Genomic DNA, 144,179 nt, shown 5'->3' with positions numbered 1-144,179 from the left:
GTCATGTACCATATGTTTTGCCCACTGAGAGATGGGCCATGGATTCATTCTCATGTGCTTCTTACTATTCCATACTTGGAAAGAAATTGATGTGACACAGGCCTGAAGATTTCAGGTAGGTTTTCTAAATTATCTGCAGGAAAGTTCTATTTATAGATGTTCAAACAGAGAGACAACATAATGCATTACTAAGAAGGGAGAAAAAGTGAGATGGGCAAACAATATCTTCCTAGAACTCTCTCTGCCTCTGGGTACTTGGTCCACTAGCAAAATTGTTTACAAGACATTTTCTAAGTCCCTGGAGATGGTTTTGGTTCAATTAAAACCTGATTATTTTGTCCCCAGGATCTGAAGTAAGCTATGAAATTAAGAGAATTGACTTTGTCAGGTTTCAAGTTTCCTCCTTTCTCAGACCCAAGAAATTAACTCCTCATCATGCTGACAAATAACTGTGGCACCTGGCATCATTATTATAAATTTGTGCACCTCCATAACTTCCCTTTTTAAGGAACCTGAGTTGTTCAACCTCATGGTCAGTAATATTTACAATCTTTACCTAAGACAATAACTATTACATAGTAGATACTCATTTGTTGAAGGAAGAACTATGAATGGACAGATGATCATAATTATAATCATAATTATGTTAATATAAGTTACCAATATTCTTAGGATCCAGATGTGCAATGTGTCAGCCACAGCAGCAGCCACTGTTTACATGTAACTAGCATTATGAAATTAACATACATTTATATGCCAAAAAAAACCCTCAACCCCATGTTTACTCAACATGGATTATAGACCTAAATGTTAAACTTAACACTATAAAACTTCTAAAAGAACACATATGAGAAAATCTCTGTGATATTAGATAAAGCAAAGATTTCTTAAACACAACACCTAAAGCATGATCTATAAAAGAAAAATCAATGAGTTGGACATGATCAAACTAAAAACTTCTACCTTACAAAAGACACAGTTCAAAGAATGAAAAACCACAGCTGGGAGAAAATACTGGCAAAACACATATCTGACAAAAGAGTTGTCTCCAAGATAGGTCAAGAATTCTCAAACCTTTATGCTAAGTAAACAAATTACCCAGTTTAAAAAAAATGAGCAAAACATTTGAAAAAATACTCTACCAAAGATATGCTGATGGCAGATAAACACATGAAAAGATGATCAACAACATCTGTCATGAGGGAAATTCAAATTCAAACTACAATGAAATAACATGACACACCTATATAAATGCCTAAAAGTTAAAAGATTGGTCATACCAAGTCCTGGGAGGAAGTGGAGAAATTGCAATCCTCATATTTTACAGACAGGAATGTAAAATGTTAGCTACTTCGGAAAACAGTTTGAGTCTCCCATAAACACACATTTATCATAGGACCCAGCAATCACACTCCTAGTTATTTACCCAAAAGAAATGACAACTTATATTTACCTAAAACCCTGTACACAAATGTTTATAGCAACTTTATTCATACTTGCTCCATACACACTACAAGCACACAAATGTCTTTCAGCTAGTGAACAGAATCGAAAAACAAACTGTGGTATATCTGCACAATGGAATATTATGCAGCAATAAACAGAAAAGAAATGATATAGAGATAGAGACAGAGATAGAGATATAACACAACATGGATGAATCTCATGAATTATGCTAAGAGAAAGAAGGCAAAGACTACATAATATATGGTTCCAGTTGAATGACATTCTGAAAAAGACACAATTATAGGAACAGAAAACAGATTCATTTCTGCCAGGTCTCGGAGTGGGTGCAGGGGTTGACTAGAGAGGGAGAAACTGGCAATTTCTTGGAGCGATGGAACTGTTTTGTGTCTTGATTACAGTGGTGGTTACGAGACTGTATGACTTTGCCAAAACTCCAAGAACTATAAGCAAAAAGAGAAAAATTGTATTATATGTAGATTTCAAAAGTGAATATATATTGCATTCTAAGAAAAATCATAAAAACATGGGGCTAGAAATCTAAAAATCTTCAAAATGATAATAATTGGTAACATTTGTTGAGTCTTTACCATGTGACAGGCACTGTGCTAAGGGTTTTTTGAACTTTATCTCATTTAATCCTCACCACAACCTTTTGAGGTAGGAACTATTGTGATTCCCACATGCAGATAAAGAAAAGGCTAAGTATCTTTGCTCTGATCTCAGTTCTCAGCCCAAGTAACATGTTTCCCAGAGGCTGCATTCTGTTCCATCATCCTACACAGCATTCCACTGATAATGGCAGGAAACAGGACAGGGACCCAGAGCCCAGTCTCAATCCTGTTTTGCTACCAACACACTGTGTGAGCACAAACAAGTACTTAACTTTCCTGTGCTTTTTTATTTCAAAATCCAAGGCACTGGAAAAATGATTTCTCAGTTTCTACTTAATCCTAGTTTATAGATCTATGAATAGCTTTTGGTCACTTGCTGCCTGAAGAGACTGACATTTCTGATTTATTTGGGCTCTTTACATGCCCTCTTGCTGCCCAGTTGGGTCCTGGTATTTGAAATTCAACCATTAGCTCTTTATCCCTTAAGATTAAGGCATAGTGGCTGCAGAATAGTACAGTGCACATGTTGGAGCCCTTGGAGTCTGGGAGCAGGTGTAGGGATCGTTCAAGTTCCTCACAGTCTAGCAGATGACAGAGAGAGATGAACAACCAAGAGTGAACTAGGGTTTTGTGTTGTATGTTAAGTCCTTTGCTGTGAAGCAGTGATACTTGTAGTGGTAGGCAAGAGAGTGAGCTCTGGAGACAGGGAGAGCTGGGTTTAAAGCCTCTCTTCATCCTCAATATCCTCAACTACAAAATGTGACAATAACAAGATATATTGCTATGTAGGTCGCTATATGCCTAATGCGCATATAAAGTGCAGTAGAACCCTGTGTAATACAATGATTAATCTTGCTCGCAACTGTTATTATGTTATTAAGGAACTGAACAAATTGGACATTCTTCTGGAATCAAAAAGGAAAGGAGGAAACAAATGTTCAGAGAAGGTAAATAAGTTGCTCAAGGTCAAATAGCTAGTAGGATTAAGAATACTCCACAGAGCAGTGTAGCACTTGAATGGGAGATCTGACTAATTGCTTTCTAATATCCATGAAATCCTGTATGTCTCTGACCTTGTAGAATGAGCTGTGCCCTTCATGTTTCTTTGAGACCCCCTTGCATCACCATCTATAACCAGAAGTTGGCAAGAACTATAAACCCGTACCCTCCTGTGCAATTGTGGGAGGGTTTCTCAACAAGATTAATCTCTCCATCTTTCCTTAGGGTACAGATTGTTCCCACAGGAAATATGACTGTGCAGAAATGATGCTGTATTTGGCACTATCTTCATTCGTGCATTATCTTCTGTTCCTCACTGGAGTCATCTCTGGCACTCTCTGGAATTCCACTTACGTGACTTTTTTCTTTTCATTTGCTTCCTCTCAAAGTAGTTATATAATCAACAATGCTTGAAGTCAATATATGACATACACCAGTGGTTCTCAAATCAGGGTTGATTTGTCCCCCGGGGGACATCTGGCAACATTTGGAAACATTTTTAGCTGTCTCAGTTGGGGAGAAGGGACTGCTAGCATCTAGTAAGTAGAGGCTAAGGATGCTGCTGAATATCCTACAATACACAAGACAGCCTCCAAGAAAGAACCATCTGGCCCCAAATGACAAAAGTACCAAGGTTGAGAAACCACTCTACAGTGATAAAAGCACTTACACATCCATCTGCCCATTTGATTCTTATCACACCCTGGAGATGAAAGCCAGGTCAATATCCACATTCATCGCAAAATATCTCCTTAATAATGAGGAAGATATAGACAGACAAGTACTCCCACTGTTGGGCTGAGAAAACTGAGACCCAGGGAAGTAAAGTGAATGGAGCAAGGCCACAAAATAAGGCAGGGGCAAAGTCAAAGCTTGGAATTTCCAGTGCTGTCTGTCAGCATGTTTTTAAGGAATGTGCCCAAAAAAATAAACTTTCCCTCCTCTAGCAGATAAGAGTAGCACAAAGCCAAACAACCTTAAAGTAGTAAATATATTTTCTTAAGTAATGATAGAATATTAGCTTGGGAAAGATCCTTAGAGATGATTTAATGTAATTCTATCATTTTACAGATAGGAAAAAAAAATAGAGGCCCATGGCACAAAGTAGATGTATTTGTAGAGCAGATTATGCCAGACATTATTTCCTTTCTGTTCACCCATAAGGGCCTATTCTTTTTTTTAATTTTTATTTTATATTGGAGTGTAGTTGATTAACAATGTTGTATTAGTTTCAAGTGTACAGCAAAGTGATTCAGTTATACATATATGTGTATCTATTATTTTTCAAATTCTTTTCCCATTAGGTTATTACAGAATATTGAGCAGAGTTCCCTGTGCTACACAGTAGGTCCTTTTTTGTTTTCTATTTTAAATACAGCAGTGTGTTAACCACTGTGCTGGAGAAAATATTGGAAACCTCAGTGGTCAGCATGGGCACATTTATATGGGAAAGATACAGAGAAACAAACTCAGCATCACATGAGAACAGATGGGTTCTATACTGGGAGCTTGAGACGGTTGGAAGGGACAAAGAAGGTCCATGAGAGAAAGTTGGTGAGGCAGAAATGATGGCTCTAGAAGGTGAGGTGAGGACTAGAAGAAGTAGGCAAAGAGAAAGAGAAAAAAGAAAGGGAAATTATACATTTCCTATGTGTTTTGGAACTTCCATGTTTACTAAGTCTCTTGAGTAATGAGAAAAGAGAAACTGCCACACAAACCAAACTTGAAATGTATTTTAAAAAATCTTTATCAGGGCTTCCCTTGTGGTACAGTGGTTAAGAATCTACCTGCCAATGCAGGGGACATGGGTTCGAGCCCTGGTCCAGGAAGATCCCACATGCCACAGAGCAACTAAGCCCATGTGCCACAACTACTGAGCCTGCGCTCTACAGCCTGCAAGCCACAACTACCGAGCCCACCCACCACAACTACTGAAGTCTGCACACCTAGAGCCTGTGCTCCACAGCAAGAGAAGCCACCACAATGAGAAGCCCATGCACCACAATGAAGAGTAGCCCCCACTCACTGCAACTAGAGAAAGCCCGCACACAGCAACAAAGACCCAAAGCAGTCAAAAATAAATAAATTTATTTTTTTAAAAACTTCTATCATTATTTTCTATCTTTATAGTTAACAAATATAATTTAAATTTTAAAATTATTTTAGAACAGTATGGTATTGGCAAAAAAACAGAAATATAGATCAATGGAACAGGATAGAAAGTCCAGAGATAAACCCACATACCGATGGTCACCTAATCTATGACAAAGGAGGCAAGAATATACAATGGAGAAAGGACAGTCTCGTCAATAAATGGTGCTGGAAAAACTGGACAGCTGCATGTAAAAGAATGAAATTAGAACACTCCCTAACACCATACACAAAAATAAACTAAAAATGGATTAAAGACCTACATGTAAGGCCAGACACTATAAAACTCTTAGAGGAAAACAGGGAGAACACTCTTTGACATAAATCTCAGCAAGATCTTTTTCAATCCACCTCCTAGAGTAATGGAAATAAAAACAAAAATAAACAAATGGGATCTAATTAAACTTAAAAGCTTTTGCACAACAAAGGAAACCATAAACAAAACAAAAAGACAAACCTCAGAATGGGAGAAAATATTTGTAAACAAAGCAACTGACAAGGGATTAATCTCCAAAATATACTAACAGCTCATGCAGCACAATATCAAAAAAAAAAAAAATCAAAAAATCGGCAGAAGATCTAAATAGACATTTCTCCAAAGAAGACATACAGATTGCCAAAAAGCACACGAGAAGATGTTCAACATCACTAATTATGAGATAAATGCAAATCAAAACTACAATGAGGTATCATCTCACACCAGTCAGAATGGCCATCATCAAAAAATCTACAAACAATAAACACTGGAGAGGGTGTGGAGAAAAGGGAACACTCCTACACTGTTGATGGGAACATAAATTGGTTCAGCCACTATGGAGAATAGTATGGAGGTTCCTTAAAAAACTAAAAATAGAACTACCATATGACCCAGCAATCCCATTCCTGGGCATATACCCAGAGAAAACCATAATTTGAAAAGATACATGAACCCCAATGTTCACTGCAGCACTATTTACAATAGCTAAGACATGGAAGCAACCTAAATGTCCATCAACAGAGGAATGGATAAAGAAGATGTGATAGATATATACAACAGAGTATTACCCAGCCAAATAAAAGAACAAAATAATGCCATTTGCAGCAACATGGATGGACCTACAGATTGTCATACTGAGTGAAGTAAGTCAGACAAAGACAAATATCATATGATATCACTTATATGTGGAATCTAAAAAAAGGATACAAATGAACTTATCTACAAAACAGAAGTAGAGTCACAGATGTAGAAAACAAACTTACGGTTACCAAGGGATGGGGGGGAGGGATAAATTGGGATTGACATATACACACTACTATATATATAATAGATAACTAATAAGAACCTGCTGTATAGCACAGGGAACTCTACTTAATACTCTGTAATGGCCTATATGGGAAAACAATCTAAAAAAAAGAGTGGATATATGTATATGTATTGGGTGGGCCAAAATGTTCATTTGTTTTTTCCCATAAGATGACTTTACTAGCACTTAGTTGTCTTTAACTTCATTCGAAACAATTTTGTTAGACTGTATGTGACAGCTGTCATATCAGCGTGCATTTAAAAAAATACTTATCAAAATTGGTGAATTTTTGTGTAGCCATTTTAATATTGAAGATGGAAGGAAAAAAGGAACATTTTCAGCATATTATGCTTTATTATTTCAAGAAAGGTAAAAATGCAACTGAAACGCACAAAAAGATGTGTGCAGTGTATGGAGAAGGTGCTGTGACTGACTGAACATGTCAAAAGTGGTTTGCAAAGTTTCATGCTGGAGATTTCTCGCTGGATGATGCTCCACAGTCGGGTAGAGCAGTTGAAGTTGATAGCGATCGAATCGAAACAATAATTGAGAACAATCAACATTATACTACATGGGAGATAGGCAACATACTCAAAATATCCAAATCAAACGTTGAAAATCATTTGCACCAGCTTGGTTGTGTGAATTGCTTTGATGTTTGGGTTCCACATAAGTTAAGCAAAAAGAACCTTCTTGACCATACTTCCACATGCGATTTTCTACTGAAACATAATGAGAATGTTCCGTTTTTAAAACAAATTGCAAAGGGCGATGAAAAGTAGATACTGTACAATAATGTGGAATGGAAGAGGTCATGGGGCAAGCAAAATGAACCACTATCAACCACACCAGAGGCCAGTCTTCATCCAAAGAAGGTGATGCTGTGTATATGGTAGGATTGGATGGGAGTCCTCTATTATGAGCTTCTTCTGGAAAACCAAATGATTAATTCCAACAAGTACTGCTCCCAATTACACCAACTGAAGGCAGCACTCGATGAAAAGTGTCCAGAATTAGTCAACAGAAAACGCATAATCTTCCATCAGGATAACACAAGACTGCTTGTTTCTTTGATGGCCAGGCAAAAACTGTTACAGCTTGGCTGGGAAGTTCTGATTCATCCCCCATATTCACCAGACATTGCGCCTTCAGATTTCCATTTATTTCAGTCTTTACAAAATTCTCTAATGGACATAAGTTCAATTCCCTGGAAGACTGTCATATGCACCTGGAAGAGTTCTTTGCTCAAAAAGATAAAAAGTTTTGGGAAGATGGAATTATGAAGTTGCCTGGAAAATGGTAGAAGATAGTGGAACAAAAGAGTGAATACACTGTCCAATAAAGATCTTGATGAAAGTGAAAAGTGTGTCTTTTATTTTTACTTTAAAAACCGAACACACTTTTTGGCCCACCCAGTATAACTGATTCACTTTGCTGTACACCTGAACCTAACACAACACTGTAAATCAACTATACTCCAATAACCTATGCAAGCCACTGGAACAACCTCACCACCGGGGCAGAGAAGAGAAGAGGAACTACAACACAGCAGCCTAGGGAAAGGAGACCTCAAATACTGTAAATTAGACAAAATGGGAAGACAGAGAAATATCTTACAGGCAAAGGAGCAAGATAAAAACCCACAGGACCAAATAAATGAACAGGAAGTAGGCACACTACCTGAAAAAGAACTCAGAGTAATGATAATAAAGACGATCAAAAATCTTGGAAACAAAATAGAGAAAATAAAAGAAACATTTAACAAGGACCTACAAGAACTAAAGAAAAAACAGTAATGAATGACACAATAACTGAAGTTAAAAATATTCTAGAAGGAATTAATTGCAGAATAACTGAGGCAGAAGAACGGATAAATGAGCTACAAGAGAGAATGGTAGAAATAACTGCCACAGAGCAGAATAAAGAAAAAAGAATGGAGGACAGTCTCAGAGACCTCTGAGACAACATTAAGCACAACAGGCTTCCCAGAAGAAGAAGAAAAAAAGAAAGTGTCTGAGAAAATATTTGAAGAGATTATAATCGAAAACTTCCCCAAAATGGGAAAGGAAATAGTAAATCAAGTCCAGGAAGCGCAGAGGGTCCCATACAGGATAAACCCAAGGAGAAACACGCCGAGACACATATTAATCAAACTAACAAATATTAAACACACAAAAAAAATATTAAAAGCAGCAAGGGAAAAGTAACAAATAACCCACAAGGGAATCCCCATAAGTTAACAGCTGAGCTTTCAGCAGAAACTCTACCGGCCAAAAGGGTGAGGCAAGGTATACTTAAAGAGATGAAGGGGAAAAACCTACAATGAAGATTACTCTACCCAGCAAGAATCTCATTCAGATTCTACGGAGAAACTAAAACTTTCACAGACAAGCAAAAGCTAAGAGAATTCATCACTATCAAACCAGCTTACAACAAATGTTAAAACAAATTCTCTAGGCAGGAAACACAAGAGAAGGAAAAGACTTACAAAAAAAACCCCAAAACAATTAAGAAAATGGGAACAGGAACATACATATCGATAATTACCTTAAATGTAAATGAATTAAATGCTCCAACGAAAAGACATAGACTGGCTGATGGATACAAAAACAAGACCCATATATATGCTGTCTACAAGAGACCCACTTCAGATCTAGGGACACATACAAACTGAAAGTGAGGGGATGGAAAAAGATAATCTATACCAATGGAAATGAAAAGAAAACTGGGGTAGCAATACTCATGTCAGAAAAAATAGACTTTAAAATAAAGACTATTACAAGATACAAAGAAGGGCACTATATAATGATCAAGGGATCAATCCAAGAAGAAGATACAACAACTGTAAATATCTATGCATCCAACATAGGAACACCTCAATACATAAGACAAATGTTAACAGCCATAACAGGGGAAATCGACAGTAACACAATCATAGTAGGTGACTTTAACACCACACTTACACCAATTGATAGATCATCCAAAATGAAAATAAATAAGAAAACACAAGCTTTAAATGACACATTAGACAAGATGGACTTAACTGATATTTATAGGACATTCCATCCAAAAACATCAGAATACACATTCAGGTACTCATGGAACATTCTCCAGGATACATCACATCTTGGATCACAAATCAAGCCTTAGTAAATTTAAGAAAATTGAAATCATATCAAGCATCTTTTCCAACCACAACGATATGAGACTAGATTATCAATTACAGGAAAAAACTGCAAAAAAATAAAAACACAAGGAGGTTAAACAATACTCTATTAAATAACCAAGAGATCACTGAAGAAATCAAAGAGGAAATCAAAATATAGCTAGAAACAAATGACAATGAAAACAGGACAACCCAAAACCTATGGGGTGGAGCAAAAACAGTTCTAATATGGAATTTTATAGCAATACAATCTTACCTCAAGAAACAAGAAAAATCTCAAATAAACAACCTAACCTTACACCTAAAGCAATTAGAGAAAAAAGAACAACAACAACAACAAAAAAAACCCAAAGTCAGCAGAAAGAAAGAAATCATAAAGATCAGATCAGAAATAAATGAAAGAGAAATGAAGGAAACAATAGCAAAGATTTAAAAAAACTAAAAGCTGGTTCCTTGAGAAGATAAAAAAAATGATAAAGCATTAGCCAGACTCATCAGGAAAAAAAAGGGAGAAGACTCAAATCAATAGAATTAGAAATGAAAAAGGAGAAGTAACAACTGACACCACAGAAATACAAAGGATCATGAGAGACTACTATGCCAATAAAATGGACAACCTGGACGAAATGGACAGATTCTTAGAAAAATACAACCTTCCAAGACTAAACCAGGAAGAAGTAGAAAACATGAACAGACAAATCACAAGCACTGAAACTGAAACTGTGATTAGATATCTTCCAACAAACAAAAGCCCAGGGCCAAAAGCTTCACAGGCAAATTCTATCAAACATTTAGAGAAGAGCTAACACCTGTCCTTCTCAAACTCTTCCAAAATATAGCAGAGGGAGGAACACTCCCAAACTCATTCTATGAGGCCAACATCACCCTGATACCAAAACCAGACAAGGATGTCACACACACAAAAAAAATTACAGGCCAATAACACTGATGAACATAGATGCAAAAATCCTCAACAAAATACTAGCAAACAGAATCCAACAGCACATTAAAAGGATCATACACCACGACCAAGTGGGGTTTATCCCAGAAATGCAAGGATTCTTCAATATATGCAAATCAATCAATGTGATACACCATATTAATAAATTGAAGGAAAAAAACCATATGATCATCTCAATAGATGCAAAAAAGTTTTTGACAAAATTCAACACCCACTTATGATAAAAACTCTCCAGAAAGTGAGCATAGAGGGAACCTACCTCAACATAATAAAAGCCATGTATGACAAACCCACAGCCAACCCCATTCTCAATGGGAAAAACTGAAACCATTTCCTCTAAGATCAGGAAAAAGACAAGGGTGCCCACTCTCACCACTATTGTTCAACATAGCTTTGGAAGTTTTAGCCACAGCAATCAGAGAAGAAAAAGAAATAAAAGGAATCCAAATCAGAAAAGAAGACAAACTGTCACTGTTTGCAGATGACATGATATTATACATGGAAAATCCTAAAGATGCCACCAGAAACTACTAGAGCTAATCAATGAATTTGGTAAAGTAAAAGGATACAAAATTAATGCACAGAAATCCCTTGTATTCCTATACACTAACAATGATAAATCAGAAAGAGAAATTAAGGAAACACTCCCATTTACCATTGCAACAAAAAGAATAAAATACCTAGGAATAAACCTACCTAGGAGACAAAAGACCTGTATGCAGAAAATTATAAGACACTGATGAAAGAAATTAAAGATGATACAAATAGATGGAGAGATATACCTTTTTCTTGGATTGGAAGAATCAATATTGTGAAAATGACTATACTACCCTAAGCAATCTACAGATTCAATGCAATCCCTATCAAACTACCAATGCCATTTTTCACAGAACTAGAACAAAAAATTTCACAATTTGTATGGAAACACAAAAGACCCCAAATAGCCAAAGAAATCTTGAGAAAGAAAAATGGAGCTGGAGGAATCAGGCTCCCTGACTTCAGACTATACTACAAAGCTACAGTAATCAAGACAGTATGGTAATGGCACAAAAACATAAATATAGATCAATGGAACAGGATAGAAAGCCCAGAGATAAATCCATGCACATATGGTCATCTTATCTTTGACAAAGGAGGCAAGAATATACAATGGAGAAAAGACAGCCTCTTCAATAAGTGGAGGTGGGAAAACTGGACAGCTACATGTAAAAGAATGAAATTAGAACACTTCCTAACACCATACACAAAAATAAACTCAAAATGGATTAAACACCTAAATATAAGGCCAGACACTATAAAACTCTTAGAGGAAAACATAGGCAGAACACTCTAAGATATAAATCACAGCAAGATCTTTTTTGACCCACCTCCTAGAGTAAGGGATATTAAAAATAAATAAATAAATGGGACCTAATGAAACTTAAAAGCTTTTGCACAGCAAAGGAAACCATAAACAAAAAGAAAAGACAACCCTCAGAATGGTTGAAAATATTTGCAAATGAAGCAACTGACAAAGTATTAATGTCCAAAATATACAAGCAGTGCATGCAGCTCAATATCAAAAAAACAAAGAGCCCAATCCAAAAATGGGCAGAAGACCTAAATAGACATTTCTCCAAAGTAGACATACAGATTGAGAAAAAGCACATGAAAGGATGCTCAACATCACTAATCATTAGAGAAATGCAAATCAAAACTACAATGAGGTATCACCTCACACCGGTCAGAGTGGCCATCATCAAAAAGTCTACAAACAATAAATGCTAGAGAGGGTGTGGAGAAAAGGGAACCCTCCTGCACTATTGGTGGGAATGTAAATTGATACAGCCACTATGGAGAAGAGTATAGGGAGGTTCCTTACAAAACTAAAAACAGAACTACCATATGACCCAATAATCCCACTACTGGGCGTATACCCTGAGAAAACCATAATCCAAAAAGATACATGTACCACAATGTTCATTGCAGCACTATTTAAAATAGCCAGGACATGGAAGCAACCTAAATGTCCACTGACAAATGAATGGATAAAGGAGATGTGGCTCATATACCCAATGGAATGCTACTAAGCCATTAGAAAGAACAAAATTGAGTTATTTGTAATGAGGTGGGTGGACCTATAGTCTGTCATACAGAGTGAAGTAAGTCAGAAAGAGAAAAACAAATACCACATGTTAATGCACATATATGGAATCTAAAAAAAATGGTACTGATGAATCTAGTGGCAGGACAGGAATAAAGATGCAGATGTAGAGAATGGACTTGAGGACACAGAGAGGGGAAGGGGAAGCTGGGACAAAGTGAGAGAGTAACACTGACATATATACACTACCAAATGTAAAATGGATAGTTAGTGGGAAGCTGCTGCATAGCACAGGGAGATCAGCTCAATGCTTTGTGATGACCTAGAGGGTTGGGATAGGGAGGTTGGGAGTGAAGCTCAAGAGGGAGGGGATATGGGGATATATGTATACATACAGCTAACTCACTTTGTTGTACAGCAGAAACTGGCACAACATTGTAAAGCAGTTATGCTCCAATAAAGATATTTAAAATTTTTTTTAAAATAAAATATACTTCAATAAGAATTAAATAAAGAAAAAGACCAGTGGTTGCCAGGGGTTAGAGAAGAAAAACGGATGAATAAGCAGAGTATGGAGGATTTTTAGGGCAGTGAAACTCTTTCATATGATACTGTAATGGTGGATACATGCTGTGAAACATTTGTCCAGATCCATAGAATGTACAACACCAAGAATGAACCCTAGTATATATACCATGGGCTTTGAGTGATGATATGCCAATGAAGGGTCATCAATTGTAACAAATGTATATACTACTCTAGTGGGGGATATTGACAGTGCAGGGGCTGTGCTTGTATGGTCAGAGAGTATATGGGAATTTGTTCTACTTTCTCCTCAGTTTTGCTGTGAACCTAAAACAGTTCTAAAATATAAAGCGTATTCAAAAACAATAAATAAAAATAAAAAAAGTATTATAGAAATATAATAATATAGAGCATGAGATTTTTTCCCTAGTTTCCCACTCGCCTGAAATAAATACTATTATCCGCTTAAGCTATATTCTAAGTCTCTATTCTTGTCTATATTCTATACAACAAGCTATTAACTTTTACTTTATTTTAATAAAAATGGTATTGACACAAAACGTCCAATGTCTTCATTTGGAAAGTATAATGGATATATTTTCACATTAGTACACATAGAGGTAGTACATTCTTCTTCCTAACTACACAGTAATCTACTGTTTGGATAGATCATAATTCATCATTGGTAAATATACATTTCACTTCTGGTGTGAGGGCTTCTTTATGGTAATTCCTACAAGGGGAGCTGCTATAGGACTCGATGGAATCATTCAGTAGGATATTTACATGTAAAATGTGATTGTCAAGGATAAAAAACAAGGTCATACTAAATAGCAAAGGGAACTAAATTCAATATTCTGTGATAAACCATAATAGAAAAGAATATGAAAAAGAATGTGTATGTGTATGCATATATATATATATATACATACACAGTTTTATATATATATAAAACTGAGTGTTTTATATATATATATATATAACTGAGTCACTTTGCTGTACAAAAGAAATTAACAAAACATTTTCGGCTTCCCTGGTGGCGCAGTGGTTGAGAATCTGCCTGCCAATGCAGGGGACATGGGTTCGAGCCCTGGTCTGGGAAGATCCCACATGCCGCGGAGCAACTGGGCCCGTGAGCCACAATTACTGAGCCTGTGCGTCTGGAGCCTGTGCTCCGCAACAAGAGAGGCCATGATAGTGAGAGGCCCGCGCACTGCAATGAAGAGTGGCCCCCGCTTGCCACAACTAGAGAAAGCCCTCGCACAGAAACGAAGACCCAACACAGCCATAAATAAATAAATAAATAAATAAATAAATAAATAAATAAATAAATAAATAAAAATTAAAAAAAAAAAACATTGTAAATCAACTATACTTCGATAAAATTAAAAAATAAAATGTGACAGTCAAGGTGCCCCCAATAACTTCAATCAATGTTCACTCTTCCCAAATGGGCATTTTTTAAAAAATAAATTTGTTTATTTATTTATTTTTGGCTGCATTGGGTCTTCGTTGCTGTGTGCGGGCTTTCTCTAGTTGCAGCGAGTGGGGGCTAGGCTTCATTGCGGTGCACGGGCTTCTCATTGTGGTGGCTTCTCTTGTTGCAGAGCATAGGCTCTAGGCACGTGGGCTTCAGTAGTTGTGGCATGTGGGCTCAGTAGTTGCGGCACATGGACTTAGTTGCTCTGCAGCATGTGGTATCTTCCAGGACCAAGGATCGAACCCGTGTCCCCTGCACTGGGAGGCGGATTCTTAACCATTGTGCCACCAGGGAAGTTCCCCAGATGGGCATTTTAAATTAGTGGCCACCTTCTCCTTTAAGCAGACCCTGATTCCGCTGGATGGGAATCAGCCCTTGCCCTCAGAACATTTCTACCTTTTGTCGGCACAGTTCTCCGAGTCTTTTTTCTCCTCAGTGGCAGCTCCACATTTGAGTTAACTTACATTATTCTTCTGGTGTCAGTACCTGGGACAGGAAGGTTGGGTGAGAGGAAAATAAATGTCAAGTGAAGATCCCAGGGTTTCATGAGCTGCTTCCAGCTCCTTCTTTCTTTCTGCTGATCTCATCTGAACAGGTTCTGCCAAACATGTATCTTGGCCAGCTGTGCCAACCAGTGAAAAATGAATTAAGGACAGATAATGAAACGATCAAACAACCCACAGAACTGAGTAACTCAGATCTTCTGGAGAAGTTTCACGGCTACAGATATTCTAAATAAATCACGGGCCTTCTAGGGATGGTCCTTTGCACTCTGTCCTGAAAATTAAAGCAAAATGTCAGTATTCTCTCTTTAGATGAAATCTCCGAACTGAAACTCCAGTAAAGAATCAGGCCTGGAATAAGAGATTATCTGTCTCCAAGTGCTTACCCTGAGCAAAGGGCCCTAGGCCGGTCTTCCTGAAAACCTGTTCTCTGGAATACCAAACCCATAATATACTTTAGGGAATAAAAGATGGGTTCAAATAAGTCGGCAAACACCACACACTGTATTCCCCTCTTAGGTATTCACAACCAAGAGTCTCTGAAGAGGCTTTCAAAACTCCCTGCTGCTAAGAAACCTGTATAACATATTAACACTGAAGTTACACACTTTGGGAGATATGTCCACGGCCAAGTTTTGCCTCCATCCTTTCTGACTCACCCTCTCGAGACTCTTTTCAAAAAGGCGGCGCTGTTTTGGAATCATATAAAGCCATTCTGTGGGTTGTAAAGCATAATACTGATATTAAGGACTGTTATTATAGCAGTCATGTCAATAACACAGATGTTAAATCAATACTCCAGAACTATTTATTTAGCAACTACTAAGGGTCCAGCAGTAGGAATATAACAGCAGGCAATGAGGTCCCTGTTCTCTGGTCTAATTCTTGGAATGGTATAATCTTCACACCTGCCATCTCCACTCCCACCCCCACCAAAACATCCTCCGTGGTACAGAGAACCTAGAAGATGCTGTTTGCTGAGGAGAGAACAGAACTACTATTCTCCCTAACGAACAAAAATGTCACCAGGAAGGGGCTTCCCTGGTGGCGCAGTGGTTCAGAGTCTGCCTGCCAATGCAGGGGGCACGCGTTCGAGCCCTGGTCTGGGAGGATCCCACGTGCCGCGGAGCGGCTGGGCCCGTGAGCCACAGTTGCTGAGCCTGCGCGTCTGGAGCCTGTGCTCCGCAACAAGAGAGGCCACGATAGTGAGAGGCCCGCGCACTGCGATGAGGAGTGGACCCCGCTTGCCACAACTAGAGAAAGCCCTCGCACAGAAACGAAGACCCAGCACAGCCAAAAATAAATAAATAAATAAATTTATTAAAAAAAAAAAAAAAAAGTCACCAGGAAGAGGGTTCTCCTGTGCTCTTTGAATTGCGATTCGAGAGGAAGTCTAATGGAAAGATAAGATTAGTTCTACTGATATTTCAATGTCAACAAGACAGAAGCTATGATCATTTTGCCAGAGTCTTCTAATCTGTGAAATGTTATGAACACACAAACCTTGGGAGCCAAGTTATTTAAGTTGTTCTACTGTTAAAACAACCAGAAGTAAATGGAATGTTTCTGAAATTTGTCCTAGAGTCCTGATAAATATGAGGAGGTTGAATCCATCATGTCTGCCTCTGCTGGAGTACAAAACTAAGAGTTGAGACAAACTCTTAATGGCTTGTATACAAAAAGGAACAGGCTCAAATATTATCAGTGGGAGTGCAACATTCATATATTAGTAGTACAAGCTCTTTATAGAGCAACTTGAAAATACTTATCAAATTTTAAATGTATATGCCATTTGACCCAGCAGTTAATTCATTAACTCATTCAACAAATATTTATTGTGTATTGTTGGAGGTGCTAGAGATACATTCTACAAACAAGTGAACATTCCATATTTTAGGTGATGATAAAGGGCAAGCAGGCAAATAAGTCAGGTTAAAGGGAATGGAGAGTGCCAAGGTGGGACAAAGGTATTCAGGGAATGTCTCTCTGATCAAGTGAAAACTGAGGGGAATGAGAGGTAAGCTATGTGGGTACCTTGGGAAAGAGTGTTCCAGGCATAGTGACACTATATGCTCTGAGGTCAGAGTGCACTTGACATTTTAAGGCACAGAAATGAGGCCAGTGTGGCCAGAGCAAAGTGAGATAACTCAGAGGCAGCAGGACCCAAAGCATGAAAAAGTCACAAATCAGATTATACGAGGCCTCCAGGCCAGAGTAAGGACCTTGATTTTTCTCTAAGAGAGATGGGAAGCCACTGGGACATTCCTGGCAGAGGCATGCATAATGTAATGCTTTTAGACAATGACTGTGACCTCTTGTATGGAGAAGAGATTGTTGAGGAGCAATGCAGAAGGAGAGAGACAAGACAGGAGGCCACTGCAATAATACAGGGAGGATAGGATGGTAGTCTGGACCAGGGTGGTAGCCATAGAGTGGGAAGAATTGATCATAGCTGGGACAGGATTGGCTGCTAGTTTGTATGTGAGTGAGAGAAAGGCAACAAGGATGAATACAAGGTTTTTGGCCTGAGACACTGGAAGGCTGGAATGCCATTTACTAAAATGGAGAAAGCTTCAAAACAAAAAAAAGAAACAGGTTTTGAGGGATGGATTCAGCATATTATGAGTTCAGTTTTAGACTTGTTGACTTGGAGAAGCAATTTAGGCATCCACATAGAGATAGTCAGTGGGCAAATGAATATACAGATCTGGATTCAGGGCAGGGGTCAATCTGTTAATATATATTTGGGAGTTCTCACTATATGGTATTTAAGGCCACAAAATTGCTCAAGATCTTCTAGAGAGTAGGTCTAGAGAGGACAGAAAAGAGGGCCACATTCTAAGAATTTATTCTACCCATACATTCATGAGTATGTGAAAAGTGACATATGTGTAAGAACATTCATAGGAGCATTATTATGCAAAAGATTGAAAGCAATAAAAATCCACTGATAAAGAACTGGGGAAATAATTATAGTACAGCCTTACATTGGACTATTCTTCAGTAGTCTTTTTAAAAATGAAGTCACCTTCTGCTAACATCATACTTAAACCTGAAAAACTGAATACTTTCCGCCTAAGATCAGGTACAAGGCATGGAGGTCTACTCTTACCACTCTTATTCAATATAGTACTGGAGGTTCTAGATACTGAAATAAGTCAAGAAAAAGAAATAAAAGCCATACAGAATAAAAAAAAAAAAGAAAAAGAAAAGAAATAAAATGATCCTATGTGCAGGTGACCTGCTTATCTAATGTAGAAAATACCAGGAAATCTATTAAAAATAAGTTCTGGTGACTTCCCTGGTGATCCAGTGGTTAAGACTCTATGCTCCCAATGTAGGGGGCCCAGGTTCAATCCCTGGTCAGGGAACTAGATTCCGCATGCCACAACTAAAAGCCTGCATGTTGCAACTAAAAGATCCTACATGCCACAACTAAAGATCCCACATGCCACAACTAAAGATCCCACACGGGGCAATGAAGATCCCGCATGTGGCAACTAAGACCTGGCACAGCTAAATAAATATTTAAAAAAATAAGTTCTGGAATTTTTCAGCAATGAGTGAGCTGATCAAGTTTGCAGGATGCAAAATCAAAGCACAAAAAATAAATGCATTTCCATATACTAACAATGAACCTAGAGAAATTGAAATTATAACATAGTACCACTGTGTTAATATCACAATGTATACGTATATTAAATCATCACCTTTTACATCTTTTAAAAAATCATGTTGTACAACCTAAATACATACAACGTTGATTTGTCAATCATATCTCAAAAAAGCTAGAAAAAACACAGTACAATTTACGACCACTCCAAAAAAAATGAAAGGTTTAGATAACAACATGTACAGATTGTCTGCTGAAAATTACACAATGCTGATGAAATAAACCAAATAAGACCTAAGTGAATGGAGAGCATAGTAAATACTCAATGTAGTAAAGATGTCACTTCTTCCTAAATTGACCTACAGGTATAATGCAATTACTAACAAAAGTCCAGCAAGTATTTTATATGCATAGCCAAGCTTACTCTGAAATTCATGTGGACAGCCACAGTCCACAGGAGAGATAAAACAATCTTACATAGAAGAGTAAAGTAGAAGAAATCAGTCTATTTGATTTCATGACTTATTATATGTTACAATAATCAAGACAGTGAGGTACTGGTGGAAGGATAGACACAGATCCATGGAACAGAATAGAAAACACACAAATAGACTCATGCAAACATGTGCTATTGATTTTTGATAAAGATGCAAAAGCAATTCACTAGAAGAAGGATAACCTCTTCAACAAGTGGTGCTAGAGTAATTGAACACCAATAGGCAAAAAAAATAAATAAACCTCAACCTCACATCTTATACAAAAATTAACTTAAAATGGGTTTTGGACTTCAATGTAAAACTATAAAACTTTAAAAGAAAACATAGCAGAAAATCTTCAGGATCTAGGGCTAGACAGAGTTCTCAGACTTGACTCCAAATCACAATCTATAAAGGAAAATACTAATAAATTAGATCTCATCAAAATTAAAAACGCTTGCTTTGTAAAACTCCATGGAAAGAGAATCAAAAGACAAGCTACAAAAAGAAGAAAATATTTGCAAGCCCCATATCCAACAAAGAACTGGTAAATAAAATATATTTTTTAACTCTCCAACCTCAACATTAAAAAAATAAAACAACCCAATTAGAAAATTGACAAAAGACATAAACAGACATTTCAACAAAGAGGACATACAGATGATAAAGGCACAAGAAAAGATGTCCAATGCATTAACCATCAGGAGAAAGCAAATTAAAATCATAATGAGCTATCATTACACACCAAACAGAATTGCTAAAATAAAAATTGTGACATCACCACACACTGGTATGGATGCAGAAAAACTGGAAAACTCACACATTGCTGGTAGGAATGTAAAGCGGTATAGCCACTCTGGAAAAATTTGGCAGTTTCTTTTAAAACTAAACATGCAATTACCATACAAACCAGCAATCACACACTTGGGCATTTATCAAGAAAATTGAAAATTTACTGTTTACACAAAAACTTACATAAATACTCACAGCAGCTTTATTCATGATAATAAAAATCTGAAAACAGCGTGGCTGTCCTTGAGCAGATGAATGATGAAACGAACTGTGATACATAAATTTATACTCAATAACAAAAAGGAACAAACTGTGGATACTCAGAACTTGGACGAATCTCCAGGGAATTATGTTCAGTAAGAAAAAGCCAGTCTGAAAGGTAACACATTGCATGATTCATATAACATTCATATAACATTTTTTGAATGACAAAAATTTATTCACAGCTTAGTGAATGACAGGAGTTAGGGACCAGGAAGAGGTGGGAGGAAGGTGGGTGTGACTATAAGGGTGATGGAAATGTTCAGTGTCTTGACCAGCAGTGGATACACCAAACTACACATGTGATGAAATTGTATAGAACTAAATACTCCAACATTCTCTCTTATACATAAATATAAGTAAAACTGGAGAAATCTAAATAAGATCAGTAGATTGTATCAACACCAACATTTTAGCTGCGATACTGTACTAACAGTTTTGCAAAATGCTGACGTTAAGAGAAATTGTATAAATAGTATACAAGATCTATGTCATTTCTTACAACTGCATGAGAATCTACAATTCTCTCAACATTTTCAATAAAAAAGTAATTGTTTAAACAAACTACAAAATACAAAAAAGAGAGAGAGACTGCTCTATTTATACTGATAAGGAAGATATTAGATATTTATCTGGTTTAATTTATCCATGATAGAGTAGCTAAAAACACAAGGTACATAAGAGAAACCTGCCATTGTAGGGGAAAGGAGCAGACCAGCTTTGGGTAGGACAGTGGAGGGACTGGTAACAGCGATTGCCTCTGGGGAGGGAAACGGGGGGGGGGGAGGAAAACCAGGGAGCCGGAATGGGAGGGGAGACCCATTTTTGCATTTTACCTTTTCAATTTTGATCCATGGGTATATAATATCCATACCCCTCAAAAAATAATTAATTAATTTTAAATAAAAATAAGTTGTTCCTGAATGAAAATTGGTAAGCCTGAACAATGGAATAATAACATAGAGAACCAATCAAACAACACACATTTTTTTAACTGTCCCCTAAGATAGATGCACAGATAGAGGCTATGAAAGATTTGGAATAGTGTGTAGAAAGCATTACCAATATCAAGTCAGAGAGAAATGTTTATCAAACAGGGAGAAATAATTAACATTATATGGCAGCTATGCTAAATTCCAACTGAGTATTCTAACCAGTGAAGGCTTAGGAGAAATTATGATGGGGGAGATTATGCAGAGTTGGGGTAGAAGAAACATTCCCTACAATAGGTGAGATGACTTTGACCTTGAAGTTCAGAAAGATTTTGAACAGGTAAAGAGGGGACCAGTTTAAAGATATTTAGGTGAACTAATAACAGAAGTGATATCTTATATTTTCATAATGTTCTGGAGATTACCAAGTCTGTTGAAATTATTAGAGGGCTCTGAAATAGTTGTTAACATTTTGCACATGTGCTAACTGAAGACTCGAAAAATTAAATGAAGTTCCCCATGTCCCAGATCTCATAAGCTAAAGAGAATAGAATAGAACGAGGAGTCCTGACTGCTAAAACTTCACTCATTCCACTCGATATGAAACAACAAAGCTTCAGATGGACAGTATAGTAAGGATACATGGGGCTTCATGCCCAGTCCAGTTAAATGTGGCTCTACCACCAGAGTTGAAAATTTATGCTCAGAAAATTGACAAATATTTTGTTTGGTTCTAGATGCACCAGATGAGTATTTTCCATACATTTGCTTATTTTATCCTCACCAGCATCTTGTGATTTAAATACCCTTAATCCTAATTTTGTGGAAAAGGAACTCTGGGAACATGCATATAAATAACATGATTCAGATCACAAAGCTATCACATGACAGAGTTACAGTGGAAACCCAGACTGGTCTGCTTCTACATCCAATGCTCTTTCCACATCACAGAGTGTCATATTTTGCTAAGGTTACCAATACATCGCCTTGCATTTCCTAAATCCACCCTAATACACAATTTTCAAAAAAATAATAGTAAGTCTGACCTGGCATTTTAACAATGATTATACAACTAGTAATTATTAATATTTCACATATCTATTTAACATTTTCTATTTCTTCTTTTGATCTTTATAGCCACTGTACAGATGAAAGAAATAATGCTAATATGTTCTTCTGCTTATTAATCAGAACCTGCTTTGTCCTTGCAGATATGTAAATAGGAGAGCTGGGAGTATCCTAAGATATAAATGATCAGGTCCTTTATAAATGAGGAAACAGAGACACAGAGAAGTAGAGGGGCTTCCTCAGGGTCCCACAGCTGATTAAAGATTTGGGACTGGTACTCATGTCCCCTGGTTCTCAATGTTAGGAGAGGAATTATTGATAGCAAGATGCAATAGTAAATGAAAGCAAACCCTGAAATATAGACTCCATAGACTAGGCTGGTCAGGATACCAAAAAAGGAAAGGATGGAGGAAGACGTGTTTAAACAGTAACCTCAATAACAATTGGGCTTTACAGATTGCAAAAGACAAAAGAAATCTTCATTCACCATCTAAAACTGAATCAGATATCTCAAAGGGACACGTATAAACACCATCTATGAAAACAAACTCCAAAAAATCAATTCCACTTTATGCATTTGGATCCTGGGAAACATATTACTCCACCGAGATGGTGACTTTGATTTTGACTTGGCTTTGAATAAGACTTTTAAAAGTGGCCATCAGCAAGACTGAGACATAAAATCATACGATCCTATAGCCAGCAGAAAATGCAAACTGCTCTTAACCTATTCTTTCATTTTGAAGAAAAAACCGTGACACAGAACAGAACATGGACTCAGAACAGAACAAGACATTCCCAAGTTGGTCATTTCTTATGGAGATCAGGAGTAAAAGTCAGATTAGCTAATGCTTGGTCAATAAGAGCACAGACGTTGGAGGCAAACAAACCTATGTTCCAATCGTGGCTCCACCACTACTATTTGCCTGACTGCAGCAGACACATTTGTTGGCTAGCATATATCTATTGCTAATCCCCATCTCTTTGCCCTGCCTCCTCTATAAATCCAGAGAGGGGGACCTTCAAGATGGTAGAGGAGTAAGACGTGGAGATCACCTTCCTCCCCACAAATACATCAAAACTACATCGACATGTGGAAAAACCCCTACAGAACACCTACTGAATGCTGGCAGAAGACCTCAGACTTCCCAAAAGGCAAGAAAATACCGACGTACCTGCGTAGGGCAAAAGATAAAAGGAAAAACAGAGACAAAAGAATAGGACAGCACCTGCACCTCTGGGAGGGAGCTGTGAAGGAGGAAAAGTTTCCACACGCTAGGAAGCCCCTTCACTGGTGGAGACAGGGGGTGGGCTGAGGGGAAGTTTCGGAGCGATGAAGGAGAGCGCAGCAACAGGGCTGCAGAGGGAAAAATGGAGAGATTCCTGCACAGAGGATCAATGCCGACCAGCACTCACCAGCCCAAGAGGCTTGTCTGCTCAGAGGTCAGATCCCAGGGAGAGGACTGGGGTTGGCTGCGTGAAGACAGCCTGAAGGGAGCTAGTGCACCACAGCTAGCTGGCAGGGAGTCCGGGAAAAGCTCTGGAACTGCCTAAGAGGCAAGAGATCATTGTTTCAGGGTGCGCGAGGAGAGGGGATTCAGAGCACTGCCTAAATGAGCTCCAGAGACAGGCGCGAGCCACGGCTATCAGCGCAGACAACAGAGACAGGCATGAAATGCTAACACTGTTGCTGCAGCCACCAAGAATCCTGTGTGCGAGCACAGGTCACTATCCACACCTCCCCTCCCGGGAGCCTGTGCAGCCCGCCACTGCCAGGGTCTCGTGATCCAGGGACAACTTCCCCAGGAGAACACATGGCACGCCTCAGGCTGTTGCAATGTCACTCCGGCCTCTGCCACCGCAGTCTCGCCCCGCATTCCATAGCTTTCACTCTCCCTGGCCTGAGGGAGCCAGAGCCCCCAAATCAGCTGCTACTTTGACCCCGTCCTGTCTGGAAAGGGAACAGACACCCTCAGGTGACCTACATGCAGAGGCAGGCCAAATCCAAAGCTGAACCCCAGGAGCTGTGTGAACAAAGAAGAGAAAGGGAAATCTCTCCCAGCAGCCTCAGGAGCAGGGGATTAAATCTCCACAATCAACTTAATGTACCCTGCATCTGTGGAATACCTGAATAGACAACGAATCATCCCAAAATTGAGGTGGTGGACTTTGGGAGAAACTGTAGACTTGGGGTTTGCTTTCTGCATCTAATTTGTTTCTGTTTTATGTTTATCTTAGTTTAGTATCAAGGACTTATTATCATTGGTAGATTTGTTTATTGAGTTGGTTGCTCTCGTCCTTTTATATATATATATATTTTTTTCCTTTCTCTCTTTTTGTGAGTGTGCATATGTATTCTTCTTTGTGTGAGTTTGTCTGTATAGCTTTGCCTTTGCCATTTGTCCTAGGGTTCTGTCTGTCTGGTCTTTTGTTTTTTGGGGGGTTTTTTAGTATAGTTTTTAGCACTTGTTATCATTGGCAGATTTGTTTTTCTGTTTGGTTGCTCTCTTCTTTCTTTTTTTTATTCCTTTTTTTTCCTTTTATTTTTAATAATTTTTTTTATTTTAATAACTTTATTTTATTTTATTTTTACTTTCTTTCTTTTTCTTCTCCCTTTGCTTCTGAGCTGTGTGGCTGAGAGGGTCTTGGTGTTCCAGCCGGGTATCAACCATGAGACTCTGGGGTGGGACAGCCGAGTTCAGGACATTGGTCCACCAGAGATCTCCTGGCCCCACGTAATATCAAACGATGAAAGCTCTCCCAGAGGTCTCCATCTAAACGCGAAGACCCAGCTCCACTCAACGACCAGCAAGCTACAGAGCTGGACACCCTATGGCAAACAACTAGCAAGACAGGAACACAAACCCCCCCATTAGCAGAGAGGTTGCCTAAAATCATAATAAGGTCACAGACACTCCAAAACACACCACCGGATGCAGTCCTGCCCTCCAGAAAGACAAGATCCAGCCTCATCCACCAGAACACAGGCACCAGTCCCCTCCACCAGGAAGCCTAAACAAGCCAATGAACCAACCTCACCACTGGGGGCAGACACACACACACAAAAAGAACTACGAACCTGCAGGCTGCTAAAAGGAGACCCCAAGCACAGTAAGTTAAACAACATGAGAAGACAGAGAAATATGCAGCAGTTGAAGGAGCAAGGTAAAAACACACCAGACCAAACAAATGAAGAGGAAATAGGCAGTCTATCTGAAAAATAATTCAGAGTAATGATAGTAAACATGATCACTGAAGAAATCAAAGAGGAACTCAAAAAATACCCAGAAACAAATGACAATGAAAACATGACGACCCAAAACCTATTGGATGCAGCAAAAGCAGTTCTAAGAGGGAAGTTTACAGCAATACAATCCTACCTCAAGAAACAACAATCATCTCAAATAAACAACCTAAACTTACACCTAAAGCAATTAGAGAAAGAAGAACAAAAAAAAACCCCCTCAAATTTAGCAGAAGGAAAGAAATAATAAAGATCAGATCAGAAATAAATGAAAGAGAAATGAAGGAAACAAGAGCAAAGATCAATAAAACTAAAAGCTGCTTCTTTGAGAAGATAAACAAAATTGATAAACCATTAGCCAGACTCATCAAGAAAAAAAGAGAGAAGACTCAAAAGGAACAGAATTAGAAATGAAAAAGGAGAAGTAACAACTGACACTGCAGAAATACAAAGGTTCATGAGAGATTACTACAAGAAACTATATGCCAATAAATTGGAGAACCTGGAAGAAATGGATGAATTACTAGAAAAGCACAACCTTCCGTGACTGAACCAGGAAGAAATAGAATATATAAGCAGAACTTACACAAGCACTGAAATTGACACTGTGATTTATATTCTTCCAAAAAACAAAAGCCCAGGACCAGATGGTTTCACAGGCGAATTCTATCAAATATTTAGAGAAGAGCTAACACCTATCCTTCTCAAACTCTTCCAAAATATATCAGAGGGAGCAACACTCCCAAACTCATTCTACGAGGCCACCATCACCCTGATACCAAAATCAGACAAAGATGTCACAAAAAAAGAAAACTACAGGCCAATATCACTGATGAACATAGATCCAAAAGTCCTAAACAAAATATTAGCAAACAGAATCCAACAGCACATTAAAAGGATCATACACCATGATCAGATGGGGTTTATCCCAGGAATGCAAGGATTCTTCTATAAATGCAAACCAATCAATGTGATAAGCCATATTAAAAAACTGAAAGATAAAAACCATATAATAATCTCAATAGATGCAGAAAAATCTTTTGACAAAATTCAACACTGATTTATGATAAAAACCCTCCAGAAAGTAGTCACAGGGGGAACTTATCTCCACATAATAAAGGGCACATATGACAAACTCACAGCCAACAACGTTCTCAATGGTGAAAAACTGAAACCATTTCCGCTAAGATCAGTAACAAGATAAGGTTGCCCACTCTCACCACTGTTATTCAACAAAGTTTTGGAAGTTTTAGTCACAATAATTAGAGAAGAAAAAGAAATAAAAGGAATCCAAATCGGAAAACAAGAAGTAAAACTGTCACTGTGGGCAGATGACATGATACTATACATAGAGAATTCTAAAGATGCTACTAGAAACCTACTACAGCTAATCAATGAATTTGGTAAAGTAGCAGGATACAAAATTAATGCACAGAAGTCTCTTGCATTCCTATACACTAATGATGATAAATCTGAAAGAGAAATTAAGGAAACATTCCCATTTACCATTGCAACAAAAAGAATAAAATACCTAGGAATAAACCTACCTAAGGAGACAAAAGACCTGTATGCAGAAAACTATAAAACACTGATAAAAGAAATCAAAGAGGATACAAACAGATGGAGAGGTATACTATGTTCTTGGATTGGAAAGATCAACATTTTGAAAATGACTATACTACCCAAAGCCATCTACAGATTCAGTGCAATCTCTACCAACTACCAATGGCATTTTTCACAAAACTAGAACAAAAAATTTCACAATTTGTATGGAAACACAAAAGACCCTGAAGAGCCAAAGCAATCTTGAGAAAGAAAAACAGAGCTGGGGGAATCAGGCTCCCTGTCTTCAGACTATACTACATACCTACACTAATCAAGACAGTATGGTCCTGGCACAAAAACAGAAATATAGATCAATGGAATAGGATAGAAAGCCCAGAGATAAATCCACCCACATATGGCCACCATAAATTTGGCAAAGGAGGCAAGAATATACAATGGAGGAAAGACGGCCTGTTCAATAAGTGGTGCTGGGAAAACTGGACAGCTACATGTAAAAGAATGAAATTAGTACACTCCCTAACACCATACACAAAAATAAACTCCAAATGGATTAAAGACCTAAATGTAAGGCCAGACACTATAAAACTCTTAGAGGAAAACATAGGCAGAACAGTCTATGACATAAATCACAGCAAAATCCTTTTTGACCCACCTCCTAGAGAAATGGAAATAAAAGTAAAAATAAACAAATGGGACCTAATGAAACTTAAAAGCTTTTGCACAACAAAGGAAACCTTAAACAGATGAAAAGACAACCCTCAGAATGGGAGAAAATACTTGCAAATGAAGCAACTGACCAAGGATTTATCTCCAAAATATACAAGCAGACCATGCAGCTCAATATCAAAAGCAAACAACCCAACCCAGAAATAGGTAGAATACTTAAACAGACATTTCTCTAAAGAAGATATACAGATTTCCAACAAGTACTTGAAAGGATGCTCAACATCACTAATCATTAGAGAATGCAAATCAAAACTACAATGAGGTATCCCCTCACACCTGTCAGAATGGCCATCATCAAAATATCTACAAACAATAAACGCTGGAGAGAGTGTGGAGAAAAGGGAACCCTCTTGCACTGTTGGTGGGAGTGTAAATTAATACAGCCACTATGGAGAGCAGTATGGAAGTTCTTCAAAAAAACTAAAAATAGAACTACCATATGACCCAGCAATCCCACTACTGGGCATATACCCTGAGAAAACCACAATTCAACAAGAGTCATGTACCACAATGTTCACTGCAGCTTTATTTACAATAGCCAAGATATGGAAGCAACCTAAGTGTCCATCAACAGATGAATGGATAAAGAAGATGTGGCACATATATACAATGGAATATTACTCAGCCATAAAATGAAACAAAATTGAATTATATGTAGTGAGGTGAATGGACCTAGAGACTGTCATACAGAGTGAAGTAAGTCAGAAAGAGAAAAACAAATACCGTATGCTAATATATATATGAAGAACCTAGAAGCAGGACAGGAATAAAAACGCAGACATAGAGAATGGGCTTGAGGACACGGGGAGGGGGAAGGGTAAGCTGGGACGAAGTGAGACAGCAGCATTGATATCTATACACTACCCAATGTAAAATAGAAAGCTAGTGGGAAGAAGCCGCATACCACAGGGAGATCAGCTCGGTGCTTTGTGACCATCTAGAGGGGTGGGATAGGGAGGGTGGGAGGGAGAAGCAAGATAGAGGAGATATGGGGATATATGTATATGTATAGCTGATTCACTTTGTTATAAAGCAGAAACTAACACACCATTGTAAAGCAATTATACTTCAATAAAGATGTGAAAAAAAAAGCCAGAGAAAGGCAAATACTCATTTTCCCAGCATCATTTACATATAGGGGTAGTCATGTGGCATAACTCTGGCCAACGAGACATAAGTAGAAATCAGTCAGGGGCTTCTGGGAAGACTTTTATTTTTCATATAAAGAAATACACATGGCTAATTCTACCCACATCTTCTTGCTTCCTTGAACACAGATTTCCTGCCTGAAGCAAGCACTTTAGGTTATAACCATCTTGTGGCCAGGAATATTTAAGCATAAAGAAAAGCCAACACACTGAAGACAGCGGAGGCAGAGCAGAATGTTAGAAAGAACTTGAGTCCTTAATGGCATCACTGAGGTGGAATCAGTATTAACAGTACCACCAGAATTCTCATCTGAGGACAAAAAAAAATACCCCCATTTGTTTAAAGCAACATTAGTTGCAGCCAAAAGATAACTGATATAGTTACCTTGGACAAGTTAATCTCTCTAAGCCTCAGTTGTCATATCTGTATAAGGAAGAACAAGCTTACCTATCTCATCAGTTTACTGTCACATCATTAATTCACTGTATATTAACTGAGCACCTATTATGTAATAGAAACTGTTCTAGGAGTTGGGGATATAGCAGTAATTAAAAGTTCCTTCGACTATAAAACAGACTTTCTAATCTTGAGAGGCAGGCAATAAACAAAGAAGTATCATGAATTTTGAAGACTCAAGTTAAAAACACATGTGAAGGACCTGGCAGTTCTTGGCACAGAGTAGTGCTCAATAAATAGCAGCTGCTACTACTATCATTCTTACTGACATTCAATAAATACTGCTTAAATTCTTAGGACTTCCCCAAACCCACATATATATATGAGTTATTAGAAATATGGGGATCTCAAGCCATCCCATAATGTCACAAGGAATCCTTGCACTCTGACCTGCCGATTAACTTTTTCTTCTCAAGCTGGGAACATTCTCTTTTAGACCTGAGACTCCAAGGTTCACATGCCTTTAGAACTTTCCAGTGCTAGAACTTGTCCTTCATGATCAAACCAGAAAGGCTAACATCCCAGGAAAGGAAGAAGGAAGTTGGAAAGGAGCGGGGATTTGCTACAGGTGGCTGCCCTGTCTGTAACTAGAAACCTGACAGGCTTTGCTTGGAGCAATTAACCCATGTGAAAGTACGTTAATGACTATTTCTCTCAGGAGATGGCCAGGAGACACCTGACTGGGACTGGACAATATAATCCAAAATGCCTTTTTTTTTTTTTTAACATCTTTATTGGAGTATAATTGCTTTACAATGGTGTGTTAGTTTCTGCTTTATAACAAAGTGAATCAGTTATACATATACATAGGTTCCCATATCTCTTCCCTCTTGCATCTCCATCTCTCCCACCCTCCCTATCCCACCCCTCTAGGTGGTCACAAAGCACCGAGCTGATCTCCCTGTGCTATGCGGTTGCTTCCCACTAGCTATCTATCTTACGTTTGGTAGTGTATATATGTCCATGCCACTCTCTCACTTTGTCCTAGCTTACCCTTCCCCCTCCCCATATCCTCAAGTCCATTCTCTAGTAGGTCTGCACCTTTATTCCCATCTTGCCCCTAGGTTCTTCTGACCATTCTTTTTCTTTTGTTTTTTTTTTAGATTCCATATATATGTGTTAGCATACTGTATTTGTTTTTCTCTTTCTGACTTTCTTCACTCTGTATGACAGACTCTAGGTCCATCCACCTCACTACAAATAACTCAGTTTCATTCCTTTTTATGGCTGAGTAATATTCCATTGTATATATGTGCCACATCTTCTTTATCCATTCATCTGTTGATGGACACTTAGGTTGCTTCCATGTCCTGGCTATTGTAAATAATGCTGCAGTGAACACTGTGGTACATGACTCCTTTTGAATTGCGGTTTTCTCAGGGTATATGCCCAGTAGTGGGATTGCTGGGTCTTATGGTAGTTCTCTATTTTTAGTTTTTTAAGAAACCTCCATACTGTTCTCCATAGTGGCTGTATCAATTTACATTCCCACCAACAGTTTTCACATATCATTTCAATTAAAAACTGATTTCTTGAGTGGGAATTGCAAGCCAATGTGTAAGTTAGGCTTTGAAATACCTTGGAAATACCATTGGGTAAATACAGGTTCTAGTGCTGGATCCAACCATGATTTTCTGTGGGATCCTGAGCAATCCTTCCCAGTTTTCCCATCAGTGCAGTGATGGGACTGGACTAGATCATGTCTAAGGGACCTTTCAGCTGACATCCTGTCATTCTACTTTTCTCAAATCATCTACTCTGGTGAGACTCCCTCCTCCCAGCAGCAGTGGAACAGGGGTGCCTCTCTCAGCAGATTTGCTAATGCCCAGCCACCAGGGGAAAAAAACTGCTGACGGATGCTCTAGCTGCCTCCGTGTTGTTAAACACCTACTTACAGCTCTAATCACCTGGTTTGCACGCCCAGGCTATGGGGATTGATTGCTGACATTGACCTGGCAAGGAGACGATCTTGCAATCACCAGCCAAAGTGACTTATGCGTGCAGGCTGGGAATTTGGCAAGTGGTACTGTGAAGGGTAGAGACAGCAGGGAACATAAGAATGGGAGGTGGTTTTGCATAGTGGTTAAGAACATTAGTTGCAGAGTCAGGTAGATCCAGATTTCATTCCTTTCTCTACCCTTTTCTACCTGTGTAAACGTGGACATGTTATTTCACATGTTTCTCAATAGCAGCTGACCCTGCCCCACTATCCCAGGGAGTGAACCTGGATGGGTCGATATAGCACTGTATTCTTTTCTGCTTGCCAGTGATTGTGTAAATGGGTATGGGACCCAATCCTGACCATTGAGACCTGAGAAGATTTTTTTCTGGGTAATTTCTTGGAAGTTTTCCTTGCTAAAAAATAAATAAATAAATAAGTAAACAAAAGAGACATCTGCAAGCCTCTTGGTCATTAAGGTTATAATGCTAATTTAGACCACTCTGTGACCGTGAAGAAAGACCCTGCTGATAGAATGAGTATGGCACAGCAAAAAATGGAAGGAACCCGGGTCTGTGATGATGTCACTGAGCCACCAAATTCTTCACAACCCTAGAGCTGCCCTTTTCCCAGCCTGCTTGCTCTTGCTAGATGAGAAAATAAATCTCTATTACTTACACTACTTTTAGTAGATTTTCTGTTCATTGTATCCAAGAGCCTTCTGTGAGGAGCAGTCATAATAATTGCTGTTATCATTGCTAAAATTCTACTGTCCAGAGTAGTATACAAAGCAAAAATTCAGAGTTAGAAGAACTAGGCTCAAATCTGAGTAACTCCATTTAACATGCTGTATCTCCATTTCCTAATTTACAGGTATACCTCTGAAAATCATAAGGATTTGAAAATTCATAAGGATCTATACAAACTTAGAGGAATAATATTAACACCCACTCTGCCACTGGTAGTCTCTAACGTATAAAGAAAAGCACAGTAGCTGAGAGTCAGCAGAACCAGTTCCTAATTGCACCTTGACACTAATTTCCTTGGTGACATTGGACAAGTCCCTTCCCTTCCCTGAACCTTAGTTTTTCTGCAGAATTAGAGTCTTGGGATGGTTTAAATCTAAGGTCATTCTTGGAATTGGTATTCTATAGATAAAAGTGATATAACCTTTTTTTTCATGTATAGCAGGAAAAAAATAATGTTGACAGAGGTGACAACAAATTTAGTGGAAGAGCCATGCGAACCTCCTATGAGCACTGTGTGCTGTGCTTGGTGCTGCTGCATTGCAGTTATATACCACATAAGGACAGTACCTACTTGTGCAAGATCCCACTCCACTCTCAAAATTAAGCTGCTCACTGCACCCTACCTTCACCTCTAGCTAACCTGTTGGACAGTTCCTCTGGCATCTCAACCCACAACCCCCAAAGAAAACACTGCCTGAAAGTTTTAGTTTTTCCTCATGAAGTACAATCTACTTAAAAAACAAGGCCGCTAAAAGCAAGGATTCTCAAATGAAATTATTTTGGCTTACTGCAGGAATCATTTAAGAAAACAGACTAAAACTCCTATCCAAATCAACCCAACAGCACTTCCAAAATACCCAGTCTAGATACAACACCAGACAGAACAGAAGTAGATTCTGTTTTACCCATTTTCCAAATGGATAAAGCAATTTTGCCTTCTGCCACTGCATGTAGACTGACAGAGAAACCTCCCATCTGTAATGGTATGTGGTCCTGTTTAAAAGTCCTTTTATGTGACGCTCCCAACAGTACATAAGGAAAGAAGGCAAAGGAGGTGGCAATATGGCATCATAGTTAAGATCTATGCTTTTGAATAAATGATATCTGAAGCCAAAATCTAGCTCTGCTCGGTTCATTCTTCTTCTCGCTCTCTCAAGATGTGTGTACTATACACTTCCTATGTGCCAGGAACTGTTCTACACTTCAATATCACTCTCCAATATACACACATATCCTCCTCTCCCAATCACTCCCAGAACCTCAGATGTGTTCATGTGGTGGTACAGGTCCCTCCCCAAGCCAAAAGAATGAAGTGTATTCATCAACATTAGTAATTGTACTTCCTCCAATTCCTCTTTGATTGTTATAAGTCTCACAGTGAGCATGTGTGCCAGGGGGTCTCAAAGACCATGCAGACATTTGATGTTCTGCTAAAAGCACTAATGTCTAAAGCTTATTATAGCAAAAGGACACACAATAGGATCAGCAAGGGGAAATAACACAAGACAGAATCTGGAGAAATTCATACCCAGGCTTTGTGAGGCCATCTCCATCTGGTGAGGGGACACATGAGTGTGCTTGCTTTGCCAGCAATAAAAAAATGCAGTGACAAAGATGCCCATTCTCACCCCTTTTATTCAACAGACTACTGGAAGTCCTAGGTAGAGCAATTAGGCAAGAAAAAGAAATAAAAGCCATCCGAATTGAAAAGGAAAAAGTAAAACTGTCACTATTTGCAGACATGATATTATATACAGAAAGCCCTAAACTCTACCAAAAAAAATGTTGCACCTAATAAATAAATTCAGTACAGTTGCAGAATACAAAACCAATATACAGAAATCTGTTGATTTCTATATACTACTAACAAACTATCAAAAAGTGAAATTAAGAAAACAATTCCATTTATAATTGCATCAAAAAGAATAAAATAACTAGGAATAATCTTACCAAGGAGGTGAAAGAATTGTACACTGAAAACTATAAGACACTGGTGAAAGAGGTGGGGACCTTCCAGATGGAGGAGGAGTAAGAGGTGGAGATCACCTTCCTCCCCACAAATACATCTACACGTGGAACAACTTCTACAGAACACCTACTGAACGCTGGCAGAAGACCTCAGACTTCCCAAAAGGCAAGAAAATACCAACGTACCTGGGTAGGGAAAAAGAAAAAAAAAAAAAGAGACAAACTAATAGGGATGGGACCTGCACCTCTGGGAGGGAGCTGTGAAGGAGGAAAAGTTTCCACGCACTAGGAAGCCCTTTCACTGGTGGACACCAGGGGTGGAGGGGGTGGATGCTTCAGAGCCACAGAGGAGAGCACAGCAACAGAGGTGCAGAGGGCAAATAAGAGAGATTCCCACACAGAGGATTGGTGCCGACCAGCACTCACCAGACTGAGAGGCTTGCCTGCTCACCTGCCAGGGCGGGTGGAGGCTAGGAGCTGAGGCTCGGGCTTCGGACATCAGATCCCAGGGAGAGGACTGGGGTTGGCTGCGTGAACACAGCCTGAAGGGGGATAATGAACCATAGATAGCCAGGAGGGAGTCCAGGAAAAAGTCTGGACCTGCCTAAGAGTCAAGAGACCATTGTTTCAGGGTGCGTGAGGAGAGGGGATTCAGAGCACCACCTAAACGAGCTTCAGAGATGTGCGTGAGCCATGGCTATCAGCTCGGACCACAGAGATGGGCAAGAAATGCTAACACTGCTGCTGCAGCCACCGAGAATCCTCTGTGCAAGCACAGGTCACTATCCAAACCCCCCCTCCCAGGACCCAGTGCAGCACAACACAGCCAGGGTCCCGTGATCCAGGGACAACTTCCCCGGGAGAACACACGGCACGTCCCAGGCTATTGCAAAGTAACGCTGGCTTCTGCCACCACAGGCTCACCCTGCACTCCATTATACCTACCAGACCCCTCCATCTCCCTGGCCTGAATGAGCGAGAGCTCCCTAATCAGCTGCTGCTTTAATCCCCTCCTGTCTAGGTGGGGAACAGATGCCTGAAGGTGACCTACATGCAGAGGTGAGGCCAAATCCAAAGCTAAACCCCAGGAGCTGTGTGAACAAAGAAGAGAAAGGGAAATCTCTCCCAGCAGCCTCAGGAGCAGCAGATTAAATCCTCACAATCAACTTGAAGTACCGTGCAATTGTGGAATATCTGAACAGACAACAAATCATCCCAAAATTGGGGCGGTGGACTTTAGGAGCAACTGTAGACTTGGGGTTTGCTGGCTGCGGCTGATTTGTTTCTGATTTTTTTTTTAAGTTTAATTTTTATTTATTTATTTATTTATTTATGGCTGTCTTGGGTCTTCGTTTCTGTGCGAGGGCTTTCTCTAGTTATGGCAAGTGGGGGCCACTCTTCATCACGGTGTGTGGGCCTCTCATTACTGCAGCCTCTCTTGTTGCGGAGCACAGGCTCCAGACGCGCAGGTTCAGTAATTGTGGCTCACGGGCCTAGGTGCTCCGCGGCATGTGGGATCTTCCCAGACCAGGGCTCGAACCCCTGTCCCCTGCATTGGCAGGCAGATTCTCAACCACTGCACCACCAAGGAAGCCCCTGTTTCTGATTTTTATGTTTATCTTAGTTTAGTGTTTAGCACTTGTTATCACTGATGGATTTGTTTATTGGGTTGGTTACTCTCCTTCTTTTTCAGTATCTTATTATTTTATTTTTTTATTTTAATAATTTTTTAATCTTTATTTTTTTTAAATTTTATTTTCTTTCTCTTTTTCTCCCTTTTCTTCTGAGCCATGTGGCTGACAGCGTCTGGTGCTCTGGCCTGGTGTCAGGCCTGAGCCTCTGAGGTGGGAGAGCTGAGTTCAGGACACTGGACCACCGGAGACCTCCTGGTCCAATGTAATATCAATCAGCTAGAGCTCTCCCAGAGATCTCCATCTCAACGATAACACCCAACTCTATCCAACGGCCAGCAAGCTCCAGTGCTGGATGCCTTATGCCAAACAATTAGCAAAACAGGAACACAACCCCACCCATTACCAGAGAGGCAGCCTAAAATCATAGTGACTTCACAGACACCCCCAAACACACCGCTGGATGCGTCCCTCCCCACAAGAAAGACAAGATCCAGCCAAACCTATGAGAACACAGGTACCAGCCCCCTCCACCAGGAAGCCTACACCAAAGAACCAACATCACCCACTGGGGGAAGACACAAAAAACAATGGGAACTATGAACCTGCAGCCTGCGAAAAGGAGACCCCAAACACAGTAAGTTAAACAACATGAGAAGACAGAGAAATATGCAGCAGATGAAGGAGCAAGGTAAAAACTCAGAAGACCAAACAAATGAAGAGGTAATAGGCAGCTTACCTGAAAAAGAATTCAGAGTAATGATAGTAAAGATGATTCAAAATCTTGGAAATAGAATGGAGTAAATAAAAGAAATATTTAAACAGGACCTAGCAGAACTAAAGGGCAAACAAACAATGATGAACAACACAATGAATGAAATTAAAACTTCTCTAGAAGGAATCAAAAGCAGAATAACTCAAGTAGAAGCACAGACAAGTAACATGGAAGATAAAATAGTTGGAAATAACTACCACAGAGCAGAATAAAGAAAAAAGAATGAAAAGAATTGAGGACAGTCTCAGAGACTTCTGGGACAACATTAACTGAACCAACATTCGAACCACAGGGGTCCCAGAGGAAAAAGAGAAAAACAAAGGTCTGAGAAAATATTTGAGGAGATTATAGATGAAAACTTCCTTAACATGGGAAAGGAAATAGCCACCCAAGTCCAGGAAGCACAGAGAGTCCCATATAGGATAAATCCAAGGAGAAACACACTAAGACACATATTAATCAAATTATCAAAAATTAAATACAAAGAAAAAACATTAAAAGCAGCAAGGGAAAAGCAACAAATAACATACAACAGAATCCCCATATGGTTAAACAGCTGATTTTTCAGCAGAAACTCTGAAGGCCAGAAGGGAATGGCAGTACATATTTGAAGTGATAAAAGGGAAAAACCTACAAGCAAGATAACTCTACCCAGCAAGGATCTCATTCAGAATCGATGAAGAAATTAAAACCTTTACAGACAAAAAAAGTTAAGAGACTTCAGCACCACCAAACCAGCTTTACAACAAATGAAAAAGAAACTTCTCTAGGCAGGAAACACAAGAGAAGGAAAAGACTTAAAATAACAAACCCCAAACAATTAAGAAAATGCTAATAGGAATATACATATGGATAATTACCTTAAATGTAAATGGATTAAATGCTCCAACCAAAAGACACAGACTGGTTGAATGTATAAAAAAACAAGAACCATATATATGCTGTCTACAAGAGACCCACTTCAGACTGAGGGACACAGACAGACTGAAAGTGAGAGGATGGAAAAAGATATTCCACGCATATGGAAGTCAAAATAAAGCTGAAGTAGCAATTCTAATATCAGAAAAAATAGACTTTAAAAAAAGACTATTAAAAGAGACAAAGAAGGACACTACATAATGATCAAGGGATCAATCCAAGAAGAAGATATAAAAATTGTAAATATTTATGCACCCAACATAGGAGCACCTCAATACATAAGGCAAATGCTAACAGCCATAGAAGGGGAAATCAACAGTAACACAATAATAGTAGGCAACTTAACACCTCACTTACACCAATGGATAGATCATCAAAGATAAAAATAAATAAGGAAACACAAGTTTTAAATGACACATTAAACAAGATGGACTTGATATTTATAGGACATTCCATCCAAACACAATAGAATACACTTTCATCTCAAGTGCTCATGGAACATTCTCCAGGATAGACCATATCTTGAGTCACAAATCAAGCTTTGGTAAATTTAAGAAAATTGTAATTGTATCAAGTATCTTTTCCAACCAAAACGTTATGAGAGTAGGTATCAATTACAGGAAAGAAAAAAAAATTACAGGAAAGAAAACTAAAAAATACAAACACAGGGAGGCTAAACACTATGCTACTAAATAACCAAGAGATACTGAAGAAATCAAAGAGGAAATCAAATATACCTAGAAACAAATGACAATGAAAACATGACGACCCAAAACCTATTGGATGTAGCAAAAGCAGTTCTAGGAGGGAAGTTTATAGCAATACAATCCTACTTTAAGAAACAAGAAACATCTCAAACAAACAACCTAACCTTACACCTAAAGCAATTAGAGAAAGGAAAACGAGAAAAAAACAAAGGGAGCAGAAGGAAAGATATCATAAAGATCAGATCAGAAATAAATGAAAAAGAAATGAAGGAAACAATAGCACAGATCAATAAAATTAAAAGCTGGTTCTTTGAGAAGATAAACAAAACAGATAAACCATTAGCCACACTCATCAAGAAACAAAGGGCGAAGACTCAAATCAACAGAATTATAAATGAAAAAGGAGAAGTAACAACTGACAATGCAGAAATACAAAGGATCATGAGAGATTACTACAAGCAACTCTATGCCAATAAAATGGACAACCTGGAAGAAATGGACACATACTTAGAAAAGCACAACCTTCTGAGACTAAACCAGGAAGAAATAGAAAATAAAAACAGACCAATCACAAGCAATGGAATTGAAACTGTGATTAAAATTCTTCCAACAAATAAAAGCCCAGCACCAGATGGCTTCACAGGCGAATTCTATCAAACACTGAAAGAAGAGTTACACCTGTCCTTCTCAAACACTTCCAAAACACAGTAGAGGGAGGAACACTCCCAAACTCATCCTATGAGGCCACCATCACCCTGATACCAAAACCAGACAAAGATGTCAAAAAAAAAAGAAAACTAGAGGCCAATATCACTGATGAACATAGATGCAAAAATCCTCAACAAAACACTAGCAAAGAGAACCCAACAGGACATTAAGAGGATCATACACCATGATCAAGGGAGTTCTATCCAAGGAATGCAAGGATTCTTCAATATTTGCAAATCAATCAATGTGATACACCATCTTAACAAACTGAAGAGGAAAAACCATATGATCATCTCAATAGATGCAGAAAAAGCTTTCGACAAAATTCAACACCCATTTATGATAAAAACCCTCCAGAAAGTGGGCATAGAGGGAACCTGCCTCAACATTATAAAGGCCATATATGACAAACCCACAGCCAACATCATTCTCAATGATGAAAAACTGAAAGCATTTCCTCTAAGATCAGGAACAAGACAAGGTTACCAACTCTCACCACTATTATTCAACATAGTTTTGGAAGTTTTAGGCACAGCAATCAGAGACGAAAAAGAAATAAAAGGAATACAAATCAGAAAACAAGAAATAAAACTGTTACTACTTGCAGATGACATGATACTATACATAGAGAATCCAAAGGATACTACCAGAAAACTACTAGAGCTAATCAATGAATTTGGTAAAGTAGCAGATACAAAATTAATGCACAGAAATCTCTTGCATTCCTATACACTAATGATGAAAAATCTGAAAGAGAAATTAAGGAAACACTCCCATTTACCATTGCAACAAAAAGTATAAAATATCTAGGAATAAACTTACCTAAGGAGACAAAAGACCTGTATGCAGAAAACTATAAGACACTGATGAAAGAAATTAAAGATGATACAAACAGGTGGAGAGATATACCTTTTTCTTGGATTGGAAGAATCAATATTGTGAAAATGACTATACTACCCTAAGCAATCTACAGATTCAATGCAATCCCTATCAAACTACCAATGGCATTTTTCACAGAACTAGAACAAAAAATTTCACAATTTGTATAGAAACACAAAAGACCCCGAATAGCCAAAGCAATCCTGAGAAAGAAAAACGGACCTGGAGGAATCAGGCTCCCTGTCTTCAGACTATACTACAAAGCTACAGTATGGTAATGGCACAAAAACAGAAATATAGATCAGTGGAACAGGACAGAAAGCCCAGAGATAAACCCACACACATATGGTCATCTTGTCTTTGATAAAAGAGGCAAGAATATACAATGGAGAAAAGACAGCCTCTTCAAAAAGTGGTGCTGGGAAAACTGGACAGCTACGTGTAAAAGAATGAAATTAGAACACTACCTAACACAATACCCAAGAAAAAACTCAAAAAGGATTAAAGACCTAAATGTAAGGCCAGACACTATAAAACTCTTAGAGGAAAACATAGGCAGAACCCTCTATGACATAAATCACAGCAAGATCCTTTTTGACCCACCTTCTAGAGAAATGGAAATAAAAACAAAAATAAACAAAATGAGACCTAATGAAATTTAAAACCTTTTGCACAGCAAAGGAAACCATAAACAAGATGAAAAGACAGCCCTCAGAATGGGAGAAAATATTTGCAAATGAAGCAACTGACAAAGGATTAATCTCCAAAATATACAAGCACCTCATGCAGCTCAATATAAAAAAACCAAACAACCCAATCCAAAAATGGGCAGAAGACCTAAATAGACATTTCTCCAAAGAAGATATACAGATTGACAACAAAGACATGAAAGGATGCTCAACATCACTGATCATTAAAGAAATGCAAATCAAACTACAATGAGGTATCACCTCACACCAGTCAGAATGGCCATCATCAAAATACCTACAAACAATAAATGCTGGAGAGGGTGTGGAGAAAAGGGAACCCTCTTGCACTGTTGGTGGGAATGTAAATTGATACAGCCTCTATGGAGAACAGTATGGAGGTTCCTTAAACACCTAAAAATAGAACTACCATATGACCCAGCAATCCCACTACTGGGCATATACCCTGAGAAAACCATAATTCAAAGTGTCATGTACCACAATATTCATTGCAGCCCTATTTACAATAGCAGGACATGGAAGCAACCTAAGTATTCATCGATAGAAGAATGGATAAAGAAGATGTGGCACATATATACAATTGAATATTACTCAGCTATAAAAAGAAATGAAACTGAGTTATTTGTAGTGAGGTGGATGGACCTAGAGACTGCCATACAGAGTAAAGTAAGTCAGAAAGAGAAAAACAAATACCGTATGCTAACACATATATATCGAATCTAATCTAAAAAAAAAAAAATTGTTCTGATGAACCTAGGTGCAGGACAGGAATAAAGACGCAGACCTAGAGAATGGACTTGAGGACACAAGGAGGGGGAAGTGTAAGCTGGGACGAAGTGAGAGAGTAGCACTGACATATATATACTACCAACTGTAAAGTAGATAGTGGGAAGCATCTGCATAGCACAAGGAGATTAGTTCAGTGCTTTGTGACCACCTAGAAGGGTGGCATAGGGAGCGTGGGAGGGAGACACAAGAGGGAGGGTATATGGAGTCATAGGTATACATATAGCTGATTCACTTTGTTATACAGCAGAAACTAACAGAACATTGTAAAGCAATTATACTCCAATAAAGGTGTTAAAAGAAAAAAAAGTCAAAGAATGGAAGTAGTGTAAAATTTTGAATAAGCATATATTGAACACAATGTGGGTGAGTATAAACATCTATTGTATTTGAAACTTTAAAAACAAAAGAAATTGAATAAGACACACACACACACACACAAAGGAAAGATATTCCATATTCATGGATTGGAAGTATCATTAAAATATTAAAAATTGTTAAAATATTCATACTACCTAAAGCAATCTACAAATTCAATGCAATTCCTATCAAAATTCCAGTGGCATATTCTACAGAAAGAGAACAAAACAACCCTAAAATTTATGTGGAACCACAAAACATTCCAAATAGCCAAAGCAATCTTGAGAAAAAAGAACAAAGCTGGAGGCCTCATGCTCCCTGATTTCAAACTATATTACAAGGCTATAGTAATAAAAACAAAAGTATGACATTGGCACAAAAACAGACACATAGATAAATGGAATAGAATAGAGAACCTAGAAATCAACATTTATATCATATATCTATATATATAATTTATATATTACATATAAATACTTATATATTATATAATATATAAAGTCTATATTATATAATAAAACAATATATTATGTATAAATTTATATGTATATATAAATTTATGACAAGGAGCCAAGAATGTACAATGAGTAAAGAAAAGTCTCTTCAATAAATGCTGTTGGCAAAACCGGGGAGCCACATGCAAAGAAAGAAACTGGACTACACTCTTACACTATACCAAAAAATTAACTGAAATTGGATTAAACACTTGAATGTAAAACCTGAAACCTAAAACTCCTAGAAGAGAACATAGGTTGTAAGATCCTTAAAATAAGTCTTGGTGATGATATTTTTGGATTTGACACAAAAGCAAAGGCAACAAAACCAAAAATAAATCAGTGAGACTATATCAAACTCTAAAGCTTCTGCACAGCAAAGGAAACCATCAACAAAATGAAAAGGTAACTCACTGAATGGGTGAAAATATTTGCAAATCATATACAGGCATACCTCAGTGATATTGTATGTTCAGTTCCAGACTAGCACAATAAAGCAAATATTGCAATAAAGCAAGTCACATGAATTTTTTGGTTTTCTAGTGCATATAAAAGTTATGTTTACACTATACTCTAGTCCATTAAGTGTACAGAAGTATTATGCTTTAAAAAAATAACATACGTACCTTATTTTAAAAATACTTTATTGCTAAGAAATGCTGACCATCCTCTGAGCCTTCGGCAAGTCAAAATAGAAACATCAGAGATCATTAATCAGAGAGCACCATGACAAAATAATAATAATAATGGAAAAGTTTAAAATACTGCAAGAATTACCAAAATATGATACAGACACACAAAGTGAGAAAAATTGCACTCAGAGACCTGCTGGACACAGGGTTGCCACAAACCTTCACTTTGTGTAAAAAAAAAAAAACCAAAACCAATATCTGTGAGTGTGATACAGCAAAGCACAATAAAACAAGGTATGCCTATATCCAATAACAGGTTAATGACCAAAATATGTAAAGAACTCATACAAGTCAATAGCAAAAAACAAATAAAACATCCAACTTAAAAATGGTAAGAGGATCTAGACATTTTTCCAGAGAAGACATACAGATGGCAAATACGTACTGAAAAGATGTTCTATGTCACTAAACATGAGGGAAATGCAAATCAAAACCACAATGAGATATCATCTCACACCTGTTAGAATGGCTATTTTCAAAAAGTCAAGAAATAACAACCATTGGCAAGGATGTGGAGAAAAGGGAACACCTGTACACTGTTGGTGGGAATGTAAATTGGTGCAGCCTCTATGGAAGACATTATGGAGGTTCCTCAAAAAATTAAAAATAGAACTACCATATGATACAGCAATTCTACTCCTGGGTATTTATTCAAAGGAAATGAAAGCACTAACTCAAAAAGATATCTGCATCCCTATGTTCATTGCAGCGTGATTTAAAATGGCCAAGATGTGAAAACAACACAAATATCTACCAATGGATGAATGGCTAAAGAAAATGTGGCATATACATACAACAGAATGCTATTCAGTCATTAAAAAAGAAAATATCTTGCCATTTGTGACAACATGGATGGACCTGGAGGGCATTATGCTAAGTGAAATTAAGTCAAACAGAGGAAGACAAATACTGTAGGATCTCACTTACACGTGGAATTATTTAAAAAACCAGTCTCATAGATACAGAGAATAGATTGGTGGTTGCCAGAGGTGGGGGGTAGGAGGTGGACAAAATGGGTGAAGGGGATCAAAAAGTAGAAACTTCCAGTTATAGAATAGATAAGTCATGGGGATGTAATGTATGGCATGATAACTATACTTAATAATACTGTATTGCATATTTGAAAGTTACTAAGAGAGTACATCTCACTAGACCAGGCTTATTGTATTGATCATTTTGCAATATATACAAATATTGAATTATTTTGTTGTATACCTGAAATTAATATAATATTGTATGTCCATTATACCTTAGTTAAAAAAAACAAAAATACTGCAGTAACACATGCAATGTTTTTGCCTAGGGAAGCCCATTTAAACTCGGCATTGAAGGTTTTTACTGGGGCTTGGTCATATCAACACACTCTGCTCAGCATATACCAAAATTCCAGACCCTCAAAAGAAAAGCAGGTGTTCAGCATAAATTACATTGTTTGTACAAACAGTTGAAGAGCCGTAAACCACTCTTATCTGTTAGGGAATTTTTCAAATACCAAGTCCTCAGATGCCAGCCAAAGGCCAACCTTGCAAGCAGGCTCTTGTTTTTTTTTTTTTTTTTTGACTGTACTTTTATTTTTTTTAATTTATTTTATTTATTTAGTTTTGGCTGTGTTGGGTCTTCATTGCTGCACACGGGCTTTCTCTAGTTGTGGAGAGAGGGGGCTACCCTTTGTTGCGGTGTGCGGGCTTCTCATTGTGGTGGCTTCTCTTGTTGTGGAGCATGGGCTCTAGGCACGCAGGTTTCAGTAGCTGTGGCTCGTGGGCTCTAGAGCACAGGGTCCTGTAGTTGTGGCACATAGGCTTAGCTGCTCTGCGGCATGTGGGATCTTCCCGGACCAGGGCTCGAACCCGTGTCCCTTGCATTGGCAGGTGGATTCTTAACCACTGAACCACCAGGGAAGCCAAGCAGGCTCTTCTAAAACAGGGGTCCCCAACCCTGGGGCCACAGACTGGTACCAGCCACACAGCAGGAGGTGAGTGGCAGGTGAGCAAGTGAAGCTTCATCTCCCACTCCCCATTGCTCCCCATTGCTCACGCTCACATTACTGCCTGAACCATCCTGCCCACTGCCCCATCCATGGAAAAATTGTCTTCCAGGAAAGCGGTCCCTCATACCAAAAAGGTTGGGGACCACTGTTCTAAAAGTAGCAGCCTCTGTCCTGCTATGTTAACTCTTTTCTGCATAACACGTGACTCAATTCTGATCAATGAGACATAAAAAGAAGTCTGCTGGAGACTTTCTGGGAAAATAAGAAATCTGCATGAGAAAAAAAGCCCTTTTTTTCCCCTATCATTTTACTTCCTGCTTATTGGGATGCTGAATAAAGATAAAGTACCCAGAGCTGAGGCATCAATCTTGTAACAGCAAGGGGACAAACTTGAGGATGAAAATACAACATGCTGAGTATGGTCACAAAGAGGGAGGGAAAGTGCCTGGATCCTTGAAAGTACCACTGAGCAATTGAACTAATACCAATAGCCACCTACCTCCACATTTTGTTTTGTGAGGAAAACAAGCCCCCGCAGGCTTAAGCCACAGCTATTAAAATCCTGTTACTTGCAGCCAAATTCACTTCTAAATGATACAACAATCAAGCAAGAACAGCCACGGATTTTTTTTTTTAATGAAGCTTCCAGTCTGGTGCGGGAGACAGATAACAAAATAATTACACTAATAGATGTATAATTGTAAACTGAGACAAGTACTCTGAAGGAAAGGAATTTATTTACATTAGAATATATAAAAAGGAAACTGACCTAGGCTGGTTACAAAGTGAGAAGGAAGTACCTGTGGAAAATTTTGTTAAAGTTACTTATTTCCATATAATAAATTGCCCCCAAATTTAACAGCTTAAAACAATCACTGTATTTTGGTCATTATTTTGTGAGTTAGATATTCTGGAAAGGCTTAGCTAGGAATTCTCTCCTGGATCTCTAATGAGGTTTCAGTCAGATATCAACTGGGGCTGCAGTTATCTGAATGCTTGGCTAAGTTGGGTGTTTAAGACGGGTTACTCACAAGGCTAGCAGGTGATGCTGGCTGTCAGTTGGGAGGTCAGTTGGCTGTCAACTAGAGCACCTATACGTGGCCTCTCCAGCACAGAGTCTAAGGGAAGTTGGAGTTCTTGTGAGATGACTCAGGGCTTCAAGCACAACTATTCCAGACAAAGTGGAAACTGCCTGGTATATTATGACGTAGCCTCAGAAGGTACGCAGCATCACTTTCACCATACTCTTGGTCAAAGCAAAACTGCCCAGATCCAAGAGCAATGATACAGACCCCTCCTCTCAATTGGACAGGATGTCAAGCAAAGTAATGGGCTATTTTTAAACCTCCATAGACCTTCTTAGAAGATGAGAGTTGAACTAATATCCGGAGAATGAATAGGTAGTATTAAGCAAACAAAAGGGGAAAGCAGACATGACATCTACAGCGAATAGCCTGTGGCAAAAAAGGCCCAGTGGTAGAAGGAAGTACAGCATATTGGAGAATAAAGAGACTGGAGCACAGATAGTGAGGTGTGGGGGATGGGATGGGGAGAGCAGTGTTTTGAAGGGAATTCATGCAGGACTTTGTAGGCTGTGGTAAGGATCTCAATCTTTATCCTAAAAGTCACCACCTGTGTGACCTTGAATAAGTCACTAAAAACGAGTGTCGGGCTTCCCCGGTGGCGCAGTGGTTGAGAATCTGCCTGCTAATGCAGGGGACATGGGTTCGGGCCCTGGTCTGGGAAGATCCCACATGCCGCAGAGCAGCTGGGCCCGTGAGCCACAATTACTGAGCCTGCGCGTCTGGAGCCTGTGCTCCGCAACAAGAGAGGCCACGATAGTGAGAGGCCCGCGCACCGCGATGAGGAGTGGCCCCCACTTGCCACAACTGGAGAAAGCCCTCGCACAGAAACGAAGACCCAACACAGCCATAAATAAATAAATTAATTAATTAATTAAAAAAAAAAAAAAAAAAAACGAGTGTCACTCTATCTGTTAAATGGGGGTAGACGTTGGTCATACCTACCTTATAAAACTGTCAAAAGGTTTAGTGAGATAATACCTTCACAGTAAGTGAAGTGTTCAATAAATAGCAGTTGTGGCTATTATTATGGTTATTTTTATCATATTTTTATTATATTACTAAATAGGGCATTCACTTTGCAGATAGGAAACTAAGACCCAGAGAGTTTATGTGGCTCAGAACAGTCAAAAAAGAAGTCTTTGAGCAGGGGTTGAAACCCAAGTCTCTCGGCCCCATGTTAAGTGTTCTTCCTTCCTCCTCACCCTTGGCCAGGGCAGCATAGAGGCAGAGGTGCACCCACACCTTGACACCTTCTGTATATCTAGATGACATCTGCTTGAAGTGTTACCGAAATGCAAGTGTGTGTGTCCGACACACAGTGAAGCCAAACAATGCCGAAAAGTCAGAGTTTAAGGGTCCTCCTCCTCTTAGCCAGGACCTGGACCTCAGAAGTTGAAAACTGTGCCTTGGGAACTTACTTTTTCTTGTCAAACAGAGAATAACATTTGTTTGGTGGAGATTTATAGGAACATCATTACCTAACCATGACCTGACCTCAAGAACAAAGGATCTGACACCAAGAAGTTTGCAACAACTAATCACGCCCCTCCCTCACCTTTCCCATAAAAGGGCTTTGCTGAAAGCTTTCGGAGAATTTGGGGGTTTTAAGACATGAGCCACCCATCTCCTTGCATGGCCCTGCAAGAAGCCTTTCTCCGTTCCAAACTCCAACGTTTTGGTATTGTTAGCCCTCACTGTGCGTCAGACACACGGACTTGCATTTCAGTAACAGAAGCAGGCATGGATTTTAGGAATTCCATTAATAAACTGAGACCCATCTCTGCTGCTGAGGAACCAGGAAGCCTCGTCTACATGTAATTGATGCAGGAAGTAATGTAACAGAGGACAGGTGCATTGACTGCCACCAGAGAGAATCCCAGCTCAACATCTTCTGGCTCTGTAACCTCAAGCAAGTCACTAAAGCCCACTGAGCTTCAGCTATCTCATCACTAGAGGAGGAATAATACCCACCTCACTGGGTTATTTTGAGAATAAAAGAGAAAATGAATGTGAAACATATGAAGCCTCAATAGTATCTGACAAATGTCTCTTCCCACTCAGAAGTCTAACCCTCAAAACATTGAAATAACACTGATTCTTCCCACGAGATCTTATCATCATTGACAATAATACAAAGGTGGATCAGACATTGACTGATCTCTGTGTGGGTCTATAAATCTACTGAGTAGGTTCCAGACTCTGAATCTTTCCTCTGACCAGAACCTCTCCCCTCAGATTCTTGCACAGATTGTTCTTCAGTTCATTCAGGTTTCTACTCAAATAAGGAAGGGCTGAGGAAAGGCTTCATGAGCTAGGATCTCATAGTAGAGGGGATCTGGTAACATAGAGATCAGGGCAGAGGGCATATCACATCAGAAGAACAGCATGAATTAAAGCATAAATGCAGGAAAAGTGGGAGTCCTATTCAGGACCATGGTAGACAGTTCAGAGACTATGGTAAGAGGAAATATGGGAAGGTACAATGGGTATGGACACTAACACTGGTGAGCCCTGCAATGTCATTTTAAACATTAAGAAGTATTAATACAGTAGGACCCAAGACCCTGACCCATTAATCCAACAATCCATCAATTGTGTGTACTTGTGCTCTCTCTTTCAGACACACACACACACACTCACAAAGGACCACCTGCCCAATTGTTCTCTTATAAGCCTGGGGGACCACTTGCCAGCCAGGAGTTAAGGTTTATAAGCCCATCACTGATGGAAATTAGAGCTGGCAGACAAGTTATGAGGACATAATTTAGGGGACCATGGGGTGAGATGCCCATTGGTTGACTCAGAGAAAAGGAGTAAGAGGAGAAGAAAGGGAGGGAGGGGGAAGGAGAGGAGGGAGGAAGGGAGAGAGGGAAGATGGGGGAAAGGGGGAAGGGGAGAGGAGGAGAGAGGAGGAAGAAACTGGAAGAAACTCTAAAACTCCCACTTTCCCTGCAGTTAGAAGAATGGCTGCCAAAATCATTCTTCCTGCGTCACCCTTGTGGGTAGATAGAGTAGAGAAAGGCTTGTGAGCTAATACTCAGGGACTCATCCCTTGAAGCCTACAAATATCTCCCTATCTGTTTCTGTCTCAGCACCTAAAACTCCTCCAGTTAGGGATGAAGGCATCTTCAGGAGTCCAGTGTTAAAATGCAGATAGCTCTAGGAGGAATCCAGCATTAAGCTATTACCAACTATTAGCATTTCTATAGGGATTAGACTCAACAGAACCAGAGGTTTTCAGGGCAGGAAGGGATTTTTAGAGGTTAGTTTATGAGATAACTTACTAACACCTGGACCATCAGAACCATATCCTCAGGGGAGAAAAGTACAGTCCATGCTCTGGCTCTGTCTCATCTGCCTCCTTCATCTCCTCTTCCTCCCTAAGGCAAACTCATTCATTCATTCATTCATTCATTCATTCAACAGCCATTTATTAAGTACTGTTTTAGACATTGGTGATACAAGGTAACCAAAGTAGACAAGGTCTTGACATTCTAGCGGAAAAGTTAGACAGTTATAAAGAAACTCTCTAATCTTTGATTCCTCACCCTTAGTCTTTGTGTTCACATTCCTGTGGTACGTGCTAAACCCTAACCCACACTGCTATGTCCCTTTTTGGAGAGCGTACTGCATTATGCAAAGTGTCCAACAGTTTAGTTTTTAATGATGCTCTAATTTTCTGTTCTGCTTTCTCACCCAGACTGTAAGCTCCTGGAGGGCAGAGATATCATCATGTCTAATTGTATCCCTTACTAAGCCAAGCCTATGACAAAGCACACAATAGGAATTCAAAGACTTGACAATCCCTACAGATCACACGTATTTTTTCTCACCACTAAACTCCTGGCATTTAGTAGGTACTCTAAAGACACTTTTTCAATAAATAAATACTAGCTGATTGATATGCAGAGAAGACATTCCAGGTCAGGTATCTTGGGGAAATGTGCAGGGCACACAGATGAACAGCATTTGTACACTAAATATTTTAGGCTGGTACCAGGACAAGGAAGAGTAGATACTAAAAGGGAACAGGAGGGTGGAAACAAACCCTGACCTTATAATTTTTTAATGCTTATTTCCCAGGTATGAGGTGGGCTAAAAATGTCTTCTAACTTGGCACTCAGTGATTGAGGGTTGATTTTTCAATTGATCTGACTTATTGCAATTGATCTGACTGATTTATTGCAACTTTTAACATATACTGCAAATCTACTGAATGCTGGGCACTCCACTAGACTCTTGAGAGGATAGAATCCTGATAAGAATTAAATTCAGATTCTACATTTGAGCAGATTCTGTAAGACCACTGATTCAGAATTGATTCTGAATTTCAGATTCTGAAAGTCTCTTCCCTGGGTGTCCAGAGAGCAGGCAGCAGATGAATATCTATCATTATGAATAGCAGTGACCTTCAATCTTTTTGTCACAGACTGGAAATATCCGGTGTCATGGGGTAAGACAGAAGTGCTCTTAGTGAAGTGGTCAGATGGGGCTTCCTAACCTTATTAGTGCTCTGGACCTGCCTGGTCAGTTCAATCACACCTTCATGAGCTCATTTATTCTACAAATAGATCTGAAATACACTTTACCTGACAGGTTCTGGAAGTAGAGAGCATGAATTCCATTCCTGGCTCCTCTTCTACTTACTGGTGATGTGAAGTTGGGCAACTTACTGAATAAAAGTGCCTCAGTTTTCTCATATACAAGTTGGGGATAATAATAGTGCCAGCATTTCTCCTAGAGTAATGGAAACAAAAGCAAACATAAACAAATGGGACCTAATTAAACTTAAAAACTTTTGCACAGCAAAGGAAACCATAAACAAAATGAAAAGACAACCTGCAGAATGGGAGAAAATATTTGCAAATGATGTGACCAACAATGGCTAATTTCCAATATATACAGACAGCATGTACAATTCAACAACAACAACAACAAAACAACCCAATTGAAAAATGGCCAGAAGACTTAAATAGATACTTCTCCGAAGAAGACATACAGATGGCCAACAGGCACATGAAAAGATGCTCAACATTACCAATTATTTGAGAAATGCAAATCAAAACTACAATGAGGCATCACCTCACACCAGTCAGAAGGGCCATCATCAAAAAGTCTACAAATAATAAATGCTGGAGAGGGTGCTGGAGAAAAGGGAACCCTCCTACACTGTTGGTGGGAATGTAAATTGGTACAGCCACTGTGGAGAAAAGTATGGAGGTTCCTTAAAAAAACATAAAACAGAGTTACCCTGTGATCCAGCAATCCTACTCCTGGACATATATCCAGAGAAAACTCTAATTCAAAAAGATACATGCAATCCAATATTCATAGTGGCACTATTTACAATAGCTAAGACATGGGAACAACCTAAGCGTCCATCAACAGATGAATGGATAAAGAAGATACGGTACATATATACGATGGAATATTACTCAGGCATAAAAAAGAATGAAATAATGCCATTTACAGCAACATGGATGGACCTAGAGATTATGATACTAAGTCAAGTAAGTCAAATAGAGAAAGACAAATACCATATGATATCACTTATATGTGGAATCTAAAAAAAATGATACAAATGAACTTACTTACAAAACAGAAATAGACTCACAGACTTTGAAAACAAACTTATGGTTACCAAAGGGGAAAGGAGGGGAGAGATAAACTAGGAATTTTGCATTAACAGATACACACTACTACAGATAAAACAGGTAAACAACAAGAACCTACTGTATAGCACAGGGAACTATATTCGGTATCTTGTAATAACCTATAATGGAAAAGAATCTGAAAAAGAATATATATTTATATATGCATGCATAACTGAATCACTTTGCTGTAACCTGAAACATTGTAAATCAACTATACTTCAATAAAAAAATAACAGTGCCAACATCTGAGGATTATTCTGAAAGATAAATAAGTTGGTATATGAAAAACGCTTAATTTCTGGCACATAGTACATATCTAACAACTCTTTGCTCTATGTATAATATGTGCTGGAATAGATATCTACCTTACCAGAATTCACTGTCTAATGAAGGAGAAAAGCAATTACAATGCAGTGAGAGAAGTGCTGGGTCAGGTAAAGTAGAGGGTGAAATGAGAAGGCAGAGGAGGGGCCCTGAACCAGGAGGTCAGGGAGAATTTCTAGAAGAATGTGAAGACTGAAATGAGACATAAAGGAGCAACCCATCAAAGAGCTGGGGAAATAAAGTTCTAGGTGGAGTTTATTTAAAATCTCAGACATCAGAGAGTGTGACCTATGTGGGGAAACTGAAATTTCAGTGCAGCAAAGACACTGAAAGAAGAGACAATAACAATAAAAACCTAGTAAAGCAGAAAGAAAAGTGGTAATTGCTTTAGTAAAACCAAGAAAGCAGAAGTCTAATGTGGTTGTGCAGGGGAAAAAATAAAAGCAACACAGTTTACACTGAAGAAATTCCAAAAAACTCCAGGATTGGTGGTACCAGCACCACTGGAAGGGAGGCAAAGGCAGGTCTGAATAGAGGAGGATGGGTTATAAGTACATTTAAAGTAGTTGAAATTGAAACAATATTTGTAAGTACTGAATCTGGGTGTTAGGAAGATGGGAGTTGATTACACTCCTCACTTTGGTTTATGTTTGAAATTTTCCATTATAAAAGGTTAAAAAAAACATTAGCTCCCAGATGTCCTCCTCCAATCTGCATAGCTGGGAAAGTACCTCTAACTGACCCTGACAGAAAATTGGAAGTTTACTCTGAAGAATGAATAAAACCAAGATCTCTGAATATGCAAGCATCAGGAAGAATTGAGAAAGAGGGTATTACACTCAAAGCAAGGGTACTAAGTGAGTAGTTAAACCTGAATTCTGAGACTTCTAGTTTTTTCTCCAATTGGACTACCAAAACCATGGCAGCCATATTCTCCAGGCAAGACACTGGAAGGAGCTTATGTGAGGAATCTAACCAGCTCAAGAATAAAAAACTCGAAGACGTCAACACCAGAACTTCTCCTATGAAGTAGCCCAAACTGATACCCTAAAAATGCAAGAGTACACACATACACAAAGATTGCAAATAGTTTTTTGGTTCCCATTCCTAAATATGAACAGATAGCCAAAGATGACAAGGTATCTGAAGAAAGCCTTTAAAATGAATGACAGACAACGAGACAGCAAACACATACGGGAAAAAGCAACTCAGTGAAACAGAGACTATTCAGGAAGATGAAAACCTTAAAAAACAACAACAACAACAAAAAGCTGCAATTAATAGTCTCAGAGACAGAAGGAGGGAGACTGCATTCGTAAAAATGCAATGCTGTTAAAGGAGTAATTAGAAAACATGAAAGAACTCTTAGAAATTAAAAATATGATAGAAGAAATGAAAAGCTAAAAAAAGTATAGAAAGATAAAGCTGAAGACATCTCCCAAATGGAAGAGCAAAAAAAAAGGAAATAGAAAATGCAATAAAAATAGAGAATCCCTTTACAAGATGCAACATCTATATGAGATGAGTTCCGAGAAAAGAGGAAATAGTGGAGAGAAAATAATCAAAGAAATAAATTCAAATGAATTTCCCATAACCAAAATAACCTGAGTTTCTAGACTGAAAAACTCACTAAAGACCCTCAGGGATAAAAATACAGCTAAGCAAAAGCACAATAATGAAAATTTCAGAATGCTGGGTATAAAGAAAAGATCTAAAAGATTTCAGAGAGTAAAAGAAAAAACAGGTTACGTATTAAGAATCAATAAGCAGATAGGCTTCAGGTTTATCAACAGCACCCTAGAAGCTAGAAGAAAATGGAATAAATGCCTTCAAATCATAAGGGAAAATAATTTCCAATCCAAAATTCTATACCTAACTGAAACGTCAATTAAATATAGAGAGACAAATGAGAGATATTTTCAGACATGCAAATTACTTTAATTTTTATCCTGCACACGTTTTAGAAGAAAACTACTGAATGAAGTGCTTCATCAAGATGAGGAAGTAAAGTGAGAAAGAGGCAGACCCAGGATTCAAGATGAGAAAGAGGAGAAGGAATAACTCAGGATGAAAAGAGAGACCCCAGAATGAGAGCAGACTCAGAGACCATTATGTCCAGATTAAAGCAAGTCAGAAGTTTCTAAGAGTGATGTCTCCAAAAATACTGAATTGAGAAGAATTGAGAAGAATAAATAATATGTATAATCAGTGTAATGAGAGGAGACTGTGATAAGTATGGGGGGAGGGGTATGCCACTTGGGGATACATTTTGGAAAATTACATTTTAAAAAACTAAACAGACATGTGGAACAACTCCTACAGAACACCTACTGAACTCTGGCAGAAGACCTCAGACTTCCCAAAAGGCAAGGAAATCCCCACATACCTGAGTAGGGCAAAAGAAAAACGAAAAAACAGACAAAAGACTAGGAAGGGACTTGCACGTCTGGGAGGGAGCTGTGAAGGAGGAAAAGTTTCCACACACTAGGAAGTCCCTTCACTGGTGGAGACAACAGGGTGGCCGGGTGGGGGAGGGGTTGGTGGGGGAAGAATCTTCAGAGGCACAGAGGAGAGCACAGCAAAGGGGTGCAGAGGGCAAAGCGCAGACACTCTCGCACAGAGGACTGGTGCTGACCAGCACTCACAAGCCTAAGAGGCTTCTCTGCTCATCCACCAGGGCAGGTGGGGACTGGGAACTGAGACTTGGGCATAGGAGGTCATATGCCAGGGAGACGACTGGGGTTGGCTGTGTGAACACAGCCTGAAGGGGGATAATGCACTACAGCTAGCCAGAAGGGAGCGAGGGACAAAGTCTAGACCTGCCTAAGAGTCAAGAGACCATTGTTTTGGAATGTGCGAGGAGAGGGGATTCAGAGCACCATGTAGACGAGCTTCAGAGATGGGCGTGAGCCACGGCTATCAGCTCTGACGGGCATGAAATGCTAATGCTGCTACTGCAGCCACAAATAATCCTCTGTGCAAGCACAGGTCACTGTCCACACCCCCACAAGGAACCAGTGCAGCACAACACTGCCAGGGTCCCGAGATCCAGGAACAACTTCCCCTGGAGAACACGTGGCACATCCCAGGATGTTCCAACGTCACTCCGGCCTCTCCTGCCACAGGCTCACACCTCATTCCAATTATACCTACTGTACACCTCCTTCCACCCGGCATCAATGAGCAAGAGCCCCCTAATAAGCCGCTGCTTTAACCCCCTCCTGTCTGAGTGGGGAAAAGTTGTCTGAGGGTGACCTACACACAGAGGTGCGGCCAAAACCAAAGCTGAACCCCAGGAGCCATGTGAACAAAGAAGAGAAAGGGAAATTTCTCCATGCAGCCTCAAGAGCAGTGGATTAAATCCCCACAATCAACATGATATACCCTGCATCTGTGAAATACCTGAATAACCAAAAAATCAATCTAAAACTGAGGCGGTGGACTTTGGTAGCAACTGTAGACTTCGGATTTGCTCTCTGTGACTGATTGGTTTCTGATTCTTATGTTTATCTTAGTATAGTTTTTAGAGCTTGTTATCATTGGTGGATTTGTTTATTGGTTTGGTTGCTCTTTTTTTATTTTTATTATTACTTTTTTATTTTAATAATTTCTTTTATTATTATTTATTTATTTATTTTTATTTCTTTTTTTCTCCCTTTTCTTCTGAGCCATGTGGCTGACAGGGCCTTGGTGCTCTGGCCTGGTGTCAGGCCTGAGCTTCTGAGGTGGGAAAGCCAAGTTCAGAACACTGGAACACCAGACACCTTCCAGCCACACGTAATATCAATTGGCAAGAGCTCTACCAAAGATCTCCATCTCAATGCTAAGACCCAGATCCACCCAACAGCCAGCAAGCTCTAGGGCTGGACGCCCTATGCCAAACAACTAGCAAGACAGGAACACAACCCCACCCATTAGCAGACAGGCTGCCTAAAATCACACTAACTTCACAGAAACCCCAAATCAAACCATCGGACGTGGCCCTACCCACGAGAAACACAAGATCCAGCCCCACCCACCAGAACACAGGCACCAGTACCTTCCACCAGGAAGCCTACACAACCTCAGCCACTGGGGGAAGTTACCAAAAACAATGGGAACTATGAACCTACCGACTATGAAAAGGAGACCTAAACACAGTAAGTAAAACAAAATGAGAAGACAGAGAAATAGGCAGCAGATGAAGGAGTAAAGTAAAAACCCAAAAGACCAAACAAATTAAGAGGAAATAGGCAATCTACCAGAAAAAGAATTCAAAGTAATGATAGTAAAGATGATCCAAAATCTTGGAAATAGAATGGAGAAAATAAAAGAAACCGTTTAACAAGGATATAGAAGAACGAAAGAGCAAACAAACAATGATGAACAACACAATAAATGAAATTAAAAATGCTCTAAAAGGAATCAATAGCAAAATCACTGAGGTAGAAGAACAGATAAGTGACCTGGAAGATAAAATAGTGGAAATAACTATGACAGAGCAGAATAAATAAAAAAGAATGAAAATAATTCAGGCAGTATCAGAAACCTCTGGGAAAACATTAAATGCACCAACATTCGAATTACAGGGTTCCCAGAAGAAGAAGAGAAAAAGAAAGGGTCTGAGAAAATATTTGAAGAGATTATAGTTGAAAACTTCCCTAACATGGAAAAGGAAACATTCAATCAATTCCAGGAAGTGCAGAGTGTCCATACAGGATAAATCCAAGGAGAAACATGCTAAGACACATATTAATCAAACTATCAAAAATTAATTACAAAGAAAAAATATTAAAAGCAGCAAGGGAAAAGCAACAAATATCATACAAGGGAAACCCCATAAGGTTAACAGCTGATCTTTCAGCAGAAACTCTGCAAGACAGAAAGGAGTGGCAGGACATATTTAAAGTGATGAAAGGGAAAAACCTACAACAAGATTACTCTACCCAGCAAGGATCTCGTTCAGATTCAATGGAGAAATTAAAATCTTTACAGACAAGCAAAAGTTAAGAGAATTCAGCACCACCAAACCAGCTTTACAACAAATGCTAAGGAAACTTCTCTTGCCAGGAAACACAGGAGAATGAAAAGACCTCCAAAAACAAACCCAAAACAATTAAGAAAATGGTAATAGGAACATACATACTGATAATTACCTTAAATGAGTATGGATTAAATGTTCCAACCAAAAGACAGAGACTGGCTGAATGGATACAAAAACAAGACCCATGTATATGCTGTCTACAAGAGACCCACTTCAGACCTAAGGACTCACACAGACTGAAAGTGAGGGGATAGAAAAAGATATTCCACGCAAATGGAAATCAAAAGAAAGCTGGAGTAGCAATTCTCATATCACACAAAATTGACTTTAAAATAAAGACTATTACAAGAGACAAAGAAGGACACTACATAATGATCAAGGAATCAATCCAACAAGAAGACATAACAATTGTAAATATTTATGCACCCAACATAGGAGCACCTTAATACAGAAGGCAAAAGCTAACAGCCATAAAAGGGGAAACTGACAGTAACACAATCATAGTAGGGGACTTTAACACCCCACTTTCACCAAAGGACAAATAATCCAAACAGAAAATAAATAAGGAAACACAAACTTTAAATGACACATTAAAAAAGATGGACTTAATTGATATTTATAGGACATTCCATCCAAAAACAACAGAATACACTTTCTTCTCAAGTGCCCATGGAACATTCTCCAGGATAGATCACATCTTGGGTGACAAATCAAACCTCAGTAAATTTAAGAAAATTGAAATCATATCAAGCATCTTTTCCAACCACAACACTGTAAGACTAGATATCAATTACAGGAAAAAACTGTAAAATATACAAACACATGGAGGCTAAACAATATGCTACTAAATGACCAAGAGATCACTGAAGAAATTAAAGAGAAAATCAAAAAATACCTAGAAACAAATGACAATGAAAATATGATGACCCAAAAGCTATGGGATGCAGCAAAAGCAGTTCTAAGAGGGAAGTTTATAGCAATACAATTCTACCTCAAGAAACAAGAAAAATCTCAAATAAACAACCTGACCTTACACATAAAGCAATTAGAGAAAGAAGAACAAAAAACACCCCAAAGTTAGCAGAAGGAAAGAAATCATAAAGATCAGATCAGAAATAAATGCAAGAGAAATGAAGGGAACAAAAATGAAGATCAATAAAACTAAAAGCTGTTTCTTTGACAAGATAAACAAAATTGATAAACCATTAACCAGACTCATCAAGAAAAAAAGGGTGAAGAAACCAACAGAATTAGAAATGAAAAAGGAGAAGTAACAACTGATACTGAAGAAATACAAAGGATCATGAGAGATTACAAAAAGCCACTCTATGCCAATAAAATGGACAACCTGGAAGAAATGGACAAATTCTTAGAAAAGCACAAGCTTCCAAGACTGAACCAGGAAGAAATAGAAAATATAAACAGACCAATCACAAGCACCGAAATTGAAACTGTGATTAAAGCTCTTCCAACAAACAAAAGCCCAGGACCAAATGTCTTCACAGGCGAATTCTATCAAACATTAGAGAAGAGCTAAGTTTGTCTTTCTCAAACTCTTCCAAAATATAGGAGAGGAAGGAACACTCCCAAACTCATTCTACGAGGCCACCATCACCCTGATACCAAAAGCAGACAAAAATGTCACAAAAAAAAGAAAACTACAAGCCAATACCACTGATGAACATGGATGCAAAAATCTCAACAAAATACTAGCAAACAGAATCCAACAGCACATTAAAAGGATCATACACCATGATCAAGTGGGTTTTATCCCAGGAATGCAAGGGTTCTTCAGTATATGCAAATCAAGCAATGTGAGACACCATATTAACAAACTGAAGGGTAAAAAACATATGATAAACTCAATAGATGCAGAAAAAGCTTTTGACAAAAATTCAACACCGATTTATGATAAAAACTCTCCTGAAAGTAGGCATAGAGGGAACCTACCTCAACATAATAAAGGCCATATATGACAAACCCACAGCAAACATCATTCTCAATGGTGAAAAATGAAACCATTTCCTTTAAAATCAGGAACAAGAGAAGGTTGCCCACTCTCACTGCTATTATTCAACATAGTGTTGGAAGTTATAGCCACAGCAATCAGAGACAAAAAATAAATAAAAGGAATCCAAATCAGAAAAGAAGAAGTAAAACTGTCACTGTTTGCACATGACATGATACTCTACATAGAGAATCCTAATGATGCTACCAGAAAACTACTAGAGCTAATCAATGAATTTGGTAAAGTAGCAGGATACAAAATTAATGCACAGAAATCTCTTGCATTCCTATACACTAATGATGAAAAATCTGAAAGTGAAATTCAGGAAACACTCCCATTTACCACTGCAACAAAAAGAATAAAATACCTAGGAATAAATCTACCTAAGGAGACAAAAACCTGTATGCAGAAAACTATAAGACACTGATGAAAGAAATTAAGGATGATAGAAACAGATGGAGAGATATACCATGCTGTTGGATTGGAAGAATCAACACTGAAAATGACTATACTACCCAAAGCAATCTACAGATTCAACTCAATCCCTATCAAACTACCAATGGCATTCTTCACAGAACTAGAACAAAAAATTTCACAATTTGTATGGAAACACAAAAGATCCCGAATAGCCAAAACAAGCTTGAGGAAGAAAAACGGAATTAGAGGAATCAAGCTCCCTGACTTCAGACTCTACTACAAAGTTACAGTAATCAAGACAGTATGGTAATGGCACAAAAACTGAAATATACATCAATGGAACAGTGTAGAAAGCCCAGAGATAAACCCACGCACATGTGTTCACCTTATCTTTGATAAAGGAAGCAAGAATATACAATGGAGAAAAGACAGCTTCTTCAATTAGTGGTGCTGGGAAAACTGGATAGCTACATGTAAAAGAATGAAATTTGAACACTTCCTAACACCATACACAAAAATAAACTCAGAATGGATTAAAGACCTAAATGTAAGACCAGACACTATAAAACTTTTAGAGGAAAACATAGGCAGAACCCTCTATGACATAAATCACAGCAAGATCCTTTTTGACCCAACTCCTAGAGAAATGGCAATAAAAACAAAATAAACAAATGGGATCTAATGAAACTTAAAATCTTTGGCAGAGCAAAGAAAACCATAAACAAGACAAAAAGACAACCCTCAGAATGGGAGAAAATATTTGCAAATGAAGCAACTGACAAAGGATTAATCTGCAAAATATACAAGTAGATCATGCAGCTCAATATCAAAAAACAAAAAATCCAATCCAAAAATGGGCAGAAGACCTAAATAGTCATTTCTCCAAAGAAGATATACAGATTGCCAACAAACACACGAAAGGATGCTCAACATCACAAATCATTAGAGAAATGCAAATCAAAATCACAATGAGGTATCACCTCACACCAGTCAGAATGGCCATAATCAAAAAAATCTACAAACAATAAATGCTGGAGAGGTTGTGGAGAAAAGGGAACCCTCTTGCACTGTTGATGGGAATGTAAATTGATACAACCACTATGGAGAACAGTACAGAGGTTCTTTACAAAACTAAACATAGAACTACCATATGACCCAGCAATCCCACTACTGGTATAAACTCTGAGAAAAACATAATTTAAAAAGAGTCATGTACCACAATGTTCACTGCAGCCCTATTTACAATAGCCAGGACATGGAATAACCTAAGTGTTCATCCACAGATGAATGGATAAAGAAGATACGGCACATATATACAATGGAATATTACTCACCCAGAAAAAGAAACGAAATTGAGTTATCTGTAGTGAGGTGGATGGACCTAGAGTCTGTCATACAGAGTGAAGTAAGTCAGGAAGAGAAAAACAAATACCATATGGTAACATATATATATATGGAATCTAAAAAAAAAATAAAAATGGTCTGATGAACCTAGGGGCAGGACAGGGATAAAGATGCAGATGTAGATAATGGACTTGAGGACACGGGGAGGGGGAAGGGTAAGCTGAGATGAAGTGAGAGAGTGTCATGGACATATATACACTACCAAATGTAAAATAGATAGCTAGTGGGAAGCAGCTACATAGTACAGGGAGATCAGCTCCGTGCTTTGTGACCACCTAGATAGGTGGGAAAGGAAGGGTGGGAGGGAGATGTAAGAGGGAGGAGATATGAGGATATATATATACACATATAGCTGATTCACTTTGTTATACAGCAGAAACTAACACAACTTTGTAAAGCAACTATACTCCAATAAAGATGTTTAAAAAAGTAAAATAAAACGAGCCCTGTCCAAAAAAAAAAAAACTAAACAAATCAAAAAGAGACAATCATTAGCTCTACAGAAAACAGAAAGTTAGAGAGGAAAGAAAAAGTAATTGTCATAACATAGCTCAGCAGTGAAGAGTGCTTATAGAATATAAACATGGAATATTCATGCAACTAACAATGCAGTAAGTACATGAAAGGGCGGAAGAATAGAAAATGTACTTGTGTGTATGGGGGAGGTGCTTCTTGGTGAAAGGTAACTTTTTATCTTCCATGGTGGGATATAAAGAGATATGTCTAAACTGAAAAATCACAAAGAGGCCCTATATGATATTCCTTAGAGATACAAAAACTGCAGTGGGGTGGGGATGGTGGTGTGCTGAATTGGGGGATTGGGATTGACATGTATACACTGATGTGTATAAAACTGATGACTAATAGGAACCTGCAGTATAAAAAACAAACAAACAAACAAAAAAACAACTAATACTAAACTTTCTTTGGGTTATTTGTATGGAAATACGTTAATATAAATTTTCAGACATTACATGAAATTTCTAAAAATCTTATATGTTCTGGTATAATGTTATAAGTCATAATTCTAGTTATTACTTTAAAATGTATATCTCAGAAGTAACTAAATTTCCTTGTCAATTGCATTATTATGACCTTTCATCAAATCTTTAACTGTGGTCATTTTTAAGTCTTTTGTCATTACAGACAGTTCTGGGTGTACTCTGATGCTTTTGCAAAAATGTTCCTATAAAAGGGTTTCATCTTCAATGAATTCATGGAAAAGACTCTGACAAGTACAGGTTTCTGGTAACTGACTATACTGTTGAACTGAATGAATAAGCATTTTCAGAACTCTAATGGAAAACTGATGAATTCATAAAAGTGCTAACAAAAGATCAAGATGAAAAACAGAAGTTAATTACGTGGTACTGAGTGAACTGATGAGGATGATTATAATTTTTGTGACTTTCTGTTTGAATTAAAAAAAAAAAATCCCACAAGGACGCAGAGGCAAAAAATATACAAATCATTTTCACTGCAAAGTAAAGGAGCTGTTACAGTGGAGGATTACTGGACTGAATGTCAATACTATGACATAGTATGAGTGTGAAAAAAAATTTTTTTAAAGTTAAAAGTATTTACAATTATTAGGTAGGGTAGTGTGTTTTTCATAATAACCTTGACAGAAATACTTGACTTGAAACTTTGATTAAAAAATAAAAACTATATTAAAACTAAAAGTAAACAGAAAAATCATATTCTGGTCCATTAGCAGGTCACAAACAGCACTTCGATAATGAGAACTGATGTAGTCTGATCCCTAACTCTGCTTTACAGATAACCTATCTGAGACCCATAGGAGTGAAGAGACTTGCCCAGGATCACCCATGGGGTTAGTGGCATAGACAGAAGGAAGTATCAGATCTTTGAACAGTTTCCAATGTTAGAGAGTTTTTGTTTATAGCACCCTGACAATAAGCCATGTCTGCCCAAGGAGTCCTGCAGCATCTGGGCCTCAGTCATTTAGGACTGAGTTCTGTAGGGACAAGCGCCATGGAAGGAGACTTGAACACTGCTTCCAGAAGTTTACAGTCAGAAGACTAAGACCCATGTGTCAGACCCTTGTGGAATAATTAAGTGCCCCAGGAACTCACTCTAAACTGTTACCCCTGCCACACTGGCACTGCTCTCTCCCTTCTGCCCTCACATTTTGGCTACTGCAGCCTCAGCTGAGAAGTTGACACTTAGGGACTTGTCTTTTTTTTTTTACACTGTTAGATAAATTTTTAAAATAAATAAATCTTTATTATTATACAGATGGACAATTATGTTTTCACTAGCATCATATAGAATAAAGAAAACAAACCAAACATAAATAGGCATATATAATAGAAGGTAACAACAATAAAAATTTCACGTGGAGGGGGAATTTAGAGGCATTAGGATTCTACCTACCTATTTTAAAATAGGTTTTATAGGGTTGGCCAAAAAAAATGACCAATAAAGGGAAAGTTGTTAGGAAATAGGCACTCACATCCCTGTTGGTTGGAATGTTAATCAAGGCAAATTTTGGAAGACAATACAGCAATAGCTATCAATAATTAACATTCACTTACCTTTTGACTCAGCAGTTTCTTTGCTAGGAATTTACCAAAATGTATGCCAAGATATATGCACAATGAAATTCATTGCATCATTGTTTATAAAGCAACAATAAAAGAACAAAAAATAAACTACTTAAGTATCTATCAATAGCAAAGGGGTCAAATCATTAACTGTTGTATATCCCTACAATGTAATAATAAGCATCCTTTAAAAAGAATGAGTTAGATCTATCTTGCTGACATGGAAAGATTTCCAAGACATACTGTTTAGTTAAAAAGGCAAGGTTCAGCATAGTATATTTCCATTTGTTTCATGCACACACACACACACACACACACACACACACACACACACACAAACTGTTTTCCATAAAAAGTGTTGTCATCTTTGAAGAGACGAATCAGAGCCCCAGAGGAGAGGTGAGGAAGAGTTTTGCTTGGTCTTATACCTTTTAGAAAGTTTAAATTCCAATCATATGCAAGTATACCTTTTTTTTAACAATGAAGTTTAAAGATAGATAATTCATGAAAAGCAATAAGTAAATTCTCATTCAGAAGGGGAAATTATGTTCCTAACTTCTCTCCAATGGTAACAGGAGTCTGAGAACTAAAATTTAAAGCTTTGCCTGATGCACTGCTTTCCATAGCTTCCCCTCCCAGTCCCCTGATCTGTAAAATGAGAACATTTCTTCCCCCTCTTCTTTAGAAGATGTCAGAAAAAGATGCCTGGATCCTGAAAGTTGTGTCATAGCTACTTGTTCAATAAATGAATGAATGAATGGGAATTAAGATAATGCATGTGAAAAATAAAGGATTACTGCTTTGAAAGGGTTAATGCCCTCTCCCCACCTGGGACTTGATTGTCTGACCCCTGAGTCCCCATTTGGAAAGAAGGTGACTGGCCCAGTGACTACTCCTCCTGGCATGATGGATGAGAGGAACACGCAGGAAGCAGCCACCAAAGGCTTGGCATTGGCTCCTGTTGGCTTCCTGATCACATCGCGGCTGGCTGTCAAGTCCATGGCCCAGCGATTTATGGCGTCCCTGGGCAAGAGCAGCCTGTGCAAAGCTGCTGCTGTAGCAGCTCAGGGACGGGAGCCAAGCTCTCATTCTCCTTGAAGATGGAACCATTCCTCCCATGGGCCAGGAGCTCTCCCTACATCAGAACAGAAAGAATGCACCCTGGTGCCTCCCCTGCTCCCGTGGGTTTCTTACCAGGATTGTACAGCTGCCAAAACAGTGTTTCCGTGGACAACCCAGGCTGGTGCAAGGCAGACATCTTTGCCAGACCCTGCTTCCCAAATCACTGACAGCAATAAAAAGGCATTTACTATCTCTGTCTTCGTCTCAAGACTTCACCTGATGACGGCCGCATCCCAGGAAGAGTTGAGCAGAGAGCTCTCTATAATTCGTTTAACCAACTCTAAGCAGAATGCTACATTTGCAGCAACGTGGATGCAACTAGAGATTATCATACTAAGTGGAGTCAGAAAGAGAAAGACAATACCATATGATATCACTTATACGTGGACTCTAAACTATGGCACGAATGAACCTATCTACACTGTAAATCAACTATACTTCAATTTAAAAAAAATCATACAAAAGAGAGGGGGAAAAAAAGAATGCTGCAGGCAGCAAGGGTGGTCAGGATGGAATCCTGGTTAAGAGTGTGAGCTCTGGACTCCAAAAGACCTGTGTCCAAACCCTGGCTCTGCTGCTGTCAGCAGTGTGACTTTGGGCACATTATTTAACCTCTCTGTGCTTCAATATCCTCAGCTATAAAATGATAATCCTAATAATAATACCCAGACCATAGGTTTGTTATGACAAAATGAGATAGTTCATTTGAACAGGACTTTGTCAACTATATTTAGGTAGGCTGTTCAGCAAAGAATGGATCTTGCTTACAGTAAAGGGAGAAGAATTCACATCCAGTTGGAGGAATCATAAAAGGATTCTTGAAAGAATGAGTCAGTAGGACGTGGATGGTCAGAGATGAAGGAAGGGCATTCCAGATATAAGAAACACTAAAAAAGAATGCACAGGGGAAGGAAAACAGGAAACATCCTTAGGGAAGTTGTGTGGTTCAGCAAGGCTGGAATGTAGGACAGTATAGGGAAGATGAAACTGATGAGAGATGAAACTGCAAAGGGAAATTGGCTGCGAGGACTCTGAATGCCAGGCTAAGGAAGTCAGTTGGGAGCCATGGAAGCTGTGTGAGCTGGGGCAAGGCAGAAGCAGAGCTGCACCTTAAAGGAGGCATTTGGCAACGTGTATATTGGCACAGATAAGAGAAAGTGCTACAGAGGCTTCTATGAAAGGCAAGTTTATTCAGTGGAAGCGCTTCTAAAATGCCCCCAGATAATCCCTCAAGTCTCTTTTACTGTAAATGGGGCACCTCGGGCTACAGCTCTGTCTCTCCTTCCCAAAGTAACACGTACTACGAACAGATTTGTACATAGAGAGTGCTATACTGAGGACACTTGCCGCCAATTCCAAGGACCATTCAAGTCTCTTCTCCCTGGACTCTGTTTCCCCATCTAGTCAATAGCAAGTGTGAAATAGATGAATGTTGATTAGCATTACATGATTTTTTGTTACATCCATATACCCCATTTAGTATTATTTGTTTAACCTTTCTCTTCAGTCAACCCACTTGTTTTTTGTTTATGCTAAAATATATTTGAAAAGAAGGAATCTTTCTACCACTGCCATGAAGAGAAAATGTCTATTTCCTCCTTCAAATAAAAGTTAACCACCATGAAAGTTAAAGAAAAATGCAAAAAAAACAAAACCTCATGAAAATCTAGCTAGAGCCTCTTGCTCTCTCTTTTTTTGGAAAAGAGACTGGCACTTATTAATGAGGTGACATATAGCAGGAGATTGAGACATTCTCCCCCTGAGCTAATGCAATGATTAAAGGAGGATTGAGGAGCAAATTCCTTCCTCACAGCGGATTCACTTTTTATTCAACAGGGTCCCACCTAAAATCTTTTTTGTAAACCAGACTTACACATTCTCACAATCTGACAAGTAGTGAACTCAATGATCTCTAATAATCCTTCCATTTCATTTTTCTTTTTTTGAAAATATTCTTTTAGTACTTTCAGATACATATCAGGTGCTTTCCTAAGCTTGGCAGATCAACAAAATGAGTAAGAACTGTCTGTGTATTCTCATCTCAGGTCAGCTGGGAACTTGTTTGGTGTCACTGCACAGCTTCCTCACCCAGCTACACTCAGACCTCACTTTCTCTACCTCTGAAATATTGAGGTTGAACCACACGATTGCTGTGGTTCTATATCTAGCTTTTTATAACTCGGTAAAGCCAAGGTGAGAGAACTGGGGATTAGGGCAGGGGTTAATGCAGAAACTATGGCAAGGATGAATTCAGATAATGACACTGGCAAGTTGTTCAAGTCTGAGGTAGGTGCTAAGGTTGGCTGGCTTAAAACTGGGGGCGTTTGGTACAACCACTTTAGAAAACTGTCAGTATTTGCTAAATCCAAGCATACATATATACAATGAACCAGCAATTCCATTCCTCAGGGAAACTGAGTGCTTATGTCCATCAGAAGACTGTACAAGAATGTCTATAGCAACTTTTTCATAACTGCCCAAAGCTGGAAACAATCTGTGGCACAAAAATGGATAAATAAAACACGGTAGATGGACCCGACAGAATACTACACAGCAGTGGGAAAGAATGGCCTGCTGCCACACTTTACAACATGGATAATTATGTTGAGCAAAAGAGGCTAGATATAAAAGAGTACATACTATATGATTCTGTTGTACTTATATGTTGTTAAAGAACTGACAAAACAAATTTATCATAATAGAGATCAGAATAGTGGTTACCTAGAGCAGAGAGGTTTTGTTTGTTATTTTTTTAACATCTTTATTGGAGTATAATTGCTTTACAATGGTGTGTTAGTTTCTGCTTTATAACAAAGTGAATCAGCTATACATATACATATATCCCCATATCTCCTCCCTCTTGCGTCTCCCTCCCACCCCTCTAGGTGGTCACAAAGCACAGAGCTGATCTCCCCAGAAGAGAGGTTTATATTAATTGGAAAGGGGCATGAGGGAAGCTTCTGGGCTGCTATAAATGTGCTATACCTTGATCTGGATGGTGGTCACACAGATGTATACATATGTAAAAATCCATCAAGCTCTACACTTACAATTTATACATTTTAATATGTGTAAGTTGTATCTCAACAAAAAGTAAATAAAAAATAATCAAGGAAAAAAATAATCAAAGAAACCAAAGTTGATGAAGATATTGGGCTTACCCAAAGATAGAAGCAAAAGGGAAGATTACTCCAGATGAAAAGGGTTGCTCTGATTTTACCCCACTATTGATAGCCAATTTATGTGCTGCTGCAGACACAATCTTAGAAGGACCATATCTTCAGGTAGATCAAGTGATATGATGGGGTCTTCATAGACATCATGTGTTGGAAAGTGAAATAATAGAAAAGGGTTCCAATGGAGAGTAAGACCCTCAAAGGGGTGGGTGGTGGAGAGGAGACATGGTCAGACATCACAGACCAATGAAAAAAAATGTACTATATTTTTGGAACTAGCTATGTCCTCAAACGTCCACCAAACATACCACTCAAGTTCTAAACATAAACCCAGGACAAAGGGGATGCGTGGTGGAGTGGGAAATGTACAAGATCAAGTGTTTGGAGATATTAGTCCAAATTCTGATCCACCATTAAGTTAGAGTATGACCTTGGACATCTTATAAAGTCCTCCTTAGCCTTAGTTTCTTCACCTATAAAGAATGGTAAGTCGATTACACTGCTGGACTTTAACTTTGTGGGATCATGAAGCATTTTGAGACTCTGATGAAAACCACAGATCCCCTCCTCAGAAAAATGCCCATATACACCAAGTTTTGCATATGATTTCAAGAGGCTTGTAGAATCCTTGAGGCCCACCCATGGGCTGCAAATTAAGAGTCCCTAGATTACAGGCTTTAAAAAATTCATTCTAAGGATTATTTTTCTACATTTCCTTTTTTAATTTTTCACTGTTGCTACTACTGAGTCTCTTCTTTTTTTTTAATTAATTAATTTATTTATTTTTGGCTGTGTTGGGTCTTCGCTTCTGTGTGAGGGCTTTCTCTAGTTGTGGCAAGAGGGGGCCACTCTTCATCGCGGTGCGTGGACCTCTCACTATCGTGGCCTCTCTTGTTGCAGAGCACAGGCTCCAGATGCGCAGGCTCAGTAGCTGTGGCTCACGGGCCTAGCCGCTCCACGGCATGTGGGATCCTCCCAGACCAGGGCCCGAACCCATGTCCCCTGCATTAGCAGGCAGATTCCCAACCACTGCGCCACCAGGGAAGCCCTGAGTCTCTTCTTTTGTTCTCTCCCCACTTCCGACTTCAAGAGCTGCCAAGACTACTAGCTTCGAGCTGCCACTTCCAGATTATGTTTCGACCAAAGGGGATTATGATGGACACACACAGCTGGTCCCAGCCAAGCATTCCCCTTGCCCACCGGTCTCATCCAAGGCTTAGGGGATGTGTGCTTGCTGGAGAGGCAGAAAATCAATTCATAGCTGGGTAGCTGGGAATCACTTTTTCCATTTGTAACTTTACAGTAGTAATTAAAACAAGCAGGAAGCAGGGAAGAAACAGTCTTTTTCTTCCCTTTCCACCTGCCTATCCTTTCCCTATCACGTGGCTGGGAGAGGGGCCCAGAAGCCTGAGAGTCAGGACTTTTACTATTGAACCTAATTGCTTTGGGGCTACATTATGTCAAAAAGCAGACCACAGATCTGAACCTTAAGCAATATCCAACTCCATAACAGTTAGGTTTCCTTGTCAGATTCAGGCTACTAGATATCCACAGAGGAAGTTTGGGGGTGGGGTGGAGAAGGAGAGTTACAGAGCAGGGATGGAGGAGGGGAAAGGCTGGGAGAGAGTAGTGGGTATGACTTCTCATCTCAGAGAATTAGCCAAACCATTGAAACAGGTTTGGAAGACAGTCGGATGGAATGCCTGTCCTCATTTGTGCAAGGGTTTCCCTAAAGACCCAAACAGGTCTTTCTCACATCTACATATCTGCTCCAAGTCACTACCCATTATAATCCAATTCTGTTGACAAACTGCTGGATTTTTAGCTTCATATGCAAGGAATAGTAACTTAAAAAAAAAGACATCCCCAAATCCAAACCAGTAATTAATGGTGAGAATTTCAGGTAGTGTGGATGGCAAGAGTGGGGATGGAAGGGAGAATTAGGTTGTAGTAGTCTTTTCTTGCCATTACATCTCTACCCATCCCACCCCCACCCATAGAAATCTACTTTGCAATTAGAGGACCATAAATCTGAGGTCAGACCTTCCCTTCACTAGCTGTGAGATCTTAGACAAGTTAGTTTTCTTTTATAAGCTTCAAGCTCCTTGTCTCTAAAATCGACATAATATCAACTGCTCCTAGGGCCACTGGAAAGAGTAAAAGAGAGTACACACAAAGAGACTTGCCCAGTGGATGCTCAGGACAGGTGAGTTTCTCCTCTGCCCTTGCCTGACCATTCTTGTTTCCTGATGGGCTGGGCTCAGACAGCCCGCTCTTTTGAGCACCCAGAGAAGAACAGGATATGGTCATGGAAAACACAGCCAGGACAGTAGTTGGTGGCGGGGGATCACCCCTGACAAGACACCAGAACAGGAGACACTAGGCTGGGCTGCAAACTCTAAGGATAGGTAGACCCTTTCATGACACTGAGATTACGTGTGTTCATGTCTCACATACCAATTAAATCATATATTTCTGGCACAGAATTCATTGCTATTTCACCCCTGAGGCTGACTGAAACATTCATTCATTCAGCATCTTACCATATTATATCTAAGCTGTATTGCAGAGACTCTGGTGCCAGACCATTGGGTGTGAATTCTCAGTCCATCTCTTTCCAGCTGAGTGACCCATAACAAGCAATATAACTTCACTGAGCCTCAATCTTTGACCTGTAAAATGAAGTAAAAGTAGTTCCTACTTCAAAGGGTTGAGTTCTAGTTGAGGTCATAGATATGAAATGCTCAAAAACATAACAAAGGATAAGTAATATATAAATATCAATATTAGTTATAATTATTATTATTGTTGTTAGAGCTGAGATCTCCACTCCAAGAACCTTCAGTGTAATAAGGGAGACAGACAAGAAAAAACTGATTACAAAAAGTGTAAATGATGCAAAGGAAATACCCAAATATAGAGTACAGTGGAGTACCCATGGATCCTTAATCCAAACCTAGGAGTAAGGAAAGGCTTTCAGGGCCAAGTAATATCTGAGCTTAGAAAACCTGAAGGGTTAGTAAGAAAGAGTACAAAGGCCTGGAGACAGGAGGAACGACACGGACATCTTGAGGACCTGACATTCTGAATGGAACAGAGAGTATGAGCAGAGAAGTCCAGGAGCATGAGGATGGAGAGGACATCAGAAAGCAGACTGCAGCTCCTAACACCATGCCTTGATTTTGTTCACGCTACCAATGGATCTGCCCATTTTATGGATGTGGCAAATGAAGCTAGAGAGGGTCACAGCTTGCTGAACCAGAACAGAGCACAGGACTATGGAGTCTCAATAGAGTTCCCATCCTATTACACCACCAGCTTTTTGAAAGTGAGCATTTTGGAAAGACTAAGGTCTAGGTCCCTTGAGTAGTACTAATAATCTCACCCTCACCAGGCTGAGCAGCACAGAGCTGTGGGCTGCAATCACCTCCCTCCCACCTCTGATGTGTCACATTCTCTGAACTGAGACAGTGGGACTGAAATACTCAAGGAAACCACTCTTCCACTTGAAATGTCAGGACAAGACATTAAGATTTGACAGATGAGGGAAAAGAGAAGCCACACCAAGGAACTATCACTGGGGTCCTTGTTCATTTTGCGTTGCAGGAGTATCTGCTTCTGGAGGGAAGACAACAGATACAAACACAACAAAATAAAACAAAACAAAAAAACCAACTTTGGGGAGTGATTTGATAGCAAGTGGTGACCCTCTGAAAGCATTAGAGGGAAAAAACGTGAAAGTGGCCTTTGAAATGGTGCAATTTTGCTAAGCTAAGGGAAAATAAAAGACTGGAAAAAAAGAAATAAGACTTGCATTGGTTTCCAAGACTCTGCAAGCAATGGTCAGCTTTTGGAACATTATGCTGAAGCAAAGGCAAATCAGAGAAAGAAGACCCTGAGGGTGATTTCACTTTGAAATGAGGGAGAGAAAGAAAGGATAAAATCTTTAAATCCGTGGTGAAACATGCAAATAGAATCAACATCCTTTGTTCCTTGATGTGGACACTCATGTACCTCGAGGGAAAGCAATGGATAAAGGATCTTCAATGACACTTCAGATTTCAAAACTAGAAGGTTATTCTTTGGAAAAATATGGAGAGACCCCTTTCAAAGACCTTTATGTGGATGGAACAGACACTCAAGAGTACCCAGGCTATTGTGGGAATGAGAGGTATGGGTAGGTCAGGGACTGGGATTTTTTCAGAGAAGAGTGTATTATGTTGTAGATAAAAGAAGGGCATACTTCAGAGACAGCTCAGAGATGGTACATCAAATAAAGGAATGTATTTCAAGAAGAAAATCTAAAGTCTACCTTTTTTTGACATGAAAGGGAAGTCATAGTCTCTGCTATGTGCTTTGCCATTTCATCTCACATTGCCTGGGGTTCTCCAATAACCTTACATAATCTTCACTAGTAAACACTGGTTGAGGATTTCCATTATGTGAAAACTAACTCTACCTGACACTAGGTGGGATTCAATGAAGTATAGGGCAGAGATCAAGCCAAGAGAAGTTCCAACCTAATTTGGAGGCAAAAGCACAGGTGGGAAAAGTAAATGACAGGACAGGAGTATACATGAAGTGTCATTAACAATAATAATAATTGTAAAGGCAACAAGTGCTATAGAAGTTCAGAGGTCAAACATTTCTGCTGGTATTATCACCCCAGCAAGGCCGTATGCTTTATACAGAGAAGAGTCGCATTTTCTGCTTCTCTGTATACTGTATATCCGAAGACCACCAGGCTGAGGGAAGAAAGAAGCTCACTACAGAGCTCTTGTCTTTAAACAGAAGGAGTAATGGCAAGTGCAGTCCAAGCCTAGAGTCATGTGTTTGTAGACTGCTTCTTGGAAGTGAAATGGCAATTATGGCTCATGTTGATATGTTACTTACCCTGTAGACAGAATAGTGCCATGGTTAAAATGCGGGAGCTACCACTGAACTGCCTAAATTTGAAACTTGGGTTTTTTCTTAACATATTAATATGCTACCTTGGATTACTTGCAAAAGCCTTCTATGCCTCAGTTTTCTCACTGTGAAAGGGGGATAATAACAGTATCCACTAATGGAAACCATCCACCAAGTAGGCTCCCTAATAGCTGTGCTATGGACTGAATGCTTGTGTCTACCTACAATTTGTATGTTGAGGCTTAATCCCCAATGTGACACTATTAGGATATAAGCCTTCAACAGTTGATGATGTCATGAGGGTGGAGCCCTCATAAATCAGATTGATGTCCTTATAAAAGAGACCCCAGAGAGCTCCCCTGCCCTTCTGCCATGTGAGGGACACAGCGAGAAGACAGCTTTTTTTTTTTTTTTAACATCTTTACTGGAGTATAATTGCTTTAGAGCGTTGTGCTAGTTTCCGGTAAACAACAAAGGGAATCAGCTACATATATGTATATATATCCCCAAATCCCCTCTCTCTTGCATCTCCCCCCCACCGTCCTTATCCCACCCATCTAGGTGCTCACAAAGCACCAAGCTGATCTCCCTGTGCTATGCAGCTGCTTCCCACTAGCTATTTATTTTACATTTGGCAGTGTACATATGTCAATGATACTCTCCCACTTTGTCCCAGCTTACCCTTCCCCCTCCCCTGTCCTCAAGTCCATCCTCTACATCTGCGTCTTCATTGTTGTCCTGCCCCTAGGTTCATCAGAACCTTTTTTTTTTTTTGTAGATTCCATATTTATGTGTTAGCATATGGTATTTGTTTTTCTCTTTCTGACTTACTTCACTCTGTATGACAGACTCTAGGTCCATCCATCTCACTACAAATAACTCAGTTTCATTTCTTTTTATGGCTGAGTAATATTCCATTGCATATAAGTGCAACATCTTCTTTATCCATTCACCTGTCGATGGACACTTAGGTTGCTTCCATGTCCTGGCTATTGTAAACAGGGCTGCAATGAACATTGTGGTACATGTCTCTATTTGAATGTGGTTTTCTCAGGGTACATGCCCAGTAGTGGGATTGCTGAGTCATATGGTAGTTCTATTTTTAGTTTTTTAAGGAACCTCCATACTGTTTTCCATAGTGGTTGTATCAATTTATATTCCCACCTTCAGTGTAGGAGGGTTCCCTTTTCTCCACACCCTCTCCAGCATTTACTGTTTGTAGATTTTTGATGATGGACATTCTGATTGGTGTGAGGTGATACTTCATTGTAGTTTTGATTTTCATTTCCCTAATAATTAGTGATGTTGAGCATCTTTTCTGGTGTTTCTTGGCCATCTGTATAAGACAGCTGTCTCTGAACCAGGAAGTGGGCCCTTACCAGACACTGAATCTGCTGGTACCTTGATCTTGGAATTCCCAGCCTCTAGAACTATAAGAAATAAATGTCTGTTGTTTTAAGCACCAGGCTTACAGTGTTTTTAATTATAGCAGCCCAAACAGACTAAGACAACCTGACTCCTAGCATTCACACCCTTGTAGAGTCACCTTACACATTGTACCAGCGTTGGTCTCTGTGACCACTAACATACAGCAGACGTGGTGGGATTCACTTCAGAGACTTGGGTATAAAAGACCATGGACTCCATTTTGGACGTTCCCTCTCACCTCCTCTCTCTCAGAGTTTTTGATCTGGAAGAAGCCAACTGCCATTTTGTGAGCAGCCATACAGAAAGGTCCATTTGGTGAGAAACTACAGCCTCCTGTCAACAGCCAGTGAAGACTGAGGCCAAAAACCACCCGAGCATCTTGGAAGTAGATTCCTGAGCCCCAATTGAGTCTAAAGATGATGACTGTAGCCCCAGTCAACAGCTTACCCACAACCCTGTGAGAGACCCTCAGTCAGGACCACCCAGCAAAGCCCTCCTGATTTCCTGAACTTCAGAAACTGTAAGAGAGAATAAAATCTAAGTTTGGGGGTAATTTGTTACACAGTAATAAATAATACACCCATCTCATTAGGTAGTGGTGAAAAATAAAGGAGATGATAGATCTGACGCATTTAGGGCCTGGCACTTAACAGTCAATAAGTAGTTGCTAAGATTATGGGCAAGACACCATGCAAAGTATTTCATTTGCACGATGTCACTTACTTCTTACAACCCCACAAGTTCAGTAGAGGACAGCCAAATTTTAGACAAATTTGAAATACTGTGATAAAACGATAAAATCCCACTTTATGCACAGAATGCAATATAATGTCAATTTTCACTCCTCCCATGTTGGTCAAATATCGCATAATTTTAAAGTTTATGAACTGAAAGATTTTTAAACGATGCTTATACTCTTTCTTTTTTTTTTTTTTTTTTTTTTATACTCTTTCTTAAAGCTTCAAATGACAGTTGTACCAGTTTACCTCGAAGACAGTCTTCCTCTTTTCTGAGCACCCAATTCCAATGTGTGTTTTGGGGGTGTTTCCCCCACCACCAGCAGCAGAGTGTCTGAGAATACAATCCAATTCTGACATTATCTACCCAGAGATAGAATCAGATTCCACAGGTTAACAGTTCAGTCCTACAAGACTGCCCACTGCCTTCAGACTCCAGCCGCAAGCCCAGGTTCTTACCTGTACTTCTGACCTACTGGCTACAAACGGGAGGTTCCAACAACTCCCTCCAACTCAAGATGGCAATCTCAAGTTCAGGTTGTTACCTGTACTTCTCACTGGCTGTAAATCAGAGGCTCCCAAGATAAAATTATTATTATCTTCCACATTTTACAATTAAGGAAACTGAGGCCTATAAGAAATGTGGGTAACTTGTCCAGAGTCACAGTGCTAAGTGGCAGAAGATGGCATTTGACCCCAGGCAGCTTGACTTCAGAGCCATGCTCTGAACCACTACACTGCTTTAGAGAAAAGAAAGGCCAGCTTTATAACATCCTCTGAGCTGCCTTGGGGTGAGCCCAAGTTTAACATTTTTCAGCTATTGATCAGAAAAAGCCATCTCACTTCCTCTATTATTGGTGCATTTTAATTAGTGTCAAAATTAATCAGGAACCTCAACATTATCTTCTTTTGGACTTCAGCCACAATACAAATACTTGTATGTATACAGTGTATGCTGATGGTGTTTAATTCAAAATTATACACCAGTAATCTTTTCTTTACTTCTTAGTTACACTATGCTTCCATTTACAGTCAAATACAATTTATATTCAGAAACACATGGCCAGAGAAATGAGTAGTGGCACTGATGTCACTGATGTGAGGCATTTGCTGCAGCTTTCAAGAGAACCCAATCTTCCCAATCTGTTTGAAGCAAGTTTTCCTGTTAGGTCAAAGAGAGTTTTTCCTTCAACGAATGGATTACCTTTTGGACATGAATCATATGACTCATTGAAAGGAGAAAGCAAGCCAGTCTGTGACCCATGCTTCACAGGGTCACCTCACTTCATCTTCACAACAAACCTTCAAGGTGAGTAGTTTGTCATGTAGGCATTTATGTGCACACACACACACACACACATACATTTATTAAGTGGTAGAGTAAAATTCAAAAGCTGCTCAATCCGACTCCAAATTCGAGCAGTGAAAACTTGACTTCAAATCTCCTCCCAGTACATTTGACTCCTGGAAGCATTGCCTGGCTTGGTTGGTCTACAGCACCAGTGTATATGGTGATCTTAAGAGTGGAGAATGGAGTATCTTCCCTGTCAGAGGTGGGAGACATTCTCCATCCCAGATGAGAACATTGATCCAGAATCAATAGATGGGCTAGAACAGAGCTTCTCAAATTTAATGAACACAATAATCACCTGCGACCTTGCTAACAAGCAGATTCTGATTCAGTAGATCTAGGGTGGGGTCTGAGATTTCTAATTTCTAACCACCCATCAAGTGATGTTTATGCTGCTGGTCTGTAGCCCACACTTTTTTTTTTTTTAATACATCTTTATTGGAGTGTAATTGCTTCACAATGCTGTGTTAGTTTCTGGTGTACAACAAAGTGAATCAGCCATATGCATACATATATCCACATATCTCCTCCCTCTTGAGCTTCCCTCCCACCCTCCCTATCTCACCCCTCTAGCCCACACTTTGAGTAACAAAGTTTTAGGGAACAGTATCAACAATACAATACCAATGGCATTCAGAATTAAGTACTGGTAAAGGAAGGTTTTAAAAAATGTTCAATTATAAGAGACTGGTTTGAGATGGAGGAGTAGAAGGACGTGGGCTCACTCCCTCTTGTGAGAGCAACAGAATCACAAATAACTGCTGAGCAATCATTGGCAGAAAGACACTGGAACTCACCAAAAAAGACAGCCCACATCCAAAGACAAAGGAGAAGCCACAATGAGATGGTAGGAGGGGCACAATCACAATAAAATCAAATCCCATAACTGCTGGGTGGGTGACGCACATACTGGAGAACACGTATACCACAGAAGTACACCCACTGGAATGAAGGTACTGAGCCCCACATCAGGCTTCCCAACCTGGGGGTCTGGCAATGGGAGGAGGAATTTCTAGAGAATCAGACTTTGAAGGCTAGCGGGATTTGATTGCAGGCCTTTGACAGAACTGGGGGAAAGAGAGACTCCACTCTTGGAGGGCACACACAAAGTAGTGTGTGCATCGGGACCCAGGGGAAGGAGCAGTGACCCCATGGGAGACTGAACCAGACCTACCTGCTAGTGTTGGAGGGTCTCCTGCAGACGCAGGGGGTGGCTGTGTCTCACCATGAGGACAAGGACTCTGGCAGCAGAAGTTCTGGGAAGTATTCCTTGGTGATAGCTCTCCCAGAGTCTGCCATTAGCCCCATCAAAGAGCTGGGGTAGGTTCCAGTGTTGGGTCGCCTCATGCCAAACAACCAACAGGGAGGGAACCCAGCCCCACCCATCAGCAGACAAGCAGATTAAAGTTTTACTGAGCTCTGCCCACTATAGCAACAGCCAGCTCTACCCACCACCAGTCCCTCCCATCAGGAAACTTGCACAGGCCTCTTAGACAGCCTCATCCACCAGAGGGCAGACAACAGAAGCAAGAAGAACTACAATCCTGCAGCCTGTGGAACAAAAACCACATTTACAGAAAGATAGACAAGGTGAAAAGGCAGAGGGCTATATACCAGATGAAGGAACAAGAAAAAACCCCAGAAAAACAACTAAATGAAGTGGAGATAGGCAACCTTCCAGAAAAAGAATTCAGAATAATGATAGTGAAGATGATCCAGGACCTTGGAATAAGAATGGAGGCAAAGATTGAGAAGATGCAAGAAATGATTAACAAAGACCTAGAAAAATTAAAGAACAAACAAACAGAGATGACCAATACAATAACTGAAATGAAAACTACACTAGAAGGAATCAATAGCAGGATAACTGAGGCAGAAGAACGGATAAGTGACTTGGAAGACAGAATGGTGGAATTCACTGCCACAGAACAGAATAAAGAAAAACGAATGAAAAGAAATGAAGACAGCCTAAGAGACTTCTGGGATAACATTAAACACAACAACGTTCTCATTATAGGGGTCCCAGAAGGAGAAGAGAGAGAGAAAGGACCCAAGAAAATATTTTAAGAGATTATAGTCGAAAACTTCCCTAACATGGGAAAGGAAATAGCCATCCAAGTCCAGGAAGCACAGAGAGTCCCATACAGGATAAACCCAAGGAGAAACACACCAAGATACATAGTAATCAAATGGACAAAAATTAAAGACAAAAAAAAAATTATTGAAAGCAAGAAGAGAAAAATGACAAATAACATACAAGGGAACACCCATAAGGTTAACAGCTGATTTCTCAGCAGAAACTCTAAAAGCCAGAAGGGAGTGGCATGATATATTTAAAGTGATGAAAGGGAACAACCTACAACCAAGATTACTCTACCCATCAAGGATCTCATTCAGATTTGACGGAGAAGTCAAAAGCTTTACAGACAAGCAAAAGCTAAGAGAATTCAACACCACAAAACCAGCTCTACAACAAACACTAAAGGAACTTCTCTAAGTGGGAAACACAAGAGAAGAAAAGGACCTACAAGAACAAACCCAAAACAACTGAGAAACTGGTGATAGGAACATACAGATCAATAATTACCTTAAATGTGAATGGATTAAATGCTCCAGCCAAAAGACAGAGACAGGCTAAATAGATACAAAAACAAGACCCATACATATGCTGTCTACAAGAGACCCACTTCAGACCTAGGGACACATACAGACTGAAAGTGAGGGGATGGAAAAAGATATTCCATGCAAATGGAAATCAAAAGAAAGCTGGAGTAGCAATACTCATATTAGATAAAATAGACTTTAAAATAAAGAATGTTACAAGAGACAAGGAAGGACACTACATAATGATCAAGGGATCAATCCAAGAAGAAGATATAACAATTATAAATATATATGCTCCCAACATAGGCGCACCTCAATACATAAGGTAACTGCTAACCGCTATAAAAGAGAAAATCGACAGTAACACAATAATAGTGGGGGACTTTAACACCTCACTTACACCAATGGACAGATCATCCAAACTGAAAATTAATAAGGAAACACAAGCTTTTAATGACACAATAGACCAGATAGATTTCACTGATATTTATAGGGCATTGCATCCAAAAGCAGCAGATTACACTTTCTTCTCAAGTGGACACAGAACATTCTCCAGGATAGATTACATCTTAGGTCACAAATCAAGCCTCAGTAAATTTAAGAAAATTGAAATCATATCAAGCATCTTTTCTGACCACAATGTTATGAGATTAGAAATCAATTACAAGGGAAAAAACGTAACAAACACAAACACATGCAGGCTAAACAATATGTTACTAAATAACCAAGAGATCACTGAAGAAATCAGAGGAAAACAAAAAATACCTAGAGACAAATTACAATGAAAACACGACGATCCAAAACCTATGGGATGCAGCAAAAGCAGTTCTAAGAGGGACGTTTATAGCAATACAAGCCTACCTCAAGAATCAAGAAAAATCTCAATAAACAATCTAACCTTACACCTAAAGGAACTAGAGAAAGAAGAACAAACAAAACCCAAAGTTAGTAGAAGGAAAGAAATCATAAAGATCAGAGCAGAAATAAATGAAATAGAAGCAAAGAAAAAAATAGCAAAGTTCAATAAAACTAAAAGCTGCTTCTTTGAGAAGATAAACAAAATTGATAAACCATTAGCCAGACTCCTCAAGAAAAAAAGGGAGAAGACTCAAGTGAACAGAATTAGAAACGAAAAAGGAGAAGTAACAACTAACACTGCAGAAATACAAAGGATCATGAGAGATTACTACAAGCAACTATATGCCAATAAAATGGACAACCTGGAAGAAATGGACAGATTCTTAGAAATGCACAAACTGCCAAGACTGAACCAGGAATATATAGAAAATATGAACAGACCAATCACAAGTAATGAATTGAAACTGTGATTAAAAATCTTCCAACAAACAAAAGTCCAGGACCAGATGGCTCCACAGGTGAATTCTATCAAACGTTTAGAGAAAAGGTAACACCCATCCTTCTCAAACTCTTCCAAAAAATTGCAGAGGAAGGAACACTCCCAAACTCATTCTATGAGGCCACCATCACCCTGATACCAAAACCAGACAAAGATACTACAAAAAAAGAAAATCACAGACCAATATCACTGATGAATATAGATGTAAAAATCCTCAACAAAACACTAGCAAACAGAATCCAACAACATATTAAAAAGATCATGCACCATGACCAAGTCGGATTTATCCCAGGGATGCAAGGATTCTTCAATACATGCAAATCAATCAATGTGATACACCGTATTAACAAATTGAAGAATAAAAACCATATGATCATCTCAATAGATGCAGAAAAAGTTTTCGACAAAATTCAACACCCATTTATGATAAAAACTCTTCAGAAAGTGGGCATAGAGGGAACCTGCCTCAACATTATAAAGGCCATATATGACAAACCCAGAGCCAACATCATTCTCAATGGTTAAAAACTGAAAGCATTTCCTCTAAGATCAGGAACAAGACAAGGATGTCCACTCTCGCTACTATTATTCAACATAGTTTTGGAAGTCCTAGCCATGGCAATCAGAGAAGAAAAAGATATAAAAGGAATACAAATTGGAAAAGAAGAAGTAAAATTGTCACTGTTTGCAGATGACATGATACTATACATAGAGAATCCTAAAGATGACACCAGAAAACTACTAGAGCTAATCAATGAATTTGGTAAAGTAGCAGGATACAAAATTAATGCACAGAAATCTCTTGCATTCTTATACACTAATGATGAAAAATCTGAAAGAGGAATTAAGGAAACACTCCCATTTACCACTGCAACAAAAAGAATAAAATACTTAGGAATAAACCTACCTAGGGAGACAAAAGACCTGTATGCAGAAAACTATGACACTGATGAAAGAAATTAAAGATGATATAAACAGATGGAGAGATATACCATGTTCTTGGATTGGAAGAATCAATATTGTGAAAATGACTATACTACCCAAAGCAATCTACAGATTCAATGCAATCCCTATCAAATTACCAATTGCATATTTTACATAACTAGAACAAAAAATCCTAAAATTTGTATGGAGACACAAAAGACCCCTGTTCTCTCTATGGAAAACAGTATGGAGGTTCCTTAGAAAACTAAACATAGAATTACTGTATGACCCAGCAATCCCACTACTGGGCATATACCCAGAGAAAACCATCATTCAAAAAGACACATGCACCCCCAATGTTCATTGCAGCACTATTTACAGTAGCCAGGTCATGGAAGCAACCTAAATGCCCACTGACAGATGAATGGATAAAGAAGATGTGGTACATATATACAATGGAATATTACTCAGCCATAAAAAGGAATGAAATTGGGTCATTTGTAGAGACGTGGATGGATCTAGAGACTGTCATACAGAATGAAGTAAGTCAGAAAGAGAAAAACAAATATCGTATATTAATGCATATATGTGGAACCTAGAAAAATGGTACAGATGAACCGGTTTGCAGGGCAGAAATAGACACACAGATGTAGAGAACAAACGTATGGACATCAAGGAGGCAAAGTGGCAGGGGGTGTTGATGGTGTGACAAACTGGGAAATTGGGATTGACATATTTACGCTAATATGTATAAAATGGATAACTAATAAGAACCTGTGTATAAAAAATAAAATTCAAAAATTCAAAAAAATGTTCCATTATATATGTAAAAAATGGTGATTGTGGTGATGAAAGTAACATTTATTCAAAGCTTACCATGTATCAGGCCCTGTTCTAAGTGATTAATGTGTAATAAATTACTTAATCCTCAAACAATTTTTTTGAGATGAATACTACTATCATCCCATTTGACAGAAGAAAATATTGTGGAATAGAGAGGAAGGTACACATTATTTGAGTCTGAAAAAATATATATAAAAAGAATAGATATGTGTGTAACTGAATCACTTTGCTATACACCTGAAGTTAATACAACATTGTTAATCAACTATAAAAATAAACAAATAAAAATAAAATAGCACCAAGATTTGAACCCAGATAACCTGCCTCCAAAGATGGGCTTGACACCTGATCCCACCAAAAAGTCCTAACAATTGTAAGTAACCACAGGGTGGGCTGACAGTGTGTGACAGTGTGTGCCAGTGGCTAATAGCACATGCAACCTTGGCAATGGTACTGGGCCTGATCATTTGAGAAATCAACAACAACAACAACAAAAATACACAGTGCACATGAGCAAATTTTACAGTGGGCAACAAGACAGTGCATCAGTTCAGGGTCAGAGGAGGAGACAGAATTCCCCACAAAGGAGATGTCGATGAAGGGGCTACAGCTAGAAGCACAGGTAGAGTTAAGCGACAAACGAGGGATGCTGAGGCACCTGCAGACTAGCAACAGGGGACACTCATTGACTCTGTAAGGCTGAAAGGGCAAGGGTAGGGAGCAGTGTTGTCAGATTGCAGAAAGACCCAGATCCACGCAGGAGAGACCACCAGCAGGCACTACAGAGATGGAGGGACGCAGCCCCAACCAGAGAGCCTTGTGGAAGCAGGGAAAGTACCCAGTCCTCTCTCTCCTCATGCCTTCTAATCACTCAGTTCTACTTCTAACCCAATGTGGTGCAAGTCAGCAAAAGGAGCCCAGGTGAAGCAGCCCAGAAAGTGTCAATCTCCCGAGGCAGGGAGCAAGCCAGAAAACACTGGAAATGGATACAGAGAGGAGGGGCAAACAGAAAACAACCAGCACAGGTGGTAAGGAATCTGGGAACACTTCTATTCTATGTAGGACAGTTTAGGCAAATGTGGATATTTATAAACCAGGAGTGACCACCTGCTAGGAACAAATTTACCACAGTACAACTTGAAGGGTTGATGTATCCAGCAGAGAGGAGACAGTGCATCAGTGGACAAAACAATAAAGAGTGGGTCAAACAGGTATGCAGGCTTGAACCTACTATAATAAAGGAACTTTTAACCAATGTGGAAAGGACTGCTTTATAGAGCTCTGAGTTTGCCATCACCAGACTTCTTTCAGCATAGCGTAGAAGGTGCTTGATGGGGGTTTATAACAAAGATCCCAGCAGAAAAATGGTCCAGGTGACCTCTATAGTGTCTTCCAACCTAAGATCCTATAAATGTGCGATGTTATGACAAACCAGGCCAGGTGATCTCACAGGAGATCGCTGAGTCCAACTGTGCCAGGAGCACAGCCTCAGGACTCTGGGAATGAAGCTCAGCCAGGCTATGCCTTCACCTCTCCCTGATACTGGGAGTGATGTTACTACACTGCCACATCCAGCGTGACAGCTGGAGCCTCCTTTCTCATAACAGTGATACCCCCTGAACTCTCTGGAGGGTTCTCGCTCCTCTTTGGTGAGTATATTGCTAACAGCATCACACTTGATGATTTGTGTATTCAGAGGATCTCACGCTAAAAGCATGGGAAACGAGCATCCATTTGGGGTGAAAACTGAATCCTTCTAAAATTCACATAACACTGTTATTTAATGGGACAAGTGGTTGGCCCTCTCTTTGCAAGTGTGTGTGACTCTTAAGGTTCAAAACTGGGGATTTAGTGTCAGATAGACCTGAGTTCAAATATTGGCTCCACTCTTCATAAATGTGTTGCCACAGACAAATTACTGGCTTCTTTGAACCTCTATCTCCTCTTCTACAAATATGGGGATATTGAGACCAACAGCTCAAAATAATTAAGTGATAGAAGGTAACTAAGACACACTAAATACTCACTGAACAATAGCTATTATTATTATTAACATCATCATTATCATCATCATCAGAAGAGTGAATGGAATGGCATGGGTCCAAGAGAAGGGATCAAACAGTGGAGAGGAAAGTAATAAATGAGGAGGTGAGACCTATTTTCAAATCCCACCAATGCTCTCCATCTCCTTGCTTGTTCAAATGGCAATCTCTCTGACACTCACTATTTCCTCTCCGGGTAAAAAGGTACAGTAACCTTTGCCCTACTTAGTAATCTCATGAGAAAATAAAAAGATGCTACGGAGATCACCTGTTCAACGTGTCACAAGCTCCTATGTTGACAAGATCCAGGCAGCAAACCTTAATGAGACAAGTGGGTGGGTGGAAACAGTCTATTGGGAGTGAAGGGCCCTGGAAAACACATTCCCCACCTAAAGGTGGGAAGTGGCTACTCAACTCCATCTACCTAGTGCCAGCTGCTCCGATATCTAGTTTCCTATAAAGTTTCTGAAGTTTTAAGTCTTGATAACTAAGTCGAAACTGTAAAACCTCTATCAGCCAAACAAAGCCCTTCTGTGGAAACCAATTTGGGCTCTCTAATAAAATACGATTCATTCTCTCTCTCTCTCTCTCAACACATGAGAGAGCAGAGGCACAGAAAGGTCTAGCAATTTGCCCAAAGTCACTCCACCAGTTAATACTGCTAAGGATGACATGACATCATGGATTTCTTTCCGTTCTCAAGAGCCCTTTGTTACCCGCCACCTGGCCACTCCAAGGTGGCTTTTGTTGTTGTTTTTAGTTACATGTGCATGTGTTTTTTCTCCAAGCAAGCTCTTTGAGAGCCATTTCCCACATCTTGCTCTGCCTAGCATTGATCATGTGTCTCTGCCTGCACTGATCACACTCAATGTGAGAACTGCAGGCTCGATTATAACATGACCAGTGAATGATGAGCACAGAGTGACAGCATATCTGTGTCCTGAGGCAGGGCTTGAAAAGGCTCAGCTAAGAGTGATGACCTTCTACTGATGCTCCTTTTCTAAAAAGCAAAATAAATAGATGCCATTAGAATGCCTTACAAGTTATAAAGTAGTATTATTTGGGGGAAAAAGACTTTTAGGTAGGTATAATAAGTGCTGTTAAGCACTGCTACATGCTGGGTGTGGACCAAAGACTTGACATGGTTTACTCAGTCCTTACAACAATCCTATGAGGTAGAAATAATTGCTATTCCCATTTTGCAGATCAGGAAACTGAGGCACAGGGAGGTTAAACTAAATTGCTCAGGGTCACATTGCTAGAGAGAGACAGAGCCAGGATGTGAATGAGTCAGTTTAACCCCAGAGCCTATGGCCTTTACCTATGCAATGTATAGCCTCCCTTGGATGATCTAATTTAATCTTCAAGGTGACCTTATGAGAAAGTCCTGTTGTCTCCATTTTGTAGATGGCTAAACTGAGTCTAAGGGAGGGTAAGTGTCTTACTCAGGGTAACATAGCTAGCAGGTTGTAGATATAAGATGGCTGCCATTTCACTTGAAACCTTTGTGGGAAAGGAACCACATTTCTCTAAGTTGTTTTCTTAGTCCTTAATATTTTCTCACCTGCCCTTTCTTGGAGACTGGCTCCAAAAGCCATGCCCATGTCTCCAGGCAAGGCAATGAGTACCTTGTCAGGGAGAAGAGGAATAGCAGTGGCCTTGTGCTCACTGTATCACTAGGACATAAGCTTTACATGGTAGGAACCATGTCTGTTTTCTCCCTCTTCTATGCCTAAAACCTGGCACAGATCATCATAAATATTTGCTGAATGAATGAATAGGATGAATGCACAGTAGAACTGTTTGAAATCTGCAGTTATGTTCCAAATGTATTCCAAAGATGCAAAAGAGAAGGAACCTTTTAAGCTTAAAAAACAAATTATTAGCAGAAAGCCAGAAGGTCAAAAGCAAAGTTTGGTTGAATAAATCTTTTCAATTCTAACAAAGCAATCATTAAAAAGGAAGGACAAGAAAGAAATCTATTAGGAACTGGCAGTCTAGTCACTCAGGTACCCAAATAAAGAAATGTCAGAAGGAGAAAAAAAAAATAAAGAAATATGGCAGGAGCAGCTCTGCAGGGCCTCTGGAGAGGGGAGCAGGGGGCAACAGAGACTCAGGGAAGCCTCCCTCTGAAGCTCTATCTCTGCATCAGCGCCTCTGCCATCCCTCTTTCCCTCCAGCCCCCTTCCTCCAAGTCTACTCCTGTCCCACAGCATTGGTTTATAAGTATACAGAACCAGGAGAGAAAAAGCCCTTGCTCCTGCTGCCCAGAGACACCGTGGGATCAACCAGGATCCCTCACTTAAATTATAATGTCTGAAGGCTCCCTTGCTTTCTTTTCACCATGTTCTCATTGATCCTTGCAAGGCACCTGTGAACAGGCTGCCTAGGCACGATGACCCCCCATTAGACAGACTCAAGCACAGAAACAGTAAATCAAGCCCAGTGGTCTGCACAGTCCCAATGTTCATCCAAGAAGTCTGACTCAAGTTCCAGTGCTCCTCCTCTCCTTAGGCTGCCTCCTAAGACCTGGGATCTCCTGAAGGGTGTGGTGGACACAACAGAGTGCCTTTATTTTAAGGAAGCAGATTCTCCTTATCCTCCATCCATTCTCAAAACGTGCACCATTCTTATACCATAGCAACTGGTCAAGGAGTAGCTGCCTCATCCAAGCTTGGCAACTCTAAAGCCCCATCTTATTGACCACAGGGATTGGATCAAGAGGTAGACATATGATCCAAGACAAGCCAACCCAAATCCTTCTCTGCAATTTTCTAGACCTAATTTGAGAGATAAGTATAATAGATAGGGTGGTAAATGTCCCCAATCCATTCAACCGCAGATAATTTTTCTAAGCCAGTGATGGTACTCTCATCCCTCTTATCAGTAATTGAGTTAACATGTGCCATGTGACCCAATTCTGGCCAATGAGAGGAAGTGAGTTAAGTATATGTCTAGGAAGTCACAGATTGTGGTTGGGTCTGTATGTGACACTGGGAACTCATCCAACCACCCTACCAATGGTTTAAAGATGAAGCCAACACTGAACCCTCATACACTGTTGGTGGGAATATAAATTGGTGTAACTGCTGTGGAAAATAGTATGGAGGTTTCTCAAAAACCTAAAAATAGAACTACCATATGACCCAGCAATTCTACTCCTCGGTATATATCTGAAAAAACAAAAACACTAATTCAAAAAGATACATGCATCCCAATGTTCATAGCAGCATTGTTTACAACTGCCAAGATATGGAAGCAATCCAAGTGTCCATAAAACAGATGAGTGAATAAAGAAGATGTGGTGTGTATATATATATATATATATATATACATATATATATATATATATACACACACACACAATGTAATATTAACCATTAAAAAATGAAATTTTGCCATCTGCAACAACATGGATTGACTTGGAGGACATTATGCTAAGTGAACTAAGTCAGACAGAGAAAGACAAATACTATATGATATCACTTATATATGTAATCTAAAAAATACAACACACTAGTGACTATAACAAAAAAGAAGCAGACTCACAGATATAGAGAACAAACTAGTGGTTACCACTGGGGAGAGGGAAGGGGAGAGGGGTAAAATAGGGGTAGGGGAGTAAGAGATACAAACTATTAGGCATAAAATAAGCTACAAGGATATAGTGTACAACACAGGGAATATAGCCAATATTTTATAATAACTAGAAATGGAATAAAACCTTTAAAAATTGTGAACCACTATACTATATACCTGTAACTTGTATAACATTGTAGAGCAAATATATTTCAATTTTTTTTTAAAAGATGAAGCCAACACAGAGAATAAAAGCAGGAAATGGAAAGACGCAGGGTACATGAGCACTCACCACACCACTGACTGTATGTTGACTAGACTTCCAATTATGTGATATAATAAATTCCCTTTTTAATCGAATTATTTGGGGCCTGAGTTTTCTGTTACTTGCAGCCCAAAGCCCTCTTTGTGATACATGCCTCTTTCCTTTTGGCCATGGAAATGCTACAAACTGACTTTGGAGCTGCTGGCGGTCATCACGGCACAGCTGTGATCACAGCCCCTGATCATGGAAAACAGTGGATCTAAAGCAGGAATGAGTATGCCTATAAAAAGCAGAAATAAGAGGCAGAAAGGAGAAGGGATCTGAGAGCGCTCAGGCTCCTAGTTGCTGTAACCTTGCTCTGTGGCTTGAGGGAACTTGGGTCTTTCCAACTCGATGTCCCAAACAAGTTCCATGTGAGTCCTCAACCAGGGATGGAGCCAGCACTATGGTGGAAAGCACCCTGGTTAAGTGCTGGGAAAGTAATTTCAAGTCCATCTTCTGCCATTGACAAGCTGGGGGACTCCGGACTCTTCACTGGATTTCTTGAACTATCTTTAAAATGAGGAGGCTGGGACATTATCTGTCATGACTCAAAAGTACATCCCACAGATTTCATGGCTATGAATTTATCCGCCACATAAACTCAAAAAACACTGAAAGATGCAACACAAAGATATCCATTGCAGCCTTGTTGATAGTAACAACCTAACTGGCCACCCAAGGGACTGCGTAAATGAGCTACAGCCATGGACCGAATCTGGCTACAGCCTGTTTTTGTATGGCTTGTGAGCTAAGAATGGTCTTATGTTTTTAAAGCATTGTTAAAAGAATCAGGAGGAAGAGGATATGGTACCGAGACCCTATGACCCACAAAGCCTAAAATATTGGCTCTTTACAGAATGTTTCTTGACCCGTGAGCTATTGTATAATTGCCCTGTGAAAAAGCAGCCATTGAAAATGAAAAAAAAAAAGAAAGAGAGATCCACATGCACTCACATGAAAAGAGATCTACTACATATTGTTAAATAAAAATGCAGATATCAGAACAGCATGAGTCATCTGATTACATTTGTGTCAAAATATAGAAGGCAACTTATTTATGATGTATATGCAAATAAAATTTCTGGAAGGGTACACAGGAAACTTAACAGTGCTTGCCTCTGGGGAAATGAGACTGAGACGGAGGTGATGAGAGACAGAAAGCCTTTTACATTGTACTTTACATTCTTCTTGACCCTTTCATTTTACCATGAGCACGTGTTATGGTTCTAAGTGTAAAAATGAGCCAGCTGGACAATATGATCTCTTGGGGGCACCTGCAGCTCTGAGTCTGTCTAGAATAATAAGTGCTAATGTTGAGTTACCATTTTTTGCTAGTGTGACCACTACAATGCAGGGCACATCCTACACTTTGTTTTCATTTTCACAACAAGCTCCTGAGGTTATGACCTCCCTCGCCAGATGAGGAGACTCTGGCTTGGGCTACAGCTGAATATTCCAGGCCTCTGGCTCCACTACTCAGCTCCCAGATGTGATACCGTTCAGTCTACCTGAGCCTGAGAGGCACAATGAGGCTGACTGTGTAAGCAAGTAGCAGCAGCAAAAGATATGGCGTATGACGTAAAGGAGGCCAGATATGTAATATGGCCGAATATTTCTTTCCTGGACCCACTGCAGGCTTTTATGGAGCAGATGGCAAGGATGGGAGGTCAATTTTTCACAGGAGAGTTGGGGAAAAAGTCAATCTTTTCTACCGCCCCTCAAATCATATCATGCAAAGGGAGCCTACTCTGCTCACAGGGCAGGCTGTGTGACCTTGGGTAAATCACAGTCCCTCTCTGAACCTCAGTGCTTTCACTTTTAAAACGAAGAGGTCAGCCCAAATCGGGGCTCACAAACTCATGTTGACAGGGCCAGGCCAGTCAAGTTAATGGGTCAAGGGACCAGGTGGGGACAGTGGGGAACTCAAGAATTCTTGCCCTATTTAGAGCAGGGCAGAGTCTATCTATCACTTACAGGTTGCTGCCAAGGGTAAATGCAGACCAGTGTCACCAAATGGCCTGGTTTTCAAGAGAAGCCAGAATCCCTATTTTTATATCAAAAAATTCAATTTTAAAATCTTGCCATCTCATTCCAATATTGAAAAAAATCCACTCCGGTGGAAGCCAAAACCACCACCGAGTAGCCTGCAGGACTGCCAGTTTGCCACCTCTAACCAAGAGGGTCACCAGGGACACATACCACTGAGTCCCTGATGGAGGTGACAGGAACTGCATCACCCAAAGACCAAATTCCCCGGAGCTTTCATTTGCAACCATCCATCAGAATCCTCCCTGTTTCCTTTCTCTCCGCCACATCTCTGCTCACCCCAGCAAAGAAGAATTGGCAAAATACAGTAAATAAAGTCCTAAGCAAGCGAAGGAGAGAGGCGTGGACTCTAGTCATCTGAAATCAGCAACAGGAGGTGAAGTGAGAAGGTAGAAGCAAACTTTGCTAAAATGCCCGTCTGCCCCTTTCCTGGGGACGAGTCCTAAAGTAGTCGCAGGAAGGGGGCTCTCTCCTCTCTCTGCCTACAAGCAGCATCTTGCCCCCTTTCCTTCCCCTCTGCCAGCATCCTCAGCATCTTTGCACCCACATTAGAGATTTCCATACCAGGGAACAGCCCGTCAATCTAGAACTGACAAGCCCCTGCTACCGGCCGACCGTGACATCCCGGCTCGTTCTTCATTCTGACATGGCTGCCAGAGACACCAGCCTCCTTGACGACAACCTCCAGTTAATTGAAATACTGAATACCCCACAGTGGCAGGTGTGTTCCTGGGCGTGTGCACATGCACACGTGATGGGGGAGGCCATCATTCGGGCTCGTGACAGCCCTCACATCAGAGGAGCAGGAAAAACAAGTCATTCAAGAGAAATGGAGAACTGCCCTACTCCAGAATCAGCCACGTCTCCCCACCACTGCAGGAGAAAGCCAAGCTCCCGGTACTGGAGGCCACCAACATTTTAGTATCAACCAGCTTTTCCAGTCTCATCCTCAACAACACCGTTCCTTCAAGGAACCTCAGTCACACAGATATTTTCCCAAAACTCTGCCAAGAATGTCCCTCCATTTGGAGGAAGGCAGGTTTTCACGGTGCTTGTAAAAAAACAATTTAGGCAATTCCTTGGTACCTGGAATAGTAGTTCTCTTATAAAACCACTGATAATCTCTTCCAACCAATACTACCATGCAGTCTTAGCAAAAGTAATGATAAATATCATTTATTGAGTACCTGCTATGTGCCAAGCACTGTACTGAGTGCTTTGCCTGCTTTATGTTATTCAACCCTTACAACCACTCTGTTAGATGAAAACACTGAGGCACAAAGAGGTCAAGTACCCCACCCGATGTCACACAGCTAAGACAAGGTAAAGCAAGGATTCAAACCCAGGACCTCTGTCTCAGGAGCCTACGACCTCACCTCTAGGATACGCTATCCTCCTCTGAGGTTCTGTGCAAGTGGAAATCTCCAACACCCCCTACACCTTGAGGTCCAGAGTAGGAGACAGCATATCAAGGAAAAGGGGATGAGATGGAAGTCAGGCAGTCTTGTCACTGATGCACTGGGTCACTTTGGACAGGTCACCTCTCCAAGCCTCTTTTTGCCTCTTCTCTAAAATTAGCGTTTAAATCAGATGACCCAGCTTGATGCAGTTTGGGATGCCACATACAAGTCATTTCACCCAAATGTATTTCAAAGGAGCCAAAAGAGAAAAAGGACTGCATGGTGGAGTTTAAAGGGATATGAATGTCTCGGTGAACATAATGGAAATAGGGTAGCAATCAGAGAGAGCTGCATAAACAAAGACATAGAATGACCTAAAAATCTATTTCTTTGGGACAGCTTGGTGGGCTCTACTGTGACTGATTAGACCCTGAGAATTCTACTCTAAAGGTTCAACTCCAGACAGAAAGGCTCCTCGCCCCTGGGTGAGCGCCCATGTAGGCAACACTGTAGATTCTCCGGTGTCCAGCAGAGGGCATCCACGTCCACATACTTGGCTGCTTGGAGGGACTGTTAACTTGGCAACCCTCCCCTGCGAGGACCTTGTCTGTCTTGCTTTGTTTTCCCTGCTCCGTTTGTCAGTGGGAACTGGAATAACCAGGCCATGGGATAGGCAACTGAGAAACTTACGTTTGTTCCTCTGTGCCTCTGGATTTCCAACCAACTCTTTTAAAAGACAAAGAGGCCGTTCAGCAGCCGCATTCCTCTCTGCCATTTCTCCTCTTTGTTCCTGGGTCTCTCCAAGCCGGTCAAGGAGATAGGAGAACGTGTCCAGCCCACACTCGTGCTGCGCCTTCTCTGCCTACTCTCAGGGATCTCTGATTTAGCTGAGAAGGGTTTCTCTTTATCAAATCACAGGCCTCCTTAGAAATGGCCCAAGAGACCATCACCGCCCACCGGGTGCTAAAATATGTTCTCATTAGGCTCAACATGTGATTTAGTTAATTAAATGTCAGGCTTTTGATGGCATTAATTAGACCTGCTGCCGACTCCTCAGAAAACAAAACCAAACAAAAATGAAAACATCACTCCTAACCCAGAGAGACTCAATGGAGCCAAAGTGAGATCTTCCTAAAGCCCCCTCTCCTCCCAGGACAAAATTAGTCCAAATGGATCTTTGAACAGTTCCGTGAGTTTCATGATGTCATATTTCCTTTGAGGGACGATGTTGCTAATGTCCCTGGTATTTGAGAGCATTTAATGTTTTTATTAATAATGACATAATTGTTCCTTACATGAATATACTATTTTAGAGGTTATAACCTACTTTCACATTCATCGTCTCTTTTGTGTTTCAAAATAACCTGCAGGGGTGGGTGGGGGTGAGGAAAGAGGCTCAGTTGCTGGAGGTCTCTCAGCAGGCTGGTCAGGGTGCTGGACCTCAAACCCAGACCTTTCCGTGGACCCACATCTTCCCATTCGTAAGACACTTTTGCATGTGTGTTTTCTCATGTGTGAAACATCTAACAAAAACCCGGGCAGGGAGAAAGAGGAATAATTATCAGCATTTGTTGATAAGGGATGAAACAGAGGCCCCAAGAAGCCAAATGAGTTCGCTGAGGGACCTAAGCTAGTTAGGCTTTAGTTACTAACAGTAATAAGTGACAAAATGATGACCAGAATCACAAAGTCTCAGGGTTCTAGTTCAGATGCTTAAGAAACTGTCTAAGAGAAAACCAGGAGAGACCATGCTCTTCCAATAAAATTAGCAATAATAATCTGAGCGTCCACCAATTATTTAACCCCACCATATGCCAAGCATCCTGACACGGCATGTCTAAGTGCTCACAGAACTTTAAAACTAGGTATGGTTATCTAATCTATTCACCTGAACAAATAAAACCTTAGAGAGTTGATCATACAGCTAGAAGAGTGGAGAGGCTGGCATCTGGAACCAGGGCTTCCTGAATCTAAAGCCCACTGTCCGTCCACTTTACCACAATTCCTTCAACAAGGCTATCATAGTATAAGGATGTACTGAATGTGCACTGTGGGTTCAGCTTTATGACACATGTATGGAGAGAAGAGAGGTACTTTGGACACAAGTCCAAGCACAAGGGGTTTGCTGTCCACTACAGAAAGATAAGCTAAACAGACGGGAAAAGAAAGAGTGCAGAGAGCAGTACGGTACACACAGAGCTAAGGAAGGATCCTTGAGGGTAGTGGGTATCTTCTCAGGCTTTAACCTCAAACATCAAAAGTGTTATGGGCTCCTGGATGGCTCTGATTTCTCATATTACCTATCTTGTACAGTAGATTTATGTAACATGCATAATTAATATACATTAATTCCTTGGCATGTATTCAGCAGAGAAAGAAAGAGAACTGAAATACTTGAGAGGTGTCCTTGCCATTCCGCTTAGCAAGAACGTGCCCCTGCGTGAGCATGAGATGAGAGACATTAATCTGCTGGTCCCCAAAGCAGCATCTCTCCCTGCATCCTTCTCTGAGCATGGGCATTTAGCAAGATGACTGTGGTTGTTTTGCTTAAAGACACAGTATTATTTTGGTATTAATTGGTTTCTAAACACAAGGCAACCATTTTGCTTGAGGCTCAGCCAAAGAAATACGCATCTGTTCCAATGCTCAAGGACAAGCTGGCTGTGTCAGACACAGGAAGAGATGGAATTATTTTGAACTTTATAGACAACTTAAAGTATTTTCTAGGGTAATTTTTATTACACAGAATTTTCTACTTCCATGTTGACTTTTAAGCTTAACCACGCCCATGGTGTGACTCCACTGTAAATTGAATGCATGTCCTTGCCCCTGCATTACCCACTGGAATATCTGAGTCTCCTGGCATTGCTTCCAAAATAGCAGCCATGTGTTATCAGGTAGCCAGAGATCCAGAAACGTAGGAATTACAGTGCTGACCGAGAGCAACAATGGACACATAGTCAGGTGGTCCTCTCCAGGCACTACCTGGAAAACAGCAAAATATGAGGCAGGCCCAAGATTAGACAGAAGAAGTCAGCAAGGTCCAAGGTACAAACACAGGCAGCAGGATCAAGTAGAAAGATTACTGAATGAATGATTGAAGGCCTATCCCTTATCAACGATGATCTTGAGCAAGTTACTTAATGTCTCTGAGCCTTAGTTTCCTCAGTTATAATTGAAAAGAATGTACAAGTTCTCCCTGAAAGATCAACTTCCAAATCCTGATGCTGGGAGTCAAAAAGGATACAGAGGCAAACCTCTGGGAGTCTGGACTACTATGAGTTTTGCAAAGCAGAGCCAGGGTCCAGATGTTCAAGAGTCATAGTAAATGGGCTTGTTATAGGGTTACCATTTAATGGGGGACACTTTTGAGAGTATAAGCAAGAAGAATAATACTTTAAGCAAGCACAATGTGCATAAGCCAGGATCATCTCAGCAAACCAGTTCACACAGCCTCTAGCTTGGAGAAGACAGAAGTCTCAGGACCTTGGAGAGCGCCTTGCACCCTACAGCTCCCCCTGTGCCTGGGCATGTCCTGTCAGCACAGCTCCACTTAGCTGACTCCTCACGTCTTGCCTTGGCTTGTGTCCACTTGGGGCCAGGCTGGAAGTTTTCAGAGGAGCCTAAGTCCTTAGCAGATACATTTAGTTTAAACGAGAGGGACAGCCAGATTCAGCAAGCTGTAGGCTAAATCACCCAGAAGTGTAGCAAAATATAGAAGAAAAAGTATATTCAACTGCGACCCAGGAAATCTGAGTGTCCAGATACATCTTTGAATTTCTGTATAATTTTGGGAAAGTCACTTAGCTTCTCTGAGCCTCAATTTTATCTCCTATAAAATCAAGGAGAAATCTTGGTTCCCTTTGGCATTTTGAGCCCTAATATCATAGCATTTTATGGTTCTTATAAACATGGGCATGCACCTTGGTATTTTGATATTTCTGTGAGATTTTAGATTTTAAGCTTTTCCTTCACAGTATAAACCATCTAGCATCTCTAACCATGTTCATTTCATTAGCTCTTGACATGGTGAGGGTCCAGCCAATGCCATCCATTAGGAATGATGACGACACCCAGTGGGCAATCACCGAAGAGTTGCCAACGCTCTAATATCTCATATGTATACTGCAGCATTTTTTTACTCCGCTTAGATGATCAAGGGTAAGATCACTTTAGCATTACTCATCAGTCCTCATAATATCATTGAGCACCTGGATCTAGCCATGCCTGAAGCCAAAAATCCCCAGATTTTCCAGTTACATGAATCAGTCATCTCCTCTTTTTAATTTACATGGGTTGAAAAGTTCCCTGTCTCCATTAATCTTACTGCATTCCATTTCTATCACTTGTAACTGAAAAAGACCTGAGACTATGCAATCTATCTAGAAAGTGAGATTGCTACATATAGCACATAATACAAAGCTTTAGATTTAGATGTCTCTATAGGTTTTTTTCTTTCTCCTATAGGTCAGGAGTCAGAAGAGGAAATTTGTAGAGTCAAGATCATGACAATATCAAGAATCTGCTAGACTAGGTTGCAGAACTATTTGTTGAAATGCCCTTTTGGTCAGTCGTGCTGAGCATTTTTAACAGTCTGCAGTTTGTTCCTGAGACATTTAGCTGCCTATAGAGAAGTTTGCACCTCTTGTGGTATCATAGTATTAATGAAATAGACGAATACTCCAACGAGATATGTTGATAGGTTCTACATGATATATGCTTGAGGAGAGGTGACAGCCATTTATTAAAGACCTACTGTGTGCCAGGAATGTCCTGTGCACTGATATCCATTCTCACAATAATCCTGGGTAGTGATATAATCATCTCCATTTTATTAATATTAACGTTAAAAGTTAGAGAGGCTAAATACCTTTTTCCAAAACGTCAGTAGTCAGTAAGTGGTAGAGCCTGTGTTCAAAGCTTGGTCTCTTGGGTTCAGGTCCAAAGTTCCTTCCCCCGTGCTAAGACAGCTTTCCCTCCATAGAATGCAGGGGGCTCACTGAAGACTAACAGCACTACAAGAAATGGGAATAAAAACAGCCCAGACCTGAAGGTGGGTGGGCCAGGGGCTATGGGAAAGAATCTGTCTCCAAAGGGGCAGAGCTTATGGCAAGGACAGGCATGAAGAAGGCTGTGTTCACATCATGATAACCCAGCAAATGCTTTCCTGGAGAGCCGTCATCGTCCTTCTTCATTCTTCTTCCTCCATGTAACCCTCAAAATCAGGCTCAAGGTGACACAGCTAGTAAACAGCAGAGGCAGGGTTAGAACCCAGGCCTGACTTGTTCCAGGAGCCCAGGCTCTTTCACAAGCACCTTGGAGGTTTCCCAAATGACATCACTCCCATGTCACATTCTGGATTTTGCTAGACCCTTATACCACCTGCATTGTTATTTACTTAGTATTTTAATTCAAAATGACAACATTTCCATTTAAAATCATTTTAAAAGGAAGCTTAACATCACTAAATGAATGGAAAAACTATATTGCTTGCCATCAATAGAAACTTCAAAATAAATACAAGAAGAACAAGACAAAGTTATTAAATTTAAAAGACACTGGTGCTTGATGATGTTTCTGAGCCTAAGGCTTGATTTTTCTTTAATTTAAAAAAAGGTAGGAAGGAATTATTGAGGGTCTTAAAAATATATTAGCACACACATGAGTCTTTCTCTCTGACATGATCAGATGAATTAAGGAGAAATGAAAAGAAAGCAACTCTCACAACACATTTCTACATTACTGAAGACCCAGTTGATGTGCCACTTAAAACCATGGTTGAAGTACCAGCAGGGACACACAGCCTGTTCTTTGGGACACACTGCCTTGATGTACATCTGGCTCACACAAGCCTGCCACATCCCCATCTCTGTGCCTTTGCTGATGCTGTCCAGCCCCACCATCCTTCCCTTTCTCCTAGCAAGTCTCATTTCTCTTTCATGGAGCCTTCCAGAAATGTCTAACCCTAAAATGCTATTTTGCTTCTGGACCACACATCTACAAAGTGCACAATTTATTGTTCTGAGTGGTAATATAACCACCTCCTGTGTAGATTTCTTCTCACTTTGATAAGCTTGACATCCAAAGAGGCAAGGTGACTGTCCCAATCAATCCACTGCCCTATCTGCAAAGTAAACTGCAAAACAACTAACATCCATTCCAGCTCTGGCAGTGGCTGCGTATATTTTAGTACCGGAAAATATCTTAATGATCATCTGATCTGTCCTCTTATTTTGTAGGTGACAAAGCTCAGACTCGGGTTTTAAAGTGACTTGCTCAAGGTGAAACCCCCAGATGATGATGGCAGAGGTGGGGTGTGAACTCAGAGTCTCTTGGTTGGTAGAGATCTTTCTTTTTCCTATATTTTTCTATATGGTAAGAATATAAGAGCATTTAATAAACACAACTCCAATTTCAAACACTCAAGAACAAACAGGCATGACCCTGGTTCAGTTGCTGAAAATTTCCAGTGGATACAGAATCTTCCAAAAAACAAATTCCAGGAAAAACCTTCATCTTGCAAACCAGGCTTTGCTGATTTTGTAGTCATTTGTAAATGAGGGCTGATGGGGTAGAAGGGGAGAGCCAAAGGGAGGAGGGAAGAGTGATTCTGCCAGTGGTGACATTGTAGAAATAATAAATGTCTCCTTAGGAAAGGTTTTTTTAAAGCTGTTATTATTAAACCTCTCAAACACAACCGTGTGAAGAGGGCCTGCCAAATCGCACCTACCTCTGCTGCTCAGATGATTGGGATAAGCTTTAGATAAATACCTCCGGATCTATGGTGCTGATCCAACAGGTGCTGGAACTTCCAACACTTTGCCCAGCTCTAAGTAATTATCCCTGGAAATATTTATTGTTTATCTACCTTCAAATTTTAATGACAGACATTCCACTGCTCCCATTGTGATTCAGGGCACAGACAAAATCTCCCCAACACTCCCTAGTAAAGCTAAAACAGCACAGAGTAGTGCTGAAATTTTTATAAGTCTGCAAAGTCAGTTCTTCATGTTCACCCTGTCACCCCTTTACAGCTTTGTGTGCAGAGAGCAAGAAATGCTCCGTAATTTGTTCTTTAGAAAATGCTCTCCTATCTGGGTTACAGGTTCTATGAATTACCTCTGTTTTAAGATCTGTGTCTTTGTCTTTTCTCTTCTGGGAATGCAGTCCATTTCTTTTAACAAGAGGCATGCCCAGCCACAGCACACACCCTCTGGATTCCTGGAGTATTTTTGTAGTGTTTCTCTATCCATGATGGCCCAAATCAATGTCACCTTCTCTTTTCAAGATTACCTTGAAGACTATGGCCTTGGGATGGGAATGGAGAAGATACGAGAGTCAAGAGACCTCTCTGGGGCTCAGTTTCTTTATTAGTAAAGATGGAGGTTGGGCTAGACAAGCCCCAAGGTTTCTTGCCATTCTAACAGTCTGTGGATGGGCTTATGGCAAACATCCAGTGACTGTTACCATCAGAGAACCAGCTCGCTGTTTAATCAACTGTAAAAGATGCTGATGGTCAGGAACGTTACACCTTGGAAGAATTATCTGTTCACCTCTCCACTGGGGACACCCAACAGTGAAGGACTGATCACAAGCCAGGCAGTCTTCATCTCCCAGGGAAGACACAGCCCAAGGAAAGACCATACGTCTCTCTTCCTGCAGAACAACATGATGAAATCAACCTCCTTCCCCTGCTCCTAAAGGGCCTGGGATGCCAGCAGATTTGCCCCGGGGCAGTTTTTTTCAGCTGCCTTATCCCGCTTCCCAATAGGCAAGTAAGGCAGAGTCAAGGGTGTGACTTTTCCAAGAGTCTGGCTACCAGCGATGGGCTGGGCTGAAGCAGCCACCTCTGGAGCTGGGTTGCAGGGATCTTTGGAAAGCCACTCCTCCTGTAACACTTGTCCATACCTAATGTCCCCACCACTGGTTTTCGTTTGTTAATTTATAGGTAGAACCAAAATAAATAATCAAAACTAAATGATAGTTTTGCTATGAAGCAAAATTCTTGATTAGATTTTAGTGTCTGATCTACCATCTCTCCCTCGAATACATAATTGTCAACTCCTTAAGGCATAGAATGCCAAAATCAGGCTTCCCATGAAATGAAACATTCCTAGCATAACACCCTTGGCTTAAAATCAGAAGACAGAGATCCTGGTCCAAGCATTTTCTCCCTTACTTGCCATGTGGCCTTAAACAAACCTCCTCACCTGTCTGGACTCCATATATGGAGTCATCTATGAACTTGCTATAACTCAACGAACCTTTTTTGAGTGTCTATTTAAAAGACACTAATAAGCAAGACAAAGTTATACAAAGAAGAGGACAATGGGATCTTGCCCTCAACTCAAGATAAGACAAATACTGGTGATTGTGACACAGAATCTACTGAGAAAAGTGTCATGAGAAAATTATAGTTTTGGTCAGGGTAGAAAATGAGAGGGCATTTTGAGGAAGTTAGCATTTAAGCATGGATGAAAAAGAGAGAGAATTGTGAGGGCAGGCCTGAAGAGTAAAATGAGTATTTCAGACAAAAGAAATATGAACAAAGATATGAAGCAGAAAATGGCAGACTGGGATTGCCATGGGTGGTTGGCTTGGTTAGAGGATGGAGCAATAAAAGAGGAGGAAGAGTGAAACTTCAGGATCAGAGACAGACACTGAAGCCTGACTTTAGATAGCATTTATTTTGTCTAAGGGGTTTATAATTCATTCTGGCAATGGGGAGCCATTAGCTACTGTGGAGTGAGGGAGTGGTGTGATCAAAGCTGTGCTTTAGGGACTCTCGTCTGGCAACCGTGGAGAATATGAATGAAGAGTGGAGAGAGACCAGAGGCAAGAAAGTAGTAAGGAGGTACTGCATTCCCTCTCCCAGGTGCTGTAACAAGGCACTGATTTAAGGCAGCACATAGCTCCTGTGGTTATAAGAAAAAAAGAAAAGAAAGAAAATAGATGTGAGAGCATTTTAAATTCTTTATTTGGATAAGAAATATGTCATCAAGAACTGGGAGGAGTATGAGATCGTGTAAAATAATAATTGAGGCTGCCACAACTTCATAGATGCTGGCAGAAGACAGGAGACTCTTGGGTCAGAGACAAAAGACTTTGTTACTCAAAGTGCAGTAGACAGCATGAGCTTCATGTTTGCCTCAGTTTCCCTTACCCCTCAAGTCTATGGGGCAATACAGAGATGGACCCCGGTGAATGCAGCCAACACAATGTGTTTATGATATAGCTGAGGAACCCAAAACTTAAGAAACCTCCAAATTTCATAAGGGGGTATTAGCAAACCTGCCCAATCTTTGACCCAGAGTGAGATGTTATCTTCATTTTCCTGGTCAGGAAAGAAATCTTTTCTCTGCCCTCAAAGGAGATGTTATCTCTGTTTTCCAAGGCTGTTTGTTATACAAACATCCTTGAAAAGGTAGTCCTGAACAAAGGTGTGGATGTCTCTCACTTAAAAGACAGGCAGAAATGCAAGAAACACATGGAGAATTATATTCTAACAGTCTTTCCCGGTGGAAATGAATGTTTCATATCTCTGTATTTGACTGGAGAGCTTCCACAGGAAAATAACCAGGTAGGTAGACTTTAGCAGGACCACATAAGCGCCAAATAAAAAGATGCTGTGTCTCCTGTGGTTAACTGTAAACTACCAAGAAACAAACAAAATCAGTGCTACAGGCTTGTCCATGATGTTGTCAATCTGCAAGAACAGACACTTTACTACCTTTTAATACTGATCTTTTAAAGAACTCTTTCCTCTGTTGATGAAGATTAAAAGAGGGTTTACAAGTGACCTGCCCCAGGGAACCATCCAGTGGGCAGGGTCTCTATCTCAATGCTTCAAACTAAGCTTGATTGCTATTACTGTGCATATTTTTATCCTCCCATAAGGGTAGAGCGCTGAAGAAGATGGTTTTGCATTGCTATGTAAACATCATATCTGCTTCCCAGGATGACCGAGAAGAGGGGAAACTCATAACAGCATTAGCATTTTCACTTACTGAGCACATTTTACCTGAAACACCCAATTAATGCTTTGCCTAGGATGTATTCATTTATACTCCATGACACCCCTGAGAAGTAAGGTAAGTATTATTAAATTCATCCAGCAGTTCAACCATGGGTAGTATGAAACAATGTTAGGTCAAATAAAAAGGGTTCAGAACGACACTAGCAAAAGTTGGGAGCACAAATATCAGGCTCCCCTCTCAGGTGTTTCCCAGTCTCATTCTCCTAAACAGGAAAATTCCAACAACTAAGAACTACAAGACCATACCCTCTACTATATCTATTTTACCCATGTCTAAGCCTTAAAGATCCAATTTACTATTCCTATTTGTTTTCCATACGCCTCTCTGACTACCTTCATTTAAGTCAATTTGACCTACTCTTGAAATTGCACAAGTGGAGTTGATGCAATTTGTCGGGGTTCATTCCCATTGCCCACCCTGTATTTCCACATCACGTCCATACCTTAAGGCCAATGTCATCTCCTCTCTGGAGTCTTCCCAGGATCCCTTCTCTAGCCTTTGATCTATATCTCTTTTATGATTTAGGCATAAATACTGACAATGAAAAGTAGAAAGTGATGTGTATCAGCTCCTTCCAAGACTGAAATTTTTTGAACGTACAGTTCATGTCCATTCATTCTCCATATCCCTCGTGTACCCAGATCAGTGTCTGATTCTATATAGTTTCTCGATAAAGATTAATAGAATGAATGAACCTTTTCCTCCACTGTGGTTTCTGGAGAATAACAGCATGTCAGAGGCTATTTTTCTGCCAAGATACTTAGCCTGTCTATTCTTTAATTCTAGAACACAAAAGTCATAGAGGTGGCTTTGAACAATACCAAGGTGTAGAAAATTTGAAGAGAATGTGAACAGTGTTCACAACTCCTTTACCCTATACAGAATATTTAGATAACATTCTAACCTTCAAATGATGAAAAATTAATGACAATTCCTTACACTTATATAGCCCCTTTCATATTATTTATTTTATGTGATCTTCCTCAGAAGGTACTCTGTATTATCTCCAACTTTAGAGATGAGGAAAGTGAGATTAAATGAAGCTAAGTGAGTTACACAACCATATATCACTGTTTGGTGGTAGGCTGGAATGGGATCCTAGGTATCTGATTCTAAGTCTAAAACTCCCCTCTTTGCCATTAGTTAAAACAAATAATTCACCATTCTGCTTTTGAAAATTATATTTAAGACTTACTGCTCATTTTTTTAAAGATTTTTTTTGATGTGGACCATTTTTAAAGTCTTTATTGAATTTGTTACAATACTGCTTCTGTTTTATGTTTTGTTTTTTGGCCATGAGGCATGTGGGATACTAGCTCCCCGACCAGGGATCAAACCCACAGCCCCTGCATTGGAAGGTGATGTCTTAATCACTGGACTGCCGGGGAAGTCCCCTTACTGCTCATTAAATAAGCATTTATTTAGTGGCTTCTTTGTGGTTGAACATCAGGCATGGAAGAAGAAATTAAGTAAGCATTGTCTCTGTTTCTAATAAGTTCACAGTCTGATTGGGGAGACCAATAAGTAAGTCAGAAACTACAGTGTATTGTGCGCTGTGATCATAGTGTGTATGTGAGTGGAGTATAAACTTAGAGGAGAAGGATCTCAACTAGTTAGGGGAGTAGGAGCCCGAGGTAGCAAGAAGAACAGGCAGGTAGAGAGTGACATCAATAAAATGGTGGAGTGGGAAGCCCTCCTCCCCCTATTACCACAAACATACCAATTCAGCAACAATTCATGGATAAATCCCTTTGTGAGAAATCAGAAACTAATTGAAAGGCTTCTGCACCCTGGGAGAATGTGAAGCCAGACTCACCAGGCCCAGGAGAAAAAATTCAGAACTTTCTCTTGCTGAAGACCCTGCTCCCAGCACAGTGACATACAATCAGGAAGAGACCCCTGAGCTCCCAGCTTTACCCAGGAGAGGGAAGTGATTGGTTTATGTGTCCAGCACTCCAAATTTTGCAAGGAAGCTTCCCCAGAGGACTGGCGTGTGGCTTAGCAGTTTTAGAGCTCTGACAGGCACAGTTTAGCTGCCTGGGGGAGAACAAAGGATGTAGTTTGGGCTGGTAGATGTCATTTATTCCCTTCTCTCACCTCACCCCCACTCAGCACAGAGTGGATGAAAAATCCCAGCTCTCGTCTTCCTCCTGGGGAGGGAAAGAGTTGATCTATACATCAGCACCACAACTCCTTCAAGACTGCCCAAGAACTAGCAAATGTCTTATCAGTCCTGGAGCTCTGATGGGTCTAACACAGTTTAGTTTTCTAAGGGAGAAAAGAGGCAGAGGATTGGGCTAGTAGATGCCATAGTCCCCCCTACCCCCAACTGAGCACATAAAGACCACAGCTATCTGCTTCTTCCTGGGGAGGGAAAGAGTTTCTAGAGATTCCGAGAACCTCTAGCTGGGCTGACTGGTGGGGCTCTTCTCCTGTAAACAGACAGTGAAGAATGTGAGAGGTGCCCACATTGTCTAATGTACATACACCAACACAGAGAGTTAAAGAAAATGAATAATCAGGCAAAGATGTTTCAAACAAAGGAACAAGATAAATCTCCAGAAAGTGAATCTGGAGAGACCTTCAAGATGGCAGAGGAGTGAGATGTAGAGATCACCTTCCTCCCCATAAATACATCAAAAATACATCTACATGTGGAACAACTCCTACAGAGCACCTACTGAACGCTGGCAGAAGACCTCAGACTTCCCAAAAGGCAAGAAACCCCCATGTACCTGGGTAGGGCAAAAGAAAAAAAGAAAAAACAGAGACAAAAGAATAGGGATGGGAGCTGCACCTTGGGGAGGGAGCTGTGAAGGAGGAAAAGTTTCCACACACTAGGAAGCCCCTTCACTGGCAGGGACGCGGGGTGGGAGGGGGGAAGCTTCAGAGCCACAAAGGAGAGCAAAGCAACAGGGGTGGAGAGGGCAAAGCGGGGAGATTCCCACACAGAGGATCAGGGCGGACCAGCACTCACCAGCCTGAGAGGCTTGTCTGCTCACCCACCAGGGCGGGTGGGGAATGGGAGCTGAGGCTCAGGCTTCGGAGGTCAGACAGGAGGGAGAGAACTGCAGCTGGCTGTGTGAAGAAGCCTGAGGGGGGCTAGTGTGCCACAACTAGCCAGGAGGGAGTCAGGGAAAAAGTCTGGACCTGCCAGAGAGGCAAGAGACCTTTGTTTCGGGGTGTGCAAGGAGAGGGGATTCCTTCCCAGTGTGCCCACAGAAGGCAGAGCACCACCTAAGTGAGCTCCAGAGACGGGTGTGAGCTGCAGCTATCAGCTCGGACCCCAGAGATGGGCATGAACCACTAAGGCTGCTACCGCTGCCACCAAGAATCCTGTGTGCAAGTGCAGGTCACTATCCACACCCCCCCCCAGGAGCCAGTGCAGCCCACCACTGCCAGGGTCCCCTGATCCAGGGACAACTTCCCCGGGAGAACACATGGAGCGTCTCAGGCTGTTGCAACATCACATTGGCCTCTGCGCCTCAGGGTCGCCCCAAATTCCAATCATGACTACTGCACCCCTCCTTCTCCCTGGCCTGAATGAGCAAGAGACTCCTAATCAGCTGCTGCTTTAACCCCCTCCTCTCTGGGCAGGGAACAGACTCCTGAGGGCAACCTACACACAGAAGTGGGGCCAAAATGAAATCTGAACCCCAGGAGCTGTGCGAACAAAGAAGAGAAAGGGAAATTTCTCCGTGCAACCTCAGGAGCAGCAGATTAAATCCCCACCATCAACTTGATAAACCCTGCATCTGAAGAATACATGAATAGACAATGAATGTTCCCAAAATTGAGGCAGTGGACGTTCGGAGCAACTGTAGACTTGAGGTTCACTTTCTGCACCTAATTTGTTTCTGGTTCTATGTTTATCAGAAAACAGAAAACATAACCAGAAACATAAACTATGTTTATCATAGTTTAGTATTTAGCGCTTATTATCATTGGTGGATTTGTTTATCGTTTGGTTGCTCTCTTCCTTTTTTATATATATATTTTCTCTCTCCTTTTTCTCTTGGGTGAGCGTGTATGTGTATGTTTCTTGGTGTGATTTTGCCTGTATAGGTTGCTTTTACCCTTTGTCCTAGGATTCTGTCTGTTCGTTTTTTTTTGGTTTTTTGTTTGTTTGTTTTTGTGGGTTTTGTTTGTTTGTTTGTTTTTACTTTCTTCATTTTCTTCTGAGCTGTGTGGCTGGCAGGGTCTTGGTGCTCCAGCCAGGTATCAGGCTTAAGCCTCTGAGGTGGGACGGTTGAGTCCAGGACATTGGACCACCAGAAACCTCCCAGCTCCACGTAATATCAATTGGTGATAGCTCCCCTAGAGATCTTCGTCTCAACACTAAGACCCAGCTCCACCCAACGGCCAGCAAGCTCCAGTGCTGGACACCCCATGACAAACAACTAGCAAGACAGGAACACAACCCCACCCATTAGCAGAGAGTCTGCCTAAAGTATTACTAAGTTCACAAACACTCCAAAACACACGACTAGAGGCGGGCTTGCCCACCAGTAGGACAAAATCCAGCCTCATCCACCAGAACACAGGCATCAGTACCCTCCACCAGGAAGCCTACAAAAGCCACTGAGCCAAACTCACCCACTGGGAGCAGACACCAAAAATAATGGGAAATATAAACCAGCAGCCTGTGAAAAGGAGACCCCAAACACAGTAAGATAAACAAAATGAGAAAACAGAGAAATATGCAGCAGATGAAGGAGCAGGGTAAAAACCCAACAGACCAAACAAATGAAAAGGAAATGCGCAGTTTACCTGAAAAAGAAATCAGAGTAATGATAGTAAAGGTGATCCAAAATCTTGGAAATAGAATGGAGAAAATACAAGAAATGTTTAACAAGGACCTAGAAGAACTAAAGAGCAAAAAAATAATGATGAACAACACAATAAATGAAATTTAAAATTCTCTAGAAGGAATCAATTGCAGAATCAGTGAAGCAGAAGAACAGAGAAGTGACCTGGAAGATAAAACAGTGGAAAAAAACTACCACAGAACAGAAAAAAGAATGAAAAGAATTGAGAACAGTCTCAGAGGCCTCTGGGACAACATTAAATGCACCAACCTTCGAATTATAGGGGTCCCAAAAGAAAAGAAGAAAAAAGGGTCTGAGAAAAAATCTGAAGAGATTATAGTTCAAAACTTCCCTAACATGGGAAAGTAAATAGTCAATCAAGTGCAGGAAGCACAAAGAGCCCAATACAGGATAAATCCAAGGAGAAACACGTCAAGACACATATTAATCAAACTATCAAAAATTAAATACAAAGAAAAACTACTAAAAGCAGCAAGGGAAAAGCAACAAATAATATACAAGTGAAACCCCAAAAGGTTAACAGTTGATCTTTCAGCAGAAACTATGCAAGCCAGAAGGGAGTGGCAGGACATATTTAAAGTGATGAAACGGAAAAACCTACAACAAGATTACTCTACCCAGCAAGGATCTCATTCAGATTCGACGGAGAAATTAAAATTTTACAGACAGGCAAAAGTTAAGAGAATTCAGCAACACCAAACCAGCTTTACAACAAGTGCTAAAGGAACTTCTCTAGACAGGAAACACAAGACAAGGAAAAGACCTACAATAACAAACCCAAAGCAATTAAGAAAATGGTAATAGGAACATACATATCGATAATTACCTTAAACGTGAATGGATTAAATGCTCCAACCAAAAGACATAGAGTGGCTGAATGGATACAAAAGCAAGACCCATATATGCTGTCTACAAGAGACTCACTTCAGACCTAGAGACACTTACAGATTGAAAGTAAGGGGATGGAAAAAGATATTCCATGCAAATGGAATTCAAAAGGAAGCTAGAGTAGTAATACTCATCTCAGAAAAAATAGAGTTTCAAGTAAAGACTATTACAAGAAACAAAGAAGGACACTACATAACGATCAAGGGATTAATCCAAGAAGAAGATAAAACAATTGTAAATATTTATGCACCCCACATAGGAGCACCTCAACACATAAGGCAAATGTTAACAGCCATAAAACGGGAAAACAACAGTAACACAATAACAGTAGGGGATTTTAACACCCCACTTTCACCAATGGACAGATTATCCAAAATGAAAATAAATAAGGAAACACAAGCTTTAAATGATACATTAAACAAGTTGGACTTAATGGATATCTATAGAAAATTCCATCCAAAAACAACAGAATACACTTTTTTCTCAAGTGCTCATGGAACATTCTCCAGGAGAGACCATATCATGGGTCACAAATCAAGCCTTGGTAAATTTAAGAAAACTGAAATCTTACCAAATATCTTTTCTGACCACAACACTATGAGACTAGATATCAATCACAGGAAAAAAACTGTAAAAAATACAAACACATGGAGGCTAAACAATACGCTATTAAATAACCAAGAGGTCACTGAAGAAATCAAAGAGGAAATAAAAAAATACCTAGAAACAAATGGCAATGAAAACACAATGGCCCAAAACCTATGGGATGCAGCAAAAGAAGTTCTAAGAGGGAAGTTTATAGCAATGCATTCCTACCTAAAAAAACAAGAAACATCTCAAATAAACAAGCTAACCTTACACCTAAAGCAGTTAGAGAAAGAAGAACAAAGAAACCCCAAATTTAGCAGAAGGAAAGAAATCATAAAGATCAGATCAGAAATAAATGAAAAAGAAATGAAGGAAACAATAGCAAAGATCAATAAAACTAAAAGCTGGTTCTTTGAGTAGATAAATAAAATTGATAAACCATTAGCCAGACTCATCAAAAAAAAAAGGGGAGAAGACTCAAATCAATAGAATTAGAAATGAAAAAGAATAAGTAACAACTGACACTGCAGAAATACAAAGGATCATGAGAGATTACTACAAGCAACTATATGCCAATATAATGGACAACCTGGAAGAAATGGACAAATTACTAGAAAAGCACAATCTTCCGAGACTGAACCAGGAAGAAATAGTAAATATAAACAGACCAATCACAAGCACTGAAATTGAGACTGTGATTAAAAATCTTCCAACAAACAAAAGCCAGGACCAGATGTCTTCACAGGCAAATTCTATCAAACATTTAGAGAAGAGCTAACACCTATCCATCTCAAACTCTTCCAAAATATAGCAGAAGTTGGAACACTCCAAAACTCTTTCAACAAGGCCACCATCACCCTGATACCAAAACCAGACAAAGATGTCACAAAGAAAGAAAACTATAGGCCAATATCATTGATGAACATAGATGCAAAAATCCTCAACAAAATACTAGCAAACAGAATCCAACAACACATTAAAAGGATCATACACCATGATCAAGTGGGGTTTATCCCAGGAATGCAAGGATTCTTCAATATATGCAAATCAATCAATGTTATAAACCATATTAACAAATTGAAGGAGAAAATCCATATGATCATCTCAATAGATGCAGAAAAAGCTTCCAACAAAATTCAACACTCATTTATGATAAAAAGTCTCCAGAAAGTAGGCATAGAGGGAACTTACCTCAACATAATAAAGGCCATATATGACAAACCCACAGCCAACATTGTCCTCAATGGTGAAAAACTGAAACCATTTCCTCTAAGATCAGGAACAAGAAAAGGTTGTCCACTCTCACCACTATTATTCAAAATAGTTTTGGAAGTTTTAGCCACAGCAATCAGAAGAGAAAAAGAAATAAAAAGAATCCAAATCGGAAAAGAAGAAGTAAAGCTGTCACTGTTTGTAGATGACATGATGCTATACTTAGAGAATCCTAAAGAAGTTACCAGAAAACTACAAGAGCTAATCAATGAATTTGGTAAAGTAGCAGGATACAAAATTAATGCACAGAAATCTCTTGCATTCCTATACACTAATGATGAAAAATCTGAAGGGGAAATTAAGGAAACACTCCCATTTACCATTGCAACAAAAAGAATAAAATACCTAGGAAAAAACCTTCCAAAGGAGACAAAAGACCTGTATGCAGAAAACTATAAGACACTGATGAAAGAAATTAAAGATGATACAAATAGATGGAGAGATATACCATGCTGTTGGATTGGAAGAATCAACATTGTGAAAATGACTATACTACCCAAAGCAATCTACAGATTCAATGCAATCCCTATCAAACTACTAATGGCATTTTTCACAGAAGTGGATCAAAAAATTTCACAATTTGTATGGAAACACAAAAGACCCTGAATAGCCAAAGCAAGCTTGAGAAAGAAAAACGGAGCTGGAGGAATCAGGCTCCCAGACTTCAGACTATACTACAAAGCTACAGTAATCAAGACAGTATGGTACTGGCACAAAAACAGAAATATAGATCAATGGAACAGGGTAGAAAGCCCAGAGATAAACCCACACACATATGGTCACCTTATTTTTGATAAAGGAGGCAAGAATATACAATGGAGAAAAGACAGCCTCTTCTATAATTGGTGCTGGGAAAACTGGACAGCTACATGTAAAAGAATGAAATTTGAGAACTTCCTAACACCATACACAAAAATAAACTCAAAATGGATTAGAGACCTAAATGTAAGACTGGACACTATCAAACTCTTAGAGGAAAACATAGGCAGAACACTCTGTGACATAAATCACAGCAAGATCCTTTTTGACCCACCTCCTAGAGAAATGGAAATAAAAACAAAAATAAACAAATGGGACCTAATGAAACTTAAAAGCTTTTGCACAGCAAAGGACACCATAAACAAGACGAAAAGACAACCCTCAGAATGAGAGAAAATATTTGCAAATGAAGCAACTGAAAAAGGATTAATCTCCAAAATATACAAGCAGCTCATGCAGCTCAATATCAAAAAAACAAACAACCCAATCCAGAAATAGGCAGAAGACCTAAATAGACATTTCTCCGAAGAAGATATACAGATTGCCAACAAACACGTGAAAGGATGCTCAACATCACTATTCATTAGATAAATGCAAATCAAAACTACAGTGAGGTATCACCTCACACCAGTCACAATGGCCATCATCAAAAACTCTACAAAAATAAATGCTGGAGAGGGTGTGGAGAAAAGGGAACCCTCTTGCACTGTTGGTGGGAATGTAAATTGATACAGCCACTCTGGAGAATAGTACAGAGGTTCCTTAAAAAACTAAAAATAGAACTACCATATGACCCAACAATCCCAATACTGGGCATATACCCTGAGAAAACCATAATTGAAAAAGAGTCATGTACCACAATATTCATTGCAGCTCTATTTACAATAGCCAGGACATGGAAGCAACCTAACTGTCCATCAGAGAGATGAATGGATAAAGCAGATGCGACACATGTATACAATGGAATATTACTAAGCCATTAAAAGAAACGAAATTGAGTTATTTGTAGTGAGGTGGATGGACCTAGAGTCTGTCATACAGAGTGAAGTTAAGTCAGAAAGAGAAAAACAAATACCATATGCTAACACATATATATGGAATCTAAAAAAAAAAAGTGTTTATGCAGAACATAGGGGCAGGACAGAAATAAAGACACAGACGTAGAGAATGGACTTGAGGACGTGGGGAGGGGGAAGGGTAAGCTGGGACAAAGTGCGAGAGTGGCATGGACATATATACACTACCAAATGTAAAATAGATAGCTAGTGGGAAGCAGCTGCATAGCACAGGGAGATCAGTTTTGTGCTTTGCCACCACCTAGAAGGGTGGAATAGGGAGGGTGGGAGGGAGACGCAAGAGGGAAGAGATAGGGGGATATATGTATATGTATAGCTGATTCACTTTGTTATACAGCAGAAACTAACACACCATTGTAAAGCAATTATACTCCAATAAAGATGTTAAAAAAAAAAACTTAGCCCTCAAGCAGTCTTAAAATGAAGCTGATGTTCTAGTCAAGGACTAAAATGCAGTGAGATGTATTTCTCTTATCTCTGGTATTGGTCTGAGGAAATCTGTCCTTGAATTCATATATTCAGTACACTGTGACTTAAATGGAGAAATTTAGTATTCAATCAACCAATATGTTGATTCAGTCAACTCGTTATCTATCTACCACATGCCAAGCCCCGTGCTAGGAACATGCACCCATATATCAAACAGACATGGAATCTGCTACTGTGAACCTTTCAGTCTAACGTGAAGAAAGTCCATCTTACTGATGATAGGTCATCAATGAAGGGGTCATTAAGACAAAGAGAGGGTTTCCACTGGAAAGTTGACATCAATAAGAAAAAGTATACATCAACTGGGACTGTGAGATGAAATTGATGGTCTAAAATTCCCTTACACCATTTTTGACGATATTAGATGGCTTGCTGGCCATGAAGGGTTTCTTCATTCTTCCCATCCTTGTATCAAACTTAAGGAAGAAGTCTAAGCCATGAGTTTGAATGATATCCCCTTATATACTTATCATGAGAACAGTATGTAAGAAACTAAGAAACATATAGACTCCCACATTTAGAAAAGACATTAGAGTTCAGTTTAACTCCCTTTTGGTGCTTGACTCTCCCATATAACATTCTCACCAAGTAGTCATCCAGCCTCTGATTAAATACTTCCTGTAAGGGGGAACTCACTACCCCAAGGACCACCTACTTTATCTTAAAAATCACTTCTTTAGGTTTGAATGGAATTCTGTCTTTCTGTGGCTTCTGCCCAATTACCCTCTCATCTTAAAGGACATAGAAGCTTTAGCTGTACATGACAAACTAACAGGATTTGCAAGTAGGTGGTGTCATTTAGTAAAATCATCAGCACAGTTCTTAAGCCTGGTTTCCAGAAGAAGCCGAGAGTAAGCAGTCCCACTGCAACCACTGGGGGTGGAAGGAACATGCCTTGTGTGTAATATGCTGAAAATCAGTCACTTACAAAGGAAAGTCTGGAATTAGAGACAGTCTAAGAGAAAAGAATGAGTGGTTCTCATCAGTCTGACAAGAGGACAGACTTGATCTGTCTTCAGCCCGGGTCTCTTGATCTCTGTCTCTCTCTTCTTTCCTATTTTTAGTTCCTCACTCAATCAACCGTTATGTACTGATTGTCTGCCTCCTTCATGCCAAGCACTATCGTAAGTGCTCAGGACGAGGTCTATCACCTCACTCTCCTGACCCATGCAGATAGAGTGATCTCAAGAGTCAGGTCTGGAAGAGGAGGAAGTAAAAGTTCCCTTTAGATCTCAGACTCCGGCTGGGTATTCTAGCTCACTTTGCTAATAATGTTCTGCATCGGGGCAAAATGACACCTGCTTTCTACTTACCACAGTCCCCTGTAACCATAACACCCTTGGGAGCCTTGAGGAATGAAGGATATGGTTCAGAAGTCTCCTAAGCAAATTCCGTGAGAGAATATTCCAAATCTAGGTTCTTTCTTTTTTTTTTTAATTTATTTATTTTATTTATTTATTTTTGGCTGCATTGGGTCTTCATTGCTGCACGCGGGCTTTCTCTAGTTGTGGCAAGCGGGGGACTACCCTTTGTTGCGGTGCGCGGGCTTCTCATTGCTGTGGCTTGTCTTGTTGTGGAGCACAGGCTCTAGGCGTGCGGGCTTCAGTAGTTGTGGCATAAGGGCTTAGTTGCTCCTTGGCATGTGGGATCTTCCCGGACCAGGGCTTGAACCCATGTCCCCTGCACTGGCAGGCAGATTCTTAACCACTGTGCCACCAGGGAGGCCCCTATGTTCTTTCTTAACCGAAAGCTTTATTACTGGAAGGTAAAGTAATTCTAAGCCTTTATTATTGGGAGGTAGAATAATTCTGACTCCACTGCAATATCTCACACTCCAGTTTTTCCTCAGCCCAGCTTCTCACAAGTTTCTATCTAGAGGGCAAACAAACACAGAAAGAATTCTCATGAAAAGCTCCATGAGCCATTGAGAGGCAAAGCAATACAAATCCTAACAGAAACCTAAAGAAAAAGAGATGCATTCTTCCCCACTTTGCCCTTGAGTCCCATACAAGGACAGCCCTCTGTACCCTAGTACCTTCACTACGCTGGCAGACAAATCTACTAATAAAGCAGAATCTACTAACAGAAGTGAGAACTGATTCCTACAGTGGTCCCGGGGTCTGATGGGGCTGGTGAGAGCAGTGACACCAAAGAGCTCCCATGGAGGCCACGGGGATCTGAGAAAATTTCAGGGCTTGACAGGGGTGCCTGCCTCTGGGCACTGGGGGGAGCAACTACCCCCGACCAGTGAATACAGCAGAGCATCAGCTATAAACATCACAAAGGGCATCTGAAAGGGGGAGATGGCAGATGCCAGGTAGTAGCTGACCAGATTTATTTGTTAGCACATATGGGACTCTCCCTGGGGACCCTGTGAAATAGCTTGAAGGACCTTGCTGGGAGCTGAAGGCACTGCATTAGCAGGTGCGGATGAAAGGCACTGCAATATGGGCTGTTACCAATAGCGCTTCATTCTGAAGAGGGAGTGAAGGAGTTTGGGGAAACCAAGAGGACAAATTCAGCAGAATCACAGAATATGAGGGAGGGACAGGAACACAGAGACAACGGAGTATGAAATCTTTATTGTTTAGATGGGCAAACAAAAACCCAGAAACAGGCAAGGATAGAAGTATGGTCACACAGCTGAGGATATAGCAGAACGAGGACCAGGCTCTTGTCTAGCACATGGCCCTCCCCTGTCCCTGTGCAGGTCCCACATCTCTGATTAGACTAACCTGTACTGCTCTTGGTGATGAGAATGCTGGGCCTGGTATTTGTAGATGCAGACTATATATGTGTCGATTGATGACTTAGAGAAGCTGACTATTCATTTCTGTGTCTGCATTTTTAGCAGCTCTTTGGAGGAAAGGGAGAGGGGGAGACCAGTGGTCAGGGAGAGGCTGAGTTGTGCCAGGCATGCTGAAACTGAGCCTTCCTCATGTCCCATCAGGGCCCACTCCCCTGTCCTCCACGCATGGGGGTTCTAGAAGTACAGGAGGACGTGGGTCACAGGGTTACACGTGCACATGTGTGTAGTGTGTGTCATGTTTTTGTTGGTTTCTACACTTCAACTGATGTCTGTATGTTTCTGATAAACCAGGGTAGAAGGGACGGAGAATTTGGGCAAAGGGACAAGATCTGTAGACCGAATGTCTGGGAGGCTGGTCATAAAAAGCAAGCGATAACGCTTTCCACAAACAGCCACTAGCAAGCCTGAGCCAACACAATCATAAAACACCAGCGCCTGCCACAACCAGCTTGACTCGACTCGCCCGCACGGCCTGCCTCCTGCATCCCTCTTCACGGGCTCCCCACAGACTGATGCCTGGTCCCAAGCCAGAATCTGACTATCTTCCTCCTCCTCACCACCACCAAGGGTAGAATGCACCTGCTGAGACGGGAGGGAAAGAGTTAAACTGCACTGGCCTGTCACCTCTACCAGGTTTCCAGGACAATACCCTGGAGATGGTGACATCTGAATTCCCTACCATCAATCTCCCAGAGCTGTGCCCTTCCCCCCACTCCCAGGGCCTCCTCCATTATATGCCCTCACCCAGGTCAGGGTCTCTGCTTCTCCAAGTCTGCTCCCCAGCAGGCCTGCACTCCTTCACTCTCCTCCAAAGGGAGCCACGGCAGCTGAAAATGACTCACAATACCAGGTTTTATTTAACATCTATAATAGGCCAGGCACGCCTTGCTAAGGGCTTGAACTGTACTGCCTTCTTTAACTCTCACAAAAAAATCCATGACATAGATGCTGTAAAGGTGTTTGCTTTGCAAATCAGAAAAAGAAGGTTTATTGTCACACAAAAAGAGTGTGATCCAAAAGTAAAGCAATTGGCCAGAGCCCACGCACCTTGTTATAGGTTTGCAGTTTAACCAGGACCACCGAATTTTGAATGAGCAGGATATAATGCCCAAAAGTGCTTTTCTAGCCCCTCGAAATCATCTGCTTGAATTATCTCAGCCCCTTGAATTAAGGTGCTCAACCAGGATCCATTTCCTTCCACAGAAACAATTCTCCCACCTTCATGGGAGTCTTTTTGCAACCCCTAGGGTTTTTCTTGTATGTTCTCCCACTCAGTCCTCGAGTCGGTCCTGTGACGGAGACGAGTCAGGGATTAGTCTAATCTTATAGATGAGGGAAGGAGGGCTCAGCAGGATGAAGGTGAACAGGGTCAGACAGCTTATGAGCAACTCAGACAGGGCTAGAAGATTCTTTACCAGCATTTCTCTCCATCACATCCAGGTTACATCCAAGTACCTCACCTAGGAACGAGAAAAGATTTCCCACAAGCCAGTCACTCCTCAAATGGATTTCAATCAGGAATTGCTTGACAACAGCTAACAAAAGCCTTCCTTTTTTCCCCAAGTCCTGGCAAATCAATCAGGACACCAGTGGAGTGAAGTGTTTCTGTTCTATGTGCCCCAGCCTCCACCCAGGGAGGTAGAGCAGGCAGAGAAGCAAGGGCGGCTCTTCTCACAAAGAGAGAGCGATTTACAAGATGCCCTTAGAGGGAGGGAAGAACCACAATGCCTTCATTAAAAAGGAGATGTAAACAGCTGTCTAGCCTTTTGAAAACACTCCCCGTTGGGAACAGAGATGGCAAAGAGAAAATGAAGCGAAAGGAAAGAACATTTAAATGAACAGGAGACAGCTGTTCTAGGACAGGACGCTAGGATGTCAGTTAAGAGTTTCAGATCCCTTAGTGGCTTCCTTATGTTTAAAAAATAAAGTCCAGGTGCTACCACTGGTTTCAAGACTCTCCCTTTCTCAATCATAAGCTGCCTTTCCAGTTTTCTTTCCCAGTACTCTCCTGCATGTCTTCTAGCCTCCAATCAAAATGAGCACCTATTCCCTGTACATACTCTAAGCCAAGGGGTTCATATTCAGATGCCTAAAAGATCCAGCCAGAAAAGTGATGGATTAGAACCAGCTGGGAGTAAGTAAAGCAATTTGCCAGGCATATTTTTAATGACTACTGACCTTTAGAAAAACAGTAGAGTGATGAGGCCTGAGGCAAACTAGAACATTTCTGCCCTAATGGAGGCAGAAATTTCCCAGCTCTAGCCAATCAAGGCCCAGCTTATACCTAACTTTACACCTCAAGGAATAAAAACAAAGAACAAACTAAGCTAAGAGTTAGCAGAAGGAAGGAAGTTACAAAGATAAAGAGAGGAAATAAATGAAAGACAGACAAACAAAGCACTAGAAAAGGTCAATGAAACTAAGAGCTGGTTTTTTGAAAAATAAACTAGATAAACCTTTATAGCTACCAAGAAAGATGACTCAAATAAATAAAATTAGAAATATCTGATACAATACAAATACAAAGGATCATAAGAGAATACTACAAACAATTATATGCCAACAAATTGGACAACCAAGAAGAAATAGATAAATTCCTATAAACATACAACTTACCAAGACTGAATCACGAAGAAATACAAAATCTGAATAGATGAATTACTAGTAAGGAGATTGGATCAGTAATCAAAAACCTCCCAACAAAACAAAGACTAGAACCAGATGGCTTCACTGGTAAAGTCAATCAAATATTTAAAGAATAATTACCAATCCTTCTCAAACTCTTCCAAAAAATACAAAAAAAGGGAATATTTCCAAACACATTTTTTGAGTCCAGCATTACCAAGATACCAAAACCAAACAAGAAAAGGAAATTACAGGCCAATATCCCCAATGAACATGTATGCAAAAATCCTCATGAAAATACTAGGAAACTGAATTCAATAGTACATTAAAAGGATCATGCAACATGATCAAGTGAGATTTATTCCAGGGATGCAAGGATGGTTCAACATTCACAAATCAATAAATGTGATACACCACTTCAACAAAATAAAAGATAAAATTATTTGATGATCTTAATAGATGCAGAAAAAGCATTTGACAAAACTCAACATCCTTTCATAATAAAAACTCTACATCCTTTCATAATAAAAACTCTGGGGCTTCCCTGGTGGTGCAGTGGTTGAGAATCTGCCTGCCAATGCAGGGGACACGGGTTCAAGCCCTGGTCTGGGAAGATCCCACATGCCGCGGAGCAACTAGGCCCGTGAGCCACAATTACTGAGCCTGCGCGTCTGGAGCCTGTGCTCCGCAACAAGAGAGGCCGCGATAGTGAAAGTCCTGTGCACCGCGATGAAGAGTGGCCCCCGCACCGCGATGAAGAGTGGCCGCCACTTGCCTCAACTAGAGAAAGCCCTCGCACAGAAACGAAGACCCAACACAGCCAAAAATAAATAAATAAATAAATAAAATTAAAAAAAAAAAAAAACTCTGAACAAATTGGGTATAGAGTGAATGTGCCTCAACATAATAAAGGCCATATATGACAAGCACACAGCTAACATCATACTCACAGAGAAAAGCTGAAAGCTTTTCTTCTAAGATCAGGAACCAGGATGCCCACTCTTACCACTTTTATTCAACAGAGTACTAGAAGTTGTAGCCAGAGCAACTAGGCAAGAAAAAGAAATAAAAGGCATCCAAATTGGAAAGGAATAAAATTGTCTCTATTTGTAGATAACATGATATTATATATAAAAGACCCTAAAGATTCCACCAAAACAATTGTTATAACTAACTAATAAACAATTTCAGTAAAGTTTTCAGGATACAAAATCAATATATAAAATTCAGTTGCATTTCTACATACTAACAACAAACCATCAAAAAGAGAAATTTAGAAAAAAAATCCCACTTAACAATAGCATCAAAAACTCAGGTGAACTGGACATGTAAAATTACAGAATGTTAAAAACTATGCTTTGGATAGAATTCCCATAGCATTCTGCCCCATCTCTGGATCAAACTAAAGCCCACACAGAACAACTTCTATAATAAATGTTATATATATTTTTATAATTTGTTCTATCAAATTATCTTAACTATCCAAATTAAATGTTTATCCTCTATTTTAAAAATCTTATTTCTTTTAGAATTACTGTAAATTCAAATTTTATTTTTGGTTTTTGCTATTTTCAAATACTGTATTAAAATATAAAGCAGTTTTCAATATTCTTTTAATTTCCCAGAGTAAAATTTCAATCTATAATTTTATACTGCTAAAATTTTCTTCCTAGAGTTTAAGGAACAATGCTATGAAAGTTCTCACTTTTCAAAAATACTATTATTATGATCATATCCTAAGTTGATTTGTGACATAAAATAAGCACCCCTCCCCAAAATACAGATAAAATATATTTTGAGTATCAAAGAAAAAGAGTCACCATTTTTGGGTTTAGAATCTTTATGCTGCATGAACAGTTCTAGCACTTAAATTTTCTATGTAATTCAAATGTGAAAAAAAAGAAATTATACCTTCAGCATCTAATAATATAATGGTAAACTGTTTACCTTGAAGCTGCTCCTTCAGTAATTTTAATTTCACTTTTCCAGCAGAAAGCTGTATTAATAAAACAGATATTGCATGTCAGGTATACAAACTCAAATTAAGTTACTAATAAAAATATTATAAAGCCATAACATTTTGGTGCATCTTGAACAAAACAAACATTTTGAAAGAATAATATAATAGGAGATCTTTAATGCATATATAGGAATTTTAATTAAATCAAGAGAAAATTCATAAAAGAAAAATATATTTTGGAAATATATATAAACCAGTTTTTTAAAAAAACATGTCACAAATTATCTTTAAACAAAAATTACATATCACCATGAAATGATTTTAGGAAAGCACTAGCATTCAAATATTGTAAAGGCTCAGTAAGCCTTTTCTATCTCTGATCTTTCTGAAACACACAAAGCCTAATATTTGTGTAGACTGAATCTAAGCTGAATTCTGACTAAGCTATTCTGCTCACATAACTGTAGAAGCTAATATTATTATCTTAATTGCCCAAATTAGAGGACCACATGTTTAAGCATCATAGGCATAACCTTCAAATATATTATTTGTGATCCCTGACTTTCCCAAGTTGTAGCCAAAAAAATTGAGTAAGTAACAATTATGGATAGGTATTTCAAATAAATAATCACTTAAAAAAAAAAAAAAAAAGAATAAAATTTTTTTTAAAAAAGGATAAAATTTTTAGGAATAAATTTAACCAAGGAGGTAAAAGATCTGACATTGATGAAAGAAAGTGAAGACATAAATAAATGAAAAGGTATTTCATATTCATTGATTAGAATTGATACTGTTTAAATGTGCACACTACTCAAAGCAATCTATAGAGTCAATGTAATTCCTATCAAAATTCCAATGGCATTTTTCACAGAAAGAGAAAAAACAATCCTAAAATATGTATGTAACTACAAGAGACCCTGTATAGTCAAAGAAATCTTGAGAAAGGACAAAGAGGCATCACAATTCCTGATTTCAAACTGTATTAAATAAAGCTGTAGTAATCAAAACAGTATGGTGTTGGCATAAAAACAGACACATAGATCAATGGAACAAAATAGCCACCCCAGAAATAAACCCATACATATATGGTCAATTAATTTTGACAAAGGAGCCAAGAACATACAATGGGGAAAGGATAGTCTCTTCCATAAATGGTTTTGGGAAAACTGGATAACCTCATGCAAAAAGAAAAAAAGAAAGAAAGAAACTGGACCCTTAACTTATACCATACACAAAAATCACCTCAAAATGGTTTAAAGACTTGAATGTAAGACCCGAAACCATGAAACTCCTAGAACAGAGTGGGTAAGCACCTTGACATTGGTATTGGTGACAATTTTTTGTATGTGACCCCCAAACTCAAAGTCAACAAAAGCAAATATAAGCAAATGAAACTACAACAAACTAAAAAGCTTCTGCACAGCAAAAGACAATCAACAAAATGAAAAGGCAACATACAGATTAGGGGGAAATATTTGTAAATCATATATGTGATAAGGGATTAATATCCAAAATATAAAAGGAACTCATACAACTCAATAGCAAATAAACAATCTGATTTTAAAATGGGCAGGGGAAATAAATAGACATTTTTACAAAGAAGACACACAGACGGCCAGCAGGTACATGGAAAAGTGCTCAATGTCACTAATCATCAGGAAAGTGTAAATCAAAACCACAATGATGTATCACCTCACACCTTTTAGAATGACTGTCATAAAAGACAAAAGATAAGTAAGTGTTGGGGAGGAAGTAGAGAAAAGGGGACCCTGTGCACTGTTGGTGGGAATGTAAATTGGTGCAGCCAGTATGGAAAACAGTATGGAAGTTCCCCAAAAAGTTAAAAACAGAACTACCATGTGATCCAACAATCTTACTTCTGGATACATATCCAAAGGAAATGAAAACAAGATCTTGAAGAGGTATCTGCATTCCCACATTCAGTGCAGCATTATTCGCAATAGCCAAGATATAGAAACAACCTAAGTATCCATCAAGAGATGAATGAATAAAGAATATATGGTGTATATATACAGCCTTGAGAAAAGAGGACATTCTGCCATTTTCAACAACACAGATGGACCTTGAGGGTATTATACTAAATGAAATAAGTCAGAGTAAAACAAATACTGTATGATTTCACTTATATGTGGAATCTTAAAAAAGCCAAACTTATAGGAACAGAGACTAGAATGGTGGTTACCGAGGCTGGGAGTGGGTGAAAAGGAAGATGTTGGTCAAAGAGTACAAACTATCAGTTATAACATAAATAAGTTCTGGGGACCAAATATACAACATAGTGATTAGTATAGTTAATAACACTCTATTATATACTTGAAAGTTGCTAAGAAAGTTGGCCTTAAATATTCTCACCACAAAAAAGAAGTGGCAATCATGTGAGGCGATACAGGTGTTAACTAATGCTGTTGTGGTAATCATTTGCAATGTATAAATATATCACATCAACACATTGCATGCCTTAAACTTACACCATGTTATATGTCAATTATATTTCAATAAATCTGGAAAAAACAATCACAGCTCAGCTTGAAGGCAGGCTCAGGATTACCAGAGCTTCTGAATAAAGAGAATTGAGGATATGAAAAATCCTCATAATCAAATATAAGTAATAATTTTTTAAACATGCTACAGACTAAACAACATATTTCTTTGGGCCAAATTTAGCCTGACAGAGACTAGTTCTAAGCCTTTGATCTAATGTCTTTATTCCTTTACTACTTTACTCTTACTGAATAAAATAGTCTCCCCTTCTCCACTGCCTATTAAAAGCCTACCCATTCATAACCTGAGAATGCAGTACAATGCCAAGAAAAATGTCTCATGGTCGCATTTTTAAAAAATAATATGAGTAAAGTGGTATAAAACTTCAAAAAACAAGTCTAGTGGGCATGATAGGTCTAATAATCTCTCTCAGGCTATTATTATGAGAGATAAAATAGTCACTGGGGAGGAAGTGAGGCCGGCAGCCTTGTATAATGCAAACGGGCATCAGGGTTCCATGTCAGAAGGCTCTGTCATTTACTAGTTACTAGGGTAACTAGTCTGTTACCCTAAACAGATTACTTCATTCTCTGAGACCTGTTTTCCTCATCTGAAAAATGAGGACTAATAGTGTCTACCTGCCTACCTCCAAAGTTGCTGCTAGAATCAAATCAAATTGAAAGTATATTAACACGCTTTCAAAATTAGAAGATGATACAAAAATGTAAGGAATTATTACTAATATAATATTCTGAGGTTAATAAAAATTTAAATAACAAACACAAATAAAGTGCCTTTTTAAAGTGCATGCCTACTCACCATTTCCAGAACTTAGAGAATAAAATAATTTTTTAAAAAGGGCATTCCCTTTGGGCCCAGGAATATTACTGCTAAAAAATTAGCCTGAGGAAATAAATCATGTGTGATTGCATTATTTAGCTACAACTGTGTTTGTTCTAGTGTTTGTACACATGACAAATAAACAAACCAAAAAACCAACCAGGAAACAGCTTAGATGTTCAACTATAGAAGCTTGGCTAAATATACCATAGGATCTCCAAGAGTCAAATACCATGTAACCATTAAAAAGTCTAAGACCATGTGTTGCAAATTTTAAAATATATTTTCCTGCTGCCTCAACATCCCCACAAACAGGCTGGAAGTACAGTGGCCAGGCCACCAAGTGCACAAGTATGAGAAAACTGACCCCTGCCACTGGTCACTTTTTGTCCTCTCCTGACTGACCTAGTAGCATTCAAACACACCCATGAAATCCCCCCATGCCTTTTGCTTGGATTCTCCATCCTGATCCCCAGTAAAGATGCTTGCTCATGGCTCCTTGCTCTTTCTTGACTCCTTACTTGTTTGGTGGAGCCCCATCCCCTGGCATTTCCCCCATGCATTATCCTCACCCTCATGGCACGCAGTGACTCTCCAGGACTTGTGAATATGATAAACTTTGTTTTTCTGCACCTCTCTGTGTCCCCTCTTGTGGCCACACCTGACTGACCACCTTGTAAAAGAATACAAAACAGAACATTCAGTGGAATGAAAAATTATTTTAAAATGTGTTTTGAAGTAAAAAGAAAAAACTGGCTCTAGACTAGCACAATCCCATTTGTATAACTGTGTGCATATATATTGCATAATAATATGTTTTAAAATTATACAACCCAATGGTAACTCAGCTGGTGGAATCACGGGGGAATTTTGATTTTTCTTCCTTTTGTTTACTGACTTTTCTCTAAATTTTCTAAAGAGATCAAGTGTAACTTTTGCAGTACAAAGGAAAATATCCAAAATGGTAACTACCCCATCTTCAAAAGAATAAAATTCTGCTCATCCTCCAAACAACATTTCAGGAAACATCTTCTCCCAAAGACTTTCAGAATTCCGCCAGTTGGAGGGCACACCTCTGTCACTGAACCTCCATTTCACTTAGGATTTCTAATAGGAAACGTTATTAGAATTATTTGTAGACTTGTCTCATCCCTCCATTTAATCACCTTGGGGATGTGAACCATGCCTAGGACAGACCCTTGTATATAATAGACCATAAGTTTTATAGAACTGATCAATTAAAAGTGAAATTAAATAACTCTTTTCTAAAAGTACTCTAGAAAGGACACACTCTGTCTTTGACTAAGTAGATCAACATTATCATCCTCACCATGCTAATAACCAGCATTTATCGTGCACTTATTATATGCCAGACACGTATTTGCTTTTAATAAAACAACATGATATGAAACTACCATTATTACACCCAATTTTAGTTGAAGAAACTCAGTCTCAGAGTGGTAACGCAACTTGCTAAGGGGGCAGAGCTTAATAAATGGTGGACTGGGGTTTGAACCCATGTCTTTCTGGCTTTGAGATCCTAAGTCTTATACCCACCATATTTTCCTGCCTTGAACATGATGGGGAACCTAAAGTGGTCATCCATGTGGTCAGGTTACGAGTTAATAAAAACTTAAGTGCTGAATTTTCCTTTATCACTCTCCATGAAATACCTGTAATAAGACCACAAAATGTCTTAAGCTGCCACTGAAGGACAGACATCCATTACTGCTATCCCTATGAAAAGGAAATCATTTACTTAAATGTAGTGTGGTGCAGTGTCAAGTATATTGGCCTAGAAGTCACTAAACCAGGGTTCAAGTCCTGCCTCATCTGCCAACTCACTAGGGGAGTTTGGCCACCACTTCAACTCCATCCGTGAAGGGAAAGGTTGGACGCAGCGGCTCCTAGGGTCTTTCTCTGTCGGGATAGCCTCCTAATTGTCTCAGCGTCACTGTGCCCTCTCCAGCCTATTCTTCTTCCGGCAGCCAAACCAGGTCATGTCACTTTCCTGCTTCAAATCCCTCTGCAGATGCCTTCATAGTTTGAATAAAGACAAAGATGCTTAAAATCGCCTCTGCCCCTGTCTCCAACCTTTTGTCCCCTCACTCACTCCAAGGAAGCCACTTCACCTCCTTCCAGTCCCTCAGATGCAGGTCAGCTTTTGTCCCCATTGTTCATTCTTCCTGGAAGCACACATCCCCATACACACACATACACACACCCCCAAACCCAAATTGCATACCAGATGAATTCCTACTCATCTATGAAACATCTAGATAAAAATCCCTTCCTCGGAGAGGCCTTCCCCATTCTTCCAAACTGAAAAATTCTCTTTTAGGACCCTATATTTCTCTCCATAGTACCTCATAGTTTACAATTATTGAGTTCCCTATGTGATCGTTTTCTTAAAGACTGTCCCCTGCTCACATACTCCCTGGAGGTCTGCTTTGTCGACCATATGACCAGCATGTCTCTGCCTGACTTATAGTAGGCAGTCAATGCCCAGTAAGCAGTTAATTAACTAATTAACAACTAAATACTGGTGTGATCATTGTAGTTCCCAGAGCATATAGCTGGGAACAGGCCAGAGAGAAGAAATGGAATATAGGACTGGTCTAGGGGACAAAGAAGAGGCGTTGCAAGTAGAGTGTCTTGGTTTAAGTACTGAGGAAAAAACAAGAGCAAGACACAATCCCAGAAAGGTCCATGAGGTGCATTGGCAAAGCTGGACCAGTGCCCTTTGCAGAGCACCTTGGTTGGAGAGAGAGAGAGAGAGAGAGAGAGAGAGAGAGAGGGAGGGAGGGAGGGAGGGAGAGAGGGAGAGAGAGGGGGAGGGAGAGAGAGAGAGAGAGAGAGAGAGAGAGTGTGTGTGTGTGTGCGTGTGCGTGTGTGTGTGTGTTGGGAGTGGAGCGTGGACACAGTTCTGTTCTGGCAAAGCTGAGTTCTTCCACCTGCTTCTGGCACTGTACCCGCCTCAGATTGGCGTCTGCACCGCTGGAATGCAGTCGGCGTGGGCAAGCCGTGCCTCACCATTGCATTTCAGCCCCATGGTGCTGCACCGCAGCTGCTGTGGTCTGCTGCGCTGAGTCCTGGCAGGGCAAAGGCATCTCCATCCAACTGTCTCTCTGCTGTGTCAGTTTTCACCCTGAGATGGGACCCACCAAACAATAGCCACTTGTTCTCGCTGTCACTCGAAGCCTCCTGGTAGTAACAACACTATTTCAGTGTAGCCAGTGGTGCTTGGGAGGCACTGATCCATCCTCTGACAGCCTATCCCATAACCCCAGGGACAGGGCAGCTGAAAGGGAGAGACCATGATCTCTGTCCTTTACCCTGACAATAGGAGGCCAACATAAAGTGAGGTCAATGGGGAATATCTGCTTGAAATACTATTTTTACTTGACAAGTTATTTCATTTATTTTTTCATGCAATTTTCATTGTCACTGATCAAAGTTCTGTATGAATATGCAAACTATGAATGGATATCTACATATTACTTACCAATTATTTGTCTACGTTAACCGTGGTTTGAATTTAACCATTTCTAAAGCACTATTGGATTCTTTCCCCTTTGAGCTTCACAGCAATCCTGTAAGGCCAGTGGTACATCGTATTAATTTCCTGGGGCTGCTGTAACAAATGACCACAAACTTGGTGCCTTAGAAACAAAAGAAGTGTATTTTCTGACAGTTCTGGAGGCCATCAGTCTGAAACCCCTCAGGGCCATGCTCCCTTTGGGGGCTCTAGGAACACGTTTTTTCCTTGACTCTTTCAGCTTCTGGTGGCTGCTGGCATTCCTGAGCTGCTAGGTGCAGGACTCCAATCTCACCTCTATCTTCAGCTCACTGCCTTCTCTGTGTGTTCAATCTCCCTCTGCCTTTCTTCTATAAGGACATTTGTGATTGCATTTAGCATCCCTTGGATAATCCAGCATAATCTCCTCTTCTAAAGATCCTTAATTACATCCGCAAAGACCCTTTTTCCAAATAAGGTAACATTCATAGATTCCAAGGATTGGATGAGAATGTCTTCTAGTGGGGACATTTTTCAGCCTACCACAGACACGGATGATAACTGCCATTTTGCAGATAAGCAAACTGAGGTGAGAAGACTAATCCATGGTCACATAGCTAGTAACAGAGACTACGTGGAAATCAAACCTTAACACTAAACTCAGGACACTTCAACTGTATCATGTGGCCTCCCAAATGTCTCTCTGAAAGAGAGGAAAAAACCTTTTCCCAGCTCTCAAAGACAACTCAGTCTATGTGGGGAGTTCTGGAATGTTCCAGATAAACTCAAAGTCAAGTATTTGCCCAAGGTTACTTAACCAGTTGGCGACTGAGCCACTAAGGGAGCCAGGCCCTGGAAGCAGACTAGATGGAGAAGCTTCCTGTTGTGTGGCCTCCTGGTTCGATCACTCCACAAGTGTGATCCCTGCCACTGCCCTGCCCTCCAGCTGGCTTTCCTGATCCATTCAAAGAGAGTAGGACCAATCAATGAAGACTTTCTGGAAGCAACAAAACTGCAGGCCATATAAAACAAATATATGGTTACCAAAGCAGAGGGTAGGGGGGAGGGAGAGGAATAAATTAGGAGTTTGGGATTAAAATATACACACTACTATATATAAAATAGATAACCAACAAGGACCTACTGTAGAGCACAGGGAACTATACTCAGTATCTTTTAATAACCTGTAATGGAAAGGATGCTCAACATCACTAATCATTAGAGAAATGCAAATCAAAACTACAATGAGGCATCAGCTCTCACCGGTCAGGATGGCCATCATCAAAACATCTACAAACAATAAATGCTGGAGAGGGTGTGGAGAAAAGGGAACCCTCTTGCACTGTTGGTGGGAATGTAAATTGATACAGCCACTATGGAGAACAGTACGGAGGTTCCTTAAAAACTAAAAATAGAACTACCATATGACCCAGCAATCCCACTACTGGGCATATACCCTGAGAAAACCATAATTCAAAAAGAGTCATGTACCACAATGTTCACTGCAGCACTATTTACAGTAGCCAGGACATGGAAGCAACCGAAGTGTCTATCAACAGATGAATGCATAAAGAAGTTGTGGCACATATATACAATGGAATATTACTCAGCTATAAAAAGAAGTGAAATTGAGTTATTTGTAGCGAGGTGGATGGACCTGGAGTCTGTCCTACAGAGTGAAGTAAGTCAGAATGAGGAAAACAAATACCGTATGCTAACACATGTGGAATATAAAAAAAAAAAAAATGGTTCTGACGAACCTAGGGACAGGACAGGAATAAAGATTCAGATGTAGAGAATGGACTTGAGAACACAGGGAGGGGGAAGGGTAAGCTGGGATGAAGTGAGAGAGTGGCATGGACATATATACACTACCAAATAAAAAGTAGATAGCTAGTGGGAAGCAGCCGCATAGCAGAGGGAGATCAGCTCGGTGCTTTGTGACCACCTAGAGGGGTGGGATAGGGAGGGTGGGAGGGAGACGCAAGAGGGAGGAGATATGGGGATATATGTATATGTATAGCTGATTCACTTTGTTATACAGCAGAAATTAACACACCATTGTAAAGCAATTATACTCCAATAAAGATGTTTAAAAATAAATAAATAAATAACCTATAATGGAAGAGAATGTTTTAAAAAGTATATATTTATACATATATACGTATAACTGAGTCACTTTACTGTGCACCTGCAACTAACACAACATTGTAGACACAGGTGTCTATGAAGCAGCAGGGAGACGAGGATGGTACATGTTTGAGGGAGGCAGAAACAGGATCAGCCTGACTGGACTAGACGTTTTCTACTGAAGGTTCTGCGGGGGAAAATGTGCGTTTCAACAGAAAATGAGGCATCGTCCATAGCACCCCCTTCCGCCTTATCTGATCAGACTCTGGGAATTTTTTTTTCATTGTAGATAACTGATAACAGTGCCAAATAATTCTTGCCTATAGACATGCAAATGAATTCTCTCTAGTCGGGGAAGAAGCATCCCCACCCTGTGGGGGGAAAAAACTAGTTTTGTCTCCATTTGCAAATTCATTTCAATATTTCTGATTTCTAAATGCTCCTGTTCTTTGGATTCTCCTCTGAACTGGTTGTAATATTACAGCTATTTCCTCATTAAAGGAGTTAACTAAAATCTTTAACACGAGTTTATCTTTATACCTGTACAAGAATCATGATTTTATCTTTTATTTTTAATTTTCTTTTAATAGTTCATAGGAGAGAGTCCCAGAAACTACCTGTAAGCTCATCTAGCTCAATGTGTTTTATTGAAAAGGAAACTAAGGCTCAGAGAGGGCACAGGACTTGTCTGAGGACCCAGGGATGGGGATAGCAGAGCCTGGGCTAGTGCATGGCACCGGATTCATAGTCCCACAGACCTGGATTCCTCTCCCAGCTAGCCTCTAATAAGTGTGTGACTCGAGCGAGTCATTTATCTCATAGAACCTCAGTTTCCCCATCAAAGTACCTACTTCCCATCACCCGCCCACACTGGGTTGCCTTGAAGGCAAATGAGATCATGCATGTAAAGAAAGAAGAAAGAATCTCAATGAGAAGTGCTCAAGGTGATCCCGTGAAGTGACTGAATTTTACATTTGTCTTATAGTAAATTACCGTGTCATTATTTCATCATCTCTGTCTCTCTCCCCAGTAGAAGGAAAAATTTATTGACGATAGGGATGATTACCTTCTCTTGGATAAACCCTATCTATATGCCTGGGCACTGAGCTAAGTGCTTTACATGTATCATCTCATTTAATCTTCACAAAACCTAAGAGGATAGGTAATATTATCTGGCTTCTATAGCAAAGACTGCTAGTCACCTGTTCAATATCCATTATCCTTTTCTTCCTTACTAAGTCAACTCCAGTTTTATTCAGAGCTGCAAAGGACCCAGACAAAACTTCTATCTCTCAACATCTCTTGCACGTAGGGATGGTCACATAGCCAACTTCTGGCCATGAGACATAAGAAGTTTGTGAGCAGGGTTTCTGAGAAACATTCTTTAAAAGAGAACTGACCTCTTTCCCTTCCATGTTTCCTCTATATTCGCACAAAAAACCTGGATGTGATAGTTGGAGCTGAAGCAGCCATGTTGTGACCATGCCTTAAGAATGAAGAAAGTAACCATGCACTAAGGAAGGCAAAGAAGAAAGGGAGAAGGATACTGGGTCACTGTTAGATTGTGTAACTGCCATTACAAGTCTTGGTCTGCCTATTCGCTGACCTCTTTAAGTGAGAAAAATAAAACCCTAATTTGTTGCTGTCATCGTTTGCGGGATTTTCTTCTTTCTACCAGCTGAATGTAATTTCTAACTACACACCCCATTTTCCAGTTGAGAAAATTTCACCCCAGAGAACTAAAAAGACTGCCCAAGGTCACACATTTAGTAAATATAAGACCTGAGAGTGTTACCAGGCATTCTTAACCATGTGGCTTCACTGCCTCCTTAGTGGCACACAAGGCTATGTTGGATACTTTGAGCCCAACACACTTCCACTCACTGAGTGATTAATTTGGCTATCGTAAAGCTGCCCAAAGTTCATCATCCTTCCCTTTTCTCATACCCTTCCATCTAAACCATTTGGGGATGGTGAGCATTAAAGAGAATATTATCAGGAACTGGACTGGGAGATAGTACCTCAATTTCTCCATATGTGCAAGGAACAGCTCAGCCTAAGTGATCTCTAGAGCCTGAATGTCATTGTAGAATATCAGCTCTGACACTGCAATGTTAATGTCATACCAGAGTACAGTTTTGTAAGTCAAGAGGCAGGGGAGTTGCTCCAAAGTCCCTGAGTCCTACCCTGGCTTACCCAATGCATGAGTCTCCTCTACAGTATCCCATGACTCATTGCCCACTCTTTACTTATATTCTTCCAATTCTTTTAATCAATTTTTAATCCCAGCATGTAGTACCTGTTAAGTCACTCAATATGTTTATCAAATGAACAAACAAACAACCAACCAAACGATCCAATATAATACATCCAAATTTATTCAGGGATAGCTCTGAGCAAAAGGAAGTTCTATATCATACAACTTTTAAACTCACATTTTAAATAATTATATCAGTAACAGCAATTACCACTTGTCAAGTGATCATTAGATGCCAAGCACTGTACTAATGTCTTAACGTGCATTCTCTCATGGAGCTGAAATCTGCCTGCCTATGGTTTCAACCCGCTAGTCCTAATTCTACCCTAACAGCTGCCATCTGAGACCTTGCTATGTGCCTGGCACTAAGCTACACACTTTACATAGCTTCTCTCATTTAATATCTTCAACAAACCTATGAGGTAGATATCATCTCTACTGACTAATGAAGAAAGAACAGGGAGGTTAAATAACTAGCACAAGAAGACAATAAATCGAAGTGTATGGATTAAAAGCCAGGATGGTTAATACAAAAGCTCATGTGCTTAATCACAGTGCAGTGCCTTATCCCAATGACTAAGAGAACTTAGCGCTCCTCTCTTGTGAAGGACTCCAACTAAGGATTTCAACTAAGGTATACAAGAAGCCTCTGCTTTAAGACAGCCCAGATAGCAAAGTGAGAAAGGCAGTGAGAGCAGTTCACTCTGCAACCCTCCCCAGGCCTGGAGGTACGGTCTGAAGTTTCCAACTGGTTCTTGCCTGGAGCCGCCCCCCCTTCAGGACTCACCACCGTGGAGGAGACAGTGGCAGAGAAGCCTGTCTGGAGCTAAACAAGCGAATCCCACCACACTATGATGCATGTAAACCTACCAAGTCCTACAGTCCCACCAAGGGCCAGAGACGAGCCTGGCTCTCCCCACGCCTGGAAGCACTGAAGCCAACACATGCTAGTGCCTACTGTTATATCAGACCAGCAGATTGCAAACTTTTTGGTCCCAGGACTCCTTTACACTCCCTGAAATCATTGAAGATCGGAAAGAGTTTTGGTTTATGTAGGTTATATCTATCAATATTTACTGAGTTAGAGATTCCAATTGAGAACTAAAAAAAAATGTTTATTGTAATACAACCTAACAATAAACCTATTAACAAAAATAACATATTTTTACAAAAAGTAACTGTGTTTCCCAAAGCGTGCACACACAAAAATACTGGGAAGCACAGGATTGTTTTACTTTTTTGCAAATCTCTTTAATGTTTGGCTTAGTAGAAGACAGCTGGATTCTTATTTCTGCTTCTGTATTCAGTCTGTTGCAATATCATAAGTCATACTGCCTCTGGAAAACTCAACTGTACTCCCATGAGGGAATGAGATTGAAAAAGGTAAATAATGAAAATAGTTTTGCTTCCCACATCAAAGTGTCCCCAGACTATACTTTGAGAATTTCTGCCCTAAACCAATCACATAACACATAGCTGTGTACTTTCCTGCTGTGCCGTGGCCTTCTCTCTGAGCTTCTAGTCAGGCCCATCTTTTTTTTTTTTTTTTAACTTATTTTATTGAAATATAGTTGATTTACAATGTTGTGTTAATTTGTACTGTACAGCAAAGTGATTCATATTTATTTATAGATATTTATAGATATATATACATTCTTTTTCATATTCTTTTCCATTATGGTTTATCACAGAATACTGAATACAGTTCCTTGTGTTATACAGTAGGATCTTGTTGTTTATCCATTCTATATACCAATATAATAGTTTGCATCCAAATTCCCAATTCATCCCTCCACCACCCACCTCTCCCTTGGCAACCACAAGTCTGTTCTCTATGAGTCGCTTTCTGTTTTGGAGATAAATTCATTTGTGCCATATTTTAGATTCCACATATAAGTGATATCATATGGTATTTGTCTTTCTCTGACTTATTTCACTTACTGTAATAATCTCTAGGTCTATCCGTGTTGCTACAAATGGCATTATTTCAGTCCTTTTTATGGCTGAGTAGTATTCCATTGTGTGTCTGTGTGTGTGTGTGTGTGTGTATGTGTGTGTGTGTGTGTGTGTGTGTGTATATATATATATATATATATATATATATATATATATATATATATATATATATATATATACACCACATCTTTTTTTTTTAACATCTTTATTGGAGTATAATTGCTTTACAATGGTGTGTTAGTTTCTGCTTTATAAAAAAGTGAATCAGTTATACATATACATATGTTCCCGTATCTCTTCCCTCTTGCGTCTCCCTCCCTCCCACCCTCCCTATCCCACCCCTCTAGGTGGTCACAGAGCACTGAGCTGATCTCCCTGTGCTATGCAGCTGCTTCTCAGTAGCTATCTATTTTACATTTGGTAGTGTATATATGTCCATGCCACTCTCTCACTTTGTCACATCTTACCCTTCCCCCTCCTCATATCCTCAAGTCCGTTCTCTAGTAGGTCTGTGTCTTTATTCCTGTCTTGCCACTAGGTTCTTCATGACCTTTTTTTTTTTCCTTAGATTCCATATATATGTGTTAGCATACTGTATTTGTTTTTCTCTTTCTGACTTACTTCACTCTGTAGGACAGACTCTAGGTCCATCCACCTCACTACAAATAACTCAATTTCATTTCTTTTTATGGCTGAGTAATATTCCATTGTATATATGTGCCACATCTTCTTTATCCATTCATCTTTCCATGGACATGTGGGTTGTTTCCACGTCTTGGTTATTGTGAATAGTGCAGCTATGAACATAGGGGTGCATGTATCTTTTTTGAACTAGAGTTTTCTCTGGATATATGTGGCCAGGCCCATCCTAACTGTTGCCTTCTTATGACACAGTCTCTGATTCTGCATCTCCCTACCCACATGCTGGGAAAATTCTCTTCCTTCTTTGAATCCTAAAAGTCCTTTGTTTCTTCCTCTTGTGTGTTACACATCACTTTTTAATTTGGGGGGAGGGGGGGAGTCATCTGCGGTCACACTTTATCCCTCTGCTCTAGCAACAAGTCTAAAACAGGAACCGCATCGCACTCAAGTCCCTTCTCTCACTTAGACACAACACATGGCAGGGTATCCACAGGAAACACTTATTTGATTAATTTTATGACAAGTACAGCATATAAAACTGAGAGGAAAGTAATAAAAGCATGAACTTATAGTTGGATACACCTGGGTTCAATTCTTGACTCCACCACCTCCTACCTGTATGACTTGGAACAAGTTTCTTAACCATTGAGCCTGTTTCTACAACTGAAAAATTGGACTCAATAACAGACATTTTAATGTGAGAATTTAGGAATTTAGCACAATGTTGGGCGCAGTAAATTCACAGTTATTACTCTTAATATTACTGGCTATTATCTCTCTATAGCCAATCCATCCCTGAGTCCACAGTGACATATGACACAGGTGAAACTTGAGGGTGAGAGATGGTGTGAAATTCACTGCCAAGGGATTCTACCCTGGACCATTTAGGGCTCAGTCTCACAAACCCTTCTTAAGTACGGACACTTCCTCATATCTCCTTTCAGGTCTTCCCTAATGGTCCCCTCTCCAAGACTCTCTGTCAGTAGTTCTCACCTCCTGCTTAACTCTTTACAGGGCACCTGTCATTCTACCTGCATAGCCTCTCATATCCAGCGATGTCTCTCCTCCTTCACTGTCCCACCCATTCTGAACCACCATACCTTCTCACAGCACTATGACAACAACTCTTGATTTGTTTCTCTCCTTTGTTTAGACCCTTTTAATCCATTCTTCACTTGGCAGCCAGAATACCTCTTATCAATGGTCTTTATCAAATCACTGCTCAAAACTCTTTAATAATTTCTCATTGCTGGCCATCATCAAAAAGTCTATAAACAATCAATGCTGGAAAGGGTGTGGAAAAAAAGGAACCTTCCTACACTGTTGGTGGGAATGTAAATTGGTGCAGCCACTATGGGAAACAGTATGGAGGTTCCTTAAAGAACTAAAAATAGAACTACCATATGATCCAGCAATCTCATTCCTGGGCATATACTGGAGAAAACTCTAATTCAAAAAGATACATGCACCCCTATGTTCATAGCAGCACTATTTATAATAGCCAAGACATGGAAGCAACTTAAATGTCCATCGACAGGTGAATAGATAAAGAAGATGTGGTACATATATACAATGGAATACTACTCAGCCGTAAAAAAGAATGAAATAATGCCATTTGCAGCAACAAGAATGGACCTAGAGATTACCATTCTAACTGAAGTAAGACAGACAGAGAAAGACAAATATCATATGATACCACTTATATGTGGAATCTTAAAAAATGATACAAATGAACTTACTTACAAAACAGGAGTAGATCCGCAGACACAGAAAACAAACTTATGGTTACCAAAGGGAAAGGTGAGGGAGGGATCAATGAAGAGTTTGGGATTAACATATATACACTATTATATATAAAATAGATAACCAACAAGGACCTACAGTATAGCACAGGGAACTATACTCAATATTTTGTAATAACCTATAAGGGAAAAGAATCTGAAAAAGAATACATATGTGTGTGTGTATATATATATATATATACATATATGTGTGTGTGTGTGTGCATGTATATATATATATATATATATATATATATATATATATATATATATATATATATATCTGAATCACTTTGCTGTACACCAGAGACTAACACAACATTGTAAATCAACTACACTTCAATAATAAAAAAAAAAAATCCCATTGCCCATAGATTAAACTCCTAACTCCTTACCATGCCCGACAAAGTCCTTCATGACCTGGACCCTCCTCAACTCTCCACCCTTTTTCACAGCATTCTCCCCACCCTGCCTTTGCTCACCATGCTTCAGACATGGTGGCCTTCTTTCTACTCCTAGAATCTGCCAAGCTCTCCCCCACCTCCAGGCCTTTGTGTTGGTTGCTTCCCTGTTGGGAATACTCTCCTGATAACTCCTTATATGGCTGGCTCATTCTCATCCTTCAACTTTCAGTGCAAATGTGTATCTTCAAAAGGGGCTCAATGACCACCCTGTTCAACATGGCCTCACTGGTAACCCTCTCACTCATTGGTCTATTTCTTTCATGTGACTTCTGTTGAGTTATAATTATTTATTTGTGGAGTTTTTGTGTGTCTTCCTTATTAGAATATAACCTCCATGAGGCATAAATTTTGTAGGTTTTTTTCATCATTGTGTAACAACACTACATACGGCACTCAGCACCTGTAGGTACTCAATAAACATGAAATATATACTGAATAAATGAATTATTGGTCCAAGGTTTGGTAAATGGTATAAGACAAGTTTCCAAACCTTATCTGCTATAGTATCATGAAAGGAAAGTGACACTGACTCCACTGAAGCCTGAGGGTAAAATGAGTAATCTCATTGTCAGGGGATTCCACCGGGAATTTCTACAGCTCACACTCAAGAATCTTTTTCAAGTGCAAACTAGTTCCTGATACCCTCCTCCAGTCTTTCCCAGCTGATTCTCTGCCAGTAGCTACCACTAACTCCTCAATCCACCCTCTGCCTAATTCCTTGCTGGTCCCCCAGCTTTTCCTACTAGAAAAAACAAAAACAAAAACCCAAAAGCCTTTCTCCATAAGGATGACTGCTAATTGCTATGTGGACACATGCAGGAATTAACAAAACTTGTAAGAATTCCAGAATCATAAAACATTTATGATCATGGTCCTTGGCTCATAATTTCTGACTCCCTCTTGAGAGGGAGCTTCATGGGGTTTCTGTCTGCTGTAAGAATTGGACTCACCAAACTGCTTTCCAAAACAACATCACATCTTAGCCTGACAAGATCATCCTTGTCTCAAATTGACACCTTGTATTTCAAAGGCTTTTTGTACAGTGGAGTCCCCGGCTCTCTGGGCTCTGCCATTCTCTCTTCTACTGCCTGCCACTCGTGGCTGGTAGGCAAGGATGGCTCTTACAACCAGTAGGGAGGCGACCACTGAGGTATCAGCAACCAGCTAACATATCAAAATAATCATCCGCTGTGCCCTTTTTGGCCTGAATGCCAGTGTGTGCCCTCTCCCAGGCACTACACAAATCCTTGCCAGTGAATTGATTGAACTGTGAAGAGCTATGCTCAGGTGGTCTTTATGGTTATAATACTTTCAGAGCTTGTAAATATGCTTGAGATTACAGTACAGTGGGTAATGTTATATGCATGCAGACTGGGAGAAACAGCTTCTAGCCGTTTAAAATATTTAGCACATCCTAAAGAAATCCCATTCCGCCTCCTCTTGCCATGCAAGTGCCAGGGCACTGGAAGGTGGGAGAGAAGTATCTACCCATGTCCACTATCAGTACCCTATCTTGAACTTCTTTATTGTCATTGTTTGTCTGTGAGCTATTTGGCAAGCTGTTTTGAAAGACCCCAGTTTGTTAAATTCAAGAAACTCATGTAAGAAGCAGCGAGAGGGCTTCCCTGGTGGCGCAGTGGTTGAGAATCCGCCTGCCAATGCAGAGGGCACGGGTTCGAGCCCTGGTCTGGGAAGAACCCACATGCCGCGGAGCGGCTGGGCCCGTGAGCCACAACTACTGAGCCTGCTCGTCTGGAACCTGTGCTCCGCAACAAGAGAGGCCGCGATAGTGAGAGGCCCGTGCACCGCGATGAAGAGCGGCCCCCGCTTGCCACAACTAGAGGAAGCGCTCGCACAGAAACGAAGACCCAACACAGTCAAAAATAAAATATATATATATATATATATATATTACTATTAAATGTCCCTTAAAAAAAAAAAAAAGCAGCAGCGAGAAAAACAATCGAAGCAACAATAAACACAGGCTTACCCTGGCACATTACAGAAATGTTCCCTCTCCTTTTCCACCTCTCTCCCCAAGACATTACCCCCTGCCTCGAGCAAGTGGGAGATCTGGACTTCGTTGATGGAACCTGGTATGCTGTGCCTACAGGGCCCCTATTAGTATTGCTCAGGGCCTGTCTGGGTCAGGCTGAGAGAGCTGAACCAGATGCTTATGGAGCAGAAAGACAGTGATCTGCCCACACATGGGAACAGGCAGCACATGAAGCCTTAGGGTTTTTCAGGATCCTTCTATATTCATTGTATTAACTAATTCTTATAGGAGCCCTGCAAGGATATCTCTCCTTAAAAGAGCAGGAAGCCAACTCAGAAAGGTTCAGTGATTTGCCCAAGATCACAGAGCAAACAGATATAAAGCACCAGTTCTCAAGCCTACGGATGCTGACTTCCTATGCAAGCCTTTCACATTAATAATAATCATCCCTGTTTGCAACATATATGACAGCCAAAAGTTAATATACCTTGTTAGACACTTAGACACCTGCCCAGTATCCAACCCTAAATTTCATGTTACAAACGGAATCTCCGTTCTGTTCAGGGCAACAACAAGCCCAATCATAGATGATAAATAATTGATCTGAGCCGGTGGTTCTCAAAACTGAGCATATCAGAATTATCCAGAGAGTTTGTTAAAATACAAATCGCTTATTGGACATACCCTTTGCAAATATTTTCTCCCATTCAGTGGGTTTTCTTTTCATCTTGTTAATGGTTTCCTTTGCTGTGCAAAAGCCTTTAAGTTTAGTTAGGTCCAATTCATTTATTTTTAGTTTGTTTCCTTTATCTGAGGAGACAAATCCCCAAAAAATATTGCTATGACTTAAGTCAAAGAGTGTTCTGCCTACGTTCTCTTCTAGGAGTTTTCTCTTCTAGGAGTTTTCTGTTCTAGGAGCTCTGCGTGCTCTGTGTGCCTTGCTCACAACACCCTGTTCACCCCCTCTCCCAACCACTATGTAAAACAGTATGGAGGTTCCTCAAAAACCTAAAAATAGGACTACCATATGATCCAGCAATCCTACTCCAGGGTATATATCTGAAGAAAATGAAAACGCTAATTCAAAGATATGTGTATCCTAATGTTCTTTACAGCACTATTTAAAATAGCCAAGACGTGGAAGCAATCTAAATGTCCATCAATAGATGAATGGATAAAGAAGATGTGGTAGAAATACACACATACACGCACAACGGAATATTACTCAGCCACAAAAGAGAGTGAAATCTTGCCATTTGCAACAACATAAGTAGACCTAGAGGGTCTACTAACCTCTGCTTAGTGCAATAAGTCAGACACAGAAAGACAAATACTATGTTATCACTTATATGTGGAATCTAAAAAATCAAACAAATGACTGAATATAACAAAATAGAAACAGTCTCACAGATATAGAGAACAAAGTACTGATTACCAGTGGGGAGGGGGGTGGAGGAGGGGCAATACAGGGGTACAGGATTAAGAGATACAAACCACTATATAAAATAAATAAGCAACAAGGTTATATTGTATATCACAGGGAAATATAGCCAATATTTTATAATAACTTTAAATGGAGTATAATCTATAAAAATATTGAATCACTATGCAGTACACCTGAAACTAATATAGTACTGTAAATCAACTATACTTCAATAACACACGCAAACGTCACTGCCCCTACTCCAAGCGGCTCGGATTCAGTAGGTCTGGGGTGAGGCCTAAGAATTAGCATGTGTAGCAAGTTCCCGGGTGATGGTGATGCTATTGGTCCAAAGACCTCTCTTGGAGAATCACTTGGCCAAAACTAATCATGACAGTCCTGGTCTACAGCTCCCTTGCAGCCAGGTATGGTCATGGATATCAGCAGTTCTGCAAGTAAGATATTAGGAGACAGCTGCTGGGGACTTCCAGGAACATTTTGCTTTCTTAATAAAAAGGAAAAGTATGGTTAGTGCCACCCTAGCCCTTTTTCTGCTTTGGACAGAGAGGTGATGCCTGGGACTGCAGCACACATCCTATGCCCATGAGGCATCAAGACAGCACTGCAGGGTTGCAGGGGGCAGGGGATGAAAGAAGAAAAGTCTAGGTCACTCGTGACATGTCTGAACCCTGGACCAGCTACCTCTGAACTTCTTCCTCTTTTAGGAATTTAATCAACCAAATATCTTTATTGCTTAAACATCATTAGATTAAGCATCAGGTAGATGCTATTGTTATTTATAACTAAAAGCAATTGTAACCTATACAAAAAGTTTCTGCAAAACATTTTTCTTTTAATCAAGCAATGGAAATTGGTGCCTTCCACTCCGCAAAGGAGACCTTTACATTCATCAGTACATTCAGTCAGGCCCAGAGTAACCATGATGTTGGCTTAAAACAAGTTTCTGTTTTCTGGTGGGGATGCCTTATTTTAAAAGTTTGGAGTCCATTGCCATAAATAACCAATGCTTTGAAAAACACTATATTAGGTATTTAAAACATGTTTCTTAAATTAATATTGAGTGAAAGATGTGGACCAGATGTGAGGAAAACTGCCTAGATATGTCGGCTTAGTTTCAAACTTGTCATTATAGACCCACCATGCCTGATATACAATAACTGCCCACAAAGACTGGATTCATTAAGCAAAACAAAACTTGAACTTCTGTACACATTTGTTGCCAGATTAGAGACATGACCTACCACTAAGTACTCCAAAATGTGTCCCAAAGGACAGAGGTTCCATAAAATGCTCCACCACCAAAAAAATGTTTGGGAAATGATGCATATTCTATCTCCCTCCCGTAAAAGTACAAAACACATGTTGATACTAAAGTCCTTGAAGGAGTCCTACAGTAGAAAAATCTATTTAATGCAGCCTTTCCCAAACACACTTGGCCCACATTTTCCACCATTATATCCAGTACTCTTTCAAAACATTTTGAGGAATGCTGACTTGGTAAAACAGTAGTCAAAAATTACTCTACCCAGACTTCCCTGGTGGTTCAGTGGTTAAGACTCCACGCTTCACTAAGATCCTGCATGCCTCACGGCACAGACCAAAAAAAAAAAAGAAAAGACTCTGCCTGTGGCATGAGTAACATGGTAGAAAAGCTATTAAATACTGCAGTTGATCTGTTGGGCTTCAAATCCCAGCTCTGTCACATAGAGCCATTGATTCTAAGATGTATTTTTTCACATTTATCATTTCCTAAAGTCATTTCTTAGTTTAACTGGCAGGATTTATTTTCTTAGTGTAAATAAAATAATGGTGAATCTTACAATTAATGCCACCATTAATTACTTACCAAATTGGTAAAGCATTGTGTATGACTTTGTACTAGTCACTTAACCAGGGTGTGCCTCAGTTTCCTCATTGGTAAAACTGGGATATTAAATGCTTCATAGAGTAGATGTGAAGATGAAATAGTTCCTGGCACAATGTAAGTGCTCAGTAAATGCTAGTTATCCTGATAACTATTTCAGGAACACTGAAAAGGCTTCCTGTTCCCCAAATCCCTTCCTCATCTATTAATTCTTTAACAACGAATATTTTCCCCAAAAGATGTGAGTCTGAAAATGCAAATCCTTCAGGGAGAAAGAACCACAGGCTGGTAGTCATGCTCAAGAATAAAGACTATGAAAAGATCCTCTTTTGCAGGCAGATTTTCACAGAGAGAAGAGGACGAGGTCCCAAGGCACAAAAGGCAGGGAAAGAAATTGGGCCACATCTAGTGGGGGAAGCAGAGCAGTGAGGTTGGAGGCATGTTCTGTATGGTTTTTCTCAAGGTTACATCACGGCTTGATTCCCCTGAGAGCCTCATATTACTCTTTGCTTAGAAACTGAGCATCCCCAGGAGGCTTCAGCCCATAAGAGAGCATCAGGTGCTCATCAAGAGCCTCTTGAATATGAGAAACTAGACACAGGGGAGGCATCAGGAGGGAGATGGACTCAGAGACAGAAGACGGAGGAGGCCAGAGGCCAGCTTTTGTCTCTTCATTCTGCTGAGTATTTAGGCTAAGAAGACCAGAGGCAGGGAATCACCTGCACAGTGCAGGGCCACTGAAAATTCTTAAAACTTAAAAACTACTCTTGAAAACCCAAAACCAAACTTTGAGGAAACCTCTTCTCTCTCTCCTTTGACAAATGTTTAATTATAGGCCAATATCTTCTTCATCAGCAGCATCCTTCTCTTTAAATAAATGGGGCCATCTTTCTGATGGAGCCTCCTTTCCTTTTCCTAGGGAATCTTGAAAAATATAACCAAGGAGGAGTAGAGAAGAAATATTTAATGGATCAAGCACAAGTCTCAGAGACAGAAGAGCTCTAAGACAGTCTCAGCCATTTGCTGGCTGTGTGACCTTGGACAAGTCACTTAATCTCACTGAGGCTCACCTGCAAGGTAAAAACAATGCCCTTCACCTTGCCTACTGCATGAAGGTACCATAAACATCAAGTTAAATAATATAGGTGAAAGGGCTCAACAAAAAATAAGTAACTAAAAGAGGCAAGACAAGTTATTGAAGGTTAAAGTTTAATGTTTCCTTTGTCCTAATAATCCCATATTTTGGGACTCTATCCTATAAAAATATAAGCATCTGTATGAAAGGAGTTATATATGAGGATGTTTATTACAGATCAGCTGGTACAGGAAGGGACAGAGGAAAGGAAAAGGAGAATGAGTTTGAAAATTATTTGAATGCTCTTCAGTAGGGGACTGGCCAAATAATTTTATGGTGTATCCATATGATGAAATATTATGAAGCTATTATTTATTTTTATGATTCTATTCATAAAGTGTTTATACTTTTTTTCCTTTGAGTAGCCTCATGTGGCTTACTCATTTTGATAGTCATCAATGGTGCTTAAATGAAGCTATTATTATTTGAGTGAGACTTATATCCTGACCTAGAGCATTTTCTCTGATATGTCTTTAAGTCAAAAAAGCAAATAATGTATAGAGTTTGGGTTTAGTTATTTTATTTTAAAAAAGAAAAAGGGGAAGAAATTTGTATAGTTGTAGCAGCATTTTAAAAATGTGTGGAAAAATACAGACCGAACTATTAGCATTGGTTATCTGGAAAGGATGGGAATAAAGAGGAAGATTATTACTGTTACCCTCATGCACCTCTGAATTGTTTAATATGATAAAAATAAATATGCATTACTTTTATAATGTGAAAAATCCAGTAATGCTGAAGGAAGGGAGGGAGGGAAGGAGTAGACAGAGGTAGGGAGAAAAGGGGAGAAGAAAGGGGGAAAAAAAAAAAAGATAAAGAGAGGTCTGTGATCTTTGACCAAAGTAGATGGAAGCCTTATATGTCTACACAGCTTCCAGGATCATGCCTGGTTCTGTATGGATATCAGGAATTTTAGGCATGACATTGATCTAATAGATCATGACTCTGAATTACCTGTTCCCTCCTCCTTCAGAGTCTGCCAGGTTCCAGGGGGTCCAGAGAGAAGACTCTCTTTGTTGCTACAATTCAGGATGAACTTTTATTTTCCAAATTGAATGTCTATGGCATCTCCCTTGAATCACAAATGTAAAACTCATTTGCCTACCATATTTACCTTTCTCTGTCTGATACGTGAGCTTCTCATCCCCCTAGAGCTCTTTGGAGTTTTCCCCTAGAGGAATAGACACAGGAGGATCCTGTATTCTGCATCCTTGGCCAGCATGACACCAGAGATGTGCACACACACATTGCTTCCTGGATCCCACCCTGTCCTCAACTCAGCTCTCAGATTCCATACCAGCAAAGTATACAAATATCTTAGTAGCCACCACAAGCAGCTCTTGAGCTTTTATCAGCTGGAGATCTATGATGCATCAGTCCAAAGCTTCAAAGGTCCTTCGAGGTAGAATGATGCAGTAGAAAACACTCAAGACTCAAACACCCTTTAAAATGATAAAACACTGTGCTGGTGAAAGTGCAGAGAGAAGGGCACACTCACATCCTATTGGTTTGAGGATAAACAGCTACCATATCTCTGAAAATCAGCTTGGTAATACAGCTGAAGGATCTTAAAAATGTTTCTATATTTTAAAGAAATTTGCTTTCCTAAGGAAATAATCAAGAAATAGCAAAAATGTTTATGTATGTATCTCAAATGGTTGTTGTGGCAATTAATAAGTTAATTTATGTAAAGTGCTTAGAATAGTTCCAGGTACCTAGAAAGCCCTGTATAAGTATTAGCTAATAATAATAACTGTTATTCCTTCCCTCTTTAAATTTCCCTTGCTTCTTAAACCTTCTAAAATACCTTTGTATTATATTTATAACCAAGAAAAAATATTTTAAAATATAGATGTCAATTTTAAAGAAATAACCTAAAATTTTTAAACGCTTTATGCCCAACGATGTTCATATTATCATTTATAATCACGACAAACTGGAAATAACTTCCATGTTCAAAAATAAGGGATTGATTAGGTAAATGACAATGCCTCCTTATGAGGCAGCACTTGGCAGAAATTAAAAATGATAATCCTGAGGAATTTTAATAACTTTTGGAAATGCTAATGTTCTTAAATTAGGAAGGGAAAAAGGATACAAGATCATATACATATACTTTCAACTGCGGTCCAAAAAAAATGAGGGATGGGGGAGTGAGAAGGCGCCTAGAAGAAATTCTCACAAAATGTTAGCTAATACCTTCTTCCTACACCTAAATCTCAACTCCTTAATGGGGTTCAATAAATTCCAAGGTATATAAACTTTCAGGGAATAAGCAGATGACAGTTTCTTAAAACAGGGGGCCCAGAATAGCCCTCTGCCCACAGAACTCATGGAACACTGAAGAAGGAAGAGGCCTTAGAGGGGACGGTGGTACACGGCATGGGGGAAGGTGCAAGAGTTGTGGACTAAGGCCAACCATCCTTCAAATCCTACCTGCACTCTACACCCTCTGGTGGCCTCAGGCAGGTGATTTAACCCCTCTCAGCCTCTATTTCTTCCTCAGTAAATTGGCAGTAAGCAGAGTACCTACACTATACATAAATAAAGCCATGGGCTGGCTATACCTAACATGTTCTCAGCACCTATGAACTGGAGAGGCAGTGGTAATGATGGTGGCCTTTCCAAGAGTCTCTGTCTCACCGTGAGTAAATTGTGGCCTTAAGAGGTAAAGAGACTTGTCCAAGTCCCTCACCAAAACTCAATCAAAACAGACCCCAAGCCTCCCATTTCCCATTCTCTGGGCAACAACTTCTTCCCCAGAGCCCCTTTTTTCTTGCTTTGCCCCCTCCGGCCCCATTTTCCCTTTTGGAAACAGCTGAAATTATCACTTTGATATTTAAAAACACAAGTTACTATCATGTGCCCAAAGTAATAAATGTTTTAGAGTTTCAATTAAATTAAATGTAGGAAAGCTGGATCCCTCTTCTATATCTAATGAGTCACATAGACCCATTACCCCACTATCCATTAATTCTAACAAGGTCAGCTCATTACCGGGGTCTCCTCATTACTGCATAATGAACCTGGGCAGGGTGTGCCGTGAGCAGACACACAGACAGACCAGAAGCCAGAGCCTCTGGAGTTTCTGTGCCATTCTCTCGCCCATCGAAACTCAGGCCTCAGAGCTGAGGGTGGTTCATACACACAAAGGCCAGAGGTGCCAGGGAAATGCATCTGAGACTTACACATCTAGCCTAG

This window comes from Balaenoptera musculus, chromosome 3 (assembly GCF_009873245.2).
Source record: "Balaenoptera musculus isolate JJ_BM4_2016_0621 chromosome 3, mBalMus1.pri.v3, whole genome shotgun sequence".
NCBI classification, from domain to species: domain Eukaryota; kingdom Metazoa; phylum Chordata; class Mammalia; order Artiodactyla; family Balaenopteridae; genus Balaenoptera; species Balaenoptera musculus.
The sequence above is the reverse complement of the archived record's forward strand: the minus strand, read 5'-3'. Positions refer to the sequence as shown.